A 141,736-nucleotide genomic window follows, 5' to 3' on the forward strand; every position below is an offset into this window, starting at 1 on the left:
ACTTGAACCCCTATCTCCTGCCTCCAGTTGTAGAGATTTCTTTCCAGTTATTCACCTGACCCTCATCCCCAGATCCCATCCTGGCCCACAAGAACTGCACATGCCTCAAAATCCCTCTTCCTCACACCTGTCTCTCTGGGCTCCTCTGTCAGCTTCTCTCTCTGTGTCTCCATTTCCATCTCTGCTTTTTTCCCTGGTCTATGTTCCTCTGTGTGTGTTTTTCCCTATGCCTCTCTGATCTCTTTGTATTTCCATCTTGATCTCTATGAGGCTCTGATCGCTGTCTCCTCTCCTTCGTGTGTTTCTCTGCGCCTCCCTGTCTCTCTCTCAGTCTCTCCTTCTGTGTGTGTCTTTCTTTTCCTCCCTCCAGCCAGTCTCTCTACCCCTCCCTCCTCTCCCTCTCCGTCTGGGTCTCTCGGTTCCTCCTCCCTCCTCCCTCCCCCTTCTGCATTATCAGACCTGCTCCAACCTCCTGCCAGAGCCAGCCTAGCGGCAGAGGCGGTGACAGCGGGAGAAGCGGGAACTGCCAGGGCAGCAGGGCTGGATTGGGGTGTTGAGTCCAGGCTGAGTCGGGGACAGGCCACTGTTCTTGGTCCCCGTGTCTGCTGGGCCAGGCGCCCTGCCTGGAGCCCCGGGCAGGGTGGACAGGGTGAGGTGCCACTTTAGTCTGGTTGGGGAGGCAGACGATGAGGAGCGATGGGGCAGGCATGCGGCCACTCCATCCTCTGCAGGAGCCAGCAGTACCCGGCTGCGCGACCGGCTGAGCCGTGAGTACTGTTGAGGGGCTGGGGTCTGGGTGAGTGGCTCAGGAGGTGCTGTGGACTGGGTCCTGGGAGTCCCTCCAAGGAGCTGGGGTTGGTGTAGAGCTGAGCCACGTGGGAACATCGATCCTGCTCCGGGGTGCCCGGTTGCTGGACCGTAGCATGGCGGGGGCGGCGGGGGGGGGGAGGGGGTGGGATCTCTGTGTAGGGCGGGGGTGCCTGACATAAGTCTAGGGTGTGTTGCGGCTGGGGTCCCATAGAAGGGGCTGGTGGCTAGGAGAGGGGTTGGTGATGAACGTGAACCATCCCTTCAGGGGCTGGGGGGTGGGGGAGGTCTGTGGGGATTGTGTGTGTCGGGGTGGGGTGGGGGGGTGTTGAGGGTATTTCCAAGGAGCTCCAGAGTCTGATAGACTGATTCAGGACCCTGGAGAGGGATGATGTCCCAGACCAGGGGGTGTGTGTGTGTAGAGAGAGAGAGAGAACATGAATTATGAATAAAAGTGGCCCTGGAGCAGGAGAAGGTCTGGGGGAACTGCCCTCCATGGAATGGGGATTGGGATTCCGAGTCACCAATCTAGGCAAGTTTGTCCCCAAAGCCCCTATCCCAGAGAGAACCATGGGTCTGGTTGGAATGAGACTCCTGTGCACCAGCCTCGTGAGCACCCACGTGCAGGGAGACACATATGCAGGTGAGCAGAAGGGGCTCCGTGGAGGTGCCCCTCCATCATCTGAGGGCTGCCAAGGTAGCAGGCAAGTGACATGTGTCTCCAAGTCAGTGATAGTGCAGGTCCGAGCCAGGCTATGTGAGGGTGTGTGTGTGTGTGTGTGTGTGTATATAAATGTTGGGGTGTAAGGGAACATGTAGGGTATCAAAGGGCATGTAGGGATCCTTGGTGGTTGGGTATGCAGCAGGGTGTGTGAGCATCCCAGTGTGACTCTTGAGAGTTTAGGTAAGAGTGTGTGTGTGTGTGCACTTGAATTTGTCTATTGGCATGCATGTTAATATGTGTGCTGTGTCTGCAAAATAAAATGACTCAATATTGAGCATGTCATTTGATTCTATGTGTATTCATGTTTGTGTGTATACTTATTGGTGTCTGAATATTAGTGCTACTGTGTGTGTGTGTGTTATGTAGGTGTCTATGTTAGCATAAGTGTTCTTGTGTGGGTGTGTGATCGTGGGTCCTAGTGTGCATGAGTGTGTATGTTGGTGCTTGTGTGGCTGGTATGTGTGTGTGTCTATATGTGTGTGTTCATCTGAGTGTGTGTGGGTGGTGGTTTCCTTCCCTGGTGGTTGGGGACACAGCTGGGACACTGTGGCCCACCAAGGCTGGGCGAGGGTGGCTGAATGTGTGACCACCTCCATGAGCTCAGGACAATTCATTCTACACCCTGCAGGGAGATGGAGAAAACAAATAGGCAATAATGGCTCTGCTCTCTGGGGCCTCTTAAGCTTCCTAACATAAAATAGCTTGAACATAATTAGGCAGTAAAGACCAAGAACAAGCTAACAGGTGGGGGTGGTGGGCATAGTATAAGCAAAGGCCCTGGGTTAGGATTGGGCATGTGCCTGAGCCATGAGGAGGCTGGAGGGGTGGGCAGGGACCATATCCTACAGGACTTTGACCTCCAGGCCTCTTGGGCTTTATCCTAAGGCCCCTGGGGAGTCCAGGAAGGTTTTGTACAACACGGGGTATAATCAGTTTTGGGATTTAGAAAGTTGCCTCAATGGAACTGTCAAGGTTGAACTGGAAGGGAGGGGTGGCGGCCAGGAGACCAGTGTGGAGGCTAAACCACTGTGGGTATCAGGGACGTCTGGGGCCTATTGGACCAAGAGGCAGATGAGACCAGGGGCTTTCTGAAGGGAGAGTTCTGGGGGCTTGGAAGACAGGATAGGGGCAAGGGAGCATGGAGGTGGCTCAGGCTTGGGCTAAGTTGGGGCTGCAGTGGCAGGACCTCAGAGGGTATACATGTGGGAAAGGAAGAGCTCTTGGAATGCTGACAAGGAAGGTAGTGGAGGGACCTGGTAGGGTTTATAGCCGGGCAGACGGTTGGAGATCCTGGAGCCATCTCTTCCCAGACAGAGAAAGCGAGGCTGTTGCTTTGACTCTCTCCTCTGGCTGCCAGGCTGGGGCTTTGCCTCGGGCCCCTTCCTCTTCAGGCCTGCTCAGCACCTCTTGGTTGCCTGAGCTGGATGGCTCTGTGAGGGTTAACTGCCTTTACACTCCTGCACCTCCCAGTTCCCTCTGCCCACCAAGCACTCCTCCTGCTACTCTTCCTGCCTCCCACTCCAGCCTCTTGTCCCTGGGGATTACTGATGGCTTGGCTGGGATCTAGCCAAATGGGGGAGGCAGGACTCCCAGCAATACCCTCCTTCAGCCTTAATGGACTGGGAGTCTCACCCTCAGCCGTGCTGCTGTTGGGTCCAGCCTGCACTTCTCAGGCTTCTGCTGCTCCAGCCTTTCCACCCACTGGGCCTGTGTCCATTCCTGCATTCAATCATTCATGTCTTCATTCTTTTATTCAACAGAGATCCCCCAGTGCCTGCTTGATGCCCAGTGGGCTGGCCTCTGAAGACACAGAGAGCACACTGACCCAGACCTTGCTCTCAGGGAGTGCCCAGTCTGATGAGGGAGGCAGAAGTGGAAACTTACAACCCTCCAGGGAATAGTGCTGGGCAGAGAGAAGTCTTGGAAATGGGGGACCCACACCAAGTCAGGGTGGCCGAGGAAGAGACATTTGAGCTGGATCTTGAGGGATGGATAAGAATTGCCCGGGCAGGGAAGGGCAGAGAAAAAAGCCTATAAAAGTGGGTGGATGTGAGAAAGTGCAGTGTGTTCAATGGACAGAGTTTGGATTGGCAGAAGTGAGAAGGGAGATGAAAAGAGGAAGAGAGAGACAGAGGGGTCAGATTGCATTGGGTCTCAAGTGCCAGGCTAAGGGGCTTATAGAGGCTTAGCCTTTTCCTCTTAAAATTAGGGAGCTAGGGAAAGGTTTCTGAATAGGAGACCTCCCCTAGGAAGCCCTCCTTGGTTCTCTCTTCCCTCTGACCCCATGACCCATCCTGAAGTCTTTCTCCCTGATGGTGCAGGATCAAGCACCATGGGACTTCCCTGGTGGTCCAGTGGCTGGGACTCCACTCTGCTGGTGCAGGGAGCCTGGGTTCCATCCCTGGTTGGGGAACTAGATCCTGTATGCTGCAACTAAGACCTGGCACAGCAAAATAAGTACTAAATAAATATATATTTTTTAATGCAGCCCCAACTTAGCCTTCCCCTGTGATGTCCCCTGTGTGAGCTCCTTATCCAGCTAGCCAAGGAATTCCTCAAAGGCAGGATCACCTCCTTGTGCTTCTCCACCTCACTCACAGCAGGGGGTTTGGCACCCAGCACAGTGCAGCTTCCCAGGTTGGGGGAGGACATAAAGAGCATCTGGGCCACTGTCCAGCATTTACTTCACTCCTCTCTACAGCTTGCCCTCAGATCTGTCCAGCTCTGCTTACATACCCCCAGGGTCAGGATGCTCATTCCTTCCCTCTTGGGCAGCCCTTCCCTTGTGGGCTCAGCTACTCCAGGCTGCCTGGCCTTGCATCATTTCTTGATCCAGGGTCACTCTCCTTTCTAAGCAGGGCCAGGCTGGGGCATGGTGGTTCAGTAGTGCTAGGAACACTCCTTGGGCAGAGAGAGGGGAGAGATTAGCAGCCTTTATTCCAACTATAGATGGTAAAACTGAGATGGAGCAGTCCCCGAGCCCTCTCCAAGAATAAAGAAGCAGGCATGGCCAGAGTAGGGAGTGAGGGTAGATAATGAGGAGAACTTCCTACCAGCACAGAGGGGCTATAGAATCACCTGGCTTCACAAGAGCAGACTGTGGGCGTGAAGAAGGGCTTTTCCAGGACCGGAGGGAGAGTTGGAGGCAGAGGCACAACTTAGCCGTGTTTTTCCTGCAGTTGAGTGGTGCCCTCAGGGAGAGGGGACTGGAGGGGCTCAGACATACAGAGGAGAGGGGTCAGGATTCATTCATTCCTTCCTTCGTTCAGCAGCCATTCAATGGATTGCTGCCCAACCAAACATGGCAGCCCTGCGGGGAGAGGGACAGAGCCAGTGACCACTTGGAGGGAAGCCTGTGGTCTTTCCTACCTCTGCCAGTGTCAGACGAAGACATTTAGGAGGAGGGGCCTTGGGCTGGCCTTAAAAGGAAGAGTCACTTCTCCAGACAGAACTGAGAGAGAGCTCCAGGAAGAGGGAATGCCACATGCAAAGACCTTGAGGTGAGCGCAAACACGGTTTTGTTTATGTGAGGACTGTGAACGTTTGAAGTGGCCTAAGTGTGAAGTTCAAGGGCAGGGGGCAGAGGACTGGGCAGAGATGGAGCAGGAGAGAAGTGAGGGAATGGAAGTTAGAAGACAGGCAGCACTTTCTGCCACCAAAGGGTCCTCCAGCAGCTTTGACATGTAGGCCCTATGCAACTTCTCGGTCTCTCCCAGTGCCCTCAGCAGGGCCTGCAGAGGGTCTCCTCCTTCTTTGAGAATGGAAACTCTGGAAGTGAGGGAGGAGCAGCGGCTGAAGAATGTGAGCCCCTTCCAGAAAGTGGAATGCAAAGTAATATGCAAATAAACCAGCCCAGGCTTGGCAGTTTTGGCTGGGAGGATGAGACGTCACCCCCTTCCATGCTAGCCTCCCACCCCTTCTGCCCCAGCCCCCGGGACAGCCAGAGTAGCCTGGTCTGCTGCTCTGAACACTCCAGCATGCCTGAACCACAGGACTGTGGCTTCTAGGGTGGGGGCCGTGGGGTCCCTGTCAGCACCCCCATCCTCTCAGGGAAGTAGATATATTTAGTAACAGGGATGTTTTCAACACATTTATCTCCCATTGTTCAGCTGCCCGTTCCCTGGGAAAGGCCAGGTCCCAGGGGATGTGACCCACTTCTTTAAGTCCCTGAAGTCACCCTTCTCACTGCCTACCCTGAAAAACAGGGAGCAGTGGGAGCTTGGTGCAGCAGGAGGGATTTAAGTTAGACAACCGGGAGGACTTCCCAACAGTGTGGTTGCTGAGATATGAGAACCCTGGGGCTTCCAGGCTCCCACTCTTTGTATGGCTATCTTGGGTTCAGAGGGGGCTTTGAAAACAGGATTGAGAAGGTGGCAGACAGATATAGTTTCCAGTTTCGGTAACTTTATTCTGTGTCATCCTGGGTGACTTCTTTCTCTGAACCCCATGTGAATAATGGAGTGGGAATAACAGTACTTTCCTGGCAGGGTGACTGAAGAATCTGGAAGTGGAGCGCTTAGCACCAGGCATGCAGCAGGTGCTTATAAAGGTTAGCTGCTGCCATTATGAAACACCCACCCTCACCTACACTTAGAAAGATTCAGTGAGGGGCTGGAGCGGGAGAGACCAGAGCTAGAGAGCCCAGAAGCTGTCATCCTGTGGGTGAGACAAGAAGTCTGAAATGGAGCCGTCGTGGTGGGAATGGTGAGAAGTGTGGATGCTCTGTGGGAGGAGCTGAGGGGCCTTAGAGACATGTAACCACCTCCCCAGGCTGCTTGGTCTGGGCTGAGATTAATCCCCAGGGAACACAATGGCGGAAAGGGCTTGATGAGGGCTCAAGTCTGTGGCCACGCCCATGACAGTCTGTGAGTCATTCTGGGAGTTGTAGTCTCGAGTGAACTTGCAGTGAGTACATTTTGTACTGCCACCTTGGATCCAAATCCATGCCCTGCTGCTGAGGCTGGCTGGGGCAGGCCCTGGTGAATGCTGGAACATTCGAGGCCCCAAAGGTGAAGCAGCCTGCATCCCTTCCCTCAGGGATCACTCAGCCTGCTGAGTGTTGGCAGGTGCAGGGGGCAGGGATAAAAGGATTAAGCCATAATTATGACTCTTCACACGTTCACAGAGAAATTTACAGCTTCCAGAGCACTGTTTGCACATCTATGATCTCATTTAATCCTCACCACAAACCCAAGAGACTGCTGTCTTCTAGATGAAGAGACAGAGGATCTGAGAGGGGAAATAACTGGCCCAGAGGTATTCAGCTAATCCCTAGAGCACAGATCTGTCAGTGTTGTTCAGTTGCTAAGTCATGTACAACTGTTTGTTTGTGACCCCGTGGACTGCAGCACATCAGGCTTCCCTGTCCTCCACTATGTCCTGGAGTTTGCTCAAGTTCATGTCCATTGTGTTGGTGATGCACAGCTCTGTCTGCCCCTAAAGCTCCTGCCCTTTCCATGAATTATTGTCCCAGATGGCAGAGGCCAGGCTTCAAAGGACAGACAAGATATGGACAATTAGACATCTCAGCAGAGGAACAGCTGAGCAAAGACCTGGCTCAAAGGTGAGAAGGCCAGAGTTGGGTTCCTTGGGATATGAGACTAAGAGATGGACTGGTCAACCCCAGAGGCCTAGCTCTAGACTGAGTTTGGACTTCTTGCTGTGGCTCACCAGGATTTACCCAAGGGTTCTGAGCAGAAGCAGGACTGATTAGAACTGGTCTTGGGGAGGCTTGGACTCATTGGATAGAAGTGGAGAAGCCCAAGATGGCCTGAGGCTTCTGAACTCCACTCCTGGTGCTCCCAGAATTTTGCTCCTCATTCTCTGGGACACTTCTTCGCAACCTCTCCTTCCTCCCCACCACCACCACCCCTCCCCCGACAGCCCCCCACGTCCTCTTCTTCCTCTCCCTTCTAACAGTTGCCCTCCACTACAGCCTGGGGAGTGATGACCAGGTTATCTTAGAGCTGTGCTGTAATGCCACAGATCTCCAGCAGGGGTGCTATCACATAAGTCCATTCTAGCCTGGGTCTTCAAGTTTCAAGGATAAGGAGAAGAGATGAAGGGTACGGAGAGCAGAACCCATTGTTCTCCACTTGCCTTGTGCTGGAAGGTAAGAGGGTCCTGCTGAAATAACCTAGGGAGATAGGGATGCTGAAGAGAGGCTGGACCCCACGCAACAAGGACAGACACACTGGAGGGGCTGAGCCTGGAGGCAAGAAATTTGTTCCTCACAGTTCTGGGGCAGGTTTAGATTTGGAAATGGATTTAGATTGAAATTATAGATAGTGTCTGGATTTCTACTGGATGGCGATTTCCCTGATACTGAGGTGAGGGTGAGGTTGGTTGGTTTCTTTGTGTTTCTGTGTGTGTTAATGTGACCTTCCAGTTGTATGTGAGAAGGTGAGAGCATTTGGATCAGTGTTTGTATAGACGTGTGGGCATATTTGTATGCATGAACATGTGACTGTCCATTCTTATGCCCGATGTATTGTTAGATGGTTATATGCGTGCTGGTGTGGCTTGTGTGTATGTGTACCTGTGTATAGAGTGTTATGTACATTGTTCTGTAAAACTGTGTGTAGATGTCTATGTCTGTGTATGTGGGTGTCCATGCCCAAGCAGGAGAGCACAGATGAGTGGGTATGTGTGAAGGCTCAAATACCTGCTCTGCTGACAGCAAGGCCACACCCAAAGTATAGCTGCTGCTGCTGCTAAGTCGCTTCAGTTGTGTCCAACTCTGTGCGACACTTTGTCTCCTGGGTACCACCTGTCTAAAGAAAGAGAAAAGATGTGTGTAGACTTAGGCTGAATGGGCTGTCATGTGTGGGACTGGGCTTCCCTTTGGGGACTCTGGCCTGCTCCTAGTCAGTGAAGGCCCTGAAAGGAGCAGATTGTCTCTATATTCAGACTCAGGTAGGGCCAGCCAGGATATTGAGCCATCATATTGAAATGCTGGACATAGCTGAGAGGTGTCTAGCTTCCATTCTCCTGGGAACTCTTAATGGCCACACCTGTGCCCTATTAGAAAGTTTCAGGGACTCTCAGCCCAATCTTCTCATTATATAAATGCAAAAATATAAGCCCAGAGAGAGGCTAGTGATTAACCCAAGATTACACTGCAGGATCCAGGAAATGGCAAGCCACTCCAATATTCTTGTCTGGAGAATCCCATGGACAGAGGAACCTGGCGGGCTATAGTCCACGGGGTTGCAAAGAGTCGGACACGACTGAGCGACTTCACTTTCACTTTACACTGCAGGATCCAGGGAAGGGTGGCAGGGCTTGGAGCAGAAAGAGGGGTTATGTCTGGCTGGGAGACCTCCCTCCCTCTAGCCTGCAGCAGGAGGAGAGCTCGGGGTAGAGAGTCAAGTCTGTGGCAGGAGGCCACCCCTGTGCCTGGGCATTTCCACCCCTCCCAGGCCTCAGATGCTGCCTCTGAAATTTCTACCAGAGCTTCTGCCTGCTGTGAGAGTCCTCCCGGGAACCTATGAATTCTGTCTCTCCGCAGAGCATAGAGGCTCAATGGAGGAGAGTCCAGCAGTGGGGCAGGACCAGGGAGGGGCCTCCTCTAAGAAGCCTCGGTGTCCTCATCTTTTCATCAGACACCTTTTTAGGTTTTGAGTGGTCTAACATTCTAGGCTTTCCCTAATCTCTCTCCATGGGCTCTTAGTACTGAGACAGTGCTGGGCCCCGGGGGAGTCCTGGAGGCCCAGCTTGGCTCAATGTCGGGGGTGGGCAGGGCAGCCCCATAGCAGGAGGGTCTGCCCTGGGGAAGGAAGGGTGAGCTTCCTGTTCATGGGGCGGGCAGGTATGAGCAGGGGCTGGGCAGCCTGGTTAGGGAGGCAGCCAGTGAGACTCCTGTCCTAGCAGGGAAGTTGGTGGCAAAGTCTCTGAAGTTCGTTCAGTCTGTAGCTGCCATGGAGAGGCCAGAGAAGGACATGCCTTTGCCCCTGCCATCTAGCAAGGGGAGGTTTTTGAACTCCAGGGTGCTCCCCCTGGCGGCCTGGGCAGCGGGAAGGTGTGAGATGAGACCATCCAGCTGGAGGCAGAGAGCTCCCCTTCCTTAGGGGAATGCGAGAGAAATCTGTCTTCCTGGAGATTTGGGGTTGGAGGCAGGGGAACTGGCCGTGAGGATGCTCTGGTGGAGATGGGAGTGCAATGGTTAGGGCTGGGCCACTCTGCCAAGGTTTTGCTGGTTCAGCACTGGTGGGGAGGGAGCAGATAGCAGGCGAGCAGACAGGAGGCAGCTTCCTTTGTGCTGAGTCGTGGGGAGTCTAGGGTGGGATGCTGCTGGCTGGGGGCTCAGACTTTGACTCTGAGTGAGGCAGTATGGAGGCTTCCTAGGGCTAGGGGCTGGGCAGGAATTAGGGTAGCAGAGGAGAGGAGCAGGCAGTCCAGTATTGCATCCTTCCAAAGCCAGAGAGAATGTAGAGCTATCTTAAAACTTCAAGTGGTATGGGGCTTGGGGGCTAGAAGGAGAGAACTAATGTTTACAGAGTGCCCTTTGTATTCTGGTGGGGGGATGGTTGTAGGATCCTCTGTGGACACCAAACTCCAAGAAAGCTCAAGTCCCTTATCATTTCAGTTGCTCAGTTGTGTCCGACTCTTTGCAACCCCATGGACTGCAGCATGCCAGGTTTCCCTGTCCATCACCAGCTCCCGGAGCTTGCTCAAGCTCATGTCCGTCAAGTCAATGATACAAGTCCCTTATAGAAAATGTCATAGTATTTGCATATAACCTCCCATGTATTTACTTTAAATCATCTGTTAGTAATCACTTACAGTACCTAATATAATGTAAATGCTCTGTAAGTAGTTGTAAATACAATGTAAATACTATGTAAATGGTTGCAGCAAGTGGGAAATTCAAGTTTTGCCTTGTGGAACTTTCTGGATTTTTTTTTTTTTTCAAATATTTCCGATCCATGGTTGGTTGAATGCATGGATGCAGAACCTGCAGATACAGAGAGCCAACTGTAGATTTAAATCACCTTTAATCACCTCAACTACCCTTCAAGGAGCTAGCACTGTTTTGTGTAGGGGAAACAGATGACATACTCAGGTGGTTTAATTGAAGGCAGTTTGATGAAGCAATGATTACAGAGGTGGGGTAGGATTAAGGGAACCAACAGGGCATGTGGAGGCACTTAAGACTTGCATCTGAGAGACCCAAGGAGTAAGGAGAGTGCTCCAGACCCTAGCTGGGGTTCTGGATCAGGGCTGCCCTACAGAGGCCATCAGAGGAGGTGGGGTGGGTGAGGGTGTCAATACCCTGGGTCCTCTTCCTTCTCACCACCCCCTCCCACCCTCACTGGCAGAACCAGATTGGAAGCCAGAGAATAAGGGAGCCTGTTGAAGCAGCACTGGACATCAGCCTTGGGGCACAGAAAAGGGCAGGAAATGATGGAGAGTTGGAGGGACAAATGGATGATGGGAAACTGAAACCCAGAGAGGGTGCCCACTTGCCCAAGGTCACACAGCCAGTAGATCTCAGAGCTGGAGCCAGAAGCCAGGCCCTGCCTCTGAACACCCACTTTGTCATGTCCAGTGGGGCATGGTGAGTGACCTAGTTATCTGCTCTTGGGCTCAAGACGCTTCCCTGTCTGAGCAGCACTGGGGCTACTGAAGAGTGTCATCCAGGCTATGGTGAACTTTGGGTTTAGGAAGTCCTACGTGAAGGGAGAACTAAAGAGCCTCTTGATGAAAGTGAAAGAGGAGAGTGAAAAAGTTGGCTTAAAGGTCAACATTCAGAAAACGAAGATCACGGCATCTGGTCCCATCACTTCATGGCAAATAGATGGGGAAACAGTGGAAACAATGGCTGACTTTATTTTTTGGGGCTCCAAAATCACTGCAGATGGTGATTGCAGCCATGAAATGAAAAGACGCTTACTCCTTGGAAGGAAAGTTATGACCAACCTAGACAGCATATTAAAAAACAGAGACATTACTTTGCCTACAAAGGTCCATCTAGTCAAGGCTATGGTTTTTCCAGTAGTCATGTATGGATGTGAGAGTTGGACTGTGAAGAAAGCTGAGTGCCAAAGAATTGATGCTTTTGAACTGTGGTGTTGGAGAAGACTCTTGAGAGTCCCTTGGTCTTCAAGGAGATCCAACCAGTCCATCCTAAAGGAGATCAGTCCTGGGTGTTCATCGGAGGGACTGATGTTGAAGCTGAAACTCCAATACTTTGTCCACCTGATGTGAAGAGCTGACTCATTGGAAAAGACCCTGATGCTGGGAAAGATTGAGGGCAGGAGGAGAAGGGGATGACAGAGGATGAGATGGTTGGATGGCATCACCGACTCAATGGGCATGAGTTTGGGTAAACTCTGGGAGTTGGTGATGGACAGGGAGGCCTGGCATGCTGCAGTTCACGGGGTCACCAAGAGTTGGACACGACTGAGCGACTGAACTGAACTGAACTGAAAGGAGAGTTGGAGGAGCCAGTGAGGAGGCTGGTGTGGAGACCCAAGCGAGGGGCAAGAAGGCTGCATCAGGGGTGGCTGGACACATGAGTGGCATTGACAGGTCAGGGGAGGAGTGACAGCGCCCACCCCCACCTCATCTGCCTGAGCTAGGGCCCTAGTTCCGTTGTCTGCCCACCTACGCAGGGATGTGTGACAACTCAAGATCCCCCTCCAGGAGCACTCCTTCCTGATTCATCCCGCCTGGGGCTTCCACACTCCACAGCACCCATCCATGGCACTCATAAGCCACCCCCTCAGACTTTGGTCCCCCAGGAACAAAGTTATGTCACTGCTGCCTCATCTCTTAATAACATTATGATCTGTCCACTGCCAAATCGGATTAAAGTCCTCCCATTTGAGACCTTACTGCTGGAATTTGATCTCAATCCTTCTTGCTGCTCAGAGTCCAGTCCTTGGGCCTCCCTGGGAGATGAGTCAGTGAGAAGCCCCCTCCTGGTGCTGGGGTGGTGAGGGGCCTTGGCCTAGCCAGCTCATCTGAGTGCCCTGTGCCAATGGGGACCTACTCTCAGCCTCTGCTGGGCCTCAGGCCACTGACTCAGTATCAGTGATAATTAGCATCTCCAGGGCAGCCTTCCACCCCACTAAGTGCTTGACAGTCATTAGGTGCTATTGTGAGAGGCTGCATTGCCACCCCCAGCCCCAGCCCGCTCCTCCAGTACCAAGTGCCCTGGCCGCAGACACACCGCTCCAGCCCTGGGGGAAACAAATGCAAGCAAAGAGAAAAGCAACACAAGAAGAAGCAGACCACGACCCACAGGCATGGAGAGCCCCACACAGAAACATCAAAATACACCAGGAAACAGACACAGGGTCAATCTGCAGTTTGACCTGAACGCAGAAGGAACAGAGTGAACTGCAGTGCCCTTGCATACAACCCAGGTATACAGAGGCAGACACGCGACACAGATGTGGATTCAGCACATGCACACAAAAACACTTGCACTCTGCATAAACACAGAATACCCATCAGGTGGCCAGGTTGAGCTCCCTTGGGTTCCCCACCTGCCCAGCATCTCTCACTCTGGGCTGTTGCATATCCTGTTCCTTTTGCCTGGAACACCTTTCCTCAACAGCCCCTCCCTTCATGGCTAACTCCTATCATTCTCCGGGTCTTAGTAGCCCTTCCATACTCCCCAGCCTTGGAGCTCCCCTCTGCCACGTAGCATCACTGATGGTTTTCCAACCAGTCTTTACAAGTTTGGGGATGAAGCCTTTTTGCCTGTGCCGAGTGAGGTGATGACTAAATTCTGAGTGGGTGATTAGGGCCGAGAAACTTTGGGAAGAGTGAGTCAGGAATAGCTGTGAGGAGCCCTGGCTACTCAGGGCCTGAACAGGCACTTCACATACCAGCCAGCATAGCCAGATGCCCTCTGCCTCATTTTTCAGATTCTGATTCCTTTTGCCTTTCTTCCAGGCTTGTTGCCTGACCCAGTTCCCTCCTTCCCAAGGCCGGCTCAGCCTCTTGCCACCTCTCTGAGCTCACTCACAGGCTCATTTGCCATCTTCACTTGGGTGTGCTCCACCTCCACTTCTAAGCCTCGTGCAAACCTCATTAATGAAGGCCTTGGGTCAGAGGCACATCCTCCGCGTACGGCTTCCTCACCCTGCCACTTAGTGCGGGAAAGGGAGGTGGTGGAGACAAGGGATTATGAGCCCGAGCCTTGGGCACTGCCTCCTGGTTCAGCTCTCAACTCCTCCACTTCTTAGCTGCAGGACCTGCGCTGAGTTCTGCCACCTTTGTTCCCTCTTCTGTAAAAAGGGGACGATAACAGAGCCCACCTCATTAGGGCTGCTGTGAGGATGAACTGAGACAAATTGTGTGATGCACCTGTGCTCAGTTCAGCTCCCTCCCCGGGGCCCGTGTGAGAGCAGGGGAGCCAATGAGATCAAGCCAAGTGCACCCAGGAGGTGCCTAGTGAGTCCTTGCTGATAGGGACTGAGTGAAACCGGCATCTGTGGTGTGAGCACCTACTGTGCACCTCCCGTGGCTGGTTTTCTGCACCTCTCTGCCTCAGTTTCTGCATGGCTTTTATACTATAGCCCAGAAGGTGGAGGTGTGACCTCTTTAAAAAATTCTTCACATCCATTTTATTGAGGCATAATTTACATACAGTAAAATCACCAATTTAAACTGTATGATTCGATGAGTTTTCGTGAATCTATACAGTCATATAACCATCATTATTTCAATCACAAAAAGATTATTTTTATCATCTCCTGAGACTTTCCCTGTGCCCTTTGCAGTCAGTGCCCCTTGAGGGTGATGTCTTCCGGGGCTGTGAGAGGTGCTGGGTTTTCCTTGAGCTGATAACCTGGGCACAGAGCTTTTGCATGCTGGGAGACACCGAGGAACAGCTTGTGCTCTCAGCCTTGGTTCTTGTGGACTGGTGAGGAGCCAGAGGCCAGGGGAGGGAAGGGATGCTCAGGCCACAGCATCCTGAGGGTCGGCCCTGGGTCTAAGGGCTGGGTCAGCTGGAAGTGGTGGCCTCAAAAATCCACAATGTGGATGACAGAGATTAGGGAGTTGGTGTTCCCCAAAACCCGCCTTTCCTGGAATCAGATGTGCCCTGTGGCCCAGGTGGAAATGGCCACATATTGTTCAAGCAGGGGCTTGTGCAACATGATTCCACTTCTTATCTCCCCCACCAGGGGCCATAAACCCCTCTGGGGACCAGAGATTCCCCTAAAAGAAGGGGGCTCTTTTGTTCCCCACTCTCAGAACCAAATATTAAAGCAATTATGTAACTAGCAATAAATTACTTAAAGTAGTGACTCACTCAGCTTAATTAGAGCACAAGCAGGGAGAGATTAAGGTATTTTTAGCGCACACACCTCACTCCCTTCTGTGGAAGGAGGCCTCTGAGCAAGGTGGGGGTGGAGAAAAGACTGGGAGCTCATAAGAGGACCCCAGGTGTCTGCAAGGAGATGAAAGCTGATCCTCTGCCCACTAAGGTCCCAACAAAGAGAGGGCAAGTCAGAGCTGCAGCAGAAGGGATTCAGATGAGACTCAAGGAACACTTCCCAGTGGTGCTCCTTAAAGAGCTGGGACAGATAAACTAGATTATGAGCTCTCTGATGGCAGATACTATGTCTGTGAGCCCCTCTCCACCCAGGAACAGAATAAGAATGAGACTTGGGGTCAGACAGGGATTCCCAGGTGGTGCAGTGGTAAAGAATCCACCTGCCAATGCAGGAGACGCAAGAGATGCAGGTTCAATCCTTGTGTCAGGAAGATCCCCTGGAATAAGAAATGGCAACCTACTCCAGTATTCTTGCCTGGAAAATCCCATGGACAGAGGAACCTGGTGGGCTACAGTCCATGGGGTCACTCAGTTGGACATGACTGAGTGACTTAACACACTTGGGGCCAGACAAGTCTTGGTTTGAATCCCACCTTACTGGGTACTAGCTGTGTGGCCTTGGGCAGTTCCTTTATCACCCCCAAGCTTCTATTTTCTTCACTGTAAAAATGGGCATAATAATATCCCCCTTTGTATATATTGTAAGGATCAAATGGATTACTGTGACATGTGAAGCAAACCCCAGTACTGACTTTACAGGACCCAAACCTCCAAAAAGGCAGGAATTAAGTCTGTTTTGTGTAATGTATCCCAAGCTCCATTCACAGGGCTGCACATAGTAGGCGTTCAATAAATGCTTATTGAGTGAATAGATGTTAGTTTCATTTCCATTCTCCAGATCCATATGGGCTCCTTGTTTTGAGGTTTTGTGAATAAAGGAACTTGGTGAGTAGAGGGCAGGGGTACCTCACATTTGGCCTTTCTCTCTCAGGCAGAGAAGAACAGGTGACTTCCAACAGAAAAAAGGCAGACTTCTGGGGAGAGGCCTGGGAGGGTTCAGGACCACGGACAGCCCCAACCTGTGTCTCCCATGTGACCAGACTTGCTGGGATGAAAGGGTCCACCGTATATGCCCTCCACAACCACAGTGGGAGGAGGAGCCAGCAGTCCAGTCTGACTGGGGAGACCAGGACCTTCATCACCATCACTGGGAGTTCAGGGGAGGGGGCAGTGTGGGGCATCCTGAACAGCCAGGTGTCTGCAAAATGTGGTAGCAATTCTGACTCTGTAGGTGTCCTGGGGGGATTAAATGAGTTACTTCTTAGGAATGCCTGGCACATGACTGCCTGGAGAGGGCACAACATGGGCTCACTTCCCTCCACCCCTTCTCAGCCCCTGTGGCATGAGGAGGAACATCCCCCTGCTCTGTTGAGGGCCTGGACATCTGCTCACAGGCCCCGGGGTGGGAACTTCCTCTTCTGGCCTCCACTGACCCCCACCTCTGAGGCTGGGCTGGGATAGGCACACAGTAGGTGCAAAGGACAGCCCGGGGAAAGGTCTGCCCTCCTTTTTCCTACCGGAGCACTGGGAAGCTGAGAGAAGGTCACCGATGACCCTCCTCCAGGCCCAGAGCCCCAGGGCTCCTGCCCCCAGTGACCACTCTGATCAGTTCTGACCAGCTCTCCTCACACCTCGCTGGCCTTCCAGGGCTCAGGCGATGAATTAGTGATGACAGCATCTCAGCATCACTATGACGACCAGGCATGTCCTTAGCCTCCAGTCAGAGTGCAGTGGCAGAGGCCAGAGACCCCTTTGACTCTGGGCCTTGGGACTGGTATGTATGTGTGACAGGGGCCAAAGGGGAGAGAGGGTGGGGCAGGACCAGACACGGGGGCTCCATCTGGAGAGGACTAGAGTTCATTCAGATTGTTAGCTCCACAGGGACCTTGGAGACAGCTGTTTCTCTCTCCTTCCTTTCTCATCTCTTTCTTTTCATTCCTCCCTCCCTTATTGCTTCCTTCCATATCCCTAAGCCTCTTCTCTGTCCAAGGTCTTGAGCTGCCCACCACCTTCACACACACCCCTCAGTTGGGGAATGAGGCCCAGCCTGACCCTCACCCGTGGGAGCTCAGAGTGAGATGGGGACATAGACACTTCCTGGTCTAGGCTCCAGAGAAGGTGTGTTGGCCGCTGGTGGCTCTGTGGAGGGGGTGGTCCTGGCTTAGCCCTGCCAGGGTCTGTGCAAATGGCTTTGCAGAGGGGGTGATACCTCTTCCAGCCCTGTTGATTGAGGAGGGGATTTTTCCAATGGAGAGACAGAGGTCCAGGGAATTCCCTGGCAGTCCCTGGCAATGGTTAGGACTCAGTGCTTTCACTCACGACCCTTAGTTCCCATTCTGCAAGTCACACCACTCAGGAAAAAAGAGGAGAGAGAGACAGGTCCAGAGGTGAACTGGTTAAACCATGAGGTGTAAGTCCATAGGTGAAACATAAAGAGGGATGACGGATTGATGAAAGTCCAGAACAGCCTAAGTGTGGGGTCTGCCGCAGGGAGCACAGGAGGAATGGAGCCTGGGGAAGGATTGGGAAGGAGTGGATGCAGTGAGGAGTTTGCAGTTTGTCTCACAGGGGAAGAGGAGCCCCCGAAGAATGTTGTTGTTGTTGCTTGTTCCCATCCCATTTTAGGGATGGGAAAACTGAGGCCCAGAGAGGGAAAGTGACTGGATTCAGTTCAATGAGGTCCTCAGGGACAGCCTGAGACTATGGGCTCTGCTAGGGTCCACTAGACCCCAGCTAGGGCTTCTTGCCCCAGACTTGCTGACGTGAATTTTCCCAGGTAACCACTACCTCCACCGGGTGGGGAGGCCCGTGGGTGACTTTGCCCTCAGATATAAGGAAATTTGCATAGGCATGGGTTGTGCTTATGGCCCTTCCTGCCTTGGAAGGATTGGGTGTGAGTGGGAGGGTAGTGGGGGAGGGCATCCAGGTAAGGCCCTGGAGGAATTCAGGGGCTTGGCTAAGGTCAGAAAGAAATTAGAGTTAGAAATTGAATCAAGCTTGGGTCTCTGGGCTCCCAGCCCCACACAGTGCCACGTCCCCTTACTTTACACCTTCAGGGATCTTCGATTGAGTTGGGCACTGATATAAGAGGTAAAGGCCTCTCTGAGCCCCTCATTCTCCCCTAAGGGTTCTTCCTGGTCCTGGCGTCTGCTGAGGGTGGAACTCATCTGGGCTGAGAGGAGACATTTAGCTCCATTGTTCTGATGAAGACACTGAGGTCCCAAGGTAACAGTGACTCACTCAGTAATAGGTCAGAACCAGACTGGGCCTGACTGCCTGGCCCTTAGCTTGTCCACACTTCCCCCACCCAAAGCTGTCCCTTGCTTCTCTTCATCCTGCTGTGCAGCCTTGCTGGGCCTGCCAGCTTTGATGGATGGCCCCACGTCTCAGCCTCCCTTCCATTCCTTTCTGGGTGCTGGGCTGTTAGCCTCCTAATCACCAGTTCTGCCTGTGGTTCGCCAAGCCATCCATCTCTCCAAAAAACCTCACCCAGCGCAGGTGGGTTTTTTTGGGGTGCAGCAGGTCCCCCTTCTCTAAGGCCAAGCTGAAAGTGTGGCTGCAGGCCCTACTTCAGGGGAGTCAGGGGTCAGGAAGCTGTTTACACCCCGTTGCTAGAGGGCCAGAAATCCCCACCAGAACTTCCAAGGGAACTTATACATGCATACATGTGCATACACACATGTGAGCACAAACACTTGCTCACAATAACAGTATTAAAAGCTTTCATGTATCAAAAAATACTGTATGCCAAGCATTGTGCCAGAGCTCTGCAAGTATGATCTCATTCAGTTAGTTGATTACTGTTGATAACCCCAATGTACAGATAAGGAAACTGAGGCTCAGAGAGGTTAAGTAACTTGCACAGAGTCACATATCCAGAAGATGGAGGAAATGGGATTTGAACCCAGGTCATATTGGCTCACTTTTGTATTTGCCACTTCTCTGTTCTACTGACTTACGCATGCACACAAGTGCACACACGCACATGAGCACATGCACACATGCATGCACGAACACCAGCCTCCGTGTGGACCCCTGCCCCGCCTGTCTCCCTGGACCTGGTTCCTAAGGAGTAGAGAGAGTGCTGGGCTGAGGAAGAGATGAGGGGTCACTACTTATTGTCCCCCAGGCTGCCCCCAGACTTTCACCCTGAGAGTGACACTGATCAGCCATGGAGGCTGCATGGAGGAGGCAGCCTCCAGGCAGTAGGAAGAGGAGGCTGAGAGGCAGTCGATCGATTGATTACCCCTGCAGCACCGCCTTCCAGGAACCTGGGCCCAGGGGAGTGTGGCGCCGTGGGTCGATCATCTGGGATGCAGCCCAGGTTCCACATGCTGGGGGTGTGTATGTGGAGTGAGGCTGGCATAGGTCCCCTGCCTACCCGCTTACCCCTACCTTGCTGACCCTACACCTTCCCCCTGCTCTCCCCGCTGCCCCCCACCATAGGCACTGCAGCTGGGAATCAAGCCACCTGTTCCCAGACACCTAAATGCACCCACTCCTGTGGGATTACTGTGCTCCAGAGGCTGATCCTAGGGTTGCTGCTTCGAGGTGAGGAGAGGTCAGGCAGGGAGGTCAGGGGCCAGGAGTTGCAGGGGGTGGGAGTGAGCCTTCATAGACCTTTGTGGCCAGTTTAATAAGATAATGAATGTAAAGTGCTTCGTACCACCAGGGCATGCAATAGGAGCTTAGTCTTTGCTGGTTCCTCCCTCAGGAGTCTGCACAGAGTGAGGCTGATGGGGGTGGATGGGGTGCCTCTGAGGGCACCTGAGCTCCCAGAGGGACTGTCGGGTGCCACTGACAGTATTAACAATGGCAGGAACGATTTAGCTCTGAAAGAGGAAGAGGGAGAGAGATTAGTACCTGACAAGTGTCAGAGTCTAGCCAAGAATTATCATCTTTCTGACACGGGGAGGGGAACAGCTGGTGCTGGGAGGAGTGGCTGGGAACCCTCCCCACCTTCCTACTGGGAAGGGCCCCTGAACAGGTCTGTGTTGCCCGCTTCCTGGATCTGCTTCCATTCTGGCAGAGGAACCTTCACCAGGCCCTCCAACTTGCACTGGTCCCCAAGAGACCTGGGTTCAAGTCCTGGTTCAGGCACCTGCTGGCTGGTGCTGGTTAGGGCAAGTCACTTTCCACCTGTCTTCTCTGTGGCAGGCCTCTCTGGGGGCCTCTGTCTTCTCATCTGTGGCAAGTCCCCAAGAGGATTAAATGAGATGTCACCTGTCCAATGCCTGCCATTTCCCTGCCCACAAAGGGCCATGCCCCCTGGGTTCCCCAGAGCCTGCCTTCCCTGTTCACAGCCCCAAGAGCCACAGCTGTGGTCCATCTCTACCCTGGACGCTATCCGCTCCACCTTGGGTCCCCACTGTCCTGACACAGAGCCTGTTGTTGAGGAAGAAGTAGGCAGGGGATCCCATCACAGGCTCCGTCATCTTCTCTCTCACTCTGGGGAGAAGAGTGGGAGGACAGTGGACCTCTGACTCCAATGGGTATTGGCACCGGGCTCAGGACTGGGATTCCCAGGGCCTGACTTCCAACTGTTCCGGACACTGCCTTACTGTATGAGCTTGGGCAAGACCTGTCCTGGGGGGTGGGGTAAGACAGACATGGAACTTCTCTGACCAGCCTCTCTTCTGAGGGTGTGTACCTGGATGATTCTGTGTTCTGGGGGAGAGGCTGGGTGGTGAGGTGGTGGTACAAGGCTGGTGACCTCCATGCCACAGATGGGCAGACCTGTAGAGGAGGAGGGGCTCGGGACTGGGGCCAGCCTAGGACTCCTGTGGTCCCGGCGCCTTTTGTCCCCATACCACCCCTGCCACTGTCTGCTCTGCCCCCAGGCCCGTTGCCCCCCACCCCCAACCTGCTCCTCCATTCCTAGTCCTCTCTTCCTTTATTATGTCTCTGTATTGCCTCCTGCCTCGGGCTTATCTCCTTCTGTCGCACTTCCATCCATCCATCTCTGTCATTCCCCTGTGGCTGCCTCCTGCTCCCTGGCACACCCTTCCCCCCCTCCCCCCCCCCGCAGGAGTTGGGCTTGTCTGAGAGTCAGTTCCTCTCTACCACTTGCGTGTCTCAGTGGTCTCTGAGTCTCAGCTCTCGTCTTCCTCCGCCTTCCTGAATCTCCCTCTCTCTGACGGTGTCTCTGTCTTTTGCTGTCTCTGATCCCCCTTAGTCTGTCTCTGTAAGTCTCTCTTTGGCCTTGTCTCTGGGTCTCTGTCTCTTAGGACCTGCCTGGTCCTGTCTTCTCTGCCTCCCTTCCTCCCCTTGCAAGCCCAGCCAGAGCAGCGGGTACAGCCCTCCAGCCTGGAAAGCGGAGTGGTCCACACTCCCTCTCTCTCTTGCTGGTTGCCTTCGAGGCCCCTGACAATTGCCCTCCGCCCCGCACCACTCAGGGCCTCGTTGCTAGGCCTTGGGCTGGCAGCACCTGGCTTCCATAGCGACGGGTGCCTAGAAACAAAATGCCACTCTGCCGGTCCCACGGAGTCTTGGCGGATCGAGCTCCTTTCGATCAATCAGGACAGGAAACGTGGCCGTCTCTGGGCTGCCTCCAGCTTGAAGAGGCAAGAAGAGGAGACCACAGTCTCTGCCTTCTGGAACTTGGGGAGCCACTGGGGTGAGAGGAACTGCTCCAGTGTGGTCCTGAAGTCAAAGAGGGAGCCCTCTCCCCTCTGGGCTCTTCTCAGAGGCATGCAAGGGGCCGGGTTTGGGTCACTGTTCTACTATTTCTAGCTGTGTGACTTTAGACAAATGACCTCCTGTCCTGGGACTGCGGTTTTATCAACTGTAAAGTTGGACTAATAATATAATGATGATTAAATAAGATGTGTGGGCCTGGCACTTAGTAGGTAGTCCCTGACAGCATTGTCGTTCCTGCCCCTTCAAAGTTGTCTCAGATTTAATTAGCAGAGATGAGGGCGATGGAACTTTAGGCATGGATAGTGGTGTGAACAAAAGGTGGAGGCTGGAAGGCAAGTGTGGGGGCTCACAGGGGCCCTCTCCTCACCAGTATTCACAGAAATATGAGGTGCAGCCCACAGACCAGCAAGCTCTGAGGGCTGTAGAAACCCTGGAGCTGGAGTCCTAGAGTCTCGGTGTTATAGGCAGTTAGGATAATAGAGTGTTAGGATCTTGGGCTCCGACATTCTCAGGGCTCCAGGCTCTCACATTCATAGGCTGTAAAAAGCACAGATTTTTCTAATAAAGGGATTTACATTGGAAACTCTGATTTTCTTAGATCACAAAGCTCTGGGAGTTCTTGGAACCTGGAAGCCGCAAAGTGGGTCTCCCTCTATGACTGTGTCTGAACAGGCAGAGAGTTTTCAGAGCATGGGGCTTTGGGTCCCTGTTGCTTAGAATTTCTTGTGCCTTGGCACCCCTCATGGGCTCAGCTCTGAGCAGTCCTGGTGTGTGTGTGTGTGTGTGTGCCCACGTGCATGGGGCACTGGGGTCAGTGACCAACTGCAGCCCGAGGCACCTCTGGAGAAGGGCCAGCCCAGGAATAGCTGGTGAAGGAAAGTTGGGCAGCTCATGCGCTGCAGCTGTCCAGGTGGTGCTGGGTGGGTCTCTGGAAGCCACCCTTGGCCGAGGACCTGCTTGCCTTCATCCACCCAGCCTGCCCAACAGGTCTCAGGAGGAAGCATCCCATGGGACATCCTAGGGTTGGAGTTATAGCAGCTCCTTGCGGTCCTGCAGCCTAGAGGGCAGGAGGCACCTGTGAGGGGAAGAAATGGGGTATGTGGGAGCTTGGGGGATGAGAGAAAGAGTGGGCTCAGTGAGGGGATAGTGCCCAGTGGAGTCTACAGTAGTGATTCTCAGCACTGCACTCTCTCTGCACTGTCCCAGGCTCCTGGGGATAGTGATTTGGGTTGGGGGAGCCTAAGCACCCTGAACCCACCTGCCTATAGTAGCCTGGGGTAGTCTCAGAGGAAGGAGCTCCTTTTCCCACCTCTGCCCAAAGCTGGAAAGGCTGGTGGAACTGTTGAGAAAGCTGGAATCTGGTTTTCTTTTGCTCGTCTTCCTTCCCAGTTTCCATGGGAATCATGGCTCAGGATGATCAGGGTTTGATGGGATGGTGCTGTGGGAGGAGTCAGCGTCAGGCAGAGCCATCCCACATGGGTAGGAGTCTGCTGCCAAGAAAGCGAGGTCCCCGCCCCTGGGAGCATGCAAGCAGAGGCTGGACTGCCCGTCTCTGGATTGCCTCAGGGTGACTTCAGAAAGGAGCTTAAGTGGGGAAAGGTGGGCTTTGTATGACTGGCCCAGGGGCCGCCCCTTCTAGACATCCCTGTGCTTTGTTAAGGTGGGGTCACCATCTGCCCCCATCCCCTGCTCCTGCTCCGTGTGCCTGGCCCTGTGCCGGAAACAGACATGGACACAGACACGTGGAGCTGAATTAGACCCCAGTCTCTTTCGGGTCTGGTGGGAGAGGCACTTAAGGAAACAAATACAGATGGGCAAATCCTTCAAAAGTGGCAGATCAGGTTGGGTGGAAGTTTCTACCACTGATTCCTGCAGTCCACAGATGTCTTTTTGAGCAATTCCTCTGGGTCAAGCCTTGTTCTAGGTGTGGAGCCACAGCAATGAGCAAAACAGAAAGCGAGCCCTGTCCCCTGGAGCTGCCCCATAGTGCCTGGCAAAAGTACAGAGGTGCTGGTTGGAGGAGTGGTGAGTGGTGAGGGGTGTGGCCAGGAGACAGTGTGGGTGGAGAATGAGAGGATGGTTTGGAGGCGGGGTTAAGGAGGATGAAGGCCAGCACCAGAACTCCAACTTTATCCAATGGGGCAGTGGGGAGCTATGTGGCTGTGGGTGAGGAAGAGTCAGACTCGAGGGACGAAAAGATCACTCCAGCAGATATGGACATCGGTGAGAAGATGACACAGTGGTCCCCAAAGGAGGCACTAGGGCAGCTGTGCCCATTAGTATTCCATGTGCCAGAGCCATGTGAGATGTGTAAAGGGATGAGTCTGTATATAGGAGTGTGTGTGTGTGTGTGTGTGTGTGTGTGTGTGTAGGAGTGATGGCAGTGTGTATGCGTATCTATAAAAAGATAGTAAATTGTATAGATGATTGTGTGTCTCCTGGGACAGCTTTGTGTGGCAGAAGACTCTTGGGGTTTGTAGAAAATAGGGGGTAGATACCAAGGTGTGCCAAGGCCCAAGTCCCCTGGACCTCAGCCCATATGTGAGTTGGCAGGTCCTGGACTAGTCTAGACTAGAATCCTCCGGGCTCCCTTCCCCCTCTAAGGTCATGGAGCTGGCCATCTGCTGCAGAGAAGACAAATGTGTATGCAAGTAACATGAGGATGGATGAGACCTGTGGTTGACCACCCCCCAACCCCTTGTCCCTTGATCCTGAGTTCACTCAGCCTGTGTTCTTTCCCACTCAGAGCTGCTGTGGGGGCTCTGGGAGCTGGCCCTGCCCACTCTGAACCCGGCCCTGCCCACTCTGAACCCAGATCCACATTGTCCCCAGCACCTGCCTGTGGCCAGATCCTTTCTCTGTAGGGGTCACCCCCACATCTGGGGCCAGTGCCTGTGGACACTCACAGCTGACCTCAGCTAGTAGACATGAGCAGCACCTCTGTTAACTGTGAATTTGAGTACACACAGACTCACACATTTGCACATACATTTATACATGAATGCATCTATGGGCCATATATGGACACTTGTGCACACATACAACTGTACATATATACTTCATGTGTTCATACACAATCATACCTGTGCACACATACCTGTCTGCACACACATATATGCATATTTCTGTAGACACACATCTCTGTACACATACACAAGTTGGGCTCTACCATGGAAGCACTGCACATCCTTACAGATACAAAGTTACAAACCTGTACTCTGTCTCTTCTGCCCTCACCCACATCATGCTCAAAGCCTGTGTGCACGCACGCATTGTGTGCACACACCAGGGCTAACCAAGGGTGGCTCACCAGGGTATGCCCTCTCTGGACTGAAGCACTGAGGGCAGGCTCTAGCTGGATGCACAACCAGCAGGGATGTCTGCTCCTCCAAGATGCCTCTCGGATTGTCCCCTGGCAGGGCCCCTGGGCTGGTGGAGCTCCCTTTGAGTCCATGGGCTCCACCTCCAGTCATAGAGAGACTGAGCCTCGCACACTGCCTCCTGAGAAGCCCCCATGTTGGGATGTGGCCCTCGCTCACAGTCCTTGGGCCTAGCATGACCAGGCAGGCTTGCCTGCCCCAGAGAGCTGCCATCTGCTGGCTAGGCCTCCCTGAACACTGCCTTTCTCCACCTGAATGCCCGAGTCCTCAGAACCAGGCCGAACTTCACAGGGCCAGAGTCCTGCCTGAGGTCACCCAGCACTTTGGACAGGGCTCAGCTTGAACCTGGGGCTTCCAGGAGTCTGACCACACTCAGCAACCAGAGGATAGATGCATGTCAGGTGCACAGATGGGCTCCTGGGAGCCGGACACATGGTCATAGGGGATGGGAGCAGATTTGGGGTCTATTGAGGGTCTGCTGGCATCACACCCTGAAATGGAGAGATGGCAAGTAGGAAAGTCTGCTCTTCAGACCCGGGGGAGGAAGTGCTTTGTAAGTGCCGTGTCCAGAGAGGGGTCATTATTAGGAACAGAGACGGGCTGGTTCTTGGACAGGGCCCGAGGTTGAGAGGCCCAGTACTTAGACTGACAGGCTCTCAGCTGAGAAACCTTGTCCTAAAATGCCCAGTCTGAAGTAGATGGGCCCCTGGATAGCTTAGTGTGACCTGTACGGTGGAGAGATGAAAAGAGATGGCTGCGGGTCTGGGTTAGGCACCCCTAAAACTGAGCTTCCTCATGGCAGAGGTGGGCACAGGGCTCAGGGCCTGGGAGTACAGGACCCTGACTGCATTCTTGGGGACAACAGGAGAGCTGGGAAAATTAGATTTTCTCTCATGCCATTCCTTAAGAGACAGCATGAATATAAAGCACAGATTGGAGCCAGATGGCCTAGGTTTGACTTTTGGCTCTGCTACTTATTAACTCTGTGATTGTGGGCAAATTACTTAGTCTCTCTGTGCCTCAGTTTTCCTTATCTGTTAAATATGACTAATAATGGGTCCTGCCTTCTAGTACTGTTGAGAAGACAAACTATGAGGCTCAGAGTGAGTGCTCAGCAAATCTTAAAGCCCAAGAGATGGTGGCTGTGCCAGGCCAGGGTTGGCCCTTGACTCTGGAGTCTGAGATCCTCTCCTGAAGAACAAATAGCTCTGGCCTGTGGCTGTAACAGATGTCTCCTGGATACCTTGTCCTACCTGCACTGTCTGGAGCCCAGGATTGAGTTGATAATAGATGCTCAGGATTTACCAAGAGATTTGTGTACTGGTTTCAGACTCAGTCCTTATAATAGCCCTTACATTGGTTACCCTCTTAACAGAGTAAGAAGCTGAGGCCAAAAAAAGAGAATGGAGGCCTTCCCTTTTTGGTCAGAACCTTTGCACGTCTTAGCCCATGTAATATTTTCTACAGCATTAATAAGTAGGACAAGTTGCCCCCAGTCTGAAGATGCAGTAACAAACACTGACTTGGCTTGGATTACTTGGTGACAAAGGAGTTTCGCATCCCTCCCTGTGCCCCTAGACATGACTCCTAGTAAAGATGCAAGAAGGGGGACCCAGAGGACTAAGGTGGCATCCAGGGAAGGCCTACTGGAGGAGGTGGCATCTGACTGGCCCCTGAAAGTTAAGCAGGCCCAGAGGGCATTGGGGTTGGGGTGGTTGAGTGAAGGCCCGAAAGTGAGAATGAGTCAGTCACCCAGCTGAATAGAGAAGGCAGTATAAATTTAAGGAATGGTGGTGAGAGGGTCAAAGCCGAAACAAGTTGGCTCTAAGTTATAGAGGGTCTGCCATGTCAGACTGAGGGTTTGGGCTTTACTGTGCTGCCAGCAGGGAGTCATTGAAGGTGTGTGAGCAGGGGAAGAGGCATGTCCACAGCTGGACCACAGAAATAGAGGTGGGAGAACTCTTGGCTCCCCCTGAGCTGGTGGCACAGCCGGGGCTCTGCCCAGCCTGTGTGCCTGGTGCCTGGACTGTGTCCAGGACCAGGTTCAGTGACTCAACCTTGAAGAAATCACTCCCCAGGGAGAAAGGACCCAGATGAATCAGCCCAGTAAGGTGGGGAGCTGGCAAGCTGGGGGTTCACTGAGTCACCCTCCAAGAGGGGCCAGGGTGGGTGGGGGATAAGGGGAGAGTTGCAGAAAGAGGGGACTGCAGTGCAGTGGGAAGGATTCAGGTCAGACCACAGCGAGGGCTGTCAGGGGACTCTGGCTGCCTTCCCACCATTGTGGGGTTGATTCTCCTGGCAGTCTTGTGAAAGAGATGGGAAAACTGAAGCCCAGAAACCAACTGGGGAGGGGATCTGACCAAGGTCATGCAGTAAGCAGCTGGCTGGCAAAGGCGAAGAGAGACCCAAGAGCACCCTCCAGTCCAGACACGTCCCACCGCCTCAGCCGTCCTCGTGCCAAGCGGAGGCTAGGAATGGGGTGGGTCCAGGCAGGGAGTTGGCCCAGGTGACCCCTTCCCCCTCGAAACCGCCCCACACCCCGCGCAGATGGCAAATCGGGCCGGGCAGCGCCGCCGCGATGGGACAGCAGAGGGCGCAGGAGCGTCACGGCTGCCGCAGGCGCCTGAGCAGAGGCCGCTCTGCGGAGAACTGCGCTCCGAGCTCGCAAGTCCCACCGCGGAACCGTGGACTGTGTGGCCCTGGGGCCTGCATCCTCTCCGGCTTGCGGGGACGCCCACGCAGACCTACCTGACCAGTGCTGGGGGCCCAGTGCCCCTACCCTCGATTCAGGAACGATGCGCCTCTGTGCGCTCGCGTGTCGGTGCGCACGTGTCTCCCTCCCAGATTTGCTACTGTTGTCAGAGCCTGTCCGACTCTGAGCGACCTCTAAAATTTTCCCTCATTCCACTCTTTTTCCTGGAAGAAGAGCAAGCCCAGGATTCCGTGTGTCGTGCCAGTGGTCCCTTCACTTCTATCTCCCCTTGCGGACCGCCCTCCACTCCCTCACTGCACTGGTCTCTCTGCCTTGGGGCTGTGGCCCGGCTCCAGGACTTTATAAGTAAGTGGTGGGGGAGAGGATGTGATCATACAGGAGAGGGCCTCAGAGAGGCGACCCCTGAGAGGTAGTGAAAGGAGTGGCGGAGGAGCAGGAGAAGGGAGCGAAGGCGGTAAGCCGGCTACCTGGAGGGGGATCCCAGTAGCGGACCAGCTGGAAGAATCTTGAGAGCGGAGAGATAAGGGAAGTGACAGCTGGTGGGGGGCTCTGATGGGGGTCCAAAGATCGGACAAACTGAGAGGTGCTGTCCACGGATGCGCGGATGTGGGCGGGGCCAGGGCGGTCGAGGGGCGGGGACGTGGGCGGGGCGGGGCGGGGCCCGGCGGTCGAGGGGCGGGAAGTGGGCGGTTCGGGGCGGGGCCGGGGCGGACACTAGCGCGGACCCGGCGAAGCTGTCGCGGACGCGCCGACCGAGCGCAGCGGCCGGGCCGGCGGGCGGGCGGGCGGCTGCGAGCATGGTCCTGGTGCTGCACCACATCCTCATCGCTGTTGTCCAATTCTTCAGGCGGGGCCAGCAGGTCTTCCTCAAGCCGGACGAGCCGCCGCCGCCGCCGCCGCAGCCATGCGCCGACAGCCTGCAGGTAGGGAGCGGGGGCCCGCTCTGGGCACGAGGGGAACCGGGTGCTGGGTGAGCGCCCGGCCGGGTCCTCCGCTGAGCGTGCTGTCGCCGGCCCCATGGTCCACCCTGCTCCTCAACCCTCCTAGGGTGATGAAACCCCCACCCCCCCACCCCCCCCCGCCCCCTCCGCCCCAGTTGTGAGTCCCACTTCTGTGCTGGGACTGCAGCCCATACCCAGAGACCTTGAATGCCCAGCTCACAGTTCAAAACCTCATGCCAGACTCTGAACTTGTTTCAGATCTGGGACTCCACCCCAAGCACTGAACTCCCAATCCACAGTGGGACCCCCTGGCACACCCAAGAATTCTGCTGGAGCCTGGAACCCTCTGACTCCCATAATAGTAGAGGACCCTTGCCCATACCTCTAGACCCACAGTACATTTTCAGATTCCATATACACCCAGAACACCTGAATCCCAACTCTCAGCCAGGACCCCACCTCAGAGCTGGAACCTCACCTCATGCCCCTGGGCCCCTACTCCACAGCCTTATCTATGCCCCTATCCAGGTTCCCACTCAAACATATGGACTCAGTCCTCACACAGGACCCCACCCCTGAGTCTAAATGCCCTTTCCATCTCGGTTTCTCTCTCCTTCTCTGCAGGATCCCCCTCCCACTCTGTTCCTGCTTTCCCTCCTCCCTCCTGTGTAAGAGATCTTAGTCTTTTCTGGCTTGTCTCACCCTCTCCTCTTGTTTCTCTCTGGGTATGTTGGCTCCAATTTATTCTCTGGTTTTTTTTCTGGCTTCTCTGAGTCTTTCTGGGCATCCTGTCTCTCTCTGCCCCTCTGTTTCTCTCCTGTTTGGTCTCTCTTGCCCATGTGCCCACCTCTCTCGGTATGCCCATCACTCCTCCAATTTCTCCAGGTTTCTATCTTTGTTCTAGGGCCTTTCCATGTGGTCATCCTTCCCCTTATGTCAGCCTCTGATTTTGGGTGGTGAGGGGACTGGCTCAGAATGCCAGGCCAGTGTCCCCGGAGCCTCCACCCCTACCCATGTTGTCGTGGTGTGGGTGCTGGTAGAAGGGGCTAAACATGGAGCACACAGCCCTTGGGCGGTGCCCAGGGATTTAAGGCGGGTGGGGATCGTGCAGTAGGGCACTGGGGTTCACATGAGGAACGATGAGTATATGGCATTGCATGGCACGTGCAGCTGGGGAGGCTGAGTTGTGAGTGTGGAGTGGTAGCCGTTCATATGACTGTTGCGTGTGTGGGGAACTTATGTGTACATGGTACCTGTCTGTCTTCATGGGGTGGAGTAGTTGTAGGGGCTTACACAGGGGACTGTGTGTACATATATGTTATAAACTGGTGTATGTAACCAGGAAAAGCCACTGCTGGGCCCCAGTGAAAGGTTTTACTGGATGTCTTACTTGAAGGGGGTGGGGAGAGGGTCACTGAATGTGTGAGTGTGTTTGCAGCCAAGGTGACTGGCTTCGAGTCACCAAGTTACATCCTGGAGTTGGTCAGGAAATACATGGGGACATATGTGTTGGTGTTTGAGTGTCATATGTCTATGTGATGGCTGTTGGTACAACTCTGGGTAGGAAAGAGTGCAGTGGCCAGGGCCCAGGGGTCCAAGGCAAAGACTTGTTGACTAAGTGTATGTGTGTATGTGCACACACAAGTGTATGTGGGGAGGAGGCAGTGTGCAGGCCCTACTGTCTGTGCTAAGGAGCTGTGTGTGCCCATAAATATGTGATATTTTGATGTGACATTAGGTATGCACATTATTTATGCAGGGTGTGTCTGTGTCTGGTGGTGTGTGTGTATTGAATTTAATTGGATGTGTGTGTGCTTGGAGAGGTGAGTATAGGGTATGAGAGGTGCGTGTGGGAGGTTGAGTGTGTGTGGTGTGAAGCGTGGGTGTGTGAGCTGGATGACTTTTCCGTGTGATGTGGATTATGTGATCTTTTCTCCCTGTGAGCTGTTTATGTATGAAGGGTGTCCAGGGAGCAAGGGTATGTGTGGGGGTGAGGCAGTGCGGAGGCCTGTGGAAGGTGCTGCAGGGGGTGAGGGAGTGTGTGTATAAGGTGTTTGGGGTGAAGAACGAGGTGTGTGATGTTCAAGTGTGCAGAATACAGCAGGTGTCCCCAAAATGTGTGTCTGTGTGAGGAGGGCTTGACTGCCATCCTGTCCTTGCTTTCCTCCCAGTTAGGTCCCCAGAGATGCCCAAGCCAGGCTGCCTCTACCCTTTGCCCTTCATCCTCCTCGCTTTCACCAGGGCCTTTGTCTTGGGTTTCCGGTCGAGCAGGCGCTGGACAGGCGGGCGGCGGGTGATGTCGAGGGCCGGGAACCTTTGTTCTTTTCCTCTTAGCCTGTCTCGTGTTTGGGGCCGGGGTTGGAAGGGGTGGAGAGAGGATGCACGTGTCTCGGGGTCACTGTGCTTTGCTACCAGCTCACAGTCTTCTGCCGAGGGTGGGGGTTCAGGCACAAGTACTGAGGCCTGGGTGGTATCCCCGTGGCACCTTCTTGACACAAGAGCAGCTGGGACTGGGCTTGGAGTTTGACGGGTTTGCCAACCATGAGGTCTTTGTCCCGAGCGTGGCCCAGTGCCCTTCCTGCTCACGTCATCTCCAGGGTGCTGAGCAGCCCTGTTCCCTCTTCTGTAGGCTGGCTGGTCCTCTTCCCTTCTCTGTGTGGTGCCCGGAGAGGGTTCCTGGGCTGGGAGACAACCAGGAAGACCTCAACCAATCTCCACTCATATTGACCCCACATCTGATGGGGGGATAGTTTCTGTCTGCCCAGGGCTTTATTCTAAAAAAGGAGGCCTGATCACACCTTTTGGGACCTTCTCGTTTGATGGACCCAGTAGAAGGATCCAGGTCATACTCTCCAGAGAAAGCTATGGGGAGACCGTAGTGGGCAGCTTTCCAAAAGGGACTCGAGAGCACGAAAAGACAGGACTCCTGATGGTTGGGAGCCACAGAGACCATCAGAATCAGTCAGGGGAAGGGGCTCAGGGCTACTGCCTTAGCACCACATTCCAGAAGGTTCTCTGAAGTGAGTGAGGTTGAGCTGAGCCCTGGAGGGGATGTAGAGAAATATAGCCTAAGGCTGAGGAAGATTCTGGCCCAGTTGGAAGAAAGGGATCTTGAAGGCTGTTGAACATTCCCAGGCAATACTGTCTGACTTCAGGTGGCCATCTCTGGGCCTCCTCCCTTCTCAAGTTTTCACGTCTGGCCCATTCCGATTGTCTTTGGCCAGAATCATCATTGTCATTATCTTCATTGTCAGCTTTAGGCAGCTCTTTCCAGATCCCAAGCTCCTTTCACAAGTGTCTCCTTTAACAGATGAGCTCATTCCATTGTATCTGAAAGCATTTACTGAGCACCTGCTAGGCCACAGGCAGGCACAGTGTTAAGTGCTGGGGGTATAGCAGTGACCAAACAGGCCTCGTGGGGCTCCCACTTTCTGTGTCTAAGGAACCCTGTCTTTGTGGCCCATCCACACTGTCAGCCCCTCCAACCCTGGGCAGACGGTCCTCTGTCTGTGTTTTCCCGCAGCCTGATGTGCACTTGATGTGCTGCAGGCAGGCATCCCATGGTGTAGGGGTCTGGCTCCCACTAGAACCTGAGCTCTTCAGAGGCTGGGCAGGGTCTGCCCATCCCATGTGTCCTGACCTGGGCTTAGCATAGTCCAGATGCTCATACTGGTTATCAGAGGTCCCAACCCCCTGTAGGGTTGGCAGCCCTGCTGCCATCTAGGGAAACTGAGGCCTAGAGTGGGGAGGTCTTTAGGGAGCCTCCTCTTAAGACCCTCCTTTGCCCAGTGTTGCCAGAGACCAAGAGAGGTCAGGTGACTTGTGAAGGTTTCACAGCAAGGTGGCGGGGCTGGTCCTAGAATACAGCTCTCTGGCTGCCAGGCTGGGCTCTGGCCCCAGCACCATGCTGCTCCCTGGCTGGCCTCCGGGCTGCCTGTGGCGGCTAAATGATTATTAATGACCCCCCTGGCAAGGAGACAGGAAACGTTTCCCGACCACAGCTGGGGACCTGCTCCCTGCCAGCCCCAGCCATCCATACCCGCCCTGGCCATGGGTCAGCATTGATGTTATCACTATGCCACCTTGGCCTTCTGTCTGTCTTCTGCCCATCTGACTCCCACCTCCCTTTCCTCTAAAGGATAAAGGACAAGACGGAACAGAGCTTTCTCTTTTACATCTCTGTCTCCAATTTGCCTCATCTCCACCTTCTCCCTTGCCCCAAACCAGCCGGAAGTATCCTCTCCTCCAGGAAGTCTTCCCTGAATGCACCACCATCCCCTTCTTCCAGTGGCCTTGTCCTGGGCTCTGGTCACTGAATCTCCCTCATTGCAGACTCTGGTCTCACTCTGATGGTTTGCTCTGATGGTCCTAAGGCTGGGCTGGTGACTTCCTGTGTGGCCTGTCCTCAATTGCTGTCTAAGGACTGACACGTGGAGTATTGTCCCAGATGCTTCCTCCAGGAAGTCCACAGCCCAGCCCAGGGACTCTCACTTCCTCTGACTATCCCAGTGCTCCCTGTCCGTGCCACAGCTTTGTACTGCCAGGCCTTTATGAGCACCTACTATGTGCCCAACAGAGATGGTAGGCAGAGAGAACACAGTGCAGACCTTAAACTTCAGCCACACATTGCCCCAGGTCTGAGCAACAAGGCATCTGCCTCTTGGCAGGTGGACAGACCAGGTACCAGGGCCAATGGTGGTCAGGTGATGGGGTGATGGAGGGGCACAAACACAGATGGATGCTGATAGACTGTGTGGGGAGGGCAATGCTGGAGAGAAACTTGGGGGCCATGGTGGGACAGGGCAGGGGCCTCTAATTCAGCCCAAAGTTGCAGGGAAGGCAAGTTGGGGAGCTTCCAGGAGGAAGTATAGCTAAAGCGGGAGCTGAGGGATGAGCCAGGAGAGAGTTCTGGACAGAGAGAAGGAGAGAATCGCGAATGTGAAGGCTTGCTGGTGACAGACAGAGGGAGGGAAGCGTTCTGTGGAGCTGGGTGCTGGACTGCCAGAGCGGCTGAGTGATGGGATGGCTGGGGGGAGGGGTGGTGCCGAAGCGTCAGGAGATGAGGCTGGTGAGGCTGGCAGGGGCCAAATTGTGCAGGACTTTTATGCCATGTCAAGGAATTTGCACTTTCTCCAGAGGGAACTGGGCACTAGGAGAAGAGTTGAAAGCAGAACAGTGACTGCTCAGACCTGGGTGTTCCGAAGCTCCCTGGGCCAGGGGTGTGGAACTCATAGAAGGGGTGAGGTGAGAGGCTGGGGCAGTTCCTTCAGATGTGGGATGATGAAACTGAACAGGGAAAAGCCTGAGTTGGAAGGGAGGGGACAGAGGAGCAGAGGTGGAGGAGGAAGCTGGTCAGCTGTAGAAGAGGAGAGAGCCACCCTGGGGTCTGGGTGGCCAAGTGAGAGAAGACAGGGTTTGAGAGCACATGCCTGGGCCTGGGTCAGGGCCCTCTGTGGAGCAGAAGGTCTCAGGATGGCTTCCCAGGTTAGGAGTTTTGAGGCTAAACAGAGACCAGGAGACCTGGATTCCACTGGGGGTTGCCACATCCTTGTCTGTAGTGTGGGGACTTGGAATCTGCCCTGGGCAAAGAGTATTCAGCATTCAAAAATTAAAACAATCTGTAAAATGTAATATTTAATAAAATTCAAATTCAAAAATATATGAGTACATTCGAAAATGAGTTAAAATGTAAATTTATGAAAATGCTAAGCATACATCCGTGAGGGTTAATATCAACTGTACCTTCACTGCTTCCCACCCCTTTGGATCCGGCTCCCCTGAAGCCTCTGCTCCGGTGTGGCCGGACACCTGCCCCGGGGTGGGGTAAGGGGTGGTCTACGACCTTCTGGCCTCTCGTTCAGGGGACCTCCGCTGGGAGGTGGAGGCACCTCCTCAGAGAGAGGAGGAGGCCTGCTCTCTGGCTGGTGGTTTCCTGTGGCAGGCAGGCAGCAGGCATTTTGCTTTTTCTGTCCCTCACCTTGAGGGACTTGACCCCTTGAACTTCACCCATTTTGGGGAGGGGGGATGGTGAGGCTGTTTCAAGAACCAAGGGTGAGGGGTCGGAGAGAAGAGGTGCCCGCTTTAGGACCCAGTAGGGGTAGGGTGGGAAATTGCGGGGGGAAGTGGGATGGGACAGGGCTGGGGGGTGGGGGGTGGGGGCTGGGAGGCAGGAGATGTAAGCAAAGCTAAAAGAACAGCATTATTCCAACTTGAATATCTGTATTTCCTAATGTAAAACTTGCAGCATTTCTGGAAGACCAGATGTTGAGGTCCCATCTTACAATCTCAGGATTGGGCACTGCTTGGCTCCTACTGTCCGGTGATCTTGCATAGCACCACTTTTTAGGCTGCATTTTCTCACCTGTAAAAAGAGGAAGTCGGGTGAGATGAGCTCTCAGGAGCATCTGGCATTGTCAGCTTGTGGGGTTCCAGCTTTTCATGGCTCTCAGCTCCCAGCCAGGGCTGTGTGGATGCCTGGCTGGGTGGTTCTGACATTCTGTGACTTTAAGATGCTGAGACTCTAGGAGCCGGAGAAGCAGACTTTCTGTGATTCTAAGATTCTAGGATTTGATGATTCAATGATTCTAAATGGGGTTTCTGGGAAGAGCTGCAACCACCTGCCTCGTTAATGTTGATGTTCAGTTATTAAAAACATAGCAAGAAGCAATGGAGACAGCTTGGGGCCAGGGGCGGCCCCCACCCCCAGGGAGGGAGTGGAAGAGGGGCTGGGTTGGCAGTTAGTGGGGAAGGAGACCCTCTCAGTCTGGGTTGCACAGACCGTTTCTCCTACACCAGCAGAACTGGAGCACCTGCACACACGAGATCCACCACCCCCTAAGCTTGCAGGGTAAGGGGTCATTTCCTTCATCCCTCTGTCCCTAATCATTTCAGACTATGGCAGAGGGGAGTGCCCTTTCCTCCCAATCCCTAAAGCCTGTGGGAGAAATGTCCACAGTGGAGGAAGGAGAGGCCTGCTCACCCCCACCCCCTCCTTCCCTGGCAGCCCTGGCCTGAGGGGGAAAACAGGACATGAACACTTCCTGGACATAGGCATGGGAATGCACGAAGCTCTGCCTGTGAGGCTCAAGTACAAAGGGCCTCCGACTGGGGCAGAGGCCAAGCAGCTAGAGGGGCAGTGTGGGCATTGGTTAGGGGCGATTAGCACCCCTTGAGGACAGGCCAAGAAGGGAGGACCCTGGGGGTGGCTGTGAGAAGGACTTAAGGAAGGGAGGTCCCAGGCTAGGGGGCCTGAAGGGCTAATGACTGATGGGGGCTCAGGTCACCAGCCCAGCACAAGGCCAGCTCATTGGTCCAGCAGTTTGTTGCCTCTTGGGTTGTGCACAGTCTTAGCACCCACACCAGAGGTGGGGAAAGAACCTCTAGGTAGGGGAGAAAGATCTCAGCCCTCTAGACAGCCCACCCCGGCCAGGTCCCTCAGAGCTCAGCACCGCTGTCCGAGACCCAGCCTGGTGGGTTCACGGATCCCGTGACAGAGGCTGGGACCCAGACCCATCACACAGCAGGGCCTGAAAGTACAGGCAGGATGTGGGTCAGGGGGAGAGCGCCTTTGTCACCTGCCATCTTTTTCCTCTCACAGGCCAGGAGACAGGGGGGGTGGCGATAATTGCTCACTGTCGTCTACGAGGCTACATGGTCTACCACAGCCTGTCTTGGCCCTGAGGCTAGGGTCCCCAGCAGGGAATCCATGCCCAGCTGCCCGACCCACAGGTGGCCTCCCTGGGGTTCTCCTCCCTTGTCCTCCTGCTGCCGCACCCCTCACTCTCCTCTGCTTCTCCGTGGGCTCTTTCCCCATCCCTATAAGTTTCGGTCTCTGGCCATTTTTGTATGTCAGGCTCTCCATAAGATTGTTAGACTTGGAAGGGCCCTAGGAGATCATCAGGTCCACCCCTTTTATTCCTCAGGTGAGGACGGTAGCTCAGAGAGGGGAGGGTCCTGTCCAAGGTTGCACAGTAGGCTACAGTGGAGCCCAGGTCATGGAGGCACAGTCTTGGCGTCAGGCATCTAGGGTTTCAGGACTGCCTGAGTCATGGCTAACCCGACAGGCTTCTCTCCTCAGGTCTGAGCTGTTCTCCCTTCTTTTCCTTTGCCCGCTTCTCTGCTGCCTGGCTGACCCCTACCTTGGGCAGACACTGCCCATGGGACACAGACCAGAGCCCAGGACTCTATGACTGGGGTGTACATCAATGCACACATGGACACACAGACGCTTGCAACTGTATATAAGTCCCAGGTGCAAACCTCTATTGTGTAGTTAGGAGGCTGTCCTGGACCCTAGTTTCTCTTCCTGTGAGACACTGCACACCTCTTCCAGGAAGCCCCCAGGGACTTCTCTGCAGAGTCCCTTTCCCACCAGTCCCTTTGTGATAACTGAGTTCTGTTGAGCCTAGGCTCCTCCTCTGTGACCCCAAGGGCACGGCTGAGTCTCCCTCTGGCCCTGGAGCCCCTCCTTCAGTGTTCCCTCCTTCTGTCTCCAGGAGGGGCTCGGCTTCCTGTGGCTGGGTGGGGAGAGTCCTGAGGTCCCCAGAGGACAGTGGGACAATGGGGAGGCGGTGACAGATGAGACATTGCGTCTTTCCCAAAGTAGGCTCCACCCTACCCTGACCTCCTGGCCGGTGTCTGGGTCATAGCCCTGGCCTGTGGATCCCTTAGGATTAGGGTCCTGGTCTGACTGTCCCCCTCCCCCACCTCTCAGTGCAGAGGTCACAGCATCAGAGCTGCTGACCCAGCAGCAGCTCTCTAATTGGAAAGCTGTGGAGTCCTGGTCCCCGAGGTGGCAGCAGCATATTAACAGGATGGTGTAGACTCCTGGGGCTTCTGGTAGGGGTGAGCTGGACTGCTCTGAGTAGGAAGGTGATAAACATGAAGTTTGGGGTGGGATTATGGAGGCACTGTGAATGCCTAGCTGAGACTCCCACCCCCAATCCTGTCCACCTTCCCTGTGCTGGAGCTGGGTGACAGGGAACCAGAGGGCATGGGTCAGGAGCCTCTCCAGGGAGTGGTGGAGAACCCGGGTACAGTTAGAATTGAGTGAAACAAGCACCTCTTCTCAGGTCGGGGAGGAGGCTGTCCCAGGGCAACTCAGTGGTGGCGGTGGGTGGACCATCGGAGGCCAGGGTGGAAAAGAAGGCTTAGGCTTGTGGACAAAGGGATAGGCCCTTAGGTCAGACACTTATCTTGGCCCGCGTCATTTCCTCTGCCGGACATGGCTGGGTTAGCGGGGTCATCACACAGAGGGAAGGAACAGGCCGAGCCAATGCCCATGAGGCCCTGCAGTAGACTCAGGCACATGGGCGACCTTGTCATGCCCTGGGCTGCAGTCAGTCCCCCATCGAGGCCCAGCCATGGAGCCAGTCACCCTGGGAGATGGCGCCGTCTAGACCATCACCCCTCAGCCCCTAGACCCAGGCATCCTTGGCAACACTTGGGCCCAGCTGAAGGCACTGCTGAGGAGGGAGACCCCACAGGACACATGGGACAAGCAGACACTCTGCCAGAGCCCCCCCCCCACAAGCGTGCACACACCAGGTGCAGCTACTGTCACCCTGAGGGTGACCCAAGGAGAACCGCAGATTCCAGCAGGTGTCCAGAGCCTGAGTGAGATGAAAGGAGCTCCAGGCAGGGAACCCAGAACTGCCCCCCGCTCCCACCCCACGCTGACTTGTGCCCTCCCCACCAGCTCACTGAGTGCCTGAGGCTGTTTATTTCCTAGCAAGGATGGGTGTCTCATCTCCACCCGCTCCCCCTCCCCACCACACTCTTACCAAGCTGCCAAATCAAATCAGCCCCTGTGCTCGCGCCAGGCGGGCATGGCGGCCAGCAGCTGACGGGAACGAAGCCAGGCTCAGAATATCCTGCCGCCTGTGCCTGTCCGATGCCTGGGTGCGCTTGTGGGTGGGGGTGGGGAGGGACAGCCGGCCTCTGGGCAGCGCCTCCCAGAGTGGATCCCATTCTGGATGCCCCCCTGGGTGGTGGACTCCCATGAATGAGTAAGCAGGTCCTGCTGTGTCTTCCAGCCCATGAGGAGCTGTGGAATAGAGCTGATAGGATGCAGGTTGGGGGTCCGATTGGAGCCCAGACATCTGGGCACTGGGCTGGGCTTGAGGACTCACATGTATGATCCCATTCACTTCCCAGCAACCCCACCTGGGAGCCCAACCCAGTGGCTGTGAGCTGGACAATACAAACCCCATTTTATAGATGGGAAGCTGAGGCTCAGACAGCAGAGTGAAGGGAGAGAAGCAGAAGCGGAGGGGACCTAAGGAGGGGTAACAGTGTGGTCATGTCCACCCCTGGGGAGCCCCAGGCTGAAGGAAAGAGTTTGGCTCTATTCCAGAGCCAGACGCGCCCATGGGGAGCCGGGCCATCAGGCAAGGCTCCCTGGACAAGGCCGCCTGTGGGAGACAGGAGGTCCTGAGTCTGCTGGGGGCTGGTGGAGGGGCAGCCTGGGGAGACGGGGGAGGGCCTGGCCGGCCTCAGCCCCTGGCTTTCTTGTCTCTGCAGCCAGCCGGGACCTCCTTGCACAGGAGCCAGTGCCCCCGGGGAGTGGAGACTGCGCATTGCAGGTGAGAGCTCAGCAGAGAGAGGGAGGCCTGGGGTGGGCTTTGGGGTGGGGGTGGGGGGCGCAGGCTGGGGGCCAGTCTGAGCGCTACCCCCACCCCTGGGAGGACTGGGAGGCTGGAGCTGAATCCCAGCCCCACCCCCTCCGGCTTAGGGTCACCCCAGACCAAGACCACCTCTCCCTCCCTATTCCTGCCCAGAGTTCCCTCCCCATGAGGATTCGCCCTCCTCTGGAGTCACCTGGGTGTCACTAGGGCTCCTCCCTCATCCTCCCCACCCTCACCCAACAACTCCCTGTTGATTCTCTGCCCTGAGTATCTGGTGAACTCCTCTCTAGTTCTCCTACTGTCTGCCCTGGTCTGGGACGGGCTACCTTTCCCCTGGATGGCTCACTGGCTGTCTCCTCTCAGTTGCTCCCCTTCTCCAAGTGACTGCCAGAAACATCCTTCTAACACACAAACCTGAATTTGTCACTTTTCAGCTTAAAAATTCTCTATGCTCCCCCTCCCCCTGCTCCCTCTGCAGCCCCAGCCAGCTCACAGTTCCCCCTTCATTCGCTCCTGCCTCCCTAGCACCACTCCGGCTGGCCTCTTCCCCCTTCAGCTTCCCAAATCCTTCTGGGCTCAGCTCTAGCCTCGCCTCCTCCAGGAAGCCCTCCCTGCCTTTCATGCGCCCTCCTCTGAGCTCTCCTGCTTTGGCCATCAGCTGCTGGGACATTCTGCTGCCTGTGCCATTAGCACCCTATTTTCTCCACCTTGTGACTGGGTTGTCTCCCCCTCTGAACTGTGAGCACCCTGAGCCTAGGGATGTGTCTTGTTCATTCCTGAGTCTCCCACCACCCTCCAAAAGGTGCCTGAGGAGGGCTCAGCAAGCACCTTTCCTTTGAGATGAGGGGTGCCATCTCAGTCCCTGACCACGCCTTTGGGGGGGCCTCATGGGAATTGTCAAGTGTCCATGGGATCCTGCGTCACAGTGGAGTGGACTGGGGTTGGTGAAGGTTGGCACAGAGGAGGGGTGTGTGTGAGATCAGAGAGCCTTTGATGAACTTCCCCTGTGCCCTGGGGTCCTGGCTGAGAGGAAGGGGAGACTGTGGCTGTATCATCCCCTCCTCTGGGCCAGGAGCTCTAGATCCACTTCCTTGTTTAATCCCCACGACCTCCCTGGAAGGCAGGGGCTGTGATTCCTCTACTTAGGGGAAGCTGAGGCCCAGCGGGATCACACAGGGAGTGAGTGAATCGGAGGCAGAGTTGAAAGTGGACCTATGTCACGTATTCAACCCTGGCTCTCTCCCTGCCCTCGGGTGAGATGGCCGAAGATGCCCATTCGGAGCCTGGTGCCCAGTGGGGTCAGCATGGACTCACTGCTGGGACACAGAGCCCAGCCCTGAGGATGTGCCTGCAGCTGGGTCCTAGGCGAGGGAGAGAGGGGGAACCTGGAGAGTCATTATTAATTTATTTCTGGCCGTGGCATTCCCCGTGGGGCGGGGGCTCCCCTGGGAGCTGGAACAGATGGTGTTCCTGGGGGCCAGCAGTGTCTCGGCAGCCGCTGCTACCCGCCAGGAAAGACTGGATTTGTCATCCTCCCAGGAAGCTGAGAGGGGAGAGGGCTTTGGAGAAACTGAGCCCATCCTGGGAGAAGGAAGCGGGGCTGCAAGAGCAGGAGCCGGGCCCAGGCTTTTCATTTCTTTCTCTGTGCACAGCCCCCTTTCCCTTGGCCCTGCTCCCTGCAAGTTCAAGTTCTGTCTCCTTCCTCACCCTCCCCACGAGGCTTCCCCAGATCATCCCTATTTGTTCCTGCTGCCTTTCCTTCACCGGGGTCCCACTGCCCCCTCTCTCAGCCCAAAGATATGGGCTATGAGCCCCCCCCGGGTCTCATTTCTTTCCCCCCAGTCCCACACCCATCACAGAGATGGCAGGTGTCTGCCTGGCTTCTGAGCAGCGCCTGCTGTGTTTCTGGGTTCACTTAGCACCCCGTTCTGGGTGCCCGGGCCCATGCTCAGCCCTGCTGGAAAGAGGTTGCTGCCCCTGGGGACCCCCTAACACAGAAAGGCTAGGACTGGAGAGAGTAGGAACCCTAGGGTGTGGCTCAAACTATTGGGACCCCTGGAGGTAAAGAGGGATGGGGAACCTCCTGTGAAGGTGGCGCCTGGGGAGATGAATGCACTCATCCAGTGGATAGACCATGGGATCAGGTGGGCATGAGTTCAAGTCTTAGCTTCACCACTTCCTAGGGGTATGACATTGGGCCAGTCCCTTAACCAATCTGAGCATCAGTTCCCTCACCTGTCAAAAGGGGATAAGAAGCTTCACCATCATTGGACATAATCACTATTTTTGGACGTAATAATCATGGCAGGCCTGTTGGGAGAAGTTACAAAGATAGTATATGTGAGGCGCCTGCCCCAGGCCTGGCCCCCAGAGAGTACCCGGAGGGAGTTGGCAGTCTCCCTGCTTCCCTCAAGGGGGAGATCCTTGGAGCCAGGTCTAGATGGCTCTGCTTTGTGAGACCAGGTGCCCCACGGGGCTGGGTGGGCACAGCTCATTCTTCTGCCGCTGGCAGCACAACAGCCACGAGAGCAGGACTGCCGGCTCCCATGCCCTCCCAACAGGTGTCTGTTCAGCACACCTTCTTCGGATGGCTTCCTGGCCCCTGCGCCAGCTGGCCGGCTTGGAGGAGGGGCTCTTCAGTCACCATCTGGAATCCTCCTTCAACGCCAGGGCCATTACTTTCTCTGGATGTCGGGGCTGAGGCAGTGCAACCAGTGAGTTGAGCACTCTGGGTGAATGCTGTCTCTGTGCTGGCTCTCAGGGCCCAGACGAGGGTTAGGAAACCCAGCTGGGGCAGGGGCTGGGAAGAGGCAGCCATGAACAAGTGCACGGGTATCCACATCAAGCACCCTAGTGCTCGCCCAGCACTGGCTCCTCTGTGGCTTCCCACTGGATAAGGAAAGACCACACCTTTGCCATGGCATTGACAGCTGTACCTGCTGGACCCCCTCCTGTCCACCCCTTGCCCCCAGACATGGCAGTGCTCACTTCTGGGACACCTGCTCTTCCCGACCTCCCTGACTTTGTTCACACTGGCACCTCTCTTTGGAATGCCTTTCCTTTGTTCCTCTACCTACTCCTTTTGGTGCTAGTGGTAAAGAATCCGCCTGCCAATGCAGGAGACATGAGACTCAGGTTTGATCCCTGGGTCGAGAAGACCACCTGGAGGAGAGCATGGCAACCCACTCCAGTATTCTTGCCTGGAGAATCCCATGGACAGTGGAGCCTGGTGGGCTACAGCCCACAGGTCGCAAAGAGGTGAACAGGACTGAGGCGACTTAGCACGCAGGCACACACGCGCTCCTTTTTCAAGCCCCAGACTAGATGCCACCTCCTTTGTGAAGTCCTCTCAGATTGCTCCCTCCACCTCAGGTCAAGTTGGCCTCCCCTACCTCCTGGGCACTCATACCTCCAAGCTTCCCTGAACTTACAGTCAGACATCTTGTTACACCATGTGGTTATATATCCTTTCCCATGTAGTTGTAAGTATCTGGCTGGTAGGAGCCAAGGCTGAGTCTTCTTAGTCTCTCTTGGGCTCATGTGGGGCCTGGCATAGGCCTGGTATAGGTGCCCAATAAATGCTTCTTGATCAAACGAGAATGGCTATGAGATGAGGGTGAAGTAGTTCTAAGAACTATATTGCCGTATTGGGTGCGGGCTTGGAGACTTCCTGGAGGGGGCACCTTGGAACCTTGAAGGATGAGGAGGGTTAAAGTCAGTGACTAATGAGACCAGAGATCAGCTGGATCGTCAGGGAGGTCCACGTGGCTGGCTTCTGAGAGGACCCTCTGAGGGCAACGGGACAGGGACCAGGCATACAGAGAAGCCTGGAGCAAGGACTTAGAGGGGGCTGCAGGAGGCTGGCTCTGTGTTGAGAACCCAGCTCCAAAAACCTCTTCGCCCTTGGGTCCTGGTCTGAGGAATGCTTGATCTCCGAGTCTAGAGCGAGGCTGAGGCCAGCAATGGTGAATAAGTGGACCCCGGAGGTGGGCTAGCCATAGGCAGCGGCAGGAGCCAGGGTGGTGCTGTTGGGTAGGATTGCTCTGGGGGTTGAGAAAGGCTTCAGGGTTGAGGAGAGCAGCTTGTGCAAAGGCATGTGGGTAGGACGTCCCTGGGTCTGCACGGGAGAAGGCCAACGTGTCAGTGGAGCCCAGGTTACTGTGCCGGAAGCGTTGGGGTGAGGCTGGAGGGGCTGCTGCAGGCAGCTCTCCCCATGCTCGTTTTTAAGATTCTCAAGTGACTGCTCCAAGCTGGGAGACCTGCCAGCCTCCTCCTGGATTCTGCACATCAGGAGCAAGTGGCCTCAAAGCTGCCCCACGGCCTGCAGGGAGCTGCTGCCAACAAGTTGGCCATAGCATCTGGTGTCCACAGGGGCCCCCAGGCCCTGCCATCTGTCTGCACCCACCTGTCAGGCTGCACAGGCCCAGGGTGTGCAGGGACCTGGGCCAGGGAAGCGATCTCAGCTGCCACCCCAGCCTGTCTGTCTGTCTGTCCATCCATCTGTCCCCATCCCTGACTGACCAAGGACGAGGCAGAGATGGGCAGACGCAAGTCCTGCCGTTGGAGACGCCTAGTCTGCAGGGGCAGACGTCAAGCACCAGGCATTTACACCCAGGGAAGAAACACTGAGCCTGGTCCAGACTTGTGGCCCGCCCCGCCCCCGCCAAGGCCCCAGGTGGTCCCCTCAAGCGCTTGAAATGGAGGCTCAGAGGAGGTGGGGACTGGCTCCGAGGCAGACAGCAGGTCAAGGCTGATGCTGGGCCAGATGCTGTGGCCCCAGGGCTGGATGAGGCTCCTCTGGCTGGCCCCTCCCCCACCACCCTGCCTGGCCCTTGGCTGTAAACACAGAGAGAACAAGTTCCGTTTCCCGGGAAATATTTATCTCAGGCCGTGTGGGGAGCGTGCGCTGGCCTCCGCCTGTCCTTCCTGCGGGCTGGCCTGGGGCAGGAGGTGAGGGGGCTTGGTGGCCTTGGGGGGCAATCTGTGGGGCTCCCGAAGGCTGAGCCAGGAAGGGTGTGCCCTGTGGCTCCCACCAGAGCAGGAGTCTGAATGCCAGCGCACGCAGGGAGAGGAGGCAGCTGATAGGAGAGAAGCCGCCGCATAACCTCGCCTCTGTCACGTTCCTATTTTCATCCCTGTCAACCCGTCTCCTCCGGTTCCTGCCTCCAAGCCTCTGCTCCTGTCTGCTGCCCCCACCTGGGATGCCGTTTCTTCCACTTGCTTTTATGTCCCAGCTCTCAGCTGGCTTCCTCTGGGAAGTCTTCCCTGACTCCCGAACCCCCTAACCCTTTGTCCTCCCTGCCCAGGAGCCTGTCCTTCCACCCTGGCTCACAGCAGCTTCAGACTGAGCCCCACAGATCTGTGAAGGTCTTGTTCCAAGCCCCTCAGACAGTCCAGACAACTGTGCTCAGGCTGCCCAAGAGTCCCCTTCCTGGGAAACACAGGTCTGGGCCCCCTGGGGGTGAGGCAGGGCCCAGAGGTCACCTTTCAGTGATTCAGGACAAGCCCAGGCACTCGGGGGAGCCAGGCTGATTGAACGGGGTGCGGGGGAATCCCACATGGGCCCAGCAAGGGCAGGTAGAGGAGCCCCAGGTCCCTGCCGGGGGGTGGGGGCAACTCTTGGGCTTTAGGCTGTGTATCCCTGACGGGGGCCCTGACAACAGGAAATCCTTGAAGGAACAGGCAGTGGCTGAGGACTCTGAGCACAACAACAGGAAGCAGCCTTGACATGGGGCAGCAGCTCTGGCGACGGGACCCAGTGGGGTGGGGGTGGGGGCAGCTTGTGGGGCCCAGGGTGAGGCCCAGGGCGACACTGAGACATTGACAGTGGGGCAGCGGGGGCTCTGCTGTGTGACACCGAGTTTGTGAAATCATGGGATACTTGTGTGGAGAGTGGGCGAGTCACTGAGCGTGACACCAAATGACACACACCAAATGTGTGACACCAAAATAGTGATACCAGATGTGTGACACCACTTGTCCAAGACTGTGTGAGACAGTGGACATGCTACTGATGGTGTGACCCTGTGATATCGATTGTGTGATGCCGAGTGATACCAAGTGTGACCCTGAGGGTGTGACGCTGTGAGGATCAAATAGGTAAACACGGATGAGTGACACTGTGCAGTAACAAGTGTGGTTCTGAGTTTGGGGGCTCAAGTGTCTGACACTGAATTGTCATTGTGGGCCCCAGGCATATAGGGAGGCTGAGTGTGCAACCAAGGGTGTAACACAGAGTGACATCGTGTGTGAAAACCAGCGTGTGATACTGTGCAATCCCGTAATGCTTGTGACAGTGTGAGCTGTTAGCACACAACCCTGTGTAAAATGCTGTCATGGGAAGACCCTGATGGGTTCAGGCAGGGAAGTGACATGGTCTAATTTATGATTTTGAAAGAGTCTATACTCTTGTTGCAGAGTGTATGGTGGGGAGCCAGCTGGAGGGGCCGAGAGGAGGTAGGCAGAGAATTGAAGGCCATTGTAGCCACCCAGGCTGGAGATGGTGGTGCCTGGGCTAAGGGGAGGGCAGAAGAGTTGGAGAGAAATGAACAAACTTTGGAGATATTTGCAGGTAGAAATGACAGAACTTGCTGATGAATCAGAGGATGAACCATAAGGAAAAAAGGAGAATGGCTCCCAGGTTTCTGATTTGAAGAACCAAGGGATAGCTGGTGGCGATGTTACTGGGAAAGGCATGGGGTGAGAGAGGACGAGGAGACAAAGATTGACAGACCTGTTTGGGATGCAAGTCAAACATCTGGGTGATGGGCAGCTGAGGCCAGGCTGGGGATATGTTTGCAAGCCAGTGTGTAGGGCTGATTTATTAAACCACAGACCTGGCTGGGATGACCTAGGGAGAGACAGTGAGAGAAGAGGTGAGGACTGAGGACTGAAGCCTGAGGTGAAGAGCCGCAGCGAGACAGAGCAGGAGCGGCCAGGGAGGTGGAGGAGACCAGATGGGGTGAAGCTGGAAGTCAGGGAGCGGGAGAGGTTCAACAGGGTGACATGCTGCCAAGCCGTCAGGCAAGGTGGGAACAGGGAGATCGTGCTGGGCTGGGCCACGTGCTCAACTGAGCCAGACAAGAACCCTGTCGGTGACAGGGTGGGGCCAGAAGCCAGATGGCCTGGGCAGGTGGTGAGTGGCGGTGAAGACAGAGCGTAGTCAGTCCTCTGGAGACCTTTGGCTGTGAAGGGATGCAGAGAGGACGTGTGGTTGCTCCAAAGGGGTGTGAGGTCAAGGGAGAGTACAATTTTTTCTTATTATGGAATATTTTAAACACACAATGCTTGGGAGAATAATACAATGAGCTGGTCATATACCCATCACCCAAATATAACGATCATTAAGATTTAGAAATATTTAGTTCATCAATCCCTCCTTTTTATTTTCATTTTCCTTTCTTGAAATATTTTGAATTGTGGTAAAATATGCATAATATAAAACTGACCATCTTAATTATTTTTAAATAGAGAGTTCAGTGGTGTTAAGTACATTTGCAGGGATGTGCAACCATTTTCCAGAACATTTTTCATTTTGCAAAACTGAAACTTATACCCATTAAACAACTCCCTCTCCCTCTAGCCCCAGGTAACCACTATTCTGTTTTCTGTCTCTATGAATCTGACTACCCAAAGTATCTCATATGAGTGGAATCATAGTATTTGTCTTTTTGTGATTCTCATTCCATTCAGCATAATGTCCTCAATTTTCATCCAGGCCATGTCGTAACATATGTCAGAATTTCCTTCCTTTTTGAGGATAAATAATATTCTATTGTATATAAACCATTTTGTTTATCAGTTCATCCCTTGATGTACACTTTGGTTGCTCCATCTTTTTATGAGTAATGATGCTGTGAACATGAATGTACAGATTTAAGATCCTGATTTCAGTTTTTTAGATACATACCCGAAGGGGAATTGCTGGGTCACATGATATTTTAATCTTTAATTTTGAGGAACCACCGTACTATTTTCCACAGCAGCCGCAAAATTTTACATTTCCATTGACGGCGTACCAGGGGTCCAGTTTCTCTACATCCTCGCCAACACTTATTTTCTGTTTTGTTTTTTTTTTAAATAGTGGCCATTTCAATGAATGTGAAGTGGTATCTCCCTGTGGTTTTGATTTGTGTGCCCTGATGATTAGTGATGTCGAACATCTTTTCACGTGTTTGTCAGCCATTTGTACATCTTCTTTAGAGAAATGTCTATTCAAGGTCTTTGCCCATTTAAAAATCAGGGTGTTTATTTTGTGGTTGAGCTGTAGGGCTTCTTTGTATATTGTGGATACCAACCCCTTATCAGACATAGGATTCGCAAATATTTTCTCCCATTTTGTAGGCTCTTTTGCTAAAGTATTTTAATGCAAATCTCAGAAATGATGTCATTTCATCAAAGGTGGATATTTTTAAGGTCCTGGATGACATGAGACAGTGCAGCCCAGAGCCAGCTTGAAACTGTGTGTGTGTGAGTCTGTGTGAGGGTGTGTTGAGGACCTTGGGAGCGCGGTGTGTGACTGACACTGCCTCACCCTGAGTGAGGACCAAAGGGATAGTTTCACTGTGTGTGGCCCTGTGACACTCAGTGGTGTGTGGCCCTGTGGACACCATGTAATGATTGTGTGTCACTGAGTGTGTGACATGCCATGTGACGGCAGCAGCGATCGTGTCCTCCCTGTTGTCACCCTGAGCCGATGAGCCTGACACACGGAGTGGATGCTGCATGGGATGAGAGCGGTCACGGGCATGTCGTGAGTGATGGGGGTGTGTGATTGTGTGGGATCAGCCCCAGCCTCGGCTGCTGACCATCAGACAGAGGACAGACATCACAGAGTGGGCGAGCAGGAGCACTCAGTGGGGACAGAAATGGTGTCTGGGCCCAAGTGTGAGCTGGCGTGAGGCCTCCTCCTTTCTCTGAGCTCCCCAGGAAGGCTTCCTGGAGGCAGGGTGGGAGCGTGGCACTGGGATGCTGCAGGTACCCGGTAAGAGCAAGGGCTATGGTGTCTGGCTCTGACATGTAGCAGGTCATTTTATCTTTTAGGCCTCAATTCTCTCAAGAATAAAATGGGGCTGGTGGGAGGATTACGTGAAATGGTGCTTTTAAAAGAACACAGTGCCTGGCACTGAGTGAGTGCTCAGTGGTCCCTTGGGGAGACCATCTCTTGCATCCCAGTGTGTCCAGGCACCTGGTGTGATGTGAGCACCAGTGGGTGTACAGAGGGGCTGAAGGGAATGAATGATGTGTTTGATGTTCACAGCCCTCCACTTTCCCTCTCCCATCCCTTCTGTCCTCTGCTCAGCGTCGTCAGGACCTCCCCATTCCATATTGCTCCCACACCCTCCTCTCCCTGGCTCCTGACATCCTTACCCGCTGTCAGCCTCCAGCCCAGGCTCCTGCAGCCTCATTCAATTAGGCCGATGCAATTTACTCAAGAAAAAATGCCATAATATGGTTATCACACCAGTGGGGGATCTGGCCAGGGTTGCGGGGAGGGAGGGGGACTGGTGGGTAGAAGACCCACACTCACGGCTGAGGGCTCAGGTCTGGAAGGGCCTTTCACTTGGAACCCCACCCACTCCCTTGGGCTCCATTTTGGAGCCCATAGAGTCCAGAGCTTGGATCTCCCCAGCTCCAGGTACAGAGATCTTGAGACAGAAGCTTGCAATGATTAGGTTCATTGTGTCTATGGAGGGTCTCTGGTCCTCTCCATGTTTCAGTCTCCCCATTGGACAAGGAGATTTGTCATTGGTGGGGGTGGAGGTGGGGGCAGGGGTGGTCTCTGATCCTCTGGCTGGCCTAGCTCATCTCTGCATCCCTGATCTGGTCAGTCCCTCTCATGGCTTCCGTAGGGCCTTCTCTTGGGCTTTGGAGAAGGCAGGGTAGAGGGTGGGTGAAGGGGAAAGAACCCCAGGGGGAGTTTGGTGGGAGTGGGAGTCCTCAGAGCTTTATCTCTGTTCAGAGCCAGAGATCCTCTAGTTCCAGGCTGCACACCTGGAGTGGGGGCAGGAAGAAAGGGAGCTTGTTTCCTGGTCCCCTGCAGGGCCACAGCTTCTAACCTCACAGGTTGAACTTAATTCACACAGGGTTCCAACAGCACTGAAACCCAGCTTACACTCGCCCCAGCCCCCCGCCAACACTTGTCCCTCAGGCTGCATTTGCCCAGAGGGTTGAGATCACTTCTTTGTAGCTTGCACAGAAGTGCCCTAGCTCCCTGGCTGGGAGCCACTTAGGCAGGACCGCAAGATTCCTCTTGAGTCTTCTCAGCGGCTCTGGGAGAAGTCACCATTTCAGAAAACTGAGCCTAGGGAGATGAAAGGCTTGTCCAGTGCCACACAGATGACGTGTGGCGGGGAAGACTTTTGAGCCCAGGTCTGCCAGAGGTGATGGAGGAGGTGATTGTGTGCGCAGGGCAGGGCAGGTGAATCAAACCCCCCACAGGCACAGATGCCAGCACTCAGCCATAAACTCATTCATTCGGTCAGAGACAAAACCAGCCGCCGATGCACTCACAGTTCCACAGACAATTACACACTTGCTGTGTACACCCAGGCCCACGTAGACATCACCAACCCACATCACACCCACACAGGCCCCCGCATACACAGATGGCTCACGCACAGACATGGCCTCAAGGGTGTGCTTACACTCCCAGAGTCCCAGACTCACATGCTTTCACACAGACATCCTTCTAATGACCTGAGGGACATATTCTGCTGTGGTCACATGATGGTCCATAGGGACATGCATTATGGACAGCTGAGGGACAGGCCACACGTGTGCTCAGGTCACCAGCTGAAGGGGAGGAGCTCCACATAAAGTGGGGGGAAAAGTCAGGTGGGATGAGTGTATCTGGAATTTTGCAGTCAGAAAAGTTAATGCAAAAGCAATTCTAGCGTTCATTTCCAAGACAAAATTGAGAAAGTCTGGAGGAGAGCATGGCAGCCCGCTCCAGTATCTTGCGTGGAGAATATCATGGGCAGAGGAGCCTGGCGGCCACAGTCCATGGGATCTCAAAAGAGTCAGACGTGACTGAGCGACTAACACACACACTGGTGAGGTTGGGGGACAGTCTCATCTTTTTAGGGTTTTGGGGCCTCTAAAGGACCTGCACAGATAGATTCTCACAGGCACAGCAATAGCATGAGATCTCCTGCACTCATGTGTTTACACGGCCCTGAGCTGTGTGTGTGTGTGTGTACACATGCGCTCAGTGGCTCCCGGATTCTTGGGATATAAGGAGGGAAAGTAGGAGAAGTTCCAGAGACTCCGGATGTTTGTTCTGTGGCTTCCTGGGCCCTCCAAAGGCAAATACTTTTGGATGCCAGCCTGCCTGCCTGGGCAGGGTGGGTGGGGTGGTGGGTTGTGTGAGAAGCCTGCCTCTGGAGCCCCACAGACGGGGACCCTGCATAATGATGCAGCGTGACCGAGGCCCATGGCCAGCTTCCCGTGGACTCGGGGGCCCATCACCTCCCCTCTCTGGGGCTCGGTTCCCCCATCTGAAAAATGGAGGCAGAGAGGAGGTGAGACTGGATGGGCCTTCCCCTCGAGACTGAAATCAAGAGACATTCCAGGCCCAGGGTGCAAAAGAGAAAACCAAAGCTGGTGGGGAGATGCTGGGGTCAGGGGAGGGTGTGGGAGCCCAGAGCCTGCAGCGTCTCCCCACCAATGACCCCTTCCCTGGAGAAGGGCAGTGCCTCAGAGCTTTGCTCAGGGAGTGGAGGGGGAGGGAGGCCCAGCCCGAGCTGATCTGCCAAGGGGAGCAGAGGAGGCAAGGTGGGGCTGAGACTCCCCTGAACCCTGAAGGACTGGATGGGGAGCCAGAGAGCACAGCACGGGTGGGGCACCAGAGCAGACCTGGGCTGAACCTGGAAGGACAGGAGGGGAGAAGTGAGGAAATGGAAATGGAGGAGCCAGGGCCTGGAGGTGGGAGGATGATGGGATAGTCGGGAGAAGGTTGGAGAGTTGGGAAGAGGCTGGAGTGTGCCTGGACTCGGGCATCGGTAAGAATAGCAGTGGCCTCGTCTGGGGTGCTTCACAAACAGTTTCAGCAAGTCCCGGAGCTCAGAGCCTATTCTGGGGCCCTGGGAGCCATGGCAGGTGTGTGTGTGTGTGGGGGGTGGCTCAGAAAGGCCCCCGCTCTGGGGAACAAAGTCGTTGGAAGCTCAGAGGCAGGGGCATGCCTGAGATGAACCCTGCCCAGAAGATTTCTCATTCCAACCCCCAATACAGTGGGACTATTTTTAGGAACAATGAGATGCTCACACATTCCTGCAGGGGCAGGGAGAAGGAAGGGGGGCCACGAGCCAGTGCAGAGGCAAAGGGTGGACCCTGCCCCTCCCTCCAATTTGGGCTTCGTCCTCAGGGCCAGCGAGGTTTGAGGACCCTGGCCAGCCCTGCCTCCCTGGCCCCAGCCCCAAGGTCCCTTCCTGGCTCTTCTTTTGTTCCTCAGCTTCTGAATCGGTCCTTATCTCTGTCCCAGTCTCTTTCTCATACTCACCCTCCCTCCCAAGCCCGAGTCCATGCGCCGGGAATTGGGGAACAGCTGAGATGGACCAGACCCTGAAGACAGAGCCAAATACAGTCATGGGACCCAGCAGTGAGGCTGTGGGAGAGATGCATGCCAGAGAAGAACAGACTGAGGGAGAGGGACAGACGTGGAGAATCCAGGAAGACTGGGAGGGAAACAGAGCTCAGGTCAGAGCCGGGAAAGTCCCCTCTGCGGCCTGCTGTTGGCCTTGCGCTGGAGGGGACGCCCTGCCCGGCCAGCCCCCTTCACCCTCAGCAGCCCCTCCCCAGGCCGGCCCTTCCTCCCTGCCCTCTGCAGGCCCACACTAACCCTGTGCCAGGCCAGTGCCATCCATTATTGACTTCCCAATGTGGGCACCATGTCTGGCACAGGGAGAGACCAGAGGCCCTGTCCCTGACTTGGAGGAAGGCACCCAGCCCCTCCCCACATCTGAGAGGGTCTCAGTCCATCCACCAGCCAAGACGGAACCTGAGGGGCCTCTAAGACGACAGTGCTCTGCAGGGAGGGAGCCTAGTGTGTCCCGAAGGCCTGTGGCCGGAGCAAGGCCTCCTGACTCCAGGTGCGTGCATGCTTAGTTGCTCAGTCGTGTCCAGCTCTTTGTGACTCTATGGACTGTAGCCCGCTAGGCTCCTCTGTCGATGGGATTCTCCAGGAGAGAATATTGGAGTGGATTGCCATGCCGCCCTCCAGGGGATCTTCCTGACCCAGGGATCAAACCCGTGTCTCTTAAGTCTCCTGCATTGGCAGGTGGGTTCTTTACCACTAGTGCCACTTGGGAAGCCTGACTCTGGGTGAAAACTGGGCAAGTCCTTTCCTGCCTCTCCTGGTCTTAGCCTCCCCTAGTCAAGCTGGGGACTAGGTTCCATAGGCCTGAGGCCCTTGTAGACTCTGGTCCTGTGTGAATTCTCAGGAGGGCTGAGAGGAGCACAAATGACCCACCCAGGAAGGCTGCCTGGAGGAGGTAACCTCACTTATGAAAAAAGGTGATAGTTAGTGCTCCAGGGGAAGGGCCCTTCCCTCTTGACATACCATCTATCCCCTGCCCTCTCTGCATGGGGAGGTGATCCTGAGGCAGAAGGACCCCCTAGCCTGCAGAGATGTCTTGGAAATGTTGCCAAAGTCCTCTGTACAAGGCATTCTCCTTCCTTAGGCTCCTCTAAGACAGTAACTGTGCTAGACTTGGGAGACTTTGAAAGGACTTAGCTGTCTTCCTGGCCCAGGGGTCTCCAGAAGTCATTAGGTCCACCCCTCTTGCTTGGTAATGGCATATACCCTTCATAGCCCAACAGCCCTGGGCACTTGGGAGTCCAGCTGATCATTTGATAGCTCAGTGAATACCTCCTGACAGCCGTGATGGGGGCTGCATGATACTGGGGTCCCAAGGAGGAAGAGGATAAAACCTCTGCCCTCTAAGAGCCCCCGGTCTGATGGGGGAGCCAGGTGGACTGTAGTGGGAACTCTGCAGGCCACGCCATCATGGGGACACAGGCTGTAAGAGCCCTGGGTGGGAGACTCAGACTAACCTGAGGGAGGGAGCAAAGACAAAATGTTCCTGGAGGGAGGCCCAGAGAAGGGAGGCCAGTCGCTCATTTATTCCATCATTCATGGGTCCAATTGTTCCTTCGACTGTCGTTTCCTGAGAGACATTAATTCGTCTCTGACGCTGGTCCCAGTGGGTCACTCGGCTCCATCCTTCTCTCCTGCTTGGGCCACTGTGTCTGCCTCTCAGAGGCTCCTGGACTTGCTTTGTTCAGCTCCCAACCCACCCTGAAGGGAGGGGGTGAGGCTGAGAAGGGTTCAAAGACATTAAGGGTCCATGGGACCCAGACCTGAAGGCCAGCCGGGTTCACCCAGTCCTTTGTTGGGGCACAGACTCCCTGGCAGGGCCCTGTCCTTGCCTACACACCACTGGGGGCAGGCAGTGCACCTCCTCGGTCCCAGGCTCCTCTTTAGTGGTATGACTGACTCATGGCCGTCTCCTTGGGACTCCCAGGCCATGCCCCACCTTGCCCGCACGGGGCCTTGGCCAGGAGTCAAGAACAGTAGAGGCATCAGGTGTTGGGGAAAGCAGTGATGAGGGGCTGCTGCTGGTGTGCTTGGGAGGAAGGCTGTGACGCTGAGGAGAACGTGAGCAATGGGGGTGGAGGTCGCTGTCGGCTCTACCATGAGAATGAGGCAGAGGGGCATGGGCGGCATGCCTAGGCATGAGCCTATCCTGAGCCCCCACCCCCCACCCCAGGCCATCTTTTGCCTCCCCCACTTGGCTCTGGCCTCCCTCCCTCTGCCCACTCTGCTGTTCCCTCATCCCATCCTTTCCTCACCCCAGACCCTGTGCTAGGGGCTGAGGGGGCCAGAGAGTCAAGAACACAGAGAGCTGACTGGCCATACGATTCCTACCTGGCTGAGATTGGCTTGCAATGGATGAGGGGCTCGGGAGGGGCTGGTTATGAATGTCGGAGGCAAGGAGCCCACAGGATGGGGCTGAGCTCATCAGGGAGGTGGGGGGATGTGCTGGGGGGTCTCCGGAACCGGGCTCAGGTGTATTCTACAGTGCACGTGTCTCCAGTGTGGCTCGGAGGCTGGAGACGCGGCCCTGTTGGAGTAACAACTGAAGCCAGAGTCTGCGAAGGGCAGGTGAGGGGCGGAGAAGGGGTTGGTGGGGAGAGAGGGGGATCCAGAGGAGGGAGGAAGGAGCAAGAGAAGGGGGGAGAGGGCAGGCCCTTCCTTTAGGCCTGGGCCCCTGAGCTCTGAGGGGCCCTTTCCACACACCCTGGTCTCTTGTCACTCCCTGCCCCACCTCACTCTCCTTCCAGGACCTCTGCCTCTCCCTGCCTGGGGACCTTCTCTGAGGAGTCCCCTTCATATGTGGAAGTGGCATGGACTTGCCAGAAGATGGGTCATTCTTACCTAAGCAAGGCCCCTCCTTTCTGATCCATAGTCTCCTCACCTATGAAACAGGATGGTCAATACAAGCACCTCCCAAGGTTCATGGGAGGACTAGAGAGAGTGTGTGTTGCTGGGTCTCCAAGTGTGGTCCCTGGGCCAGTAGCGGGGAGTATGTTGGAAATGCAAACTCGTAGCCTCATCCCAGACCTACTGCATCAGAAACTCTGGGGGTAGGGCCAGCAACCTGGATGCTAACAAGCCCTACAGGGGTTCTGGTGCACAGGTTTGAGAACCACTGATGGATGCCCCTAGCACACGGTAGGTGCTTTTTCTTCCCTGAAGCCTGATGCCCCACTCAAGTAGGACTCTGACATGTGAACTTGTCCACCTGAGGCCCGGGCCTCTCTCCTGCTACTTCCTCAGATCAGGTCTCCCAGGGATCACCAAGCCTCTTTCTTCTATTTTCTTGACCCCGGTCCAGCTCAGCTTTGTTGAGGGGAGGTCTGGGGCTGCAAGATCTTAGCACTCCTGGGCAGCTGTCCTCTGTGTGTTTAAGGTGCCAGATCCATTCAAGGCAGCTCCTTGGGTACACAGCAGGTCTGGGTGGGCAGGAGGGGAGAGAGGAGGAAGGGCCGCCCCTCCTGCTTCCTGGCTATCTCCTGACTCTATGGGGTGAGCCACGCTGCAAGGGCTATGAGAGTCACAGAATAAGTTCCGGGTGCTCGGGCTTGGCTGGGGTCTGAGGCCCAGTCCCCAGGGGCTTCTCTGGCCTGAGCCCCCGGGAAGCCTCCTTTGGGGGAGCTCTGCCAGTCATGCTGGTGGAGCAGATGGGCTTGCAAGTGCCAGGCGCACGCTGGGTGCAGAGACAGATGGGCTCCTTTGTCCCTGAAGGCCCTGTTCTCTGGGAAGAGGAGAATATGTGTGTGATGCCCACCAGAACAGGAGGCAGGAAACAGAAGAATAGATGGCATCTGCTCTGGCACCCCTGGTTTCTCCCATCATGGCCACCTTGCTGGGTACCCTTATTCTGGGGGTGCCAATCTTGGGTCAGACACTTTCACCACAAGTTCTCAAGAAGACCACCTGGGGAGTTAGGGAAGGAGTGGGCAGGAGAGACAGGAGTTTGGGGCAGGGAGCAGGAGTGTACAAAAGAGAGAGGGCAGAAGCCATCTGAGAGGAGAGAGGATTGGATGTGGGAAAAGACATTGAGACTCAGAGGTGAGACACGAGAGCAGCCTGTGATAGACATGGACCGAGGGAGGCATGGCAAGAGGGAGAGACCTACTCGGAGAGATCAGGGAGACAGAGCCTGAGAGAGAGACACAGGTCCAGAGGGAAGGAAAGAGGAATAGAGTGAGAGGAGCACCAAGGTCCTTGGAAGTCCCCATTTTAGAGAAAGGGACACCAAAGCCCAGAGAAAGAGGAGGTTCCCCAACCCCAGACCACCCAGGGGACCTAGCTCAGGCAGAGGTGGATAAATCAGCATGTATAAATCAGTCGCAGTAACACAGCTTGCCTTAGGAGGTACCTTGCCATTGGGTTTGGTGTTATTGCCTTCTTTTAGGTCAGTCTGGGGGCACAAGGAGGCTTCCCTCCGGAGACCAAGGGGTGGGCTCTAGGTTCCTAGCAGTAGGGAAAGCAATAGATGGTTGATGGAGGTCACGAGAGACAATGAGACTCACAGAGACAAAACAGGAGAGCAGCATGTGACACTGACCTTGACCTTCAAGAAGGCCATCAGTGCCTCTGCTGGTGGCTCCAGAAAGGATAAGACCAAGGTCTCTGGCTTCATATAATCCATTAATGAGTTAGAAGTCATTTTGTCCAGACTCTCTCCCTACCCAAATGAGTGCAGAAAGGCTGATCCAGTCCCACTGCTGGTTCTAGAGGAGACCTGGGGTACTTTCTAGAGTGTGTGGGGAGTGGCACCATCTACAGTGCTGAGTGGACCTACCTCCAACCATAGGGCTACAGGTAGGGAGCTGGGGAAAGTATGAAGGCTCCATCCACCCACCTATCCATCCTTCTACCCATCTACCCATCCACTCATCCATTCATCTATCCATTCACATGTCCATTCAGTTCAGTTCAGTTCAGTCACTCAATCATGTCTGACTCTTTGCAACCCCATAGACTGCAGCATGCCAGGCTTCCCTGTCCATCACCAACTCCCAGAGTTTACTCAAACTCATGTCCATTGAGTCAGTGATGCCATCCAACCATCTCATCCTCTGTCATCCCCTTCTCCTCCTGCCTTCAATATTTCCCAGGATCAGGATCTTTTCCAATGAGTCAGTTCTTCACATCAGGTGGCCAAAGTATGGGAGTTTCACCTTCAGCATCATTCCTTCCAAAGAAATCCCAGGGCTGATCTCCTTCAGAATGGACTAGTTGGATCTCCTTGCAGTCCAAGGGACTCTCAAGAGTCTTCTCCAACACCACTGTTCAAAAGCATCAATTCTTTGGCGCTCAGCTTTCTTTATAGTCCAACTCTGACATCCATACATGACTACTGGAAAAATCATAGCTTTGACTAGATGGACCTTGGTTGGCAAAGTAATGTCTCTGGTTTTTAATATGCTGTCTAGGTTGGTCATAGCTTTTCTTCCAAGGAGCAAGCGTCTTTTCATTTCATGGCTGCAGTCACCATCTGCAGTGATTTTGGAGCCCAAGAAAATAAAGTCTGTCACTGTTTCCATTGTTTCTCCATCTATTTGCCATGGAGTGATGGGACCAGATGCCATGATCTTAGTTTTTTGAATGTTGAGTTTTAAGTCAACTTTTTCACTCTCCTCTTTCACTTTCATCAAGAGGCTCTTTAGTTCCTCTTCACTTTCTGCCATAAGGGTGGTGTCATCTGCATATCTGAGGTTATTGATATTTCTCCCGGCAATATTGATTCCAGCTTGTGCTTCATCCAGCCCGCCATTTCGCATGATGTACTCTGCATATAAGTTAAACAAGCAGGGTGACAATATGCAGCCTTGACATATCCATTCACCCATTCTCATTGAATTAAAACACAAAATGGTAGAACTATGTGTTGTTAGCTGGAAGGACCCATTTTTAGTAGTGAGGAAACAAACTCAGAAGAGGAAAGAGCCTACTAAGGCCACACAGAATTTCCACAGTCAATCTGGGACACACTGGAAACAGCTGCTCTTCACTCTACCCCACAGATTCTCCTCTGGAGTCTGGGAAATTGCTGGTTGTCATGCTGATATTTACACTGATGTTTGTTCACAAAAGCTGCAAGGGCAGGAATCGTGACCCTGAGCTTGGCTGTGTGTGTTTGAGTGTGTTTATATTTGCATGTGTACATGCTTAAGTGTATGTTTATGTGTGTATTGTATATTGCATGCATGTGTGCTCAGTCCTGTCCAACTCTTTTTGACCCCATGAACTAAATAAAGCCTGCCAGGCTCCTCTGTCCATGAAATTTTCCAGGCAAGAATATTGGAGTGGGTGGCCATTTCTATAGGGTTGCATTTTTATCCATGTGTGTGAGTTTGTGTGCAGGTGTGTACATGGGAATATGTGTATGTGTGACACGTGTAGATGTGCATGAGAGCAGGTATGGCTCTGTCTGTACTTTTCCTCTCCTCAGCTGTTTAAGATTTCTGGGGTTTAAAACCCTTTGACTTGAGCCTCAGTACCATTGACTCTTCTCCCTTCACTGGGGCAGCCACTCTGACCTCTGAGCCTCACCTCACGGTCTGTGGAATGTGAACTATTTCCTCCCTGAGTTGATGCAGGAGGTGAAATTGCTTTGGGCTCTTGGCAAGATTCAAGGAGAAGGCAGCATGAGAGCAAATCTTGAAGGCCAAGTGTGAAGTGGTGCTTCCCAGCTGTGTTTCCTACACTCAACACCCGCCATCTTGGGGCAGGCAGGTAGGGCAGGGCCAGGAGCTGGGTGGACAGAAGGATATCAGGCAGAGGCCACCCAGGGGTTCATCGCCGTGCTTCCATCCCGCCCACTGGGCCCCCTCTCTGCTGCTCCAACTGTCTTTAAGTTTCCTTCCCAATTCCCCTCTTGCGCCATTATCTCGCCCTTAGCCTGAGGAGTCACAGAAAACCAACCAATCCAAGCAAAGGCCAGACAGGTATCCACCAATCTCAGTAAAGGACAGGTCAGGGCATTCCCCAATCCGAGTAAAGGGCAGGTCGAGGAGCCACCAATCAGAACAAAGGACAGACTATTCTCTCTAAGGCCCCTGGGGAGGGAGCTGGGGGGTCAGTCCAGAGGAGGAACAAGACAGAGGCTGGAGATCCAGAGAGGTGGGTTCTGGACCCTCTGTCCTGACTGGCTGGCTGACCACAGATGGGGCACTGGGTTTTTTTTGAGCCTCAGTTTCCTCATCTGTCAAATGGGGAGGCTTAGCTGTCCTAAGCCTGTGGCTTTGAGACATGTTTCCCTGGACATCAGAACTCACTCTGTCACCTTGGCCCCTCTTCTCCAACTTCCACACCACACACACAAACTCCATTAGAGGGCAGGGCCCCCCACTTAGCCTATCCTTCCCCACTGCCTCCAGGCAGGAACAGACCTAAACCAGCACTACCTTCTGGGGCCAAGCCCTTGGAACCACTGTCTGAGGAGCCTGGGTTGGCAGACTTTATTTCAGGATTATCTGGGACATCAGCTCTTCCTCACCTCTTTAGTCTGCAGAATTGACCTAGAAAGGCAACAGTGGCCAACATGTTGCTGAGCCCTGGACCTGTGAGTCCATTAGGAAGTATCTGCACCTGTGTGAACCTATATGTGTACCTGGAGGGTGTCTGAAGGCAGGCTGGGATGTTTCTGTGAGAATATGAGGGTCTGTGACTGGGTAGCCAGGTATGTGTGGTGCTGAGAGTGTGTGAGCTGTGATGAGGAGAGCCTCAGGATCAAAGGACAGTTGATCCAATTTGGGGAATTTATTGTGGAGTCAGCAGCTCCTGGTGTCCTAGGATGGAGACACATCATCATGACTGAAATGTGTCTTCACTTGAGCAGTGGAAGGGATCAAAGGGAGGTTGGGGGTTGGAGAAAACAATGCCATTTGAAGAGAAAGCCCACCACTGCTCCCTCAACCTGGAACACAGGACTGGGTGGGAATGGGAGTCAGGGTAGGGAAGGAGACTGAAGCCAAGAATATGCAAGGTGAAATCTGGAGCCGAAGCCCAGACCATAGGCTTCATCCGGACCCCAGTGCAGGACTCCCCTCTGTAACCTTTCTGAAAAATGGGCATCTAGCCAATTTTTGCAAACCCCCAAGTATGGGGAGCTCAGTTTCTCACCTTTCTTCTAGTGGCCTCTGCCTATGAGCGAGAAGCAGGGACCTTTCTTGTCTTGGTTCTACCTAGAAGAAGATCTTTCACTCCCCTGGGCCAAGGTCAGCCTCCTGTGAAATCCTGTGAGTCTCCAGGCTGTCTCTGGGGCCACAGAGTCCAGTCGCCCTGCCCAGGAAAGCCTGAGATATTGGAGTCAAATACTGAGACTCCTGGATCTGTTCTGCTGCATGCAAGGCATCTCCAGGTTCTCCATGCAGGACTTGCTTTCTTATTCTCTCTTTACATACGTCACTTCCTCTGAATGAGTCTCTTCTTGTCCTTACCTGGGACATAGTGCACTGGGGATGATCTAATCAGCCCATGGACATGGAGCAATTCTCATCTTCCCTAGTTAGGGTAACATATCTTTATTAATATGCCCTGCAATCTCATCATTTTAATATATTACCTGCCACATTTATGCTGTGGGCTCATACTGAGCTTATGGCCCAATAAGAGCCTCAAGTTCACGTCACTTACAGGAATGGGGGCCACGCCATATGTCTTCATCCTACAATTAATCACTTGGCTCTATGAACACAGACTGAGCCATCCACAAGAAAGACATCAGAAAAAACTTGCAGGGGCTAGCGGGGAGGGCCTGGCTGAGTGGATGGTATGAGTCACAGTCCTGCTTTGGCCCTGGATCCTCTGTTCTGTTACCTTTCTCTTTGATCCCCATGGTTTGGACCAAGTTAATAGAGCGAGAAGCAGGGACCTTTCTTGTCTTGGTTCCGGCTCTCCAAGGACGAGGCCTGTTCCTGGGACAGGAAGGCTGTGAGGCAATCAAGGCTGATTTCTCCTTCCCCTTCTGTCTCACCAGGGGCTGGCCTCACTGTGTTTCTTGACTCTTGTGGGCTCATGTACCTCATGGACTCTCGCTACTCCCAGCCCCTCACTAGGCTAAAAAATGAGACTATGCGAGACCAGCTCCCTCCTTGGGAAACTGAGTGGGGCCCAGATTCAGCAGATGTTTCTCTGAGCACCTGTGTGTGGGCACTCAGTTTGATTTCATCACCATATCAGCCTGTAGGGGGAGATAGCCTTAGTTGCCCCCAGTTTACAGATAGAAGACTGAGGCTCAGTGACTTGACCAAGATTCACACTGCTTGTAAATAGAGGAGCTAGAATTCAAATTTGGAACTTTTTGTTTACTTGTTTTGTTTTATATTAATGTGGAAGCTTGTACTTTCCCTGCTATGCCTGAGTTGTCCTTGGCTGAAGGACAAGAGACCTAGGGTCATGACAAGACTTGACCTCTTGACTTACTGTGAGTTCTTTGCTAAGTCCCTGACCACTCTCTAAGCCCCAGACCCTTCATTGTAAGATGAAGGGACTTGGACATTTTAAGCCCTTAAGACTGGTTGGGGAAATAAAAATAGATTGGTTGGGGTGGGGGGGAAGACTGATTGTATTCTGAGTTCCTAAGATCCTGGGACTCAAGTGTCTGCTAGCCTTAGGCCCCTGTTTAAGCTGAGAGTTTGTATTCCCAGCCCCCTGGGGAGGGGCGCTGTCCTGGCCTGCCTGGCAGAGAGGCCCTCACTGCCCTTTCCTCTCTTCCAGGATGCTTTGCTGAGCCTGGGCTCCGTCATCGACATTACAGGCTTGCAACAGGCTGTCAAGGAGGCCCTGTCGGCTGTGCTTCCCAAAGTGGTATGTGCCTTGCCCCGTACTTTCCTGCCCCTTAAGCCTTTGCTCCGCTCCTCTTAAACAGGGTTGAGAAAGAAAGAAGAAGCAGGGTCTTTGCCCAGAGGACTCTCATGGGGAAGTGAAGGGTTTGGGTGAGTGTTTAAGAAGAGGAGGAGGAGGAGGAGGAGGAGGAAGACTAAAACTAAGCCCCAGTGAATGAACTGATACAGGAATTCTGGAATGTCTGGGACAGAAGGGGCATTAGAGCGTAATTGGAAAGATCATGTCGCAGATTATGGAATGGATTCACTTAGGATAATAACCTAATGGGTTCACTAGGTAGGACCTAGTGAGTCACGTGAGGTTTGGAATACATATAGCAGGAAGGATTGAGTAGACATGCAGAAGAACTTCCTTGGTACCAGCCGTGTGCTGGAATGGGGCTCTGCCTTGATGAATAGATCTGTGCTGAGTTCAGGTGTCCTGTCTAGTCAGGAGCCTGGATAAAATGTCCTCTAGAAGCCTCTAGAAGCCTTTAAGCTTCTCTCTGACCCATGCCAACACCATAGATGAGGTTGCACACCGGGAACAGGTGGAGGGTAGCTGCTTGGGCCCCTGGTCACCAGGTCAGCATGGTTTCCTGGGCCTGGAGTGCCTGGATGAGGAGACTGTGCTCCTCTTCAGTTGCCCAGGCCACTCCTCAACTCAGCTCCAGTGGTCACTATGCATCCCTTATGCAGTAGGATGGATGAACTGGCTCTCAAGACACAAAGCAGCAGTGTATCAGTTGTGCCAGATAGCAGGGAGCAGGGGACTGTCAGTCTGGGGAGGGGGGCTCTGACACCCTGAGAGGCAGGGGAGACTTACCAGAAGAGGAGATGCCTAGACTGAGTCCCCATAGCCTGGGATGTTCCCTCCTCTACCCTGGACACCAGCCACCAGCAGAACCCACTGTGTCTGAATCTGCTGGATGAATGATCCACCCAAGGCCCAGAGAGGGAGGACACTTCCCCCAAGGTCACACAGCATGACAGGAACAAATGGGGCTTGGCACCTAAGCATCACCATTCGCTTTCCTCAGCTCTGTCTTTTCAAAACCTCCTGGAAGTTCAGAGCCCAGGAGGAAGACTAATGAGTGAGCTTTATTGAGCGTGAAATTGGTAGGAAGTGGGTGGTGTGTTGGCTCCCAAAATAAATCCTCCCGGAGATGGGATTGAGGCAACATCTGGCCTGGGGTGGAGAAACATCTGGAAAAGAAGAGGCAGGGAGGTTGGCAGGTCAGCATCCACGAAGCTGCCCTGGGAGTGGGGAGGAGGAGGGTCTTCACAGGCAGGATGCTGGTGATGCCAGCATAGATGCCCTTGTATGGATTAATTGTATCCCCAAAGCAGGGGACCGGGAAGACAGCTCCGGTCCAGGTGACTAGATCCCTGGGACAGTGGGAAATGTCTGTCTTGGTCCACCCCAAAGACCTACATGAGCTAGGGAAGCCCTGACTTTGGGGAGGGAACCCTGTCTTGACTGCATGGAGGAGCTCAGCTCTCCAAAGAGGGGTGGGGAGACGGCAGGCCTGCTCTGCCTCTAGGGAGGGGTGGGGAGACGCCAGGGAGGGGAGCTGCTGGCACCTGGCTCCCTCATCAGCACCCATTGTGGCAGGCAGCCGCAAATGCAGATGGGACTGATGTGTCTGAAATGATTCCTCCTTCTCTCCAGTAAACTCAGCTAATTTTAACCCAGAGGGCTGCGAGTGAGGGGGTGGAGGCAGATGGATGCCCGGAAGTGAAGTGAGGATCTGCGAGCCTGCCTGCTCCCTACTCTCGGATTGCCCACCCCTCTCTCTGCCAGGGCAGGACTCTGGGTACTAGGTAGCATCTTAACCTCTTTGAGGGGTCAAATCCTACAGGCCCCTCCCAGGCTGCATAAAGGGTTGGTTGACAGGAAGAGGCTGAATGTAGATGAGGCATGAGGGCCTCCTTCCCACTGATTTCTTCATCCCCAAACTTCCCTACTAGACCCTCCCCCGGGAGGACAAGGGGGCCCAGGTCTTCCTGTGTCTGCCCCGCTCACTCTCCTCAGGCCCTGTCATTTCTGGCCCATGCCACTTCTGAGCTTGGCTCAGGTTCTCTGGAGGCGGGACTGGGGCATCTCCTGGGGGTTGGGAGAAGGTGGGGGCTGGCTGCGGACAGCCAAGGGCAACAAGAGTGTGTGACTCTTGTGGGTTGTGGACTCTCACAGCTGTGAAAGCCAATGGCTTCTGAGAAGGACTCCATGCTTACTTACTTTAACATGGAGCTTCAGTGTCACCTCCTCCAGAAGCCCTCCCTGATACAGTCAGCAGAGAGGAGAGCCCTCCATTCTCCCACTGAGAAAACAACGCCTCTCAGGATACTGAGCCGGGCACGTGGGTACCCCCTCGATGGGGTGTAGGCTCTGCTGAGCACCCGGGTCTCCCTCATCACATGCGACTCCAGCAGTGGAGACGCTCTGCAGACAGGTTGGCTGTGGGTCTCTAAGAGTGGCCAGTCCTGCTTGGAGGGAATGTGGATTTTCTCTTGTGGGTCAGTGAGGGCAACTGCTTCTGCCAAGACATGGTCTGTAACTGAAACCAAGACTTCTCTGGGGGGTAGTTCCTGACAGTCCAGTGGCTGGGGTTCTGTGCTTTCACTGCCGAGGGTGTGGGTTCAATCCCTGGTCAGGGAACTAAAATCCTGCACGCTGAGTGGCATGCCTCCCCACCCCCAAAAAAGGACGGCTCTGGGTCCTTGGGGGGAGGATTGACAAGCTGCAGACTTGATATGCTTCAAACAGAGCTTTGATCTCACTCAAGGGAATGGTCATTCCAAAATACAAATCAGCTCCTGTCTCACAGGGCTCACCAGCTCCTCCCTCCCCAGTAGCAGTCCCTCTCCTCAACAAAACCTTCCCCAAGCTCCCTTCCCACTCAGCACCGCTGATCCCAAACCCACCTCCTGTGCCCCCTCCCTGGCCCCACCACTGTCGGTTCCATCAATGCTTTGGACTCTGTACACCTACCTACCTATTATTAATACTTGGCCCAGAAGCCATTCTCACGCACTCCCTTTCGTTGTTCAGTTGCTCATTCGTGTCCGACTCTTTTGTGACCCCATGGACTGCAGCACACCAGGATTCCCTGTCCTCTACCATCTCCATCCCATTGCCTGAATATGTCCAATTCCCATGTCAGTTACAACTTTAAAGTCACTCCCTCCAAGAAGTCCTCCTGGCTTAGCTCACAGTGTGTGATTTCTTGGTTGTATATCTGAGGTAGGAGGGAAGATTCCAGGGTGTTCAGAGCCTCTTCTGCAGTATGGCCCCGAGTGGACGCTCAGTTGTTATTTGTTGAGGCTGCAGTCTCTGCAGGGAAATATTTCAGGGTTGTGGGGTATTGGTGGGCTGTGGTCTGTTCCTTCAGCGCATCAGACCCTCCCCAGGAGAGAGTGAAGTGCTGAGATCACACGGGAGTTTTCCTATCCTGGCTGCACTTAGAATCACCTGGGGAGTAATGACGGACAAACAGATGCCCACGACCTTGGCACCCAGACCTGTGTCAGACTGGAAGTGGGTGGTGGGAGGGCCTTTCCTCTGGATCTCATGAGTGCCTTCTGTTCTAGGAGACAGTCTACACCTACCTGCTGGACGGGGAATCCCGGCTGGTGTGTGAGGAGCCCCCCCACGAGCTGCCCCAGGAGGGAAAAGTGCGGTGAGCTGCTCTCCCCCCGTTGCCCTCTCACATGGTCAAGGGAGACCACAAGGTCTGGTCTCACCCTCCCCATCTGACCTTGACCTCAGCCTCCCTGCCAGCTGGGGTTCCCTGGCCAGCTCACCGACTGCAGCATAGAGGGGAGAAGCACTGTCTTCTGTTGTGTTTGGGGAGTGGATGACACAGGGAAAGTGCCAACTGCTAGATTTCCTCCTGGAGAGCTATTCTAAACCACTGCAGCCTCCTTAGCCTGAGTCTCAAAAGGTCAGGGCTACAGTTTGTCAGCTAGAACCCCAGCAGGTTATGAGAACTGCCTGCAGGTTCTCACAGAATCACAGAACTCGGAGTCACAGAATGCCGGACCTCATGGTGTCAACTCTGAGAACGGGGAGATCACAGACCACGTCCCGCTGTGGGTTCTGGAGCCCAGCTGCTTGGGTTCAAACCCCAGCTCCAGTTTACTATCCAGGGCAAGGGACTCAGCCTCTCTGTGCTCCAGTTTTCTTGCTTGTAAACTGGCGATAATAATAGTACTCATCTTGTAGTACTATTATGGGAGGATTCTTGGGAGGATTAAATGCTTAACACATGTAATGCCCTTAAAACTGTATCCATAATGAATGCTAAATGTCTGTTTTTATTTTCATTATGGTAGAACACTGGAATCACTGACTTCAGGAACACGGGCTCAGTGCCCTATTGTCCCTTGACACCTCTGAGCCTATTAAATTTAGCCTCCCTGTTTTCCAGATGAGCAGACATCGTGAGACGTGTCCAATGCCACATACTTGGTGTGAGGCACAGCCAGGTCTGGGACATGGTATCCTAGCTCCTGGCTGCCCAGGGGAGAGAGAAAGGAAATGGAGCTTGTCTGATGAGAAAGTGTGGATGGGCAGGAACTCTGGTCCAGAGGAGGGCAGGCCAAGGAGGATATGAGCACTGCCCTCTGGGTGGTGCAGAGGCGTCACGGACCCAGGGAGCACTGGGTCGGGAGCTATAAGGGCTGAGTGGACACCATTGGGGGTGTTACCAGGAGGCAGCGCTCCACTCCAACAGGTCAAGCAGTCAGGGATGTGGCCTTTTCAGGTAGTAGTTGCGGTTGGCAAGACACCTGTCACAGAGGCCTTGGAAAGAGCTGCTTTTGGGGGATGCCAGAGGTCCTAATACTGGGGGTGCTGGTGGTCCTGAGACCACCTCCCCCGGTATGTGGAACCCTGGCTTCTTTGATGCTGTTCTATCCTCTGGCACTTCCCCATGGAAGGGGATGGTGCCTCTCCAATAGCTCTGAGCCTTCCCACCTCCTTTTCCCCCATTCGATTTTCCCACAGGGTGGGCAGGTAGGTGACACTGTCCCCTTTAGCGTCGTTTGACAACTTCTCTTCTCGAGGACTGTGTGGACTAAGGCAGCCATGCTCTTCTCTGGCTTCTAGTGTCCCATCTGTAAGATGGCAGGATAGGCCTGGGAGGTCTTCAGAATCTTAAGGGAAAAAATGCTATAATGTCCCCTCTTCTCCTCTGAGCCTGTAACCCTACCCCTAATCCTCAAGAACTTTATTTAATGTGAGGTTATCCGATCCAGTAAGTTTCCTCGAGGCAGCCTGGGAAGGCTCTCCTGAGAGAGGGATGCAGGATCGTAGACTCAGACGGCAAGAGGGGAGCATCCTTCAGGGTCTGCACTGCTCCTTCTGAGCCTGTGTAAGCTGGAGTGGGGGCGGGGGGCTGCAGTCCAGGCATCTTTGAGGGGCTCAGATCCTCTGCAGCATCAGAAGCCCTTTCAGTAGCCCCACCTCCGGCCACTTCAGATTCAGTAATGCCTTTGGAAAAGGTACTAAAAAAAAAAAAAGCAATTAAAAGTAAATGTTCCAATGCAGTTAGCCCAGAGTTGAGTGGAGGGGGGAAGACTGCTGGGACACGAGGCTCAGAAATCCTAGGAGGCCGAGGAGACAAGGCTGGTGAGGCTGGTGGGGCGTCCCACCAGCAAGTATGGGGATGAAGGTTCAGGCCAGTCCCCTCTTTTGAAATCTCTGCTCTGCCCACTCAACCACTCACTGTGTGGTGGTGAGCCCACCTCCTCGGCTTGGACTGAAAGACAGAGGTTTGTGGAAGAGGCAAGGGCAAGGGCACTCGAATGGGAGTCAGACAGGCCTGGATTCTAGCCCTGCCCCATCCCTGCCCCACTGGGGCCCCTTCCAAACCTGTTTTCTCACCTACAGAATGAAGATAACAGTGGGCCCTGCCTATGGGCTTAATGAGATCATAGATGCCAGGGCTTAGCCTAGGGCCAGCACACCGTAGGAGGTTAATGATTGCTGATTGCCCCCCACCCCCAAGTCCCAACGTATTTACTCATTGGGTAACCTTGAGAAAAATTACTTCCCTTCCAGGGCCCTTCCGAAGGTGCCCTCTGTGGCTCTCTGAAGGGCCCTCTGGTGAACCATCGGGAGACCAGGCACCAGCCCCAGCCCAAGGTGGAGCCTGAGTGCTGGCCATGCCCAGTGGAGGGGGTGCTCCTCCAGGAAACCCTGGAGGGCCGGCAGGGCTGGCAAACAGCAGCAGGTGTGAAGTGAAGACGGATCATAAAGACAGATAAGGGCCCAGAGTGGTGTGGGGAGGCAGGGTGGAGATGGGCCAGGGGGGTAGTGAGGCGGCCCCACCAGCTACCCAGCCCTGCCCGTGATGCCCTGCACCCCTCTGCGGGCTCACAGATGCCGTTTCATCCCCTCGTGTGTCCTGGGTTCCCTGTCTCCTTGTGCTTGCCGTGCTGTCTCCTCCCCCGCCAAGTCCTTCCATGTACCATCTCCACCCTGACCAGCCCATTTCCCTTCTCTGCCAGGGCCCAACCCGAGGGCCGCTAGGAAGCCTACTCCATAGATCCCCAGCACTAAGGAGGATTCAGTTTTCAAAAAAAGGTGTCTGGGCCTTGGCAGCCTCCCTAGGGGATGGGTCTGTCCACGAGAAGAACCCTGGGCTGGGAGCCAGGACAGCATGACTGCCATCACAAGCTCTTGCTGTTTCCCGGGCCTCAGTCCATGCTTCTGTGCGCTGATAAGCTGGGGCACTGTGACGTCTGAGGGCTGCCGCTCGGAATCCTGAGGCTGCAGGGGGATGCTTCAGGGCTGGGGAGGGAGAATCCTGGAGGGCTGCCTGGGTGAGAGGCTTCCTGGAAGCCTTCTCCTCTCTCTTCTCTGTGCCCCGCCTCTATCTCAATCAGCCTATTTCAGTCCTCTCCTCATTGTGTCTCCTGCCATCTTAAAGCCTCTGATTACTCCCTGCTGAGTACAGTGAAAGCCTTTCTGACTAAAGCGGAGACACCGCCCACCCCAGTCCCAGCTGGCTGTCTCCCTCTGCCACCATCTGGGGGGGCCCAGGGGCCCAACCCTGAGAGACATTTCTTCCTCAGAGTTGACTGGGTCCCCACTCACTGCAGAATCCGTCTGTCCCTCTGCTTGATCTCAAGGGACACAGAGAACAGTCTGTTCCATCTCTGTGGAGTCTCACTTTCTGGGGGAGGGAGAGGGAGATGGAAAGGAGGGCTGGGGTCTTGGCCTGAATCATAATTTGTCTCCAAGAGGGATGAAAGATGAGAGTGAAGATGAGGCCCCTGGAGGTGGGGGGCTTTGTCAGGGGAGGGTGGCCTGACCTAAGAAGGGGCTCAGAGGAGTGGAAGAGGGCCTGGTGCTGTTTCCAGGCCATTGACCCCACCGACAGAGAGCCTTTTCCTCTACCCTCCGCTAAGCAAATAGTTGTTAAAGGGACGGAACCGTCATAAAGTCCACGCCCGTTCCTCTGCCGACTCTGTGTCCATCTGTCTTTATCTTCACTGGGGCAGCCCATGACCACCCAGGCACCAGGGCTGAGTCATTAGCCTTCAGTCTGGACAGCTGGCCCTGGGGCTGTGGCGTTCCCTCCCCTCCAACATCATCCTGGTTGGAGGAGGCAGTCAGGAGGGGAGAGGAGGCAGGGTTGGGGCGCTGAGTTGTGGGGACGTCATAGGGGATGGGTGGCTTCCCCGGTGGCTCAGCGGTAAAGAATCCGCCTGCAATGCAGGAGCCGCAGTAGACACGGGTTGGATCCCTGGGTCAGAAAAATCCCCTGGAGGAGGGCACGGCAACCCACTCCAGTATTCTTGCCTGGAGAATCCCATGGGCAGAGGAGGCTGGCTGGCTATAGTCCATAGGGTCTCAGAGAGTTGGACATGACTGAGTGACTTAGCAGGCACGCAGGCAGGCAGACATGAGGGGGGGATGTGAGCAGTAGATGAAGCCCCAGCCCTGACTGGGTGGAGGAGACACAGCCTTGGAGTCCCTTACCCACTTTCAGCATCTTTGAAACCTCTAAGGGGTCAGCAGTTCTGGAAAGGGTGAGGCAGCAGAAAAGGGCTCATAGCAGGGTGGGTTGAGGTGGGCAGGGCCTGGCACAGCCCTGCCCAGGGCTCTGGGATGTGGCCGGCCAGGAGAGGGTGGGTTACAGAGCAAAGTTCCGAGGTGTGGGGGGGACTCCTGAGGGTGGAAGATCCTTGGAAGGCCCAGTGCCTGGTGGAAGATCTGGACCCAGTTAAGGCTGACCTGCCCCAGCGCAGCCTCCCTTTTGCTGTTCCAGGGACCTCTGAGACTGCAGGCCCTCACTGAGACCCAGTTTCTGTCTCTCAGATTCTCCCTCTCCAGTGAGAGTTTTACTCAACAGCCAGCATGATCAGCCTGAAATTGAACCTGACCTTCACCTTGTCCTGTTCAAGTCCCTGGGCTCCCAATGTCCTCAGGATCAAGCCTAGTTTCTCAGGGTTGTGACCCTCTGCAGCCGCCAGGCCGGTGGACACACATTCTTTCTTTGCTCTGAGCCTTTGCCGTGCAGTTCTCTCCACCTGCACTTCCTTTCCTGTCTGCCTTGATAACGTCTGTGTGTCCTCTAAGACTCAACTCAGGCATCTCCTCCTCCAGGAAGCCTTCTCCTTCTCTGATCCCACTTCTGTCCTGCATCTGGGTCAGCGGGGGCCTGCTCTTCCTTCGTCAGGGCTCCCATCTCTGCTCTCAGGCGTGAGTCTGTACTTCATTTGCTGGACGACACCATGACTCCTCTTCTTCTCTTGGTCCTCGGTACCAAACCTGACCCAGAGGGACTCTGTGGAATAAACAAATACTCTGTGGAATGGCTTTAAGCAGAATGTCCCCATAGTTAGGACATCTTCCCTGACTCTGGCTGGATTTAAGGGACCCGACAGGAGGCAGGAGGCGAGGAGAGAGGCTTCTGCAGGTCTAGGGGAGAGGTGTCTATTTGAGCTGGGCAGTGGCTTGGGAATGGAGAGCAGGGGAGAGCGGTGGGGATGCAGGGGCAGTGACTCACCCATTGGATGGGGAGTTGAGAAGAGGGAGACACCCAGGACAGTTTGAGGATAAGCTGCAGGGGACCTGGTGGATGGTTGTGCTACTTCCGGGGAAGCGGTGGAGAGAATAAGTTCTGATCAGTACTGGGGGGATGTCTGACTATTTCAGGGACACCCAGGGCAGGCCTTCAGCCAGACTTCAAGTCCTGGAGCTTAAGAGATTGGGGGCTGGAGAGTCGTGAGACCATGAGCACAGAAGGGGAGTCTTGTGCAGAAGAGAAGAAAAGCTCAGGTCAATTCCTTCATCAGGGTCCTGGCTTGAGGGCAGAGTTGGGAGGTAGGAGGAGAGAAGCCAGGGCAGCCCACAATCTGGGGGTTGGGAAGAGAGGAGTCAGGGGTCAGTGAGATGAAGCAGCAGCACTTACTGACCAGCAGTGCAGGGACCAGCGCCACCTGGTGGCTGACCGATAACTAGCTTACCTGAGGCCAAGTGATTGGGTGGGGTCCGCTACAAGGGGTCTGGCTGAGGGTCAACAAGGCCAGTTCCTGTTTCCACGAAGCCCCAGCCTTTATCAACTTAGTCACTCGGAAACGTGGCTGCCATTGCCTCCTGCCACCCTAGATCCCTGTTCCTTCCTGGGGTGACTGGCACAGCTGGACAGCTCAAAACTGGAATCTGGCCCTCCAGAAACCTAGAGGTCCAGGTGTGAGGGCTGGAAGGTGGGAGACACCAGTGGTCATCGTAGAATGTGAACCAAGGAACCAGGAGTGAATGGGTTGGATTCAGAATGTTGCATAACCCTGATTGAGGCATTCAGCCTCTTTGGTCCTTAATTTCTCTAGCTGCTGTGACCTGATCTGGGGACTCGCAGACTACCCCTCTCGTTTCCTCACCTGACCTTTGCTGGGCTCCCATGAGTGACTCCACATGCACACATCAGAGTCCCAGCCCTGCAAGCGGCTCTTCTCTCCAGGCTAGGCAGTTCCTACAAACACAATTAAGTGGAGGCAGCATGAGGGATGAAGAACCCAGGACAATTAATCATCAGGGAGTGACATTTGGTGAAAACTCAGGCGCTTTATTAAGCAGGAAGAGCCAGAGGCTGGGGGGTGGGGGTGGGAATGTGTGGTGAAGGCAGAGAGAAGCTCGTTCTTCCTACCACAGGCTCCCCTGTCTCAGTTCCCACCCCTGCCCCCATCACACCGATGCCCTATGCCTCCTTGACATTCACATCAGTCCCCATTGGAGCCTCAGTCCCCTCTAGTCTTTAGGAAGACTCAAGCATACTGGTTAGTAGTATGGGCTCTGGTGCCAAATGCCTGGGTTCAAGTCCAGGCCCTACCTCTTGCTAGCTGTGGGACTTTGGAGAAGTTACTTAACCTCTCAGCACACTAGTTTCTCCACCTGAAAAATGGACAAGATAATAGTATTTAATCTATGGGATCATTGGGAATTCATCTATGTAGTTTGACTGGACTTCATAGGCACATCAGTTCAGTTCAGTTCAGTTGCTCAGTCGTGTTCGACTCTTTGCAACCCCATGCAGTGCAGCATGCCAGGCCTTCCTGTCCATCACCAACTCCCAGAGTTTACTCAAACTCATGTCCATCGAGTCGGTGATGCCATCCAACCATCTCATCCTCTGTCGTCCCTTTCTCCTCCTGCCCTCAATCTTTCCCAGCATCAGGGTCTTTTCCAATGAGTCAGCTCTTCGCATCAGGTGGCCAAAGTATTGGAGTTTCAGCTTCAACGTCAGTCCTTCCAATGAACACCAGGACTGATCTCCTTTAGGATGGACTGGTTGGATCTCCTTGCAGTCCAAGGGACTCTCAAGAGTCTTCTCCAGCACCATAGTTCAAAAGCATAAATTCTTCGGTGCTCAGCTTTCTTAATAGTCCAACTCTCACATCCATACATGACTACTGGAAAACCATAGCTTTGACTAGACAGACCTTTGTTGGCAAAGTAATGTCTCTGCTTTTTAATATGCACATGCTGCTGCTGCTGCTAAGTCACTTCAGTCCTGTCCAATTCTGTGCGACCCCAGAGACAGCAGGCCACCAGGCTCCCCCATCCCTGGGATTCTCCAGGCAAGAACACTGGAGTGGGTTGCCATTTCCTTCTCCAGTGCATGAAAGTGAAAAGTGAAAGTGAAGTTGCTCAGTCACGTCCAACTCTTAGCGACCCCATGGACTGCAGCCTTCCAGGCTCCTCCATCCATGGGATTTTCCAGGCAAGAGTACTGGAGTGGGGTGCCATTACCTTCTCCGAATATGCACATGCTGCTAAGTCATTTCAGTCGTGTCTGGCTCTGTGCGACCCCATAGACGGCAGCCCACCAGGCTCCCCCGTCCTTGGGATTCTCCAGGCAAGAACACTGGAGTGGGTTGCCATTTCCTTCTCCAATGCATGAAAGTGAAAAGTGAAAGGGAAGTCACTCAGTCGTGTCCGACCCTCAGCGACCCCACGGACTGCAGCCTTCCAGGCTCCTCCATCCATGGGATTTTCCAGGCAAGAGTACTGGAGTGGGGTGCCATTGCCTTCTCCGGAATATGCACATAGGGATGCGTAATAAACTTCTGGAGTCCCCCTCCTGTGCTTAGCACCAAAAGTTGCTCCAGATGATTTTCTGAAGATTCTGATGTTTCGATTTCTACTCTCCACCCCAGATCTCCCTGGAAAGCTCAGAGAGGTTAGGTCACTTGCCCCAAATCAAGTGGTAGCTATGGCAGGCTTTAATCCAGACAGCCTAGCTGTGAGCCCTGGCTTTTACTTGCTCTGTGGGATTTGTGCTGTACCCTGAAGGTACCTTTCCCATATCTACCAGCAGGAGGCACCAGAGGCCAGACTGTAGCTGCTTGCTCCTCTGCAGGGGGAGGGTAGAGTCAGGGTCTGAGACTCTGATTTTTTTTTTTTTTTTAATTGAAGGATAATTGCTTTACAGAATTTTGTTGTTTTCGGCCAAACCTCAATATGAATTAGCCATAGGTATACGTCCCCTCCCTCTTGAACCTCCTCCCCATCTCCCTCCCCACCCCACCGCTCTAGGTTGATACAGAGCCTCTGTTTGAGTTTCCAGAAACATACAACAAATTCCCATTGGCTATCTGTTTTGCATGTGGTAATGTAAGTTTCCGTGTTACTCTCTGCATACGTCTCACCCTCCTTCCCTCTCCCCGTACCCATAAGTCTGTCTTCTATGTCTGTTTCTCCATTGCTGCCCTGCAAATGAATTCTTCACTACCATCTTTCTAGATTCCATATGTGTGTGTTAGTATACAATATTTATCTTTCTCTTTCTGACTTACTTCACTCTGTATCATAGGCTCTACTTTCATCCACCGCATTAGAACTGACTCAAATATGTTCCTTTTTATGGCTGAGTAATATTCCATTGTGTATATGAACCACAACTTTTTTGTCCATTCATCTGTCGACGGACATCTAGGTTGCTTTCATGTTCTAGCTATTGTAAATAGTGCTGCAGTGAACAGTGGGGTACATGTGTCTTTTCAGTTTTGGTTTCCTCAGGGTATATGCCCAGGAGTGGGATTGCTGGGTCATGTGGTGGTTTTATTTGTACTTTTTTAAGGAATCTCCATACCGTCTTCCATAGTGGCTGTATCAATTTACATTCCCACCAACAGTTCAGGAGGGTTCCCTTTTCTCCTGAGACTCTGATTTTTGCCTTCGTCATATCCACCGTGCAGCGGCTCAGCTTGTCCAGATTCTCACAGATGTGCAGGGTCCAGCCCACTGTGTGTCCCCAGGCTGGGGCCTGTTCCTCTTTGATCCAGAGACTGAGTGTGCATGCTAAGTCGCTTCAGTAGTGTCCGATGCTTTGCAACCCTATGGACCATAGCCCTCCAGGCCCCTCTGTCCATGGGATTCTCCAGCCAAGAATACTGGAGTGGGTTGCAGGGCCTTCTCCATGGGATCTTCCCGACCCAGGGATTGAACCCCTCATCTCTTGTGTTCCCTGCTTGGCAGGCGAATTCTTTACCATTAGCACCACCTGGGAAGCCCAGAGACTGAGAGGTAGAATCGTATCCTCTTTTCAGAGAGGCTGTGATCTCCCGGAAGCGGCTGGGCTGCAATGGACTGGGCCCCTCAGACCTGCCTGGGAAGCCCTTGGCAAGGCTGGTGGCTCCACTGGCTCCTGACACCCAAGGTAAGGGCTGGGGGCTGGGCAGGGGCAGGGAGGGGCTGTGGCCCCTGCTCCCCAGACCATATCTGTCTTCTATCCCTGTCTGCATCTCTCTGTCTCCTTCTTTCTCTTGCTCTGTGTTTCCAGCAAACCTGTCATCTAATTCTCTCCCTATTGTGCGACTAACCTCTCTGAGCCTCAATTTCCTGGTCTGTAAAATGGGAACAACAGAACCTGCCTTGAGGGGGTGTTGCTTGTGCTGGTGGTTAGATGGGCTGAAGTTGTCACGCTCTCTGTCACTCTCTGTTTTTCTTTCTTTTCCTCTCCATGCCCCCTGTCCGCATGTCTCTCTGCTTCGTGTCTCAGTCTCTCTAGGTCTCTGTCCTCTGTCTCGATGTGGAAAGTGCACAAGACTGGGAGTCAGGAGACCTGACTTGCTGTGTGATCTTGGGCAAGTCACTTCCCCTTTCTGGACCTCAGTTTCCCATCTGTAAAATAGGGGTGCTCAGCCTTAACCTGCCTCCCTCCATCCCAGGGTTGCTGGGAGGATCATGAGAAAGTTGCCAAGAGTGGGGGTTTCCTTCTATGCAGGGGTTGTTGTTGTGGTCATTTTTGTCACTGCCTCAGGACCCATCTTTCTGTCTCTCTGGGTCTCTGGGTCTCTCTGTGTCTCTATCCCAGCCTCTCCCTGTCTGTGTCTTTGTCTCCCTCCCTGGGTCCTGGCTCAGTACCTCTGAGCCTCACTGGCCCCACGGGACCACCTCATTGCCCTCTCCCCCTCAGTGCTGGTCATACCGCTGGTGGACAAGGAGGCCGGGGCTGTGGCAGCTGTCATCTTGGTAAGAGCAGTTGTGGGTGGGATGGGGAAGAGAATAGGGGAGGGAGCAGGGGAGGGAGCAAGGGAGGGAGCACTGGACGGAGCTGGGGTGTGTGTGTGTGTGTGTTGAACAGCAAGTTGGGGTGGAGATGGGGGAAACGCAGGTCTGGGAGGAGTCAGGGAGGAGCCCTCTGCCCCACCTTGAATGGGCAGGATGAAGCTGCCTGCCCACCAGCAACTTGTGGAGGGATGTGCGAGCCCCATCTGGACTCTTACCTGGTAGAGCCTTGACACAGCCCTGACCAAGACATCCTTCAAGAAGGGTTGGGGGCAGTGTCCCAAGAGGCCATGCATGCAGCCAAGTGGGAAAGGACCGAGTGACACTGAGGAGGGATGTGCAGATACCACCGACCGGACCGAGAAATGTGGGAAAGCCAGTCAGAGATGGGGGTGACTGGAGCTGGGAGGCTTGAGGAGACGAGGCCCCCGGAGCAGGGCTGCCTGGGAAGGCATCCAGTCCCAGCCAGACCCACATCCGAGGCTGGGACAGATGCCAAGCAACAGGGCGGGCTTCCTGGGGCGGGTGACTGGAGGGGAAGGGGCCTCAGCTGGAAGGAGGGTCGCTGCTGGGTGGAGGGAGTTGAGCCGGCACCCAGAGCCAGGGCCCCTCCTGCTCTCTGCTGCCCCCTCGCGGAGCTCCCCGCTTTCGGCTCCCCCTGTGGGGTTGGGTGAGCTTTGCGGGGTCGCGGCTCTGTGTTTCCTCCAATCTCTTAGGACTGGACACAGGTTTTGAGGGTCCGTGGGGAAGTGCACCCTCAAAATCTGTGTCCAGTCCTTAGAACCTAAGGGTTAGCGCCCTCAAATCGCCGTTATTAGGGATCAACTTCCGCGGAGGGGACCACCGCCTCGGTAAAGGGCGCGGACAGATAAATGAGCCGGTCTCGGAGCGCCCGCCGGGGGACTCCTCCTGAGCTCATTAAAACGAAATTAAAGGTTTCCCAGGCGCCTGACCTTTCCCGAGCTGCTGGCGGGGGAGGGCGATGGGCGCGGGGGGCGGCCACGGGGAGAGGAGAGGAAGGAAGGGACACTTGGCTTGGTCTCCTCGGAGCCCCATCTGCCTGATGGAGGGGGAGGCGGCCCCCTTGGTTTCTCCCGCAAGCTGCTCCGCCACCCCCAGCTCCTGTTCCCGCAGGGAACGGATCTGCCGTTGGCACCCAGCTCTCAGCGCCGCTTGCCTCCCTCCTCTGGTCCCCATCTGTCCCAGAGCTGGTGGCTTGGAGGAGGACCTGGGTTAGGCACGCTGTGCAGAGGTGGGGCGTGGGAGGCGATGGCTTGGTCGCCCACCTCTGTTGAGGGAAAGGGGTCTGGGGTGCCAAGTTCCTAGAAGGACTTCCTGTGTCGGGGGCTGTGAGGGCCGGGCCAGTAAGGAAGCAGCTCCTACAATGGCAAGATGCTTGGAAGGTTGTTGTCTTGTGGACGGGAAGAAGGATGATTGCTGTGACCGCTATTCACCGTGGCTCATGTCTGACCAGGAGTTCAGGCTTCAGCCTTCTCCTGGGGGTAGGAAAGGCTCTGTGTATTGGCAACGGGGATTGGTCAGATCACTTAAATTTATGGCACCCAAGCAAAACTCTGCTCTGGGCCCTGCCTGCCCCAGGACAGGTGCTGAGGCAGAGAGAGGAGTCGGACTCATTCCTGCCTTCTAGAAGCTCAGTCCCGGGGAAGGCAGGGCCACCCTCAGACCACTACTGGCCAAATGAAATAATGCTGGAGCGCCAAGGGGTGCCTCACAGTGGAGACTTTGGGACTTGGGGAGAGGGGAACAGACAGAGAAGAAGGGATAGGATATTCTAGGACCAGCATGAGCCGAGTCAGGGTGATGGAGTGTGGAGGGGAAGAGTGTGACACAGCAAGGCTGAGGAGTGGGGTGCGTGCTGGTGAGCAAGATGCTACCTGTGGCTGCCAGGAGTTCCTGACTACTGTCCGCTCACCTCCTCAAACACCCTGGGCAGTGAGGAGCTCTTGAAAAGTATTTGGATTATTTGCAATCTTCCTCTCCTCCAAGCCTGGCCCTCCCTACTCAAGTGGAAATGTTCTTCTCCGGGACACCCCCTCCCCAGAGCATACAGGTCTGACACATCCCGTCTGGCTGATCCTGTCCGGCTGCTCCATGCCCCTCCCTGCCCTATGCTCCTGGGGCCACAGGATCTCACATCCTCTGAGAGACAGCATAGGCATCCCCAGACCTCCCCGCTGCTGCCAGATCCCAAGGGCTAAGGTTCTAGAGGGTAAAGGGAGTACCCAGGGCAGATCACTTGGGAGGGCTGACTCACCAGCTCCTTCCTTAACAAGCCCCATTCCCCTCTCTGGGTCTCTGCTCTTGTATTCATCATCCCTCCATCCATCCACTTACCCATCCATCAATTGAAGGCATATTTCTTGAGCACCGCCAGGCACTGTGCTATGCGAACATAGCAGCAGTGACCGAGACAGACCAGACGGGCCCTGCCTTTGCAGACCACACAGTCTGGAGGGGTGAGGGCACCGGACATTAAACAAGTGAGCAAAACAAAGAGAGAACTGTAAATGATGGTAAGTGACAGCAAGGAAACCTGGGAGCCCTGCAAGGAATATTGGGGCCTGATGGCGATGGGGTCAGCAGAGGGCTGTCTGAGGGACATGCCGTCCTGCACAGAGCTCTGGGCTCCTGCAGCTCGCAGCTTGGGTAACTTGATTGCAGATTCTTTGCAGAGTCTTTGGCTCTGCTCTTTGATTCTGGGATAAGTCCCATTGAGGAGCAGGGAGCCTTGGGTCCCTGGCATTTGATATGTGATTTGTGCCCACTCTTTCTCTGAGCTGTGCCAGCTGTACCAGTTCCTTACTTGGGGGAAGGGGTGTCCTTTAGCTCTGTTGAACTTGGTGAGGGGGTGGGCCTTTGCTGGGCTTTCAACTTTCTCTGCCGCCCCGGTCCCTACTCCTGAGAGCTCCCACTGGGTCGTAGACCCGCCCCCTAGTTAGCAAGAGTAGGTACAATTGTGCGTTCTGTTGGTGGGCAAGGAGCCGTGTGTGTGTGTGTGTGTGTGTGTGTGTGTATGTGTGTGTGTGTGTGTGTGCTGATTATGTTTGCTTATCAGGAGGGGGCAGGGATGGGCAGAAGCGTGTGCATGGCTCTCCAGTATGTGAACTCAAGTGTCCTGTGTACAGATGTGAATGTGCACGTGTGGATGGTAGTCACTGTGAGTGTGTGGGTGTCTTTGACTGCACTGTGTGTGTGTGCATGTACGCACATGCCTGATATCTCTATGGGACAGTGTGTGTGTGTGTGTGTGTGTTGGGGGGCACTGAGGGTCTCCATGAAAGTGTGCCCTGTGTTTGTGCACGTGGTGGCTGGGATGGGCTGAGGCAGCCCAGGAGGCATGCAGGGAGGGCAAGCCCAGCAGGTGGAGAGGACGCAGTGATTCCTTCCTTCCCTCCAGCCCTCTGAGGCTCGTTCAACCTCCCAGCTCTGACCTGGGACCAGGCTATTTTGCCAACCCCACAGCCCTAGAGGGGTCCCAACCTTCCCTTTTTCTGAGAGATGAGTCCAGGTGGCAGGAACAAGAAGGATGTCCTCCCCCATCTACTAATAGTAAAATGCCAACATGTCTCTGTAAACCATATGCAAATGAGCCATGCTCCCAGCCCCTTTCAACAACCTGTCTCATGGGAATCATAGATGGAGCCTCATCTGGAGCCTAACCTTCCACACCATTGGTGGCCCAGGCCTCTTCCGGGTCTTCCTGCCTCCAGTCTTGCTCTGTCCAGTTCTCCCTACCTCGTAGACCATGGTCTGCAGATGCTAAAGTCTGCCCTGAATCCCCTGTACAACCAAGTTAAAGTCCAATTCCTGTACCACGGACGGCACCCCTGCCTGGGTCCTCAGCTCCTCATACCACCTACTACCCAGCTGTCAGGACAGCCTCCTGCCTGCAGCATCCTCTCCGGGCTCTGCTTGTCTTCCCAGACTTCAGTGCCAATTTTGAAAGCTCCCCAGGTGCCCTCCCCCTCTGAGCTCCCACAGCCTTTAAGTTCCCACCCAGTCAGTCTGCCCTCTTCTTCCCCAGGTATGAAGTTCTACACCCCCCTCCATCATATCGCCCTCCTCCATCCCCCCCACCCCCCACCCCAGCCAAGCTGTGAGCTTCCTGAGAACCTGCTGGTCTCCTCCTCTCCATCTGCTCCTGGCAGGGGACCTAGAACAGAGGCAGGCAGGCAGGGGCTGCTGAGTAGTGGGGGGGATGAAGGAGGGGACCCCAGTGCAAGCACTGTGGGAAGTCCTGCAGGTGGTGAGCAGCTCTGAGTAGGTGCCCGGAAGCTGGTGACGCAGGTGGGGAGCTTTGCTGTCAGGGCCTGCAGTGCAAACCACCACCCCCACCATTTTCTTCACCAAGCACCCAAGCAGAGGTGGGAGAAGAGACTTCACAGAGGATGAAAGATGGGCGGAGGGGACTCCAGGTGGCTGACACAGAGAAGTTGGAGAGGGACAGGACAAGGGGTGGGGTGATGAAGATGGATCTGGAGAGGGGAAGATGTGGGCAGAGAAGGGGAGGGAATGGGCAGTGCTATCCCAACTTTGCCATTTTCTGCTCTGTGACCTTGGGCAAGTCACTCAACCTTTCTGGGCCTTCCGTCTGAAAGATGGAAGCTTGACTTACAGGCTGGTGAGAATCACATGCAAGGCAAAGTACCTTGTCACTCCATTCATTCATTCCTTCATTTATCCATCCATTTTCCCGAGTTCTTTAGGCACAACAGATGTATTGTACATGGTGGGCTTCTTCCCCTATTCCAGACTTAGGGTTGGCTCAAATCCCAACTCAGAAAGGATGGAGCTGGGAGGCTGAAGTTAATAATACTGATTCTATCATCAGGGCCTGAAAAGCTCCATAGACTGAGAGATGGAGAGGGGGTCCAAGGTCACCCCCTGTCTCTCACTATACACCTGGCTTGTGCTATAGATGGGACAGTGGCTGAAAAGTCAGAGATCAGAAAAGTTCCACTTCTTTGGATTAGCCCTTGAAAGCTTCCTGGAGGAGGGGATTTCCCAGCCATCTGCTTGGTCAGAGGATGGACTTATCATTGAGGCCACAGACTGGAGTGTGTATGTGTTGGTGGGGACAGGTGTGTGTCAGGCATAGGAAGGGCGCTCTGGTAGAGACAAGAGGCTAGGGGAGGTCACAGCTGGTTCCCCTCTCCCTCCCCTCCAGGTGCACTGTGGTCAGCTGAGTGACAATGAGGAGTGGAGCCTGCAAGCCCTGGAGAAGCATGTAAGTGGGGGTAGGGCTGGGGTAGGATAGGGGATGGGGGCTGCTGAAGACCCTCATCACAGCTGATGGGAAGATGATCTGGCCAGGGAGATGGACAGAGCTGGGTTCCAGGGTCGCACTTTTGGGCTGTGTGACCTTGAGCAAGTCACTTAAGCTCTCTGATCCACAGTTTTACATCTGAGAATCAGGATGAGGATAGCACTGACCTACTTAGAGTACTAGTGATATTAGGCGAGTCAAATACTTTGCCACCTGACTCATTTGAAAAGACCCTGATACTGGGAACGATTGAAGGCAGGAGAAGGGGACGACAGAGGATCGATCAGATAGTTGGATGGCATCACCGACTCAATGGACATGAGTTTGAGTAAACTCTGGGAGTTGGTGATGGACAGGGAGGCCTGGCATGCTGTGGTTCATGGGGTCGGGGAGAGTCGAACACGACTGAGCGACTCAACTGAACTGAAGAAGGAATATCTACATAATGATACTGAGGCTCTTCCTTGAGATTATGATTTTGTGACTTTAATAAGAACTCAACGACAACGACTCCCCATGGGTTCTAGAGACAGAGCAATCTGACCCTGTTCTTGCCTTGGAAGAGTCTGGGGGCTAGGGGTGGAGACAAACCCAGTATTTATCTGATCATGGACCGAGAGACTCTCCGGGGAAAGAGGGAGCCCACTGGAGTGTGGGGGTGGGGGGCGATGGCACCACAGGCAGAGAGAACGGCTCAAACCAAGGCTAGAGTCCCAAGGTGGCGAGGGCGATAAAGGTGGGGCGTGTGGCTTGCTGACCGCTCCGCCCGCCCCAGACCCTGGTGGCCCTGAAAAGGGTGCAGGCCTTGCAGCAGCGCGAGTCCAGCGCGGCCCCGAAAGCGACCCAGAATCCTCCGGAGGAGGCGGCGGGAGACCAGAAGGGTGGGGTCGCGTACACAGACCAAGACCGAAAGATCCTGCAGCTTTGCGGTGAGGACCTGGCCGCTGCGGGGAGGGGCGGGGCGCGAACCTGTGAAGGCGGAGCCACGGGTGGGAAGTTCCGTGGGTGGGCGGGGCCTGCGGCTGAGGCGCGGCCGGGGGCTGGCTGGGACCGCAACTGAAGAGGAGATCCTGAACTGGGTGGGAGGTGGAATTGGAGGGCGCACGCCCTTGGGGGAAATCTGTGGGCCCTCTGTCTGACTCCTGCCCCGCCATCGCAGGGGAGCTCTACGACCTGGATGCCTCTTCCCTGCAGCTCAAAGTCCTCCAATATGTGAGTCCCTGTGCCCCTACCACTGTGTTCCTCCCGGGACGGAAGTCCTCTTGAGCTTCCATCTCAGTACAGATTCAGATGTCCTGCCCTTCCTCTCTTCTCCACCTACCTGCGAGCCTCAGAAAGGCAGAGGGTGGGGAGTGGGGATCTCCCAGATGCGAGGTCAGCCCCTCACTGTGTCCCTCCCTCTCAGCTGCAACAGGAGACCCAGGCATCCCGCTGCTGCCTGCTGCTGGTATCCGAGGACAATCTCCAGCTCTCCTGCAAGGTGAGGGCCCAGAGCCACTGTGGGGCAGGGAGAGGGACCTGGGTCTCTGAGAGGAAAAACCTTGTCTGTCCTTTAACCAGTCCACATCGTTCTGCCCATCAGGTCATTGGAGATAAAGTACTGGAGGAAGAGATCAGCTTTCCGGTGAGTCCTGCGTCTGTCCCCTGTGTTGGAGTCTGCAGAAGCAGTTAAAGTGGACCAGGCATTCCTGGGATCTGCCCATTGAGACTGGAATCTACTAGAATCTCTTGGAATCTGATGGAATTATCTGGACCTTCAGATCTACTTAGAAATGTTATGAGAGATCACAACCTCTCATGATCAGGATCCCTTAGGAGAAATCACTCACAATCTACAGAAAGGTTTACCTGGGGCCAGGTCACTTCTGTTGGAGTATCTCTGGGCTTGGCTCTCTTAGAATCCATTAGGATCAGTGAGAATCCTTGGATTCTGCTTTTTTCTCTCCTAGTTAGGGAAGACTCTTAAGTCCTTCATAGGGGATTCTGGTCAAGAGCCTACTCTTCCCACCCCCCACCCCCACTCTTCAATGTTGACTCCATCCACGATTTGGACTGACTGAAGAGGTAGTTGAAACTTCCAGACTTGATGAGGGGAGAGGTCTCACATGGCCTGATCTTGGGAAGAGTTGGGCCCTGACTGGCTCTCCTTACTCCCTCAGTTGACCACAGGACGCCTGGGCCAAGTGGTGGAAGACAAGAAGTCTATCCAGCTGAAAGATCTCACCTCCGTAAGCCATGGCCTGGCTGGACCAGGGGAGGAGACAGGGGAGAGCCCTCTGTCCAGTCCCCAGGGCCAGGTTCTCTGGGCCTGGGCAACCTAGGAATAGGGGAGACAAGACCCGGGAACTTTCTCCTAGCCCACCCTGTGTCATAGCACTTCCCACCCTGCCTGAGCCCTTCAGACCCTCCTGTTGCAGAGTGTGATGGAGGGCGCGGGAGGGAAGCATGTTCTTCCTTCCCTGCCTTGACTTGCCTCCCCTCTTGCTTCTCCTTTGCAGGAGGATGTGCAACAGCTGCAAAGCATGTTGGGCTGTGAGGTGCAGGCCATGCTCTGTGTCCCTGTCATCAGCCGGGCCACTGACCAGGTCGTGGCCCTGGCCTGCGCCTTCAACAAGCTCGGAGGAGACTTGTGAGTCTGGGTGGAGGGATGTGGGTCAGGAGATGGAGCTGAGAGGCTGGGCGGGGCTTGACTCGGGTAACAGTGTAGGAAGGGTACTGGGCAGGGGGTGATATTCTAGCAGTGGTGGGTTGAATGGTTTGTCTGTGTAAGAGATTGAGATTATGGGAGCAATAGACCCTTATTGCTGCTCCACTGGGCTTTGTAAAATCATGCTGAGGTCCAAACAAGTTCCCCTTCTCGTTTCCACTTCCTACAGTTTGGATTATCCATGTTTTGGTACTGGCCTTCCCCCGACTTGCCATCCCTGTATTAACATTTCTGCTGGTAACTGATGGAGGAGCGATGTGCTCTAGGATGGGTGAACTCTCTGGGACCCCCCAGAGCATCACTGACGTTGTGGACAGTGGCTCAAGGGCATAGGCATGAGGGTGGGGCTAAGCTGAGGCTCTTCAGAGCATTGATAGGGCAGCTGTAAGAATCATGTGAAACAGAAGGGTGGGCAGGACAAGAGTCAGGTACACAGGCTTAGTCAGGAAGTATGTCTCAAGAACTGAGGTCAGATTTGGGGTATAGAAGTGGTATCACAGATTTCATGTCCTGCACCAACTCATTAATTGCTGCCTGAAGCATTGTATTAGTTTAGTGAGAAACAGTGCTGTGATTAGCCACATCTGTCCTGGGGGCATATTCAGGATGTGAATGCTGCCACACTTGGTCCAGCATGCCCAGCAGTAGGGAGTAGTGGGCAGGTGAGGGGTTGCATTCTGATTCCAGGATGCAGAGATGCTGGGGTCCAGCCCCTGCAGGATCCAGGGAATTCGAAGGGGAGACGGCTTCGGCAATCAGGATACGATAGAATTAAAGATATAAAGAGTGGTTAAATAAGGATAGCTCAGTGAGAAAATTCAGTGGAGAAAAGAGGCTGAATAACTTGGTTTACGTGGAAAGCCAATAAAATTCCAAGACAAGGAATTTGCGTCACCTACGTAGGCCGCAGGCGTCCTCCCGTTCTCCCGAAGGAGAGGAGACACTAAGGCCTCCCCGGTCAGATCTTAGAAGCCCAGGCAAAATTAGTAGGCTTGACGAGCCTCCACGCTACAGATGGGAATTCAGCCAGAAGGTGAGAGAAAGAACGACATGGGGAGACCAAGCTTCGGTGAACAAGGCCCGCACTTTATTTTCCAAAGTAGTTTTTATACCTTAAGTTGTGCATAGAGGATAATGGGGGAAGGGGTAGAGTCAGCAGTAAGCCAGGCTTTCTTCCTGCAAACTTATCATATACAAAACTTTAGGTGATTTACATCATCTTGTGGCCAGGAGGCCTGTTAACATTTTATAATCCTTTCTTCAGAAAACTTATTTTTCTCTAAAGGTGATTATTCTAAAGTCAGGCACCACCCTCCAAAATCATTAGATAAAGTTGCATTCCAACAGGGCAAAGGTGTGGTGGGCTATAACAAGAAAAGAATTAACTCAAGGGTCCAAGGTTACAAACATTAAAGCTACTACTTACATTCCTATACACCAATTATATTAATCAATACACTCCCAGGGACACAGAAGGTAAGGGATATGGAAACTTAGCAGCAAACATTGGCCCAACAAGTGAAAAACCCTTCACCAATACAATTTCTAATCAATCTTTTAACTGCTCAAAGGAATCTGTATTTAGACAGTTTAGAACATCTCATGCCTCTCACAGATGGGAGGCTGTGAACAATCACATGTGGCTGGAAGAACCTGTTCAGGCAGGCTAGAGGACTTCCAAAGGAGTTTGTAGGTTGAAACACTTTTGTCACACACAGGAACTTTATTAACTGGAGCTGTAAGTTAACTCTATTTCAGAGAGAGGTGGTGGGGGACAGCCCCCTGTAAAGTCAGAGCACAAAGCAGTAAAGTAGGCAGACTCTGGTTTTGGGGGTAGATGCTCTAGAATTTCCAGGGGGACTCCTGAGGGTCGATCCCGCCTTTGCGTATGCTGAGCCTCCTTCCTCATGACCTTTGCCATGGGCGGAGTTCCTCACTCTGGCTCCCGGCACAGAGAGATGCTGACAAGATGCTTGGCCCCTGGGGCTCAAATTGGCAAGCTGGGTTTGAGGCCTCAGAGCTCCTGCAGGAAGTGGAGACGAGATGTTGGGACTAGAGAGGGGTCAGAAGCCCAGGGACAGTGTCTGCAGGGGTGGAGCAGAGATCTGGGAGTCAGGTCTGAGTAGCAGGACCTGCCAGCATGGAGGCCTGGGGAAATGAAGACAGGAACAAGGCAGGACTAATTGAGGCAGGGAGGATGGGGGTCTGTGTCATGGGGAGTGGTGAGCATCCTGGTGTGGGAATATTTGTGCCATTCAGTAAGCACACATTGAATACCTAGTGTGTCTGACCCTGTGCTGGCTGGATGGCCTTGGGTAGGCCTTTGGGGAGGGAGAGTGCAGCATGGGAAGTCCAGCAAGGGTTGTGGCCTCTGGCTGCCAGCCTGGGTTCTGAGATGGCCCTGGACCTGAAGGAGAGGAAATATCAGAAGGGAAATGAGATGGGGACTGGGTGACAGCCTTGAGGCTCAGGGCAGAGACAAGGTCATCTCTAGGTTCCACATCTTTCAGGGAGTAAGTGCTGAATAATTGCATGAGCCAAGGTGGTGCTCAGCTCAGAGCAGGCACTGTAGAGAAGCATCCTGGAACCCTGAGAACATCCCTTCATCTGGGAGTGCAATGAGGCTGGTGGCAGGGGAAGAGGTACATTTAAGATTTTAGCAGACACTTTGCAAACATCTCCCCTGTACCAGGCTCTGCATTGGACAGGGGGTGATACAGTCAGAGTTCAAGACTGGCTTCAAGACTCGATGTTTATTTTTAGGGCACAGAGTGGGGACGGTGGGAAAGGTATTCTAGGCAGAGCAAACAGTGTGAGAAAAAGCATGAAGGTATTAAAGAGCCTGAGGTTTTCTCAGAATGATGAGCATCTTACTGTGGCTGAGGCTGAGACGCCCATAGAATAGGGGAGAGAGGTGGGTGGGACCAAATGAAGGGGCCTGAAATGGAGTAGGAAGGAAGGTGGGGAGACAGACACAGCACCGTGGGGATTGGGGTCTAGACCCGAATCACTGGATGGCAAGCATGAGTGGGGGATACCCCAGCAGAGAGGAGCGCTGCAGGTAGCCCCCAAATGGGGAGGGGTCTTGGCAGGGAAATCTGGGGCTGAGAAATGGTCAGAGTCTCTGAGGAATACTCCATCTCTCCGTGATCCCCATCCAGAGAGGCTTACCCGCGTCTGCAGCCCAGGTCCCACCCCAGCCCAAGTCCCACAAAGCTCCCTGGTGGTAAATCATTGGGTGGCCGGATTGAATGACCTCCTCAGGATTTCAGGCCCATCTTGTCTGATGCCCGCCAGCTCCATAAATATGATATGGGCACTGCCCTGTCCACAACCACATCAGGACTTGTGGAGGCACCAAATCGGGGCCTGCAGGTTCCAGGGAATGGAGGACAGTGTAGGAGCTGGATGAGACAGGGCAGTGCCACCGCCCCTCCCTGAGGTTGGGGGAGAGGGGCAGGAGAACACATTGCCTGTGGTTGGGCGAGTCTCCAGTCTGAGGGGAAAGACTCAGCCTCAGTCTGGGTAAATCTGAAGTCCAAGGAGGGAGACTTTGAGAAGTCTCTGGCTTTGAGAAGCAATAGTCTGAGGAGGAAAACACATTTGGGGCAGAGGAGGATTAGAGCCCACTCCCCAGAAGCCCCCCAACTCTGAGGTGGAAGCTGGCCCAAGCCGCCTGGGTGGTGAGCGGCCCCAGCAGAGGAGGGTGAGGTGAGCTGGTGGGTTTCTGGGTGGGCTTTCTGGAGGGACGGAGGTGAGGCGGAGTGGGGAGAGCAGTCTGTGGTCTGTCGCTCTGCGGCGACCCCCACCACCCGACCCTGGCAGGTTCACAGACCAGGACGAGCACGTGATCCAGCACTGCTTCCACTACACCAGCACGGTGCTCACCAGCACCCTGGCCTTCCAGAAGGAGCAGAAGCTCAAGTGTGAGTGCCAGGTGCGTGGCCTGCCTTGACTGCTCTCGGGGGCCAATTCCCCCAGCTCTCAGCCCCAGAGAGTCATCCAGAAGGGAAAAGCCCATGGGTTTTGGGGCCAGTGGTGGGGAGACTACCTAGGCCCCTGGAAGTCTCTTAAAGAGGAGAACTGGAGCTCCTCAGGATGGCGCCTCTGGCTGCAGGCCCAGTATGCGATCGCCCTCTAGTGTTCGGATTGGGCATCACAACAACATCTGGATGGCTAGAGTCCGAGGGGACCGCACATGGGACGCTCAGGTTTCCTGCTCACCCTCCCTGTGACTAGAACTCCCACTCCTTCCCTTACAGCCAAATGATACAATTAGACTCTCTCAGTCTCCGGCCTGTCCCACGAGCCCTAGGGAAAGAATGAGAAGACCCTCAGGCTGACGGAGGCAGGGGGCTGGAGAGGGTGAACCCCTGCAACCTGATTCCCTGTGATCTCCTTTTTCTCCATTCCAGGCTCTTCTCCAAGTGGCGAAGAACCTCTTCACTCATCTGGGTGAGTGCACTGCCCTCCTCCATGCCTGGCTGTGGGGTGGGAGTCGGGGGACTGGTGTTTCGAGGAGGGGAGGCAGGCAGGCTTGTCAGCACTCCAGCCTGGTCTCACCACAGTCTGCCATGCTTCTCCCTCCCGCAGATGACGTCTCCGTGCTGCTCCAGGAGATCATCACAGAGGCCAGGAACCTCAGCAATGCTGAGATGTGAGTGAATCCACCCAGGAGTAGGGAGAGAGAGAGAGAGAGGCCCTGGCCCTAACCCTAACCTCTCTTTTCCTCCCCTCTTTTTTCCCCCCTCTGTTGTCGTCATAATTTATTTGGCTTGCACAGCATGGGGGATCTTAGTTCCCCAAGCAGGGACTGAACCCATGCTCCCTACATTGGAAGCATGTTGTCTTAACCACTGAACCACCAGGGACGTCCCCTCCATTGCCTTCTTGTGGGACCCACGTCTTGCGTGATTTTTTATTTCATGCTTGTGTCCCTCACTAGATTGTAACATCCAATGACAGCAGGCACGCTGCTTGCTTTGCAGGCCGTGGGTCCTCAGCTCTTAATACAGTGTCTGACTGAGTGACTTCACTTTCACATTTCACTTTGATGCATTGGAGAAGGAAATGGCAACCCACTCCAGTGTTTTTGCCTGGAGAATCCCAGGGACGAGGGAGCCTGGTGGGCTGTCATCTATGGGGTCACACAGAGTCAGACATGACTGAAGTGACTTAGCAGCAGCAGCAGCTGGTACATGGTAGGTGCTAGCAAAAAAAAAAAAAAAAAAAATTATCCATCTTAACTAATGTCTGGAGTCAGCTAGCCCTGAGGAGAGTCTCACCATAGGTCACTCCCTCCGGGCCTCAGAAATCTAGGCTTCACCTCAAGTCCTGAGATTTGAGTGGTGGTCACAGAGGGGTGTCAGGGCCCTGTGGACCAATGCTATCTCTCCACAGCTGCTCTGTGTTCCTGCTGGATCAGAACGAGCTGGTGGCCAAGGTGTTCGATGGGGGCGTGGTGGAAGATGAGGTGAGGCAGGGCTGCGTGGAGGGAGGGTGTGGCCGTGGTCCTGGGGGCCGGGAGTCCTCAGGGGAGCAGGCCCTACGTTTGATCGTCCGATCTGTGACCGGCCACTAACCCTCCTCTCAACTCCATTCCTGCCCCGGCAGAGCTATGAGATCCGCATTCCCGCTGACCAGGGCATCGCGGGTCATGTGGCGACCACCGGCCAGATCCTAAACATCCCAGATGCTTACGCACATCCGCTTTTCTACCGAGGCGTGGACGACAGCACCGGCTTCCGGACGCGCAACATCCTCTGCTTCCCCATCAAGAACGAGAACCAGGGTGCGGGTTGTGGTGGCTCCGGAAGAGGGCCGGGGCGGGGCCTGCAAGGATGGGGCGGAGCCGAGCAGAAGGTCCACAAGCCTTCTCAACCACCCTAGCATCCCCGGGCCGAAGGGATGGGGTTTCCCAAGCCTGTGATGTCCCTTGAGGATACCCTGGGAGGACAGATCGTCAGACACGTCCACTGGCTCATCCTAGCTCCTCTTTGGTCCCCAGAGGTCATCGGTGTGGCCGAGCTGGTGAACAAGATCAATGGACCATGGTTCAGCAAGTTTGATGAAGACCTGGCTACAGCCTTCTCCATCTACTGTGGCATCAGCATTGCCCATGTGAGCGGGACAGGGGCAGACCCATGCAGGACCCTCTGTTCTCCTCTCCACAATGGCCCTCCTTGCTCTGTCCAGATGAGTTTACGCCCGCCCCTGGGGCTCAGAGCCCTGCTGCTGGGTTGCTGTGCAGTCTTCAGTACCTACTGGTCACTTCTGGCCTCAGTTTCCTATCAGAAAATTGGGGATACTATTTCCAATCCTGTCCAGTTAGCCTCCTAGGACTATGGGAGACCTGTTTTATTTCCCCCTTTTCCGAAAGCAACCTCAACCCGAGCCCCTGTTTAGCTTCTTGTGGGGATTGTTGGGTCTCATTGTCCATAGCTGGCAGCTCTGACCCGGGAATCCAACTCCTAGATCCTTAACGCTATCCCCACTCCTTGCTTCTTTTTCTCCATTAGGGGCCTCAGGCTCCATCACTGAAGCTGGGGCAGGCTCAGGAGAGCATGCAAAGTGCTAGATCAAGTGCTAAGAGGCCCTGGGGAGGAGGAGTGAGGGCAGGTCTGGATGAAAGTTGGAGAGGGCTCCCTACTCTGGGCTGGACCTTGAAGGCTCAGACTGGGCCCAGCATGGGACAGGAGTTGGGGGAGGTTCTATCTGATCCCTTTGTCCTGGTCCTGGGTATTTCACAACCACCTTGCTTGAGCCCTATCTTTCCCTCTCTCCCCCACAAGTCCCTCCTATACAAGAAAGTGAATGAGGCGCAGTATCGCAGCCACCTTGCCAATGAGATGATGATGTACCACATGAAGGTGAGCCCTGCACAGAGCTCCCACCCTCCTTCTCAGGCCCCCAGGGTCCCCTGTAGTCCCCCTGTTCCTCCCCTAGCTCCATGAATCCTCTGGTGCCCAGGATCAGGCTGGGCTTTCTGATCACCCTCTCTTGAAGATAAGAGCAGTGACTGGGCTTTTGCTCTCCTGCTCTCCTTCGGGGCAGCCTCTCTGCAAAGCAATTTCTGGTTCAGCCCCAAAGCTGGCAGCAAGACTCAGCCCAGCGGAGAGCATGGTTCAGCCAGGTGTTCCCCATGTCCAGAGATAATTCCCATCCTGGGAACTGCTGACAGCTGGGAAGCCCACTCAGGGTCCTCCCGCAGCTCCCTTATGTACAGTGGTCCTGCAGTCCTAGGCAGTCCCATCCCCAGACCCTGTGCAAGACAAGCTGTCTGGAACTTTAGTTCAGAGTATGTGATGGTCATTGTTCATTTGAACATTTCATCTCCTCTGTGTCCAAACCAAATGGCCCCAGACTTTGTGGCTGGGGTCAAAACTGTAGCAGGAAGGATTGGCTCTGGGATGGTCCTCCCCAAAGAAGGAATCTTTGAGTTACTGTCTGTGGAAGGCCACCATGGTGTCAAGAAGAGGTGTTATCTGCCTTTGACAAGGAGAGGCGGTTACAGATGAGGGTGGGCCCAGGCAAGTAGGTGCAGTAGGTTGGCTGCAGGATGGCGAGGGGAGGATGGTATTCTGCCCAGTGACAACCCATGGAAGACCCAACTGGGATGCATTCTAGTGGGAGGTCCCCGCCACTGTGGGCATTTGAGGTTGAAGATGTTGGATGGGGTGGAGGCTGTCTTCTGATGCCCTGGCTGGTCCCCTCCAGGTCTCTGATGATGAGTATACCAAACTTCTCCACGACGGGATCCAGCCTGTGGCTGCCATCGACTCCAACTTTGCCAGTTTCACATACACTCCTCGCTCTCTGCCCGAGGATGATACTTCCATGGTGAGCCGGCTCACCCCGCCTGATTGTGGAGGACGGACAGCCAGAGATGGAAGTTAGATGTGCATAGGAAATTCCTGGCAGGACCGAGTCATCAAGAGATGGAGGGGGCATGTGGTCTGCCAGCATGGGCCACAGGGCCTGCCCAGGGGCTGGACTGGAACCAACAATGGCCTCAGGATTGGCATCTCCCTCCCTGTTTTTCTAAGACTTTGTGGGAACTTGGTCCCAAGAGTTCTTAGATCTCCTGTTTCTAAGTTCATGGCTCCAAGAATGCTTGGCTGTACCATTTTTTGGTTCTCAAGTTTAAAAGTTCTAAGACTCCAACATTTTGGAGGCTTCAAGAAGGGCCAAGGTAAGGGGAGTGGGGTGCATCTTGAAACTGACAGTCTCTCTGATCCCTCCTTCTGCTCTGTCCAGGCCATCCTGAGCATGCTGCAGGACATGAATTTCATCAATAACTACAAAATTGACTGCCCGACACTGGCCCGGTGTGTACCCCCAGCCCTCCGCTCCGTGTGCCAGCAGCCCCGTCTCTGCCTCCCTTTGCCCTCTGCTCTCACATCCATTGCTCCCTGTGCTCTGGGAAGGACCTCTGAGGATGTCTAGGGGAGGCCCAGACTTGTAATGGTGGGAGGATCCACCAGTGAGAGGCGATTCACAGAACCTTGAGAAAAGGGAGGGAATGGGGTAGGACAGAGCCTGGAGGGCTTGCTGGAAGAGGAGAGCCTGAGGCCCATGTGCTGCCCTCTTCCCACCCCCAGGTTCTGTTTGATGGTGAAGAAGGGCTACCGGGATCCCCCCTACCACAACTGGATGCACGCCTTTTCTGTCTCCCACTTCTGCTACCTGCTCTACAAGAACCTGGAGCTCACCAACTACCTCGAGTGAGTGGCTGCCCCTTTGCCCATCTGGCAGCTGCTGGGGTCCCCTTCCTGGGGACAGAACCGCACCTCCTGTGCGACAGACTTTCTATGCATTGCCTCACAGGATCCTCTTAACAGCCCAGTGTGAAAGGTACAAGGCCTCTTTCCAAGATGGGGACCCAGGTTCCTGAGCCCCTGTGCAGGTGGTTCTCCGACATGTGTGGTCAAGAGCTCAATTACTGACCACGGAGCAGTTCCCCTTCTTGTAGCCATCTCCTCCAGCCGGCCCTCCTGTGGAGGAGGGAGCTGTGGCTCACCTCCGTGTCCTCTGTCTCCTCCCAACCAGGGACATGGAGATCTTTGCCTTGTTTATTTCCTGCATGTGTCACGACCTGGACCACAGAGGCACAAACAACTCCTTCCAGGTGGCCTCGGTGAGACCCTGCCCTCCTCACAGTGGGCACCCTCCCCGGGGTGTCTGGGAGCCTCACCCCTCCAGCCTGAGGGGTGGTGGGAGCTCATGAGACCAGGAGCCAGTTGAGAGACAGGAGGAGGCTCTCCCAGGCTATGGGAGACATAGGAGTGCTGAGGGGGTGGGAGGAGCTGGGCTGTTGTGTGCCTAATATGCCTCTGGATGTCAGGAGTGATGGAGTTTTCTTTGGTTTTTCCAGAAATCTGTGCTGGCCGCGCTCTACAGCTCAGAAGGCTCTGTCATGGAGGTACCACCATTCTGCCCAGTATCGCCATCCCCACTGTCCCTTTAAGGCCAATGACTTATTAATATGAAGCTAGACTGTGTGGCCCGGCTCCTCCCCATGCCAAGCCCTGCTTTCCACCCAGACTGGGAGAGCTGCAGCACCCCCAGGGCACGTCTGACTCTTGTTCCCAATGAGCTTGGAAGGGTACCCATGCGGCTGGGGGTGCCAGTCAGGCTGCAGGTTCTGCCCGAGCCCAGGTTTACCCAGGGAGGCCTTGTAGTTAGCCTGTTTCTCTTTGCATGTCTAAGGACACCCTGTGAAACCCCCTCTGCTCCCAGCCTGGCATGGGCTCCTTGTCCCATCATGCTCAGCTTTGCCTGAGACTGTTTGATTTGTGTCTGCCCACCCCAGTGGAGCTCCTGGAGGCAGAAACAAAATCAGAGACATCTCTGAGTTCCCTGCATCTGGTACAGGGCTTGGCATGAGTGGGAACCAAACTTTCAAGGTTGCCTTGCCCCACTCTGCCCCCCAAAACACCCCTCTGGAACTGCTCCTGCTTGCACGCCCCCAGAGATGAGGGGCTCGCTTCCTCCTGGGAGGCCTGGTGGCAGCCTGTCTCCTGCCCTCCATGCCCTGGGCTGAGTCGGCTCCTCTTCTGAGTGACAGCCCTTCAGCGTCAGAAGACAGGGGTCTTGCCCTCGCCTCATCACTGCCCTTCCCTGTCAGCATACAAATGTTTCCTGCATGAATTAGTGTCGAAGACTCCAAGGGATCATTTCAGATTCATTCCAGCTTGAGAGGCCCTCAGAGCTCACCTTGTCGTGTCCGTCTGACTGACAGCTGAGGAATCTGAGGCTCAGACATGGCCAGGGACTTGCCCAGGGTCACATGGAGGGTCGAAGCAGAGCGCAGAAAGGGAACTGGCCCCCAACCCTCGACTCCCCAGTTCTGCCTGCTCTGCTCAGTTTGGGGGCCAGGGCTAGGCTGGGCTTGCTTCCTCCCTTGGGGTCAGTGAGGAGGAGCACCCCCACTGGTAGAGCTGGGCCCCTACCATGCCTCTCCCCACAGAGGCACCACTTCGCTCAGGCCATTGCCATCCTCAACACCCACGGCTGCAACATCTTTGACCACTTCTCCCGGAAGGTGATGGGGCTGGGGGTGGGGGGCAGGGAGTGGGAGCTGGGAGCTGGCCTGATGTGGGAGAGGTAGACCCGAGGGGTGGCGGTTCCTGAGGTTTAGGGGAGTAGGGGGTGGGGTGTCTGGGCCTTGACCCTGTACCCCCACCCCCACCCAGGATTATCAGCGCATGCTGGACCTGATGCGGGACATCATCTTGGCCACAGATCTGGCCCACCACCTCCGCATCTTCAAGGACCTCCAAAAGATGGCCGAAGGTGCCTGCCTCTAGCCTGGGTCTCTAGATCGGGGAAGGACCACCAAGAGGGGGACTCGCCTGGAGGGCATCCCCAGAGTTCAGACCCATCCCTTCCAACATCAGCCCACCAGGCAGACCCAGCTCTGCATCCCTGGCTCCTATCCAGGGTGCTGAATTCCCTGTGCCACTTTGGGATGGGCCCTGGGGCCTTGCTCTTAGGGACCCAGGATGCTGGGTCCCTCTCCTTGACCCTGTTCTCTCCCCGACAGTGGGCTATGATCGAACCAACAAGCAGCACCACAGCCTCCTTCTCTGCCTCCTTATGACCTCCTGTGACCTCTCCGACCAGACCAAGGGCTGGAAGACCACGAGGAAGATCGCGGTAAGTGCCACTCCTTCTTGGGAAGGCGCAGGCTGTATACCCTGCCTGGCTCTGTGTGGCTCCTGCAGCCTGCACGCCCTCCCAGTGCTGAGCTCAGCCTGTGGGGAAGACAGAAACCTAGACCACCTCAGGTGACAGTGGAGAGATTGAGAGAGGGGCATGGACTCACTGGGGGGGTCACCCAGCAAATCAGTGAGTGGCTGGTGGAAGGCGGGCCAGAACCCAGCCACTGTCCTCCTCCCAGGCCAGGGATGGTGAGGACAGGTCCTGAGGTCCCAGTGCCGCAGTTTGCCCCCTTGGGAATGGGCTATGGAGGAGCGTGGGCGGGTGGATCACACTCATAGGAGGTAATGAGAGTGTTGACCTTTCAGGAGCTGATCTACAAAGAGTTCTTCTCCCAGGGAGACTTGGTATGTGGGGTGCGACCTCAGGGTGCCCAGGTTGGGGGAGGGTTCCTAGCCTGGGCCCAGGAGGGGCTGGGTTAGCCTGATCCAGATGTTCCTGGAGCATGGAGAGGGCCAGACAGGCCTGACGACTTGATGCCTGCAGGAGAAGGCCATGGGCAACAGGCCGATGGAGATGATGGACCGTGAGAAGGCCTACATCCCTGAGCTGCAGATCAGCTTCATGGAGCACATCGCAATGCCCATCTACAAGTGAGTGAGCTCAGGGGCCTGCTGGGGACACTGCCCAGGGATGGTATGGGAGTGGGACGGGGCTGGCTGTGGCCATCACAGCAGACACAAGCGCTGTGCTGGCCTGGCCCTGCTCCACCTCATCCACTCCTTGTCTCTGAGCAGAGCCGTCTCTTGCTTTGCCCCTAAATGTGCCGTTTGCGTCATCCTTGGTCCCTTATGGAAAGAGATGCTCAAGCTCTCCTTGAGCTTCCAATCTTATGCCTCATGCTCTTGTGGAAGTTCTACCTGTGGTCCAGCCCTAATATTTCTTGCTGCTCACAGTCTGCCTTCTGACCTCTAAACCTGCCCCTATCCACCCCCAGGCTGCTGCAAGACCTATTCCCCAAGGCGGCCGAGTTGTACGAACGCGTGGCCTCTAATCGTGAGCACTGGACCAAGGTGTCACACAAGTTCACCATTCGAGGCCTCCCGAGCAACAACTCGTTGGACTTCCTGGACGAGGAGTATGAGGTGCCTGACCTGGATGGCGCTAGGGCTCCCATCAATGGCTGTTGCAGCCTTGATGCTGAGTGAGTCCCTCCTGGGACCCCTCCCTGCCCAGGCCTCCTCCCACAACCCTCCACGGGCCTGGCCGCACGCCCTGGGACCAGAGCCAAGGGTCCTGGATTCTAGGCCAGGACTTCCCACGTGACCCGGGCGAGGTCTGACCTTCCCGGGCCTCAGCTTTCTTGTCTGTATAATGGAAGACTTCAGCCTCACTGAGACTTTGTCACTTGTCCTCTGAGAGCACAGGGGTAACCAATGAGCAGTGGACCCTGCTCTGCACCTCTGACCGCACCTTGGCAAGTCCCCACCCTCAGGCCACTCCTTCTCTGAGGCAGCCGGATGGTTTCTTCTGAGCCCCATTCCTGCCGTACCAGATCTGTGCCCTTTCCTGTGGGGGCACCCTCACTGGCTCCCAGGATCCTCAGGCAAGAACATGAGACATCTGAGTGGGCAAAGGGTGGGTCTTAGAGACAGTTATCAGCCTGGCTGGAGGACTAGAAATAGCCATGGGACCACCTGTGGCCCAGAGGACTGCCTTTGTACTTATGGTGGGGACCGGGACCTGGGGATATAAGGGTCCCAGGAGGACGCTGCCAGGGGGCGAGTGCAGTGCTCTGGGAAGAGGGGCTCAGGAAGAGAGGAGGATAAGAACAGTGAGAAGGAAGGATCCCTGGGCTGGGAGGCAGGCCCAGCATGGGTCAGCCATGCTTCCTCCTGGCTGTGTGACCCTGGGCAAGTCCCTTCCCCTCTCTGCGAAACAGTAGGGTGAGACAATCCATTCTCTGAGACCCCTTTTAGATCCAAGTCCCCATAGTTCTGTGGAGTCCCAGGAGAGGCCACCAAGGGTCCCTGGCCCCCTTGGGCACAGAGCTGACACTGAGTCCCTCAGTGGCCCCCTGAGTATACCCCCTTAGCCGGAGCCCCTTCCCTGTTCCTACAGCCAGAGGGGGACCTGGCCTCAGCCTGGCAGGGCCTCTCTCCTCTTCAAGGCCATATCCACCTGTGCCCCGGGGCTTGGGAGACCCCCTAGGGCCGGAGCTCTGGGGCCATCCTGGCCACTGGCTTCTCCTTTCTCTGTTTTGTTCTGTATGTGTTGTGGGGTGGGGGGAGGGGGGCCACCTGCCTTACCTATTCTGAGTTGCCTTTAGAGAGATGCGTTTTTTCTAGGACTCTGTGCAACTGTTGTATATGGTTCCGTGGGCTGACTGCTTTGTACATGAGAATAAATCTATTTCTTTCTACCAACCCTCCGCCACGGGGCTGTCTGCAGGCTTTGTGCATGAGGTTGTTGGTGGTGGGGAAACAGCATCGGGGAAGGCAAATGCCTTTAAGAACTCCCAGGCTACTGGAACTCCCATCCCTGCTGCCTAGCCCCTCTTCTGTGGGAGTCCTGGACCTGTCAGGGTACCCCCAGACCAGTCCTGTGCCAGATTCTGGGTACTGAGGTGGAGATGGCAGATGCAGAGGCCTGAGCATGAGGTAGTTGTTTGTGGACTGGAAATGGAGAAATGAGAGACTGTAGCAATCAAGGAGGCTGCCTGGAGGAGGTGACCTGGCGCTCCTAGACCCTCTGTCTGCTGGTCTACCTTAGTCATGCATGCCCTTACAGAAAAGGCCTGAGCCTCTGAACCCTCTCCTAGCCACAGGGATACCTGTCTGTGTCCCTGTAAATCCAGCCAAAGGGGTAGCCCTGAGTCTGACTGTGTATCAAATACAGCCCTGGGTTGTGTCTGTGGGGTTGATTTCCCTGCTCTCCTGGCTGTGTTTGCTTCTGCACAGACAGAGGGGCAGACTCCAGACTGGTGACCAGGAGGAAGCTCTGATTGGCAGTTTCCAGACCCCACGCCCACCTTGCCTGGAGCCCTCCCATCTTCTCTCCCTTTTCATTTCTCCCAGATCAGTAAAGGTTGGCATGTTAAGGGGCTGGGCACTAGGTTCTCCTTTCCTGGTGGGGGAGGGTTGGGAGGCAATGGTCCTGTGTTTGCCCACAATGGCCTCAGGGTATCGGCCTTGTCGGTTGACACGTCAGGGTGTCCGGGACCATAGAGCTTGTCTGCATCTCATGCCTGGCAGTTTATTCTGGTTTGGAATCTGTTTCTCTGGCTGAACGGTCCCAGGGCTTCTAGCCTGCCCGTGGGGCTGTGGGGTCCAGGCCCCTCCCCTGCTCAGCCCCTGCTTTGGGCCCCCCAGTCTGTCCTCTCACAGCACAGACCCCAGGCCAGTCAGTGGGCCCCCAGGTGGGGGCGAGTCACTTCCTGGCTCCAGGCTGACAGAAGAGGATTACTCTAATTGTGCCCAGCTGACACCAGCATTGGTATGGCCTAACACAGGTGCCTGTGACCCTCGACCCTGAGTGTGTGTGTGTGTGTGTGTGTGTGTGTGTGTGTCCTCTTCCACAGGCCTTTGGGCAAAGTGGAAGCTCAACCTAGGTACCCACCCCTGAGCCTTCCTCTCCTTCCCCCTGTGCCTGCCCTCCCTCGTGGACATATAATTCTGTTCAAGGCCCATGCTATGACACATCACTCCTTGCCTCCGAATTAAACAACTCACAGATATCTTCTCCTGCGCTGCAGGACCCTATGCTGAGGCCCAGAGCTAAATTCATCCTCAACCCTGGTCTGGAGGTTCTAACAGCCTGGCAGGGGAGACACAGGCCATGATACCTATGGCCCCAGGCAGAGGCCTGAGAAAATCACAGCGAGGTTTGGAAGAAGAGCAGGGGTTTTCCTGCGGGCAAAGGGGGCAAGGCACTCCTGGGAGAAGGAACTGCTCCTACAAACGCTGCCGCTCAGAGAAGGAGAGTGGCTGACACACAAGAATGCAGAGAGCTAAGGCCAGATCAGGGAGGGCCATGAATGCCAGATTGCGGAGTTCAGCTTGACTTTGTGGGCACAAGGGAATGGGGGCTCAGGCGTTCATTTTAGAAGGTCCTGCAAGAAGGTGAAGCAAGGACTGCAGGAGAGCGGTTGGGAGGGGATCATCCTAAAGTGGATGCTCAGTGGCCTAGACTGGGCCAAGGAGGAGTTGAAGACGCTTTGGACTCACAGAACTTGTGCTCGATTGGATGGGGGTGGAGGCGGGATTGGCAAGTTCCCTGGAAAAGGAACCTGCTCTTGAACAGCCCTGGGCAGCTGTTCAGGTGCCACCCACTCGGACCACCAGGTGCTGGGTGGAGTCTCTGGCAGGAGGTGAGTCTCCGGGGAAGATGGGCGGGGCAGCTGTTTGGGGGCTGCCAGGGGTGGGGGCCAGAGGAGGGTGGGAGGAGGACCCTGCTTCTGCAGAGCCTGCAGGCAGCTCTCACCCGGTTGGAGAATACAGGCCTAGGCGCCCCAGGGCTTCTGTTAACTGCCCTGCCCTCCAACTTAATGGTTTCATTTTACAGGAAACCACGATTCTGGGCGTAGACACTATTATCTCATTCTGCAGACTAGAAAGGTGAAGTCCAGGAGATTAAGTAATCAGCCAAGGTTGGGATGTGAGCCTGACTCCTCTCCAAGGGCTCTTCTCTGGGATAGAGGAAGGAGATTCAGGAGCGCAGGGTCTCCGTCTGCCTCCTCAGGACTGTGGCAGGAAGGAGTGGTGAGCAAGTGGACTGGGGCCCCTGAGAAGGGTTTGGGATCAGCGCTGTGTGCCTGTGTGTTGCGGGGGGCGGCTGGGGCACGTGAAAGGGCGTGGAGGCTGGTGGCGTGTAGCGCTGCTTATGGCCACCAGGTGGCGCCGAGCCCCCGCTGGCCTCACCTCTCCGGAGGTCTGAGAAGGGCAGGTGCCAGGTGTGTGATGGGGGCTAACCTCACTCCTGTCCACACGCTCAATGGGGTGATGAGTTCGCTGGAGGCCTTCGGGGTACAGGAGGGTATGTTGTGTGAATGAAATATGCTTATAGATGGCACAGCCAGATTGTTCTCTGAGGGCGTACTAGGATGGGTCCCTACCAGATGGGAAGTACACCCTTAAGTTTGAAGGTTGGCGGCGTAGACCCGAGAAAGAAGGTGTTGCTACTCCCTGACAAGATGGCTGCCACCCTCCATTCCTAAATCATCCCTGGAGAAACCATAGGACTGGGTAGGAAGCGGGAAGCATGGAATCCTGGGAACTAACAAAAAATAGTCTGGGGTGCAGTGGGGTGGGAGTTGGGGAGAGGTAAAAGTGAGGTGCTGGGTTGGCAGAAAGCACGTGCCTCAGGCCTGTTGCCTTGGACAGTCAACCATTGCCTCTCCGCTCGCTTCTGCACAAACTCCTGGGGCTTCTTCATCTTCTCTTGAGAGTAGCTGGAGGAAAAGAACAATCGCTTGACTGGGGGGCTCTCCCAAGGAAGGACAGGATTATTGTCCCCTTTGTGGGCAAGAGAAACTGAGGCCAGAAGCTCAGTTGTTGGGAGCCTCCCTCAGAGTAAAACCAGATTAGCTCCCCAGGGTCAGATGAGGAGGCTGGGACCAGGAAATGGCAGGGACCTTTAAGTCCACACAGAGATCCAGAGGTAGCCTAGGGATGGGCACTAGCTCCCACTTTCTGGCCCAGGGCTCCCCACCACCTTTCCCAGGAATGGCAGTCTCTGCTTCTTCAGGTCCCACCTGGAGCTCACGTTTCAGACCAGACCTGGAGAGCTGGTCTGTGTCTCCCACATCACTGCCCCCGCGTCGGCCCTGTGCTGGGGACAGGGTGGGGGAAGGGATGTGTGGGTTAGAATCGCTGACCCTCTTTTCTCTTCACATCTGCCGCCAGAACCATTCCTCTGGCTCTCAGCTGAGACTTCTTGGGCAGTGTGTGCTTGCTGGGTGCATGTGGTTTCTCTCCTCAGTTAGGAAGCCTGGTAAGGGCAGGAACAGATCTGCCTCAGCTTTGATTTCCCACATCCCTCCTCAATGTAGGCGTCCCAGGTGGCACAGTGGAAAAGAATCTGCCTGTCAATGCAGGAGACTCAAGAGATGTGGGTTCCCTCTCTGGGTTGGGAAGACCCTTGAATTAGGAAATAGCAACCCACTAAGGTATGGCAACCCACTCCAGTACTCTTGCCTGGAAAATCCCATGGACGGAGGAGCCTGGTAGGCTGCAGTCCATGGGGTCGCTAATAGTCGGACACAACTGAGCGACTTCCCTTTCACTTTTCACTTTCATGCATTGGAGAAGGAAATGGCAACCCACTCCAGTGTTCTTGCCTGGAGAATCCCAGGGATGTGGGACCCTGGTGGGCTGCTGTCTATGGGGTCGCACAGAGTCAGACACGACTAAAGTGACTTAGCAGCAGCAGCAAGGTATCCTTGCCTGGGAAATTCCATGGACAGAGGAACCTGGCGGTCTACAGTCCATGGGGTCACAAAGAGCGGACATGACTGAGGGACTGAGTATACACAGGAGCTCAAAACAGGTGTGTTGACTGACAGCGGCAGTCTGGATTCCAATGCATGTATTAATCAAAACTCAGCTGAACAATGAGGGAGGCCCTCTGAAATTCTCTAGAATTATCTCTCTGCATCTCTTTCATCTCTGGTACTCCACCCCGTAAACTCTTGCCAACCAGCCTCTTCAGACTCACAGCTCCATCTCCTTAACTTAAAGGGACTTCCAGGGTTCATCCTGCCTGCATGGTGGCCTCTCCACGCGGTGTGGGCAGTGGTAGTGTTTACATGTGTCTTCTGCCCCTTAGGATCCCAATCATTATCTGATAACCAATGCCTTGAAAACCTTTCTTTCAAACATTTTGTCCAGTTTTGTTGTTATTTCAGGCAGGAAGCTAAATCTAGTCTTTATTAGTCCATCTTTGATGAGAGTGTAAGTCTGTTTTATAACTTTCATGGCAGTGTAGTACACCATGTAGGAATGTTGACAGACATCATTATTATTATTGGCAGTACCACACGGCATGTGGAATCTTAGTTTTCTGCCCAAGGATCAAACCCGGCCCCCCTGTATTGGAAGCTCTGAGTATTAGCCACTGGACCACCAGGGAAATCCCTTGACAGACATTTGGATATGAATGTCTTGGCAATTAGAAACACTGATCCTGGACTTCCCTGATGGTTCAGTGGTTAAGAATCTGCCTGCCAATGACGAGGAGACAGGGTTAATCTCTGGTCCAGGAAGATTCAACATGCGGCAGGGCAACTGAGCCCAAGTGCTGCAGCTACTGAGCCCAGGCTCTAGGGCCTGAGACCACAATGCCTGAGCCGGCAAGCCCTAGAGCCCGTGCTCCACAACAAGAGAAGCCACCGCAGTGAGGAGCCTGCACGCTGCAACTAGAGAAGGCCTGCCCACAGCAAGGAAGACCCAATGCAGATAATATAAATAATTAAATTAAAAAAGAAAAAGGAATCCCATGACTGTTCTTGTGTATGTGTATATATTGAGTATTGCACTGTATGAATTTCTTCAGCTACCTCTATTGTTGATATATAGCTTCTAGCTCACAACTGAGACCATTCCTTTCTATGTGAAAACATTCTATTTCCTTTAGAGTAGGTCTGCTGAGATGAATTCTCCTGGTTTTTATTAGTTTAACAATGTCTTCATTTTTCCTTTTTTTCTTCCCCCTTATTCTTGGAGGACTTTTTTTCTTTTCTTTTTTTCTTTCTTGGCCTTCCTGTGCAGTTTGTGGGATTGTAGTTCCCTGACCAGGGATTGAATCCACACCCTCAGCAGTGAACATGTGGAGTTCTAACCACTAGATAGCCAGAGAATTCCCCTGAAGGATGTTTTTGAAGATATTGAATTCTAGGTTAGGTAATATTTTCTTTCAGCACTTTGAAGATAACATTTTGTTCTCTTTCTGACTTTCCTTATTTCTGACAATGTTACAGCTGACAGATCAGCTATCAGTCTTATTGTGTCTTTGAAAGTAATGCATCGCTTTCTCTGGCTGCTTTTTAGATTTTATCTTTGTTTTTGTTTTTCAGCAGTTTTACTGCAATGTGCTTAGGTATGGTTTTCTTTATGTTTAGTCTACTTGAGATTCATAATGTGTCTTGAATCCGTGATGATTTTTCCTTTCTTCAGTTCAATCCTCATCAAGTGTAGATAAGTCATTTCTCATAATTCAATGCATGCTAAGAACGTTCTAGAAAATTTTACTGAAATCCTGGAATCAAAAGAAAGAATGATGCAGCGGTGGGTAAAATATTTTTAATCAACCACTAGATTCTTGTCCGGCTTCAAATTCACACTCCTCATCAGGAGAGAAGGGTGGTCAGTGGTGGTCTCTCTCCTTAGCTCTTGATCTGTAACCAAGGATCTGTCCCGACCAACATCCCTACCTGGAATCAAGACTTTCCACCATTTGTCTGGTGACTGATGAGAAGGAAAAACTTCTTTTTCTCTCTAAATTTTGCCTCTCAGTCAGCACATTAAAAAAATTTTTTTTTTTTTTTTGGCAGTGCCACTCAGCACGTGTGATCTAGATCCTTGACCAGGGATGGAACCCGTGTCCCCTACATTGGAACTGTGGAGTCTTAACCACTGGACCACCAGATGTCCCAATACTGATATTTTAATACAGAACAGTTTAGTATCTCATTGTTTAGGACTTTTGCAAATCAGAATAGGAGTTTGGATTTAGCACTGAAGGAAGTCCCTCCATGATAGTAAGTATATTCCTAAAAGATGAGTTCCAGCCCAACAGAATAAAGAAGGACCAGTGGGCAGCCGGGGTTCCCCTGACCTGGCAGGTTTCTTACTCCTTGCTTTGACCATTAGGCTTCAAGTGCACCTGTATGAGGAGGTAGGGGAGCTTCAGGGAGCAACCTTCACTCTTGTATCTGTGTCTACCGGCTCATCTGCACCTGGGCAAAGCCTATGTGTGCTGACCCAGCTCACTGGTCCATATATTTTTCCTGAATATAAACATCCAATTGCCCAGTCCCTTCTAGATAGCTTTCCTGTGTTATAGAGACTGGAAACTAAAGTAACATTTCCCACACTCCACATAGGTCTCACCTGTAACCTGGGTCCTATATGAAGGTGTTCCCAATGAGATGTGGAGGTGGAAGGAAATTACAGGCATCGATGGCTGCATGCAGGTAGATAATATCACCTGGAAAGCATCTGTGATGCAGGTGTCTGGGTGTCTGAGGCACATCTGTGGAGGAGTTTTTAACAGCTAGCACCTCATGTAGGTGCCAAGCAACAGATGGCAAGATGGTGATATTTTCACTAGAAAATTCCCCTGATGTGGATGCTCATTTTGGCTGGCTGCGTTGGCACTGACTTTTAATGCTGTGTAGCACTGAACCTGATTCTCCTCTTCTGCTTAATCCTGTATGGTTTATGGTATAGACAACTAAGAACCTCAACCAATGGTTCTTGAAGCACTGATCCCATTGGCTGTGATTGTCCATCTTCCCCAATAAAAAGTGAGCTCTCTGAGGGGAGTGACTAGTACCTAACACACAGCCTAAGACAGAGTAGGCACTCAGCAAAATTTATTGATGGCTTAAGTGAAATGTTGTTTAGTCACTAAGTCATGTTTGACTCTTTTGCAACCCCATGGATTGTAGTCTGCCAGGCTTTTCTATCCATGGAATTTCCCAGGCAAGGATACTGGAATGAGTTGCCATTTCCTACTCCAGGAGATCTTCCTGACCCAGGGATCGAATCCAGGCGTTCTGCAATTAGCAGGCGTATTCTTTACCACTGAGCCACCCAGGAAATGTTAGGCATTAAAAATCCAACCTGAGACTGCATCCTCTAATAGGTCTGGGGCTGACCTGCATATCTTGAGGGGTATCTCAGTAGTGATCACGGGCATGTAAGAGTTACCACATTCAACTGAAGAATATAGTCTTCTCAGTAAAACCATGCTGGCATGACAAACAGTCAGACTTCCCATAAAAGGAGATCATGTTCATATTGGAGTCAGGCTTGCGTGACCAGCACTGAACATCAATCAAAACAAACTGACTTCTACAACAACAGCAGGTTCCAGGATGCAAAACAATATTCACTAAGCATAAACATACAGAAGTCAGATAGAGAAAAATAACTGAATTTATATTATATCATCATCAAATCTATTTAAAACTATCACCAATGGAAAATTTCCTCCTAAAGAAATGTCACCACAAACTGTACTTTGTTTTTATCTCTTCAGGAGACCTGTGACTTCTTAGCCCTAGGTCCTCTTAACAGTCAAAGCCAGGCCCCTAGTTTTATGTACTTTCTATCTCTTAACAACTCTTCTAAGTTGCTGGGTGGGATTACCCAGACCCTCTCAGTGACTGGCAGATGTTCTACCAAGGGAAGCAAGGGAAGTACCATCAAGGGTAGAGCACAGTGGTACAGGACGTGGTATCTGGCATCAGGCAGACCTGGACCAAGTCTCTGCTCTGTCAGTTTCCTCCTGTGAGACTGTGCAAAGCACTTACCTTCCCTGAGTCTAAATGACCTCATTTATAAAATGGGAAGAAGAGTAAACCTTCCTGAGACTGTCGTGAGGATTAACTGAGAAAAGAAGACAGGAGAGCCTTTGGCCACTGTCAAAGCTGCCAGCTGTGAAACCACAGGGCTCTATCAGGGTGCATTTCTGGAAATGAGGAGCATGAATTCATCTTTGACGAAAGCTGAGCAGTCAGGAAGCTTCCCATCAGGAAGCTTCCATATGCCTCTTATCCTTCTCCATCAGAGGGCAGACAGAATGAAAGCCACAATCACAAAAATACTAACCAATCTGATCACATGGACCATAGCCTTGTCTAACTCAATGAAACTATAAGCCATGCTGTGTAGGGTCACCCAAGATGGATGGGTTGTGGTAGAGAGTTCTGACAAAATGTGCTGTATTGGAGGAGGGAATGGCAAACCACTTCAGTATTCTTGCCTTGAGAACCCCATGAACAGTGTGAAAAGGCAAAAAGTATGACACTGAAAGAGGAACTCCCCAGGTTGGTAGGTGCCCAATATGCTACTGGAGATCGGTGGAGAAATAACTCCAGAAAGAATGAAGAGACGAAGCCAAAGCAAAAACAACACGCAGTTGTGGATATGACTGGTGATGGAAGTAAAGTCCAATGCTGTAAAGAGCAATATTGCATAGGAACCTGGAATGTTAGGTCCACGAATCAAGGCAAATTGGAAGTGGTCAAACAGGAGATGGCAAGAGTGAACGTCGACATTCTAGGAATCTGCGAACTAAAATGGACTGGAATGGGTGAATTTAACTCAGATGACCATTATATCTACTACTGTTGGCAAGAATCCCTTAGAAGAAATTGAGTAGCCATCATAGTCAACAAAAGAGTCCGAAATGCAGTACTTGGATGCAATCTCAAAAACGACAGAATGATCTCTGTTTGTTTCCAAGGCAAACCATTCAGTATCACAGTAATCCAAGTCTATGCCCTGACCAATAATGCTGAAGAAGCTGAAGTTTAACCATTCTATGAAGACCTACAAGACCTTCTAGAGCTAACACCCAAAAAAAGATGTCCTTTTCATTATAGGGGACTGGAATGCAAAAGTAGGAAGTCAAGAAATACCTGGAATAACAGGCAAATTTGGCCTTGGAGTACAGAATGAAGCAGGGCAAAGGCTAACAGAGTTTTGTCAAGAGAACGCACTGGTCATAGCAAATACCCTTTTCCAACAACACAAGAGAAGACTCTACATATCGACATCACCAGATGGTCAATACCAAAATCAGATTGATTATATTCTTTGCAGCCAAAGACGGAGAAGCTCTGTACAGTCAGCAAAAACAAGACCAGGAGCTGACTGTGGCTCAGATCATGAACTCCTTATTGCCAAATTTAGACTTAAATTGAAAAAATTAGAGGAAACCACTAGACCATTCAGATATGACCTAAATCAAATCCCTTATGATTATACAGTGGAAGTGACAAATAGATTCAAGGGATTAGATCTGATAGAGTGCCTGAAGAACTATGGATGGAGGTTTGTGACATTGTACAGGAGGCATTGATCAAGACCATCCCCAAGAAAGAGAAATGCAAAAAGGAAAAATGGTTGTCTGATAAGGCCTTACAAATAGCTGAGAAAAGAAAAGATGTAAAAGGCAAAGGAGAAAAGGAAAGATATACCCATTTGAATGCAGAGTTCCAAAGAATAGCAAGGATAGATAAGAAAGCCTTCCTCAGTGATCAATGCAAAGAAATAAAGGAAAATAATAGAATGGGAAAGACTAGAGATCTCTTCAAGAAAATTAGAGATACCAAGGGAATATTTCATGCAAAGATGGGCACAATAAAGGATAGAAATGGTATGGACCTAACAGAAGCAGAAGATATTAAGACGAGGTGGCAAGAATACACAGAAGAACTATACAAAAAAGATCTTCATGACCCAGACAACCATGATGGTGTGATCACTCACCTAGAGCCAGACATCCTGGAACGTGAAGTCAAGTGGGCCTTAGGAAGCATCACTACAAACAAAGCTAGTGGAGGTGATAGAATTCCAGTTGAGCTATTTCAAATCCTAAAAGATGATGCTGTGAAAGTGCTGCACTCAATATGCCAGCAAATCTGAAAACTCAGCAGTGGCCACAGGACTGGAAAAGATTGGTTTTCATTCCAATCCCAAAGAAAGACAATGCCAAAGAATGTTCAAACTACTGTACAATTGCAGTCATCTCACACACTAGCAAAGTAATGCTCAAAATTCTCCAAGCCAGGCTTCAATAGCACGTGAACCATGAACTTCCAGATATTTAAGCTGGTGTAGAAAAGGCAGAGGAACCAGAGATTGCCAACATCCGTTGGATCATCAAAAAAGCAAAAGAGTTCCAGAAAAAAATCTACTTCTGCTTTATTGACTACATCAAAGCCTTTGACTGTGTGGATCACCACAAACTGTGGAAAATTCTTCAAGAGATGGGAATACCAGACCACCTGACCTGCCTCCTGAGAAATCTGTATGCAGGTCAAGAAGCAACAGTTAGAACTGGACATGGAACAGCAGACTGGTTCCAAATAGGGAAAGGAGTACATCAAGGCTGTATATTGCCATGCAGAATGTACATGTACTTATATGTAGAGTACATCATGAGAAATGCTGGGCTGGATGAAGCACAAGCTGGAATCAAGATTGCCAGGAGAAATATCAATAACCTCAGATATGCAGATGATACCACCCTTATGGCAGAAAATGAACTAAAGAACCTCTTGATGAAAGTGAAAGAGGAGAGTGAAAAGGTTGGCTTAAAACTCAACATTCAGAAAACTAAGATCATGGCATCTGGTCCCATCACTTCATGGCAAATAGATGGGGAAACAATGGCAACAGTAACACACTTTATTTTGGGATGCTCCAATATCACTGTAGATGGTGACTGCAGCCATGAAATTAAAAGATCCTTGCTCCTTGGAAGAAAAGTTATGACCAATCTAGACAGCATATTAAAAAACAGACACATTACTTTGCCGACCAAGGTCCATCTAGTCAAAGCTATGGTTTTTCCAGTAGACATGTATGGATGTGAGAGTTGAACTATAAAGAAAACCGAGTGCTGAAGCATTGATGCTTTTGAACTGTGGTGTTGGAGAAGACTCTTGAGAGTCCCTTGGACTGCAAGGAGATCCAACCAGTCAATCGTAAAGGAAATCAGTTCTGAATATTCATCGGAAGGACTGATGCTGAAGCTGAAACTCCAATACTTTGGCCACCTGACTTGTTTGAAAAGACCCTGATGCTGGGAAAGATTGAAGATGGAAGAAGAAGGGGATGACAGAGGATGAGATGGTTGGATGGCATCGCTGACTCAATGGACATGAGTTTGAGTAAGCTCCAGGAGTTGGTGATGGACAGGGAAGCCTGGCGTGCTGCATATCCATGGGGTTGCAAAGAGTCGGACATGACTGAGCAACTGAACTGAATTGAGCAGTCAGGAGAGGGGTCTCAGGAAGAAGACTTCAGCCTCAGATCCAGAAAGGGCAGGTTCAAAAGAGTTTGAGAGAGGTGGGACTTCCCTGGTGGTCCAGTGGTTAAGACTCCACCCTCCCAATGCAGGGGACCCAGATTCGATCCTTGGTCAGGGAACTAGATCCTGCGTACTGCAACTAAGGTCCTGTGTGCTGGCACACACTCCTTTAAAAAAAGGAGTTTGAAAGAGGTAACTGTGGCTTTCAGGGTTAGTATATTGAATTGTGTCCCCCCAAATATATATTCAACTCCCAACCCTCAGTACTTGTGAATATGATCTTATTTGGATAGAGGGCCTTTGGGGATGAGATTAAGGTAGGATGAGGTTCTTATGAGAAGAAAGAAATTGGACATAGAAACACACAGGAGAAAGGCCATGCAAAGACAGAGGCAGAGACTGGAGTGATGCTGCCATAGCCGAGCAACATCAAGGATTGCCAGCAACCACAGAAGCCAGGAGAGAGACAAGGAAAGTCCACCCCTAAAGCCTCTAGAGAGAGCAAGGTCCTGCCAACACTGTGTTTTCCAACTTCTAGCTTCTAGAATCATGAGAGAATACATTTCTGTTGTTTGAAGCCTCCCCGTTTATGGTACTTTGTTGTGGCAGCCCAAGGAAAAGATACAATGGGTGAAGCAGGGGACACGGTATCTCAGCTCACAGGGAGCAGGTGGACTGGAGGGAAGAGGGGACATAGCTGACCATCATTTTCCAGCTTTTGTGTCTTGGGGCCACCTGACAGGACACCAATCACTGAAGACTGTCTGGGACATACACACAAAAGCCTGACCGTCTTGCCTCAAAGTGGGACAGCTCTTCAGTACAGTCCATGATTTATGCTCCAGACCCTTTCTTCTGTACCAGGCTAAGGCTTGGGCCCCTTTAGGCCACATCTATCCTCAGTTCTTTCTCCTCCTGTCCTCCTTGCCTCACTCCCTTATGGTTGTTTCTGATAAGCACTCCTGTCCCTGTAAGCCATGTGGTCATGATTGCTCAGAGTGTTCAGTACACACTTGCCCAGCCCTGTGCTGGCTGCTAGAGGGCAGGGGATACAGAAAATTTATGACAAGGCCCTTCCCTAAGGGATCTCACAGTAAGGTGGGTGAAACATTAATTTGTTGATTAATCAACTAATTAATTAAACAAGCACACAAAACAGACTATGTGCCATCCCTGGCTAGACATTGGAAAGGCTGCAGAAGGAGTAACAGAACCAGATAACAAGCTTGTAGAGGGCTAGTCAATCAAACTGAGATAGGCTGGGGCCTGGGACCCCTTACTGGAGTGCTTGCACCTGGATAAAGTTCTCCTTGAACAACAGAATGCAAAGAAAATATAAGGGACTAAAAGCAACTATGAGCATGTGCAGTTGGGACAATCAGGAACAACAAGCTACAAAAAGGCCACAAACCAGCTGCCAGCTGGGAGGTGCCAGGAGCTAAAGCAGGAACTACACCGTGATCCCTGCACACAGCACTACCAAGGGGGTGGGCAGACCACCTAAAAGTCACGCCTCTGGCCACCCTGAGCCTGCCCCTACCCTCACCCCATTTAAGGAACAGGCCTTCACTCCTTGGAGAGCGAGCAAGAGCAGCTGTTACTTATTTTTGATCCATTGTGCTGTCGTGCAGGTCCCAACCAAGCCTTGCTTGAATTCCTCATCTGGCCTCTCATCAACTCTACTGATTAAAGAGTCCAAGGACCTGATTTGTTAACAAATTCACAAGCAAATGTAGACCTGTAAGAGTGTCAACCGGGCCATTAAGGAAAAGTAGATGCTGCTCTGAAGGGAGGGTAGGGTGGGGTTTGACCTGGTCATGGTGGTCAGCGGGGTCTTAACGAAAAGAAGGAGGCCGGGCTCAGACCTCAGTGAATAACAGTTAACTAGCCACAGAGGGGAGGGAGCAGCGTGAGCGGAGATCCCATGGCTAGAGGAAACACACAAGGAGAGACTTCAACAAGGCCAATGGAGGTGGTGGCTGGGGGATTATGAGAGGGAAGGGGATCATATGTAAGACCAGATGAGGGAGGCAGGCAGAGGCCATGCTGTGTCAGGGAGTTTGGGCTTTGTGCCCAGTGAATGGGCATTAAGGGTTTTCAGCAGGTGACCTGGTGGGAAATGGAGACACCCACTCTGGCTGCGGCATGGGGAAACGCCCAGAGGATAGCTTCAGTGCAGAACAGTGAGGGAGCTCTGACGGCAGTTCAGGTGAGAACATGACACCAGCAGAGGATGGACAGAAATGCATAGGTCTGAGAGACAGCCTTGGAGATGGGTTGGATATGATGTGTGGGATGGAGAGACATGGACTGATGGTGACTTCTACTCTTCTGGTTGTGCAAATGGATAGATGGTGCCATTTGCTGGGAGAAGGATCTCTGCAAGAGGACTGGATTTGAAGAAGAAAATCCTAAATTCAGGAAAAAGTTCTTTGTAAACCTCTATGGTTGAGGGATGTCAGCTGTTACCATTTACTTATTAAAAAAATATTTAATGTTCTTGCTGTATGCTGGGCCCTGTGCCAGGTGCTGGAGATTAAAGGGAAGGAAATTAGCATTTGGTGCACAGCTCTGCCAGGCGGTGGGGTGGAGAGATTAAGATGGCCATCAGGTTAGACAGATTTGGCTTCAAGACATGGCTGTAAGCTTTGTCAGTTGTATGATCTTGGGAAAATCACTTAAACTCTTTGGTGACTCAGAAACCTCTGTAAAATGGGATTTATGTCCCTATCTCCTAGAAAGTTGTATGGATGTGGTGACAACACATGTAATGCTCTTAGCACAGTGCTGACATACAATAAGTGCTTAATGAAAAGATGCTATTATTGCTTCTCTGTGTAAGGCACTGTCATCGTGTCATTCTGTCTAATCCTTCCTACAGCATCATGAGGAGGGAATTATCAGTATAAGGAAGTAGGTTTCATCTTTCCACACTCAGGAAAGCTGGCTTCCTCTCTTGTTTCAGGGTGTAAATCCTGATTAGTCCAAAGTAATCCTGTAAGTCCATTCCCCTATCCAATCATTGATTTAGGCAGTCATAGGGTCCATTTCCGGAGAAGACAATGGCACCCCACTCCAGTACTCTTGCCTGGATAAGCCCATGGATGGAGGAGCCTGGTAGGCTGCAGTCCATGGGGTCGCAAAGAGTCGGACATGACTGAGTGACTTCACTTTCACTTTTCACTTTCACGCATTGGAGAAGGAAATAGCAAACCACTCCAGTGTTCTTGCTTGGAGAATCCCAGGGACGGACGGGGGAGCCTGGTGGGCTGCCATCTATGGGGTCGCACAGAGTCGGACACGACTGAAGCGACTTAGCAGCAGCAGCAGCAGCAGCAGGGTCCATTTCAACCCAGGTGTGAACTCCCTTCAAGTTGCCCTGGAATGCCCTGGTTTTAGTATTATTAGTGCTGATTCCCAGGAAACACATCATTCCTGGGCAGACTGGGTTGGTTGGTCACCCTGCTTGGCCACTGAGACCTGAGGAAGAAACTTCTACAGGTGTTGGGGGGGGGGGGAGTGGGGGAGGGGTGCGGGGAGAGGGAGGGAGAGAGAGAGGTGGGGCATCTGGAAAACTTCTATTTGCTAAGAATAAATGTTAAAGGCATATATGGGAGGACATGCCCTTCTTTGCTGGGTGTCTTTGTTTCTATGTGCTATGCTTGGGGTTGCTGTGGCCATCCTGTGACCATGAGAGGAGATAAGCAACAACTGAAGATGGCAGGGAGAAGACATGGAAAACACCTGGGTCCTTGAGGACGCTGCTGGGCTGGAAATGCTTAGCTCAGGAGTTGTTGCTATGAGAGTGATAAACTACAATGTCCACTGAATCTGTTCAGTTCAGTTCAGTTCAGTTGCTCAGTCATGTCAGACTCTTTGTGACCCCATGAATTGCAGCATGCCAGGCCTCCCTGTCCATCACCAACTCCCAGAGTTTACCCAAACTCATGTCCATCGAGTCAGTGATGCCATCCAGCCATCTCATCCTCTGTCATCCCCTTCTCCTCCTGCCCCCAATCCCTCCCAGCATCAGAGTCTTTTCCAATGAGTCAACTCTTCGCAGGAGGTGGCCAAAGTATGAGTTTCAGCCTCAGCATCAGTCCTTCCAATGAACACCCAGGACTGATCTCCTTTAGGATGGACTGGTTGGATCTCCTTGCAGTCCAAGGGACTCTCAAGAGTCTTCTCCAACACCACAGTTCAAAAGCATCAATTCTTCGGTGCTCAGCTTTCTTCACAGTCCAACTCTCACATCCATATATGACCACTGGAAAAACCATAGCCTTGACTAGACAGACCTTTGTTGGCAAAGTAATGTCTCTGCTTTTGAATATGCTATCTAGGTTGGTCATAACTTTCCTTCCAAGGAGGAAGCGTCTTTTAATTTCATGGCTGCAATCACCATCTGCAGTGATTTTGGAGCCCCAAAAAATAAAGTCTGCTACTGTTTCCACTGTTTCCCCATCAATTCCCATGAAGTGATGGGACCAGGTGCCATGATCTTCGTTTTCTGAAAGTTGAGCTTTAAGCCAACTTTTTCACTCTCCTCTTTCACTTTCATCAAGAGGCTTTTGAGTTCCTCTTCACTTTCTGCCATAAGGGTGGTGTCCTCTGCATATCTGAGGTTATTGATATTTCTCCTGGCAATCTTGATTCCAGCTTGTGCTTCTTTCAGCCCAGCGTTTCTCATGATGTACTCTGCATAGAAGTTAAATAAGCAGGGTGACAATACTTGCAGCCAACATCATCCTGGTGCAAAATACTACCCAGATGGAAAGAGGCAGACCTGAGAATGAGCCGGTCTCTATCCTGGTGATTTCTTATCTTAATACTAAATACTAGGACAGAGATAAGACATAATCTGGGAACAATTCCATTTGCCTAGGACAATGTTTCTGAAGGTATGTGACTTCCATGAGATGCTCTCTGCACAAGAATTCCATGGTCAAATCAGCTTGGAAGACTGGCATGCTGCATTCTTACCAATACATAAGTGTGAAGTGTGAGTCGCTCAGTCATGTCTGACTCTGTCAGGCTCCTCTGTCCATGGGATTCTCCAGGCAAGAATACTCCTACCTACTAATCTTGGGTTAACTCAGAGTTTCTCAAAATCATTTCAATATGAAATTTTTAGTTTCTTTTTGTTTTTGTGAAACTCTATTGATATCTCCCAGATTTCCACAGAACAGTTTGTCTTTTACCTCACCATTTCCCAAAGAGGCTGTCCAGAGCACCTGACCTCCTCTGGACAGGTCCACACGGGCCTTGGTCGGCCTGTTGTCTGATGTGATTGCCCACAGTGCCCTCTTTCTTCACTGTGTCCCAGTTTGGGATGATCAACTGTGTGATCACTCAGCTCTGGATGAGTAGGAGGGCTTCCCAGGGAGAGGAGGAAGTGAGGGGCCCCTTAGGTCGGGGGAGGGATCACTGCTTTTCCCTGGGTAGCAAGATGGTGTGGCCAGACTGTGTTGGCTGGGGCGATGGCATAGCCTGTTAGGAAGAATGAGGGGGTATGAAGCTGAGCTCCAGCACATGATATACATGTGATGTAGAAAGATCAGATCAGTCGCTCAGTCGTGTCCGACTCTTTGAGACCCCATGAATCACAGGTGGGCAAAAAAACTAAAAAGCAAAAACAAAAAAAATGAGACTTCCCTGGCAGTCCAGTGGATGAGACTGTGCACTTCCAATGCAGGCGGCAGGGAACAGATGCCATGTGACAGGGTCAAAAAACCAAACCAACAAACAAAAACCCCAGAAAGGGAGGTGGTGGTGGGGGTGCAGGGTGATTTGCTTGGTTGGAAGAAAAGAATTGCACTTTAATGTATGGTATTGTACATTTTGGCATGGACCATTCCAGGTTTCAATGTATGGTCAGGTCTGTTCTTCATGGTGTATCTTTATAATAAATAAAATAGTTCTGGCAAGGAAAGAAAGAAAGAAAGGGATGGCAGAAGCTTGCAGGCTGCAGCAACACAGGGGAGGTCTGGGCACAGAGGCCCCACAGAAGCTCCCATGGGGCTCCCCGGCCAGTATTTCCTCCAGGAAGCAGGGTTGCCAAATGAGTCACTTGGGCCAAGGAACCAGATGTGTAACCAATCTGGAAAGGCAGAGGCCTAAAAAAAGGGACTGAGTTTGTTCAGCCTGCCCCTCCAGCCCTGAGTTTTCCTTCTATTTGTCACCCGCCTACCTCACTGGAACAGAAACTCTCTGGGGTCCGGTACTGTATGTGTGCTGCTCACAGGTGATTCCGTAGCACCCAAGACTGTTCCTCATCCATGGTAAAGGCTCAGAGTGCCTAGTAGCTCAGCCTTGTCCAACTCGTTGTGACCCCATGATCCGTAGCCTGCCAGGCTCCTTTGTCCATGTGGATTCTCCAGGCAAGAATACTGGAGTGGGTTGCTGTGCCCTCCTCCAGGGGATCTTCCCAACTTAGGATGAAAGCCAGGTCTCCCGCATTGCAGGTGGATTCTTTATTGACTATCAGGGAAGCCCAAGAATACTGGAGTGGGTAGCCTATTCCTTCTCCAGGGATCTTCCAGAACCAGGAATTGAACCAGGGTCTTTGCTTTGCAGGCAAATTCTTTACCAGCTGAGCTACCAGGGAAGCCCAAAGTCTCAATAAATACGTGTTAAATAAATAAATCTGAGAGGGAGAAAAGCGTCTTCCTAAACGCCTTGTATGGAGAACCAGAAGGCTGGGGGTTGGGTGGGGGCAGGGAGCAGGGGGCCTTGTCATCATGTTTCCCGCTACAGCATCCTCACTCCTGGCAGCACAGGTCACGGACGGGCTAATGATGTCACCAAATCCCACTGATCTTCTGAGGTTCAAGGCCCTCAGCCTCCAGGAAACCTTCCCCTTCTGAGCCACTTCTCCTTCACTAAGCTTCCTCTCCTCTGAGCTTTATAAAGATTTGGCTCTTGACTGCATGCTGTTCAGTGTGGTATTTCATCACTGCCTCCCACTTGACTGTAAACACTTTAAGAACAGAGGCTACATCTCTTGTTTCCAAGACTCCCCCACAGAACCAGGAGCTGAACTGAAAAACAACCACCCTCTGCATTCCTTGGTTGATAGGTTTGTCTTGAACACTGGTTCCAGCACCACCTTGACTCGGAGCTCTCTTCTGGTAGTTAGTTCCTGCTGCTCTGTGTATTCTGTCTCAGTTAGGACTGCTTTCTGCTCTACCAAGAACACCCGACAAGCCGTGTCTTAAGCAATCAGATTACTTAATTATCTCTCATATGGAGAGGTCTGGAGGCAGGCAGTCCAAGGCTGGGGCCAGCGCTTCTAAGATGCCATCAAAAGCTCAGACTCATGGCGGCTTTTCACTCCATCCCCCGTAATGGGCTGGCTGGTTGCCTCATGGTGCAAGGTGGCTGACAAAGTCTCAGGCTTCACCATTATATTCTCAGCAAGAAGATGGGTGGTAGAAATGAAGCCAGCTCATGTGTCCTTTTGATCAGAAAAGCAAAAACTTTCCCAGAAGCCTCTAGTAGACTTTTGCTTTACCATATTAGCCATGCTAAATATAAAGGAGCCTGAGAAAACAATTGAGGTTTTCCAGCCTCTATAGTTAACGAGACAAAGGAAAAGTGGTTTGAGAATGAGTGTTACATTAACCATAAACAGTGATTGCTATTCACTCTATAGCAAAAAGAGAGGAAAAAAATAATCAGACTTGTCATTCTCACAGACTGGCCATTCTGAACTCTCCCCACACCAAGCAGAATGCTGTTTAGATTTATTTGTTCCCAGAGAGACACTCTGTTCTTGATTATAAATAAACATAAAAGGCACAGTCCACACCCTTCAGGGTCACAGAGGCAGATGGGGAGGATGTGAAGGGCTGGCAGAGATAAAGCAATCATCTCTGTGATGTGTGTTCCATGATTTGGGATGAGGAGAATCTACCTTCTCCTCAGGGGTTGTCAGGGAAGGCTGCCCAGAAGTCGTGACCTATGAGGGTGAAATGGCAGGTAAATATATGAGAACGGGACTAGCGAGAATATTCCTGATAGAAGAAAGTGCGTGGACAGAGCCACACGGTGCTGGGAGGAAAGCATGCATAGCACATGTGAAGAGCATCGGGCAGTCTGTTTTGCTAGAGTGTAAGGTGCCTGCAGGAGAGAGTTGACGTTGGTGGGGCCAGGGCGTGAAAGGCATGACGTCCAGCTTGCTGCTTGGGTATATGGTGCTATTTTCTTTTATTTTTAAAAAATATTTATTTATATTTATATTTATCTATTTGGCTGCACCAGATCTTATTTGCGGCATATGGGATCTTTAGTTGTGACACTGGAACTCTTAGTTAGGGCCTGAGGGATCTTAGTTCACTGAACAGGGATTGAACCCAAGCCCCTTGTGTTGGGAGCTTGGAGTCTTAGCAACTGGACCACCAGGGAAGTCACAAAGGTGCCATTTTCTGAGGCAGGAATCACTGAACTTAGTTTGGTAATGTTGACTCTGGGGGTCTCAAGCTGTTCTCTACATGACTTCTCAGGATAGTCTCTACTACTGCCTTGACTTCGCTTCCCATCTTCTGTCTCCTAAATCTGTATGCCCTGTTCAGATCGCTCTTTATATTCCCAGCCTGCATATCCAGTGCAGCTTTTGCTACATGACAACCATGTCCCAAATTTAGTAGCTTAAAACTAGAACTGCTTATTTAGTTCCTAAATCTGTAGGTTGGCAATTTACTTGAGCTCAGAAGTTAATGTCTCTGTGAAAGACTTAAAGGATACAGAGGTGATGGCTCCCATTATAGCCCCCATTGAATCTGCCTGTATTAGGTATCTGTGAAAACCATTTGGATCATGCTAGATCATGTTAGGTCTGTCCATATGCACTTTTCAATCCCCATTAGTAAGGAGAACCAAGAGCATTTCTGGTGTATGTGGGGAGAGCAGCCATATTCATGGTCATGCCTTGAGATGATGGTAACTCTCCTGCTCTCTATCACAGTGTAGTCTACAAAGACCTCATCATCCTGACCTTCTGCAGAACATCACTTTGGTCTACTGTGTTGATGACATCACGTTACTTGGACCTGGTAAACAGAAATATGGTGTTACTCTGAATATCCTAATAAGGCACATACGAGGGACTTCCCTGGTGGTCCTCTGGCTGAGACTCTGTGCTCCCTATTCAGGGGGCCTGGATTTGACCCCTTGGAAACTAGAAACCAGATCCCACATGGGGCAGCTAAGAGTCCATATGCTGCAATTAAGACCCAGTGCAGCCAAATAAAGAAATATATATTTTAAAAGACACATATATGCCAGAGGATAAGGAGATAAAGTCTACAAAGATTTAGGAGCCTGCTACATAGGTAAAGGTTTTAGGGAGTCTAGGTCTGAGGCATGCTGGCACGTTCCTTCTGAGGTAAAAAACAGGTTATTGCACCTTATACTCCTCCTTGCTAAGCAAGGTGCACGTGTTTGATGGGTCCTTTGGATTTGGGAAGTATATGCTACATTGAGAATACTATGCCAATTTATTTAGCAGTCAGGGGTCTAACAATTGCAAGTGAGGCCCAGAGGAAGAGAGGCCTCTGCCCTAGCACCAGACTGCAGGACAAGTTGCTCTGCCACTTGGCTATGGGGTTAGAGATGTCCCATGAGACAGGGATGCTGGGCAGAGTCTCTGGCAAGCCCCGATAGGAGATGCATGGTACAGTCCTCTAGGCCATGCCTTTGGCATGAAGGAACTATTCCTTCAAAAAGCAACTCCTGGGCTTAGTCGACACTGACCAGTGGACAGGTACCACGTGATTGTGAGACAGGCGCTGCCTATCATGAGCCTGGTATCGTTAGGTCCATCAAGTCATAACAAGGTCAGGCAGGCACCGTAGTGAACCGTGTGGACCCATGGTGGAAATGGTATGTTCAGGCCTAAGGAAGTTCAGTGGGCACAAATGGGTCACACAAGCTGGTGGCTCAGAGGTGGCCCGTGTCACGGATTCTGTTGTACTGATGCCTCTCCTGCAGCTCACACTTACAGTCTTGTGAGGACTTCCCAATGGATGCTGGAGAAAGAACATCTCTTGGCCTGCTTCACAAATGGATCAGCTCACTGGTAGGATGGTGTGAGCTGCAAGTGGACTGCAGCCACACTAAAGCCCTAGGCAGTGGTGGCCTTAAAATGCAGTATAGAAGCAAAGTCCTCCTGGTGGGCAGAGCTCTGAGCAGGAATTTCAGTTGTGAGCATTTGATGGAGTGAGAAGTGGCCGAAGATGGAGATACATGCTTCTAAGCAGCAGTGAATCACTGGCTGGCTGGTCAGGGGCCTGAAAGAAGCACTACAGGAAGATGAGGGGAGAGGCGTGTGGAGGGGCTGACGGGGTGGGCACCGGTGTGAAGATGTTTACGTCTCACACCCGTGTTCACCAGGAAGCATCTTCCTTACAGGATGCACCTGGTGGCCCGGTGGACAGGATGACCTTCCTTCGTGGATGGTGGTCAGCCTCTGCCTTTAGCTGCCCCGGTGCTAGAGCAATGGACCCCTGAGTGGAGCAGTCACTATGGCAGGGATGGGGGCTCTGCACTGGCCCAGTAGCAAGGGGCTGCCACTCACTGAAGCTGTTCTACCTGCTGCCTCTGCCAATTATCTAACTTGCCACCCACAGTATGGCTCCATCCCTCAAGAAGCTTAAGCAAGCTGATTGCATCAGATCCTTTCTAATCTGGAGGGGGAGTGATTCTTCCTCATGGAGACTTAAACTAGTTGTGGGTATGGGTTTGCCTTCCCAGCCTACAGAGTCTCTGCCAGCGCCAACACAGGGCTGCCTGATTTCCTGACAAAGCATTCTGTCTCACCGCCTCACCCTAACCGCCTCACCTAATGTCTCACCCCATGTCTCACCCCATTTTATGATGGAGAAGGTGTGTCAAGGGGCACATTCCCATGGGATCCACGGGGTCTCCTAAGGAATGTTTCATCCTGAAAGTACCTGGTTTGGAAGTCTTAGTGAGGATACTAGCCTAGGGGTGACTCCATGTGGGGTCGAGTGCTGGCCTGGAGGTTGTACAATGTGGATTGAACCAATGGCTGTTATGTGGTGCTCTCTCCATCAGGAAACCAAGGGTAGAAGAAGTGGCCCCTCTTACCTTCATTTCCAGTGACTCACTTGCAATCATTTTGCATTGTGTTCCTACAACTCTCCGATCTGCTGGAAAGAAGACCCTGTTCCCAGGGAGGGGTGAGCTCATCACAAGGGCACAGGAGGGTTCCAAGGAGCCTGAAGCTCTCACTGCCACCTGATCACTTTGGATCTCTATACCAGTGGTGCAGAAGGCAAAATGGGTTTGTGATGGCAGCGGGGTGTAATCAACCCTGATTGCCATGAAGAGAAAGGGTTGCTGGTGCTTAGTGGGGCAGAAAGGAAGGCGTTTGGAGCTCAAATTCCCTAGGACACATGACTTAAGTGCTCAGTAGTAACACTGCCTGGGCAACTGAGGCATCCTGGGCCTGACAAAGGCAAGGCCGCCAAGGGCTCAGATCCCTCAGGGACAAAGGTCTGGGTCATCTGCCTGGCAAGCAGCCTGACGGTGAGGGAAATTTAGTACAGGCTGCACCAGGGAGAAATGGTAAGTATCAGAAATGCAAATTCACACCACAGCAAGAGACCATTTTTTCACCCATCAGATGAGAATAAAGCCCACAGTTGGACAACAATTTCTCTTGATGAGGCTATGGGGAAAAGACACACTCGCACATTACTAGGGGCAGCAGAAAATGCTGCGACCCCTCTGGAGGGGACATGGCAACACCCAGCAGAAAGACACGTGCGTTTACCCATTTCTAGGAATCCATCCCAAATACACACTGGCAGAGACCTGAATTGACATTGGCACAAGATTACTCACTGCCACACTATTTGTTTTTGCAAAGGACCCAGAGGAGCATCATCAAGAGGGCTGTGCTTTGTGGCAGCTGTTGGGAAGGGCTGGAATCCAGACAAAATGCTGGGTGATTTATTTGTTTCTAACAAATGTGTACTGAGGGCCTGCTCTGCACTCGGTAGCTTACATATGTCACTCCATTTAAACCCAATGATCTTTCATACTTTCTGGAAACAAATTTATAGCTGCAGTCTCTAACACAGAAATTCTAAGAATATGTCATGAAAACATAAGCAAAAACGGCAACCATTTTTTATGCATAAAGATGTCTACTGCGGTATTATTTTTCAGAGTTGCTTTTTACATTTTATCAAAGTTGTGTCGGCACATGGTTTAAAAGCAAAATAAAAAGCCTAACTGTACAAAAGAGCTTATAACAGTATCAGAGTCCCCAACTCTTCATCTTCCTGTCACAGTCTGACCTCTGGAGGCAGCCCCTTTGAGTCATTTCTGGTTTTCTATCTTTTGAGAGCTTCCTTCATATCTTTAAATAATGTGTGTGTTTGTGTGACTCTGCTTTTAGCAAGTTTAGATCATATATACTGGCTTTCTGCTATAGATTACATTAGGGCTTGTTCAAGAGCAAACACTATTTTTTATTCTCTTTAGAGCCCCAGGACCTGGCCTTAGGACTGGCAGGGAACGAGTATTAAATAAATATTTGTTAAATAAAGGAATAACCTGGGTAGTCAAGAGGTTGGGACTGGGGCTGAGGGGAAGGCATTAGAAACAGAGAGAAAAACATGGGCAAAAGGACAGAGGCCCCTTCTTCCTGACTAATAGGACCTGGTTCCAGTTCAGGGTGGCTGTGTTCCAGCTAAGACTGCTCACCTCCCATACGCCCTTGCAGAAAGCAGAGACCACACTGAGTACAGCTTCCGGGAAAGGTTTCTGAAGGAAATCTGAGGTAGTTGGTGTATCGTAGGCTCCTTCTTGCTCTTCCTCAATTTTACTACCTGCAACAAGGATATGATTTCTGGAGGCTTGGCAGGCTTGGTCTTTCAATCACATTCTAAAGATGGAGGACCAAAGCAGTAGAAGGAGCTGAATTTTGGGGGACACCATTCAGTTTGACAGCAGCCTGGACTACCTGTCTCTGGACTTTCTGTTATCTGAGACAAATAGTGCTTCTATTTGTTTAAGATCATATAGTTGGTTTTTCTGTTTCTTGATGCTTCATGTACTCTTAAGAGAGAGAGAGAGAAAATGGCCAAAAGTTGATGGTTGTTGATGATATCAAGGGGATTCTGAAAATTTTAGGTAATAAAAAGTTTAAAAGAATGATGGAAATAAAAAATACATATAAATCATCCTTGTAATTGTGATTTCCAAAATGTTTGGCAAGACATCTGGGCTTCAGAGGTTGTTGCTATGTCTTATAAGCATGCTGTAACCTCTAAAAGGTCTGTGATTTTTCTTTTTTTTTTTTTTTTTTTGGTTTCACCACATGGCTTGCATGGGATCTTAGTTCCCTGACCAGGGACTGAATCCTGGGCCCACAGCTGTGAAGACGCAGAGTCCTAACCACTGGACCACCAGGGAATTTAAAAAGTCTATGATTTTGATTGGTTGTCTTAATGCTTTATTGGAGAAGGAAATGGCAATCCACTCCAGTTCTTTTGTCTGGAAAATCCCATGGACAGAGGAGCATGGTAGGCTACAGTCCATGGGGTCTCAAAGAATCTGAGTGAAGTTAGAAATTTTTTTTTTTGGACACGACTGAGTGACTTCACTTAATGTTTTATACTGGTGATGACATTTAAATTGTCATCTCTGTTTTGGAGGGTCTAACAATTACCTGTGAATTCTCTCTTTTTCATCAGAAGGGGTTCATGGGTATGGCCTCTTCCTCAATATTATACATGAGGTAAAATAAAACCACTCTGCAGAACTTCTTAATTAAACAAAGAGTCTGAGAGTTTTATCTCATTTGAATTAATAAACTCTGAGAAGCTAAGAGCAGGGCTTGGTGACCCCATGCAGAGCTCAAATGAGTCAACCAAAGGAAAGCAAAATTAATCATCACATATTGGACCCTTGTGCTCCACCTCACATCCTGTCAGTCCAATTTTGACTCCAGCCAAATTGCTGCTGCAACCAGATCTGTATAGGCATCACCCAGCCTGCTGGGCCTCAGCTGCATTTTATTTCTCTCCCTTTCTGCTCAGGGTTTCTTTGAAGCTGAAGTGGGAAATGCCTTTGGGATCTCACAGGCCCTCATGCATATGATCCCTGAATGTGGGTGGAATTAACACTCCAAGAGGCAGTGCTTACCTAGTGAGGGGTGAGAAGTGGCAGATAAATGCTCCCCAGTTCCGAGATGGTCTTAAAAGTTCCAGTGGGATCAAACCAACTCATCAGCTCAGCTTTGTACTGGTTTCCCTCCTCTGGGGGCTAGCTCTCTGTTTCCTATAGTGACCAACTTGTCCCAGTGTGCTCGGGACTTTCTTGATTTTAGCAATGAAAATTCCCCATCTCCGGGAACCCCTAAAACAGGGGATTTGAGCAAACAGGCACGGCTGGTTTCTCTACTAGTTCCTCACTCCTGTATCCTGGGATCACCTCCCAAATAAATCCTCTCCATGCAAGTCCTTGTCTCAGGCTCTGTTTTCAGAGGGAACCCAGGCAATGACAACCCATTTGGGTCTCCTTGGGGTACCTGCCTGTCTCTGAGATCGCTTTCCTTCCTTCTTTCTTTTTTTTTTTGGAATAAGTATCAAATCCCTTTATTTCCAAGCAGCTTAATTTCAGCAGTGACTATTCCATGCCACAATTCTCAGAGCTCCCCTATCCCTACCCAAACAGGTCTTCTCCTAGCACCAAGGTTTTGGGAGGTCCCCTCATCCCCAAGTCCTTCCCCTGATTCCCCAGCATGTACAAAAGCTGTGAGTCACCAGATTACACTTGTTGCCATGGAGACACACATCATCCCAGTCTACCGGTCCCTTCAGGTGTGGGGCTGCTGCTTCCACTCCACCCATGGAGGTTGGGGGATCAGGTGAGGAGGGGTGAGCCCCTTGCTGTGCTTCTCAACCCTCTGGGTCTGGGTCCTGCCAGGGAGTAGGATGCTGCTTCCCGATTCTCTGGGACCTGTTCTAACTGGTTCAAAACAAGGACATCAAGCTGCAGCTGAGAACATCTATAGAGCATCGGGAAGTGAAAAAGTGCATTTTCTGTTTCCTGCCGTTGTGGATCATTGTTTTGTGGCTTTCACCAGATGTTCACAGGTATGATCCAGAGAATACGGGTGGACAGTCTGCGGCATTCAGAGCAGACGGAAGGGCTCTGGTGCCTCTGTCTCTTGGAATGAATGTTTCTGGTTTCTAGGTTAGAATTTTATCTGTTTCGAAGCTGGAGTGATTTCTTTCTGTTCGAATTAAGGCATGGCTAAGTGAATTTTCCCTGGAGGCTCCAAGAGACAAAACTCGGGAGTAGAGAAGGTTGTTTTCTCCCAGAAACAAGGAACTACCGCCCCCTAGAGGATAAACATGTATACGCTGGTTCAGGGAAGTTCGGGACAGCAGTTTTTCTGAATTTGTGCATGGTTTGTTAGGGGTTGGACTATAAAGAAAGCTGAGCACCGAAGAATTGATGCTTGTGAACTGTGGTGTTGGAGAAGACTCTTGAGAGTCCCTTGGACTGCAAGGAGATCCAACCAGTCAATCATAAAGGAAATCAGTCCTGAATATTCACTGGAAGGACTGATACTGAAGCTGAAACTCCAGTACTTTGGCCACCTGATGCGAAGAACTGACTCATTGGAAAAGACCCTGATGCTGAGAAAGATTGAAGGTGGGAGGAGAAGGGGATGACAGAGGATGAGATGGTTGGCTGGCCTCACCGATGCAATGCACTTGAGTTTGAGTAAGCTCCAGGAGTTGGTGATGGACAGGGAAGCCTGGCGTGCTGCAGTCCATGGGGGTCCCAAAGACTCATACACAACTGAGCGACTGAACTGAACTCTCCTCCTTAGAAGGAAAAAATGCCATTGCTTAATCTTTAGGTTGTCCAGTAATTTAATAACATCTTCTGTTGTTTCAGTAAAAGATTGGTACCACTTGTAAAAGCCCAGCTGTGTTGTGTTTGAACTGGTATGAATTGAAGGATTGGGAGTGGGGAATCCAAGGGTTGGAACCCCAATAGATAGTTCAGTTTGGTTGTTTCTGGAGGACTGGTCTTGTCATTTCACAGATGACCCAAAAATAAGTTTAATATCAAAAGTATTTCTGAATAAATTAGGCCCCCTCTGTAGATTTGTAGAAAATAGTTCTGTAATATCTCTCAACCTCCACTGAGGTTATAATAGTTAATACAAATTAACTATTTGTATTGGTTTCAAGAGATCACTGAGTGCATATTTAAGACTAAAATAAAGGGATTCAATGTCTGGACTGGGGTTAAGGCCTCAAGCCACACCTCCATTAATTTAAATGTGCTAGCTCTTTATGAAAAGCCCTCCAGGATGAAAGAAAAATAAAACCTTCCAAACTGCAGAACACCGTGTTTACAAAGAGGCTGTAAATTGCACTCTGTAATTTATGTTAATACATGTAAATAAATTAATTAGTCTTCAAAAGAATGAGTCTTTTAACAGTTTTTAAGTTAGAAAAATGACTTCCAATTGAAAAAAATGAAACTACTCAACTGAGTATTAAGACCTTTAGGTAAAAGGTAAATTTTATATTCTTAAAGAATTAAAATAGAATATGTGTAAATAACCTTGGAAAATGAACTAGGTTATTAATACAACTTCAAACACTATTCCTGTTTTCAAACCTAAGCCTTTTCTTCAAAATGTTTTAGGATGGGAACCAGGAAAATCTAACTTTGGTTTAACGGCTTCATGGTTCCTGCTGAGTTACAAAATAAATATGCGGATCAGGACCAGTGATATGCAAATTCACACCAGGCCAAAAATGGGTAGTCACAAAGGTTTTAAGAACTGCTTCAGTACTAAGATTTCTAATAAGGTAGGTTCTGAGAATTCCATTACTCTGTAAAATAAATATAAGGAGGCCCTTGATCCCCTCTGCCAAGCGGCCTGTCCACAGCCACAGCCCAGGTCCTCCCACAGCTGGGAATCATGGGATTTCCTTTTGCTGCTTTCACAGATGACACCACCACCCAGCTGATATTTTACTGAAAACAAAGAGATTCAGCATAGTCTTCATTTGAAGTCTCCTGTTGGGAACCCCCAAGCTCCCTCATTTCCTCTCCAGAGTTTCCCATTTTCTAAAGTAATTTGTCCCTTGTTCAGATGTCTGGAGCACATTACCAGTAAATGACTATGTGTACATAAATCACTGACAATGTTCTTTAACTTCTTAGTTTTAGTCTCTTCAAGGGTGTTTTCCCCTTATTTATGTTGATGACTCATCTTTTTTTCCCCCTCCAGTCAAGGGAAACAAGCTACCAGCCTGCCTGAGAGTTTCAGATCCACGTTGAAAAACTTGTGTTGGGTGCTCTGGGTGTTGAGAAAGGACAGAGTAAATGTACACACCACGCCCCCTGGTGGCTGCACCTGTCTAGGGTTTGAACCCATAGTGGCAGGTTACTGTATTAAATGTAAATTAACTAGTTCTGTTGCCGGCAGAGCCTGCAAGAGCTCCTAAGTGACTGGATAAGGGCTGTGTCTCTCACTTTTCCTCATTCAAATGAACACCCTGGTGAGGCAGGAGATAGGTGAACCCCAAGCTGAGCAACTGGAGTTTGTTCCCTGTGGACAGATACTCTAAGATAAAGATAATAGCAAGAGGATAATAGAAGAGACTGAGAGCTATATATTTTTCTGAATTTATGCATGGCTTCTCCTTAGAAAAAAAATGCCCAGTAGTGGTGTGGATCAACTACTGCTTCTGTTGCAGCAACTCATACCCTCACCGTTAGGCAGTGTTCTCTGAATGTTGGTTTTGTTTGACCAAGAGTCTTGCCAGAATCTGAAATCTTGGACTTGTGATCCGCATGGATCCCTGAGAATCCTTGTGTTTTAAGAGAAAAAAATGTGTTCCGGGTATGAATGTGCATTATATATGATCCTTCTCAGTTGGGGAATTTATCTTAGACAAGTGTAACAGAAGCCCTCGCGGCCAGAATGGGGCTGGATGGAACAGATTAGGCTTTGAAATCAGCTGCTGCTTGTGATTTGGAGTTGAGGGAAGAAAGAAAAAAGCAGGAAGGAACAGCCATCTAATCTTGCCCGTGTTCATCCTTTATCAGATGGAGTTCTGCCTTATTGGTCCCCCAGGTACTTTGTAACAATGTACCTTTATCAACTATGAGTTTTACAGGCAAAGTTCTCAAACAAACAGACATAAAACAGGAAAGTAAATAAATACCAGGAAATTAAATTCTAATACATGCACCCTTAATATTTTCTGTCAAGGCAAACCCTTTAAGAAAATAAATTATACTGTGAATTCTGTTAAAAGATGACTATAGGTCTTCTCCTTGATCTTCTTACCACAGTGGGAAATGAAAATGCAAATGTGGTATTTTAGTTCCTGCAAGACTTTGAATTTAATTTCTTAATCCCCATGCCCCAAAATCTAAATTAAGTGGAAGTAAAATTTTCCTAAGGTCCTAATACATGGCAGGCATTATTCTCAATGCCTGGGATAGATCAGTGAAATAAGCATACACAGATCCCTGTCCTCTTGGAGCTTAAGTTCTAGAAATGAGAAAGAGACAGGCAATAAACAAACACAGGGACGAATGATACAGGATGATTGTAGGTAGTAACTTTTTGTTATGCAAAAAGAAAACTAAGAAGGACAAGAAGAACCAGGAGTATGGAGGGGGCAGGATGCAATATGAAATGGCATTGAAAATACATGTACAGTAATTTAAATTGTGACAAGTGCTAAGTGGAAGCATAAAGCAGGAATAGGAGAAAGAGATGGAGTGTTTGTGACAGGGAGGCAAGAGATCAGATGAGATGAGATCACAATGTTATGGGATAGCAGATTGGATATGGCCTTTTCAGGGCACTGTAAGGACTTTGGCTGTTAGCCATCCGAGGATTTGAGCAGAGAAACAATATGTTTAGGCCTAAGTTCATAGTCATTCTGGTGGGTGAGAGTAGAAGGAGGAAGATCAGTTAGGAGGTTGTATCAGTCAGGGTCCTGCGAAAGAAAGAAACTGCTCAGGTGTTTTAAACAGAAAGGGATTCAATATAGGAAATTTGGAGCTTATAGAATTGTTGGAAGAGCTGAAGGAGTAGAAGTCAGGTGTCCTCACAGGCATTGGTCTTTAAAGTCTCACCACTGTGATGAAACCCAATTGTGAGAAAGCTGATTCTGATTGCTGCAATTATTGCTATACTCCAAACTGGCTCTCACACCCATGAAGCTGGTGGAGAGGCCTTGGAAGGAAAAGGGATCCAGAATCCAGTCACCAAAATAGTCCTGTTTGTTTCCCTTTGCTTGCCAGCATTCACATCATCAAAAAGATGATTCCATTTCCACCTTCTGTATTTTGTGTGTGTGATTATTATCAGGAACTAATACATAGACCTTAATTGCAATGGGGGGCTTCCCTGGTGGCTCAGTAGTAAAGAATCCAGCTGCCAATTCAGGTTCCATCCCTGGGTTGGAAAGATCCCCTGGAGAAGGTAATGGCAACCCACTCCAATATTCTTGCCTGGGAAATCTCATGGACAAAGGAGCCTGGTGGACTATAGTCCTTGGGGTCCAAAAAGAGCTGGACACAACTTAGGAACAAAACAACAACAACAAATTACAATGGGCTCTGGGAAATGTGGCTTTTAGCTTTCCAACCTCTCCAAGAGTGAGGAGGGCAATAGGCAGGGTGGGGCGGGGGGCAGGGGGGGGTGTGTTAAGAAAGACACTCTGATTACTATCTACAGCAGAGATCACTGAAACAATCTGGGTGAGAAATAGTGGGGACTGAGACCAAGGTGGTAGCAGTTGAGTGGTGAGAGGTGATTGCACTGGATTCAGTATACAATTGAAAGGTAGACATGGTACATTTTGTTCATGGCCCAGATGTGGGGTGTGAGGCAAAGAGAGGAGTCAAGGCTAACTCCTGGTTTCTTAGTCTGAGCTTTGGAAGAATGAGGCTGACATGTCCTCGTGAGGGTGTGTCTAAGTTAGATCCAGAGGGTGAAGGCCGAATTTAGAGAGAGATTGATGACCTGTTTCTAACCACTCACCATGAGTTCCAAGGGCATAGTGGAAGCATTTCAGAAGGTAAAGAAGTGTGAGATAGAGAATGTGTGGAGCCTTGTATGGAGGACCCGAAAGACCTGGGCTTCATAAACAGGGGCCAAGGGCAAAATGAGATTGGTCCTTACGATCCTTGGGGAAGAAAGTGGTGGTGAGGCTATGAATGTTGGGATGAGAGAGGGGTCAGATCAGATCAGATCAGTCGCTCAGTCATGTCTGACTCTTTGCAACCCCATGAATTGCAGCACGCCAGGCCTCCCTGTCCATCACCAACTCCCGGAGTTTACTGAGACTCACGTCCATCGAGTCAGTGATGCCATCCAGCCATCTCATCCTCTGTCGTTCCCTTCTCCTCCTGCCCCCAATCCCTCCCAGCATCAGAGTCTTTTCCAATGAGTCAACTCTTCGCATGAGCTGGCCAAAGTACTGGAGTTTCAGCTTTAGCATCATTCCTTCCAAAGAAATCCCAGGGCTGATCTCCTTCAGAATGGACTGGTTGGATCTCCTTGCAGTTCAAGGGACTCTCAAGAGTCTTCTCCAACACCACAGTTCAAAAGCATCAATTCTTCAGCACTCAGCCTTCTTCACAGTCCAACTCTCACATCCATACATGACTACTGGAAAAACCATAACCTTGACTAGACGAACCTTTGTTGGTAAAGTAATGTCTCTACTTTTGAATATGCTATCTAGATTGGTCATAACTTTCCTTCCAAGGAGTAAGCGTCTTTTAATTTCATGGCTGCAGTCACCATCTGTAGTGATTTTGGAGCCCAGAAAAATAAAGTCTGACACTGTTTCCACTGTTCCCCACCTATTTCCCATGAAGTGATGGGACCGGATGCCATGATCTTCGTTTTCTGAATGTTGAGTTTTAAGCCAACTTTTTCACTCTCCTCTTTCACTTTCATCAAGAGGCTTTTGAGTTCCTCTTCACTTTCTGCCATAAGGGTGGTGTCATCTGTATATCTGAGGTTATTGATATTTCTCCCAGCAATCTTGATTCCAGTTTGTGTTTCTTCCAGTCCAGCGTTTCTCATGATGTACTCTGCATATAAGTTAAATAAACGGGGTGACAATATATAGCCTTGACGAACTCCTTTTCCTATTTGGAACCAGTCTGTTGTTCCATGTCCAGTTCTAACTGTTGCTTCCTGACCTGCATACAAATTTCTCAAGAGGCAGGTCAGGTGGTCTGGTATTCCCATCTCTTTCAGAATTTTCCACAGTTTATTGTGATCCACACAGTCAAAGGCTTTGGCATAGTCAATAAAGCAGAAATAGATGTTTTTCTGCAAATCTCTTGCTTTTTCCGTGATCCAGCGGATGTTGGCAATTTGATCTCTGGTTCCTCTGCCTTTTCTAAAACCAGCTTGAACATCAGGAAGTTCACGGTTCACATATTGCTGAAGGAGGTCTATTAAAACACATCATTCTGGAGCTCCCCCTTAACCCTGCTGCTGGATCATCATGAACCAGGATTTATAACCAATACCCTAGGTCATCCTAACATTAAGACTCTTGTGAATATGATGTCACCTTGTCCCTAGATAAATAAGAAGCCGTGTCTGTACCTCACGATCCTGGGAAGCAGTAGTAGCAGTAAGTACCTAAAGCATCCTCACTCTCCCACCTGGCTCTCCAGGCCACCACTGGTGAGTCCACAACAACCAGCAAGATTCTGTCACGAACTGGGCCAAACTCCCACAAGCATCTTTGCTCAAGAATATCACAACCTTATTTCATCAAGCAGCCTCCAGCTGTCCCCCTATTACAGCAGTGTGTTCTGTGATAGAGCCAGAATCCTGCTTCCCTGTGTGACTGTGAGCAGAGCTCTGTTACGGCCTGAATTAAGCAAGAAGTAAATCTTTTCTTTGTTTGCTTTTAAGAAATATCTTCCTTCTCTGAGTTAAAACAAAACAAAAAAACAAACTCCTATGTCTTTGGTGATAGTTTTAGAGGTTTATTTTTCATATTTAGACCTTTAATTTCCTTGTGATTACTTTCAGGTGTGGTGCAATGTAGGCATTCTTTTTTTTTTTTTTTTTTTAATCTTTCTCATGTGTAGAGCCAGTCATCCCAATACCATTCATTGACTCATCCTGTAATAGGGAAGAACAATCTGACTCTGTATTAGATCTGTTTCTTTTATTTTAATCTTCCTATTCTATTGTTTTTGCTACAAGTTAACTACTAAGTTGCCTATAGCCTGAGCTATACAGGATAGCCCATTCTCAGCGCTTACATTTCTGGCTCAATCAGGGCTGCAAGGCTATCTGTGACAAGTATAAAACATGAACCTCTTCAACAGCATCCTATCTGATTCTTTGGGAGAATTTCTTGAGCAAATAATACAGCCTGCAGAAATACACAGTTACAGAAAAGCAAGGTGTGATTATAATGATTTATTTCTTTAGATTATAACATTCATCACAATGAAATTGCATTTTTAAGACTGTTACTGCTGACAGTGCATAAAAACATTGCTTTTTAATCACAGCAAGGTATCAAGAGAATTGAGATTTATTTCAGGTAATAAATTTGAAGATGGAGCACACACTTTTGCACTCAGATCCAGCAGACCCCTCAGATGTCTTAGGGGACATGAGAACTAACGTGGGCCATGAAAAAGATCCTATGTCCCACCTTTCCTAATACGGTACAGTTGTCTGAAGGTATTTGTGGGGAAACTGTTCCAGAATCACCTGCGAGTACTGAAATTCAAGGATGCTCAAGTCCCTTATATAAAATGACATAGTATTTGCATTTAATCTATACATATGCTCCCATATACATTAAATCATCTCTAGATTCCTTATAATACCCAATACAATGTAAATGCTATGTAAATAGTTGTAAATACCATGTAAATTCTATATAAATAGCTACTGAATCTGTGGTAGATTCAAGTTTTGATTTTTGGAACTTCCTGAACTTTTTTTCCAGTATTTTCAACCCGTGGTTGGTGGAACCTGTGGATGCAAAAGTCCGACAGTACTGCCGATGCTGGCAAGCCAGTCAGCCCCCTGCCCCTCTGCCTTCCTCCAACAGCCCTGTTTACAAACCCCTGAAGAACCAGGCCCCATGCAGGGGAGGGTTCCAGCTCAGCAGGGAAGAGCAGCAGGACCAGGAGGCCAGGCAGCAGCAGCAGGAGTTAGGACTTTCTCTCATCCCTGCAGAGGGGCAGAAGAGAAGGTTTCCGTATGGGGTTGCTCAAGATGTGGACCTCTCAAGCTTCCTGAGCTTTACACTATGGTCAGAAAACCAAGAGGGTAGGCTCTGCTGCTGCTAAGTCGCTTCAGTCGTGTCCAACTCTGCAACCCCATAGATGGCAGCCCACCAGGCTCCCCCGTCCCTGGGATTCTCCAGGCAAGAACACTGAAGTGGGTTGCCATTTCCTTCTCCAATGCATGAAAGTGAAAAGTGAAAGTGAAGTCGCTCAGTTGTGTCTGACTCTTCACGACCCCATGGACTGCAGCCCACCAGGCTCCTCTGTCCATGGGATTTTCCAGGCAAGAGTACTGGAGTGGGGTGCCATTGCCTTCTCCGGGGTAGGCTCTAGAGGCTCCATATACTTGGCCAGCAATTAGACTCTCCTCTTGCCTTTCAGGCTTCCCTGGTGGCTCAGAGGGTAAAGCGTCTGCCTGCAATGCAGGAGACCTGGGTTCAGTCCCTGGATCAGGAAGATCCCCTGGAGAAGGAAATGGCAACCCACTCCAGTACTCTTGCCTGGAAAATCCCATGGACAGAGAAGCCTGGTAGACTACAGTCCATAGGATCGCAAAGAGTCGGACACGATTGAGCAACTTCACTTTCGACTTTTTTCTTTTTTGCCTTTCAGAGGGGCTTCCCAGGTGGTACTTGTGGTAAAGAACCCGCCTGCCAATGCAGGTAGATGTAATATATAACTTAAGGTGTGTGTGTGTGTGTATGTGTGTGTGTGTATATATATATATATATATATATATATATATATATATATACTGTATATATATATATGCTGTAAATATATTTTTAAAATATATTTGCCAATCTGATGAACCATATTGCATTACAGTTTTAAAAAACACTTTGTGCTGTGCTGTGCTTAGTAGCTCAGTCATGTGCGACTCTTTGCAGCCCCATGGACTATATAGCCTGCCAGGCTCCTCTGTCCATGGAATTCTCCAGGCAAGAATACTGGTGTGGGTAGCCGTTCCCTTCTCCAGGGGATCTTCCCAACTCAGGGATTGGACCCAGGTTTCCCACATTGCTGGCGGATTCTTTACCATCTGCTATTTATTATTTGTGTCTTCATTTTGTAAAGGAAGCAGTTGATACACAGGTTATTAAGGTAACCTGGCCAAAGTCACAGAGCCAGTGGTGGTTGAGCCTGAATTATCACTGAGGTTGTTTGACACCAGACCTGTGGCATAGATCACAAGTTTTGCCTGAAAGTATCAAGGAAAGCAACATTGGAAGTGATATTTGAGATAGGTCTTAAAAGACATTTACTAAAATGATACTGTTTTAGACTGGATGAAATATGACATGAAATCAAAGACTTCAGACTAGAAGGAACAATGAGTGTAAATCACAGAAATCTGAGAGCCAGGACCCCTTGGGGAAGGTTGCTGGAGGTTGATCCTGGTGACACTTCTCACCCATCTTGGAGATGGAGACATAGCAGTCTTTCTCTATGCCCTCCCTTGCTCTTTCCAGCAATTCCTAACACGCCTTCCCAGGGGTTTGTGTCCTCTGGTCTTCCTATCTCTAATCTTCATCAGGCCAGGCATCATCCCTGTGTGTGGTCTCCTACATGGCCCTATTCCTGCAAACCCTTTCAGATCTTTGATCTCAGCTCCAACACTATTCACTTACATTTCATTCTAGCCAGCTACTTTGCTGGGAATGTCTTCTAACCTACTCAGGAACTGCAAACTCTCCATACTAGAAATCTCAAGATTCATCATCCTCACCCTCGTTTTTGACCACACTCCTCCATCTGTCCAGCTTTCACTCTCTTTCTCCTGGAACACCTCCTAGAAATACCAATTCCCTGGCCTCCTTTGATCTCCATAGCTACTGCCTCAGTTCAGGCATCTGGATATTTGCCTGGATTTCTGCCTGGAACTAGGTCTCCAACTCCCCTGACTTCACCACCACATGTTCTGGTACTTTTCATGAGTTGTGTTCCCTGGTGCCCAGCAGATCTTTCTGATCTTTTAATGCAGCAGGGAGATGGAGAACTTAGCAAAACTAGAAGTTGCCATGGGTCTCTAGGCCTGAGGTTTGATTTCTGTTTTGAAACATTAGTACTCTGCTCAGGGACCACATGCTCCTCAGTTGACTGGAAGCCTCCCTGTGTCTGCTCTGGGTAGCTTCTCCCCTCTCAATGGCCCCACCACTCCCATCTCAAGCACAGACCCTGACTCACCTGAAGAGATTTCATAGAAGTGGCACAGACTATTCCAATTATAGGAGTAGTTTGTGTCCATACTCCTATTATTTTTCAAGCTATGATAGAAGCAGTTGTAATTGCTCCTATCATTTTTGGGATTCTCAAGTGTAATTTCAAAGCATTTTTCCTTTTCAGTGACATTTACTTTCTGATATACTTCATACCCTAGAATGAACTAACACAACATACTTCCACTTCATGTGGATAGTAAGAATATTCTTTAATAGGAACGCCCAAGCAAATGGTGATTTTAAACATGTTCCACTGCCATTTTTGCGAAATAAAAGGACTTATACCTCTTCTTTTAGACAAAGTTGAGTCGATAAATCCCCCTAAGCTTACATTTCCAGTCCCACTGTAATGAAACCTGGGGACAGAGCATTTATATACTGTATAACAATCTCCTTGATTAAGAAGTTGAAGAGCTCTTGTCAAATAATAATGGAAGGCTTTGAATTGAAAATTGTCTGAATTGCTGTGGAATTCTCTTATGGCTCTATTAAAATTTACAATGTCCCCATTAGAAGAGGCTACAAGAGCTGTTCCATGAAAATCATTGAGTTTCTTTGAAACATTGTGTTCTTTATGTCGTTCCATGTCTCTGATGCCCATTTCCATTCAATTGAAAATTCTTTGTTTGCCTCCAGTTCTTTTAGCAGCTGGGGTACCATTTCCTCCATTTCTTCAGTACAGCCCGTATACTGATCATCAAATGCATTGTCAGCCATGTCTAGGTCAACCTGGTCAGACACCTATAAGGAAGGAACAGTGTCCTTGGGAACTGTAGGGGAGCAGAATATGCCACCCCCAAGCATGCCACTTTGGCATGTGGATTATTTTGAGGTGAAGGCAATCAACAACCAGCAGACTCAGGAAAAAATTTTACCTCCTTCTTCACTGCCTAAAAGAATTTAGACAAGGGGCCTATACCAGAGGAAGAACTATTACCAGAGATAACATTTTTTATCTGAAAGCCTACATCTAAACTGCACGGCAAACATTTTGATGGGGACCATTTTTAAAGTCTCTATTAAATTTCTTACAATATTGCTTCTGTTTTTTGGGATTTTCATGAAATTAAAAGATGCTTACTCCTTGGAAGGAAAGTTATGACCAACCTAGACAGCATATTCAAAAGCAGAGACATTACTTTGCCAACAAAGGTCCGTCTAGTCAAGGCTATGGTTTTTCCAGTGGTCATGTATGGATGTGAGAGTTGGACTGTGAAGAAGGCTGAGTGCTGAAGAATTGATGCTTTTAAACTGTGGTGTTGGAGAAGACTCTTGAGAGTCCCTTGGACTGCAAGGAGATCCAACCAGTCCATTCTAGAGATCAGTCCTGGGTGTTCTTTGGAAGGACTGATGCTAAAGCTGAAACTCCAATACTTTGGCCACCTCATGCGAAGAGTTGACTCATTGGAAAAGACTCTGATGCTGGGAGGGATTGGGGGCAGGAGGAGAAGGGGACGACAGAGGATGAGATAGATGGATGACATCACCGATTCGATGGACATGAGTTTGAGTAAACTCTGGGAGTTGGTGATGGACAGGGAGGCCTGGCGTGCTGCAATTCATGGGGTCGCAAAGAGTCAGACACGACTGAGCGACTGAACTGAACTGAACTGAGGCATTGTAGGGTCTTAGCTCCCCAGCCAAGGATTGAACTCACACTCCCTACATTGGAAGATGAAGTCCTCATCACTGGACCACCAAGGAAGTCCCAGGGCAAACAACTGATTATCGAATATCTGCTCCTTTTTATGTTCCTGTGAATTACTCTCCTCCCCTTTGAAGCCCCAGGCCCCTATCGTATTTCTTAGCTTGGGATGGCATATAAGCCTCAACTGTGTGACTTTCCTTTGAGTCTCATGTCTTTGTCGACTACCATATATACATAGTTAAATGTGTTTTTCTCCTGTTCAGTTCAGTTCAGTCGCTCAGTCATGTCAGACTCTTTGCGACGCCATGAATCACAGCACGCCAGGCTTCCCTGTCCATCACCAACTCCCGGAGTTTAACCAGACTCACGTCCAACGAGTCAGTGATGCCATCCAGCCATCTCATCCTCTGTCATCCCCTTCTCTTCCTGCCCCCAATCCCTCCCAGCATCAGAGTCTTTTCCAATGAGTCAACTCTTCGCATGAGGTGGCCAAAGTACTGGAGTTTCAGTTTTAGCATCATTTCTTCCAAAGAACACCCAGGGCTGACTTCCTCCAGAATGGACTGTTTGGATCTCCTTGCAGTCCAAGGGACTCTCAAGAGTCTTCTCCAACACCACAGTTAAAAAGCATCAATTCTTCGGCGCTCAGCCTTCTTCACAGTCCAACTCTCACATCCATACATGACCACAGGAAAAACCATAGCCTTGACTAGACGGACCTTTGTTGGCAAAGTAATGTCTCTGCTTTTGAATATGCTATTTAGGTTGGTCATAACTTTCCTTCCAAGGAGTAAGCGTCTTTTAATTTCTCCTGTTAATCTGTCTTATATCAGTTTAATTATTAGACCAGCCAAAGAACCTAGAGGGGAAGAGAGAAAAATTTTCTGCCCCTATGCTCTCATTGTATTGACTGAGGAACTGGCATGTACTTGGCACTCCATACTACCCAGTTCATGTACTCCTTGCTCAGAATGATGTACAAGTCACGTGACATGGTCACATATGTCATGAATGATACATTCATGTGTGCACGATGGCTGCACACTAATTACATTCTGAAATAATTAAGCTTTGAGCTTTTATTTAGCTTCTCAGTTTTATCTTTAAAATTCTTGAGATTCACAATTCCTAACAAGCCCAATTTATGGAGCCCATCCTTGGAGGCCTCGTGCCTATATGTGCTATGAGAGAGTAGGTGTCAGCAGAGATGAGGACTCATGAGCAGGAAATGTTACCTGTACTTTTAGACACCAACTTAGGATCAAAAAGTGAACCACTGCACCGAGAACAGATGCCATCCTCAAGGTCAGTTGGGACTGCAAAGAAACATAAGACTGTGAAAGTAAAATGGGAATATGTAGTTTTATTGTAAATATGTCCCTGAATCCCTTTAGTGTTGTTGCTGTGTTAGTCGCTCAGTTGTATTCGAATCTCTGTCCCCATGGTCTGTCCATGGAATTCTCCAGGCAAGAATACTAAGAATAGGGGGTTGAATAATGGCATACTAAGAATACTAAGAATAATGGCAACATAGTGGGTTGCCAGTCCCTTCTCCAGCCGATCTTCCTGACCCAGGGATCGAACCTGCGTCTCCTGCATTACAGGCAGATTCTTTACCATCTGAGCTACCAGGGAAGCCCCTCTTTAGTGCTAACAAATCCTAATTTCAAATCTGTGATGTAGTATTCCAGACTCCTAAATTTCCCCTCCATCTTAAACAACTAACCTTGATGTCCTAGAAACCATTGTCTGAATCTTACCCACACCAGTTAGGTGAACCTGGCTTTGGTGCAGCCTGAGAGAGGGTCCCTGATGAAAAAAGTGACCCCCGTCCCCCTCCAATCAGACAGCTTTCTGTTGCACAGTCTACCAGTTAGAGGAAAAAATAAGATTTCATCGACCCTCCAAAACCTCATCTTCTCCCCTTAGATGAATACCGTGACTCTTTTCAAAAGTATGGTATCAATTGTCTTTAAAAGCAGTTCTTGATATTTGCTAGTCCAGAGCACAAATTAATTTAGGGCCCCCAAATATTTCTCAGAGTTAGAAGCTTTCACCATGACCAGCTTGCCTCATTATGTATTATATCTCCAGCAAAGGCGTTATTTTTCACTCTCCTCTTCTGGTTATAAAAAAAAAAGAGATGTTTAATAAGACTAGTCAGGCAGTTAAGGTGAGTTAGTCATCAGTCCTTTCTTCATGCAACAGAAGGGGAACAGAATATGCCACTTAGGTATATTAATTATTTTGAATTATTTTTCCTGAAGAAATAGCCAGTGCAAGAAAGACACTCTGACCTCCTTTGCCTCCCTGAGCAATAAAAGCTACGCTTCCTATACCAGGAGAAAGAGAGACATCCTTATCACCAGAGAGAGGGAATTTATGGCCAAGAAGACTGTATAAACAAACCTTATCAGTCCTTTACTATTTTACTACCCCAAGCCCAAACTTCCTTGTCTTACCAATTCTTTACAAATTTACTGTTTCTTTGTCTAAAAGGTATTAATAACTGCCTGCTTTGGTAACTTATCTGAGTCTCATATTTTTATGGGTTCCCATACATGCAAAATTTAATTTGTTTTTCCCTTATTAATCTGTCTTCTCGATTTAATTATTGGGCCAGCCAAAGAACCTAGAAGAGAAGAAAGGAGAATTTTCCTCCCTCACCCAACTTTTAGTAAATAAGATCCTAATTGTGAGTATATTTTGTTTCTTTCCATAGAAATGTGACCTGGCCTTGGCAGAATACGCAGCAACCCAGAACTCGAGAAAGACAGGGGCAGCAGGGAATGCTAATATGATGGTCCTACCTCTTCTCTCTGTTGGGTAGGACTACCACAGGGAGCTCTGTTTTGGAGCTGATTTTTATTCCAAAGGCTTTATTGTTTCAAGTAGGGACCCAAAACTGAGCCTTTCCATTTTTTCCTCATAGAAAAACACCATGATCCCTTTTAAAGGTGAGTTATTAGTCTTCATGACAAACAGTTCTCAGCATTTTCTAATATATGGCTTTGATTTTATGTCAACACCACAGAAAATGTTTCAATGTTGTAATCTCTTGCTCAGGCCCAAATTGCCTGTGATTAACTGCACCTAAATAAAATTCATTTTTCCTTTTTTAAGAACACAAGCCACATACCTAGCAAGGTGAGCCAAGGATCTTCGGAGCAAGGGCCACCCAGCTTCTTCTTGGTGAGCCCAGATTTTATTCCTTCCTGCATGTCCCTCTTAACTAATAACAGATTTTAACTCTCACATTTTGTCTGTGATCTTTTATTTTCCACAACAATCTAGCTTGTTTGTCGGAATCTGGAAGAACACAGAGCCAGTGATTCTTGGAGATGTGTGCAGTGTAAGGGTTAAGCACACACACCAACTCTTTTGCTGCCTGAATTTCAGTTCTTCCCACTTCGTTGGACTATTCCTTTACCTTCATTTTGGAGAGTTTTGCCTTTTCTTGTAAGGATTTTAAACTGAGTCTCCCCACATTTTATCTTTCCTATATAACTCATAACAACATTGGGAGGAGTCTGCAAACAAAAGAAGAACAAATAGCATTTTGCTCAGCATAGCATTTTGCTAACCAGAGACTAATCTACTGCCATCACAGACCAACTTTGTGCTTCAGACAGAAGAGATTAAAGCAGTGTTATAGGATGAAGTACTCTGTGCTTCAGAGGAAGTGGAAGAAGATAACCGGATGCTCTGTGCTTAGGGCAAGCAGGCCTCAGAGATAGTTAGCTGTATCTCAGGAAGAATTTTAATGAAACCAACTTCTTGCATCTCTCCACACACACAGAAAAGCACTAGAATCATTAACTTGAGATATCTGTTCTTTGTGACTAGCAGTAGTCTTTTATCAAGATGTATACTTGACTGCATGTATTTCCCAGCAAAACATCATATACAAGCTAACCTCCTCCCATCCCTTTGGAGCAGTTTCTCAGTGCTGCCGAAAACTGTCTCCTGGGCTATAGTCCTCAGTAAGACCCTGAATAAAACTTAACTCTTACATTGTGCATTTTTTCTTTCAATTGAAAAGTCTTAACTCTGCTCAATATATGTAAGGCAACTGTGGTCCCTGGTGTTTAAAATTTGTTTAGGATAATGGAATTGGTATAAAATATGAAACTGGTGTCAAAATTGGAATTTGCCCTGTGATTTCCTTCTCATGGATAACATAAGAAACATGTTTATTCTTCCCTTCCCCTTCCCAACCCTCCCACCCAAGAGCTCCTAAAACCCTTGGAATTTCCTGAATGATAAGAGTGTCTTTGTTATTCATAACAAGCCTCTTTCAATCACAATTATGAGGTAACAGGATGAGGTCCCTTAGGATGTGGCTGAGAAAGACTGATTAGTGGGATGAAAGTTTCAGCCCCATTTCTTGCCCTCCAGAGATGATGTGGTAGAGGTGAAGGTAGAGTTTGGGTTACAAACTCTGAACAAAGAGACTTAGAGAGTTTCCAGGTTGGTGTCCTCATCTGTGTCACAGGAAGTTGGTATACTCCAGCTCCACAAGACAGAAGTTACTGGACTTGGGACCCTCTGGACCACATCACCCAGTGTCTCTCCGTCTGGCTGTGTAACTGAGCAGAACCCTATGAGACCTTCCCATTCATGCGTGCATGCTAAGTCTCTTCCCTCATGTCCGACTGTGCGACCCTATGGACAGCAGCCCACCAGGCTCCTCTGTCCATGGGATTCTCTTGACAAGAATACTGGAGTGGGTTGCCATTTCCTTCTCCAAGGCCTTCCCAGGGCAGGCCTTTTTCCCATATCTTCTGCGTTAGCACCTCTCTGAGGTACCTAGACAACAGTATCTAATGTACATTTCCTGAGTTGTTTTACAGATGTGAACACCCCCACCCCCAGTGGAAGATGTTAATTATGTGATGACCATGAGTACCTAGCCCCAGGCCTCCTGGAACCTAAGAACTAGTAATGTTAACCCCTGTGACACCACCCTGCTACTTCACCATCAGCCAATCAGAGAACTGTGCATGAACTGCAACACCTTCACCTCCATCCCACCCTCACCAGGCTTTTTAAAATGCTTTGCTAGGGACTTCTCTGGTGGTCCAGTGGTTAAGACTACGGTCTTCCAATGCAGGGGGTGCTGGTTCAATACCTGGTCAGGGACTAGGATCCAACATGCTGTGCCACGTGCCCTACTACACCCCCCTCCTGCCGCCCCGCACCCCTGCCCTCCTCCTCCACCTCCCCCCGCCATCACCCCTGCCGGAAACTGCTTTGCTGAAAACCTTCGGGGAGCTTTTTAGAGTCTGAGCCAAGTCTCCTTGCATGGTCCTGCCATCGCCTCCTCTGTTCCAAACTCCAAAATTCTGGCTTGTTTGGGCTCACTGTGTGTCCTTTCATGATTGAGAGTCATCCTTGTCTTCCTGGTACAGAGAGGGAGACAGCTGGCGAATGGAGATTTCCTTTATAAATGTAATTGTCATAATTTTCATCCCTGACAATGCGACAACTTCCACTCTGTGCCTGCTGTTTCTTAAAAATAATCAGCTCAAAATAATCCTTATGCCAAAGAGCCATTATTTTGGGGAAGCATAGTCTGTTTCCCTTCATTTATAAAAGGAAGGCCAAATCCTTGACTGCCACCCACATAAGTACCTAAGAAAGGTAAAAAAAAAAACAAAAAACACAAACAACCACATTAAGGACCTCAATAAAAAAAAAACTCAAATTGAAGTCTTTTACAATATCCTTTTTTTAAAAAAATTTTATT

At 51.8% G+C, this 141,736-nt stretch overlaps 1 protein-coding gene across 6 annotated transcripts; it reads left to right on the plus strand.

Annotated features, from left to right (window-relative positions):
- The first annotated feature begins 463 nt into the window (after positions 1-463).
- On the plus strand, positions 464-97,184 carry PDE2A (phosphodiesterase 2A). Of its 6 annotated transcripts, XM_044929400.1 has the most exons (33): positions 466-767; positions 4,801-5,031; positions 28,465-28,540; positions 39,080-39,141; positions 61,475-61,564; positions 65,173-65,261; positions 74,644-74,753; positions 75,513-75,568; positions 80,793-80,852; positions 81,667-81,820; positions 82,051-82,103; positions 82,297-82,371; positions 82,474-82,515; positions 83,051-83,119; positions 83,390-83,520; positions 87,424-87,535; positions 88,014-88,053; positions 88,192-88,255; positions 88,999-89,071; positions 89,212-89,389; positions 89,606-89,718; positions 90,390-90,467; positions 91,315-91,437; positions 91,855-91,925; positions 92,199-92,321; positions 92,647-92,734; positions 92,972-93,019; positions 94,067-94,141; positions 94,293-94,392; positions 94,643-94,755; positions 95,127-95,165; positions 95,305-95,411; positions 95,756-97,184. In XM_044929400.1, the coding sequence occupies exons 3-33, from the start codon at positions 28,522-28,524 to the stop codon at positions 95,964-95,966; spliced, it is 2,766 nt and encodes a 921-aa protein (XP_044785335.1). In that variant the 5' UTR covers positions 466-767; positions 4,801-5,031; positions 28,465-28,521; the 3' UTR covers positions 95,967-97,184. The 6 variants fall into 6 exon arrangements, with proteins under 6 accessions (XP_044785333.1, XP_044785331.1, XP_044785332.1 ...); XM_044929396.1 differs by lacking the exon at positions 39,080-39,141 and having other exon boundaries at positions 465-767; XM_044929397.1 differs by lacking the exon at positions 39,080-39,141 and having other exon boundaries at positions 465-767; positions 4,804-5,031.
- Positions 97,185-141,736: the final 44,552 nt, after the last annotated feature.

This window comes from Bubalus bubalis, chromosome 16 (assembly GCF_019923935.1).
Source record: "Bubalus bubalis isolate 160015118507 breed Murrah chromosome 16, NDDB_SH_1, whole genome shotgun sequence".
NCBI lineage: Eukaryota > Metazoa > Chordata > Mammalia > Artiodactyla > Bovidae > Bubalus > Bubalus bubalis.

Coding starts and splice junctions, on each gene's coding strand:
- PDE2A (XM_044929396.1), top strand. CDS start 697: ATGGGGCAGGCATGCGGCCACTCCATCCTCTGCAGGAGCCAGCAGTAC. Junction 88,054..88,191: donor GAACCTCTTCACTCATCTGG/GTGAGTGCACTG, acceptor TCCCTCCCGCAG/ATGACGTCTCCGTGCTGCTC. Junction 92,735..92,971: donor ACTCCTTCCAGGTGGCCTCG/GTGAGACCCTGC, acceptor TGGTTTTTCCAG/AAATCTGTGCTGGCCGCGCT.